At 43.6% G+C, this 144,179-nt stretch overlaps 1 protein-coding gene across 3 annotated transcripts; it reads left to right on the forward strand.

Moving 5' to 3' along the window:
- The first annotated feature begins 223 nt into the window (after positions 1 to 223).
- INSIG2 (insulin induced gene 2) lies at positions 224 to 57,101 on the forward strand. Of its 3 annotated transcripts, none has more exons than XM_058715487.1 (6): positions 224 to 366; positions 6,428 to 6,816; positions 13,877 to 14,001; positions 17,434 to 17,600; positions 17,766 to 17,865; positions 54,557 to 57,101. In XM_058715487.1, the coding sequence occupies exons 2-6, from the start codon at positions 6,573 to 6,575 to the stop codon at positions 54,581 to 54,583; spliced, it is 663 nt and encodes a 220-aa protein (XP_058571470.1). In that variant the 5' UTR covers positions 224 to 366; positions 6,428 to 6,572; the 3' UTR covers positions 54,584 to 57,101. The 3 variants fall into 3 exon arrangements, with proteins under 3 accessions (XP_058571470.1, XP_058571469.1, XP_058571468.1); XM_058715486.1 differs by lacking the exon at positions 54,557 to 57,101 and adding an exon at positions 21,269 to 23,468; XM_058715485.1 differs by lacking the exon at positions 54,557 to 57,101 and adding an exon at positions 18,841 to 20,752 and having other exon boundaries at positions 225 to 366.
- Positions 57,102 to 144,179: the final 87,078 nt, after the last annotated feature.

Genomic DNA, 144,179 nt, shown 5'->3' on the forward strand with positions numbered 1-144,179 from the left:
ACGCCTCCCAGAGAGTGTGCGTGTGTCAGCGCGCGATTCTCTCACACCGCCCCCAGGGTCTGGAGACTCGTCACAACTCACGGTGGCCTGAGCAGCAAACAACAGCTGACCCAGCCACCTCCCACCGTCTAAACAGTCCACGCCTACCAGCGGCCTCGGATTGCGCGAAGACCGGAAGCCGTTTTGCCCCGTCTCGCGGGCCCACCGACTGGTGCCGGTAGGAACCGGAAGTTCTTCTGCCCCGATCGTCGGAGCACCTCCTCGTCGACGGCACAGGCGCAGTGGAGGTCGGGCGGAGTTGTGGGAGGGGAGGAGGAAGAGCCGGAGGGGGGCGGGAGCCGGTCCCAGAAGATGGCGGAGGCGGGGGTGAGTTGGGGTACCCTTGCGAAGCGCGGGGGACTTGGTGCTGAGGGAAGAGGCCTGGGGAGGAGGATGGCCTTCGGGGAGAGGAACTGCTTGTGATTTTGCATCCTGGGAACCTTGCTGGCAGATGCGGGTAGCCAGGACCACAGATGGGGCCTGAAGGGCAAGGGGCTCCGCTTACCTGGAGAAGGGTCGGGGAGGTGCGGAAGGGGACAAGCTGGGTCGGGCGGAGGTCATAGGAGAGGCCCAAGCTCCCCGGACAGTGGAAGAGTGTCCGAGAGGAAAGAAGGCTGGAGGACGCCGCGAAGGGCGACCCTGGAGATCTGATGAGGGTGGAGGTCGGCGAGCTGTCAAGCACAGAGCTGTCAGGACTTGGGAAGCTTGTAGCCAGAGAGACTCAGGTTTGGGAAGGGGATGGATCCAAAAGGTAGGTTTTGTAGTAAGTTTAGAATCCGCAGAAAGATGTGTTGATATTGGGTTGAGGAGTGGGACTTTGGCATTTTGGATTGGAATTGGACACCTTTGGAGTAGGTGTGTGGGTAAATGCAGAGAGAACTCTTGTCAGGACGTAGAAGTCGGTTGGTGATAGTTACTGGGATTTTAGGGTTGCTCAGTGGGGATTGGCAATCTGGAAAAGGAAAGCGGTGTGGATGATAGGAGAGGAGGAGGGGGGTGGGGAGAAGTGTGCTAATAAAACAAGTGATCGTGACCCCATGCCCTGTTAGTGTTGGGAAAAAGTTATGAAAGTATGGTGTAGCTCCCTAGACCAGGAAAATATACCATGAAGAGCTTACTATTTTGTAGGATTGGTGAGGAGATGCTTTAAGAAGGAATGGGTAGACTGGACAGCTGCGCCACGGAAACTGGCCCAGATCAGTATTGCGATGGAGCTGAAGACTGCAGGGGAAGGCGTGCTCCAGTCCTAAGTACAGGAAAAATGAAGGCAGCCAAGCAGGCAGTGGCTAGATTGTTTTCCAACGTTGGCGCTTGGCTCTGATTGCCATCCAGTGAGTGAAAATGAGTGAAGGGATTATAGGCTCCCTGAATTATAGGATCTCCACAGAAAAATATTAGTCACGTACTCTTCCTGTTTTCCCCCTTTGATTCTTTCTCTGGACATTACGTTGACGAGTGTGATTTGTTGTACTTCTCAGTACACATCTGACATAAAGTGACCAAACAGTGAATCGTGTACATTTGGGAAAGGGGTTGATTCTTTTTAAACTGACAACTGTTGCTTTTATATAAGTGTGGATCGGGCAGTAAAGGAGAGGATAAAATGTAGTTCAGAAATTTGGAGACCAGTTGTTTTCATCGTTATCAGAAAATTATTCCCAAATGATAGTGTAACCTTTTTAATGACTGAGATTTGACATTTAAAAGTAGTAATGAGATGTGAGTGCTGCCTGATTAATGGTTTCTGTGTTTGGATGTTGACGTAGAAAGGAAAGATGAATCGCAGTGTCTTCAAGGCACACATGTCTGTCTTTCCCAAGTTTTAGTGTCCCTGGACTATGATTCACATCCGTGTGCTTTTATTTAAGGAGAGTTAAACTTTTGCATTGATGTAAGTGTGTTTTTCTTGATGTTTATGCTTATTCTATGTTGAGAATGCCATTATAATTAAGAGAGCACATGATGCAAAAGATGTGCAGTAGTGATTTAATTTTATTATATGACAGGCAGTCATATACCTGAACTAATGTTTTTCCAGTTTTGATGATTTGTTATTGATGTATCTAAACTATTTTTCTTTTTGTTCGGTAGTGTACTTTATAGAAACTGTAGGTCAGGACTCAAGGAAGATTAAAAGCTTTTTATGTACCGTGGGAGATTTTTCTTTGTTAATTTTTGGGAAAAAACCCACGCATTGTTTTGGTATTAACAGTATTTATCAGTATGACTTTAAAAGCTGCCACTAGTGTGGCACACGGATTGTTTTTGTATGATGTTCGTAGATGGGGCAGTGTGGTGAAATGAGAAAGAACTGTACATGAAGCCAGAGTGTTGGGGAGGTGGGGGAGAGCGCTAGTCCTGATACTACCTAGGATACAGTGTTATCATCTCAGAAAGTTACTTAACATTTTTTGTTTTGTAAAATGGGGATTAAATACGCTTGCCTACTTACCAGGATTATTGTTGAGGATCTGTTGAGGGACTGTTCTTTAAATCTTTATACCAAAGACTTCTTCCCTGATCAGCAAATTACTTGTTGAGTAATCTAAAGTTTTCAAATCTAGACTTAAAAAAAAAAAAATGGTGAAGAATCAAATTTATCGTTGATGTAACAGTAATATTTAAAGTTATAGGTACATTTTGTTTTGAAAAAAAATTCCAATATGTAATCAGAAAACTGAACTTTACGTAAAAGTAAACAAATTGGGGGATACTTAATTCCAAGAGCTTTAATTTAAATAACTCACTTCCCTGTTGTGTGACTGATACTATAAACAACATTTTTTTTTTTTTTTTTTTTTTAGGAACTTAGCCGTTGGATAGTAGGGAGTGAGTGAGCTTGTGGAATTTCTTATCCCTTTGATGAGTCTGGTCATTTCCAGGAGTACGCTTTACACATCCGTGATAGCAAGATCCAGTAGTACAGTCTTGATCTTGCCCCCTCATTTGACCACTTTGGGTCTCATTTGCTATGCTGGTAAAATGAGAAAACTGTTAGATCACTGGTTCTTAACTTTTCTTTTGGATCATCGACTTTTTGAGTACTTGGTATAAATTGTGGAACTCTGCAGAAAAACGCACACACACACACACACACACACACAACTCTTTTGTTTTGTTTTGCATCAGGCTGACATACCCCCTAGAATAGAGATGGTCTCTCAGTTCCCTTCTGTTTCTTAAATTTTAGGATACTGTGATTCTAAAGCACTCTTTTATTTTTGTCTCCAGTAATTATATACTATTATATTATTATATAGTCATCAAAGTCAGCTTCTTGGATTTTTAAAATATTAGCTTTTAATTAATTAATTTATTTTTTTTAACGTTTATTTATTTTTGAGACAGAGAGAGACAGAGCATGAACGGGGGAGGGTGAGAGAAAGGGAGACACAGAATCTGAACCAGGCTCCAGGCTCTGAGCTGTCAGCACAGAGCCCGACGCGGGGCTTGAACTCATGAACTGCGAGATCATGACCTGAGTCGAAGTTGGACACTTAACCGACTGAGCCACCCAGGCACCCCAAAATATTAGCTTTTAAAAAACACTCAAACACCAAACAAATACTGTGTTACTTTTAAAGAATGAATGCTTTTGGGGTGAAGTAGGAGACTACAAACAGGCATTGCCAGGGAAGGTTGAATAAACGTCTATGGTAGAATCACGTAAATAGTTTAGAAAGTCTCTAGCTTGAGGAAATAGTCTGTAGCAATGGTGGCTCTTAGTGGGAGGGCACTGCACTCTGGGGGCATTTGGAAATCTACGTAGGGGCATTTTTGGTTGTCTCAAGTGGGGGAGGGGGCATGCGCTGGCAGTTAGTGGGGACGAGCCAGGGACATTAAGTGTTTTGCAATGCTTAGGGCAGTTCCACACAACAAGGAATTGTCCTGCCCAAAATGCCAGTGCCCTCTGACAAACACTGGTGATTGTGAGCTGAGCCTGGCACAATTGAACAACGCTTTTTAAAGCTGAAGTTATTTTGCTCTTTTGGAAACATAATTCAATGCCACATATGCTTTGCCATTAACTCACTTTTGGAAAAAGCACAGACATAAACAAATGATTTGCTAGAGGAATTGGGGCCACTTAAAATGTATATACACTCTTTGTGCTCGAGTGGCTGTTTTAACAGCAGGAGCTGGGGCGGGTTACTGTGTCTGCTGGAAGTCTGGGAAGTGAAGGAACTTACACAGTAAACGTTGGTGTTAAACAGTATGCAAACTGGCCATAGGATTTTTTCTTCTTGGAAACATCTTTTCACACCTTGATGTAAAGGACATTTCAAGACATTGGTACACTTACGATCTTTGTGCTGTTATACAGTTGCCCACTTATGTTGACAATCTCTTACACTTGAGTTAGTTTTTCCATGTCTATCATCTTTTAACTGACCAAATACCCTTACATGTATCCATGTGCTGAAAAACAAGTCTGAGCAGTTGGGCTGGAATGGGACTCAGGGTTTAGAGGGAAGAGGATGATGGGCTTTGGAGTCCGACCTAAGGTAAAATTCCAGTTCTGATACTGCATGTCATGTGACGATAAGCAAGTTTTGCTAAATCTCTTTGACTTTGTATTTCATTTGTGAAATGAGGATGGTAATACTTAACCTTTGGATGATTTTGAAGATTCGAGCTAACTATGTCTGACATGGAGTAGGCCCTCCATCAGTGGGTGCTATGTCAGTAGTCATGACCATGATGATGATGAAGAATTCTGTGGCTACTGAACACCTTGGCAAAAGTAAAGAGAACATACGGCATGCTAATATGCAGGATACGACAGCAAGGAAGAGTCTGCAAAAGCGGATCAGGAGGTGTTTTCTAGACTTTTGAGTTGGTATTGGAGTATATTTTCCCATGAATCAGCCATAATACATACTGCTTTCTGTAGTCCTCTAAGCTGTAGAGCTCAGTTATGCTGTAGACCAAGTTAGGTTTGTGAGGACTAGTTTGAGGACAGAACTCCCTCTGTGAGTGTTGGGCACAGAGCTTTGGATGTGGCAGAGGTTCAGGGAAAAAAAAAAAAACGTCTTTTGTCTGTGTTAATCACATGGAACTGATAGGCTGTGAAAGTTACTAGGACTCACAGATATTCTCATTTTCATACTGAATTTTTTTTTTCTTTTAAGAGAAAGAGGGGGAGAGCGTGCGTGCCCATGCGTGTGAGCGGGAGAGGGGCAGAAGGAGAGGGAGGGGGTCCCAGGCAGGCTCCACGCTCAGCACCGTGCCTGATGTGGAGCTCAATCCCACAACCCAGGGATCCCAACCTGAGATGAAATCAAGAGTCAGACACTTGACCAACTGAGCTGCCCAGGTGCCCCTACACTGATTATTTCTAAAGTCAGCACCCCCTCCCCAGTACCCAGTTTACACATGGGTTTTGTTTGCTCATAGAATGCATCAAATGTTATTTGCCACGCACAAAGGAAAGATCACTTTGCATCAGATGTTATTTGCCACACACAAAGGAAAGATCGCTTTGGTTAGACGAACAGATACCTAGACTGATGGTGCTGGCACAGTTCTAAGCTTTGGGAGTCAAGAGCCGTGTGGCTCAGACTCCTTGGAGTCCAGCCATGGATTACCCTTCATTTTCTTCGTGTCCTTTCTTCTGCTTCCTATTAAAGATTTATCACAAAAGCTCCTGGGGTTGCAATCAGGGCTGACTGGGTCCAGGCAGGGGTGGGACACAGCTGTGGCCTGCCGAGGGCAGGCCAGGTCTGGTTTCTGTGCTTGATGTGTATGTAGGTGAGTGGGTGGTGGTCTGTGTTTTGTAAGATGCTCCTGCACGAAAATTCAAATACATAAGCATTAAACAGTAAAACAGGTCATGTTGTTCCCCTCGGGAGGTCATCCTCATGAGCAAGTCACATGTTATTGTGGGCATTACACAATTTTCAGTCAGAATATGTTGATGTTATATGTTAATTCTTTTATCGTTTGTAAAGTTATACAGATCTTTACCTAAATCTCCAGGCCCATCTGTTGTAACTGATAGGGTTGGAGATTTAGGTAGAAGAAACAGAAACCTGGATTTTAATCTTCCAGACTCTGGTGGTACTGTCTCAGGTACCCTGCTCTGCTCTTCTCCGAGGTGGGGCAAGTTGTTTTTATTATTCATCTAACCTGTGAGCCTCACAGGTCACTTGTTCTGTCCTGGTAAATATATAAATACAGGTAAATTAAAAAAAAACACTTTTTCATTACATCATGCCTAAAAAATCCTTTTTAAGTCACTTCTTATTCAGTAAGTAACTAATTTACATAAATATATAAGCTTGTCATTTCATTATTAGTACTTTGAAATTAATTAGTATTGAAATCAGAAAAATTGCAGGATCACTTATTAGACAAACATTGATTTCTTGTTTCTTATCTCTTGCAGGATTTCTGGTAGGTCCTCTTTTAGGACAAGATGCTGTAACTGTAGGATCACCGGCCTGCTTCGATTCACAGACATTTGGTTTTTCCACTGGGAAGGCTTTTTTTTTTTTTTTTTTGTCTTGCCGGTTTACTGAACTTATGAAACCATGGCAGAAGGAAAGACAGAGTCGCCTGGGCCCAAAAAACGCGGCCCCTATATTTCATCTATCACTAGCAGGAGCGTGAACTTGATGATTCGTGGAGTGGTGCTGTTTTTTATTGGAGTGTTTCTTGCATTAGTGTTAAATTTACTTCAGATTCAGAGAAATGTGACACTCTTTCCGCCCGACGTGATCGCGAGCATCTTTTCTTCAGCGTGGTGGGTGCCGCCCTGCTGTGGCACAGCCTCAGGTATGTGTAGGCTGCTTCTGTGATGCTTAGAAAGGAAGCAAGCAGGGCACATGAGTTCTGATGTCTGAGCAGGACTTATTTTTCCTGGCTTTAATTTAAATGCAGTACGGCAGACCCGTTTTAAATGAGTGGTTTGATGAGTTTAGGCAAATGCGTGCAGTTGTGTGACCCACCACCACAGCCCGTCTGTGGCACATTTCCGTCACCCACGGACTCTCTTGTGCCCCCTTGCAGTCCATTCCCCACCCCCAGCCTCAGGCTTCCACTGATCTTTCTGTCCTTAGATTAGTAGGGACAATGTAATGTAATGTAAATGGAATCACTGGGTAGGTACCAGCGTGTCTGATTTCTGTCTGACCTGTGAACATTAAAAACTTAATCCTAAGAGGTACCTGGGTGGCTCAGTCGGTTAAGCGTCCGACTTCGGCTCAGGTCATGATCTTGTGGTCCGTTGGTTCAAGCCCCACATCGGGCTCTGTGCTGACAGCTCGCAGCCTGGAACCTGCTTTGGATTCTGAGTCTCCCTCTCTCTCTGCCCCCCCACCCCCACTCGCATTCTGTCTCTCTCTTTCTCTCAAAAATAAATTAACATTAAAAAAAAAAATTTAATCCTAAAACAAATCTTGCTTGCCTTCAGGTTGAGGCTTTTAACTTCTTAATTTTATCCTTTCTTCAACCCACCTCATATTAAGTCTTACTCTGAGTTATTTTGATGATCATTGTCACTGTTTGGTTTGAAGGGTTGGATCTGTGTATGTTATGGCCTTGTTTTTGAAGTAGATGAAAACTTTAAAGATGGAGTAGTTGTATTCAAGTTTAAAGCTTCATGTGGGCAATAATTTACTTTCAAAATCACCCAAATTCGGAGCGCTAGGTTGGTCAGTCAGTTAAGCGTCTGACTCTTGGTTTTAGCTCAGGTCATGATCTCATGGTTTGTCGGTTTGAGCCCTGCATCCTGACAGTGTGGAGCTTGCTCAGAATTCTTTCTCTCTGCTCCTCTCTCTCTGCCCCTCCCCTGCTTGAGTGTGTGTGTGCACAGCTCTCAAAGTAAATAAATCAACTGAAAAAAAAATTAAAGCTCATGTTATTATTTTTTAGATTTTTGGACATGCTTTCTTCTTGGTATCTTGGTTTCAGATGTATCTTAAGAATAGAGAATACTTAAAGAGATATGTAAGGTAGATTCTCTTTGCTTAAAAATTGTTATCCTATTTCAGGAGTTATTGTAGATCTTTTTTGGTGGACAATGTGTAATGAATAAGGTGGAGCATTTCAGAAAGCCTTTGTAATACCGAGCTTCCATAATGGATACTCTTTAGCTTTTTCCAATGACGGAGACCAACAGATTAATAATATAAAAGAAAGTGATAGAAGGGAGCCATCATTGTGTGGTAGAAGAAAATTCTGATCGAGAGAGAAATTGCTTTTTGGAATGTCCACTTGGTGTCTCATATTTAATATCAGCAACACTACAGTTAATGTAGATCCTTCTTGACTTCCATCCCAGAGCTGGAGGTTGAAGAGTGAGGAGTTAGGTGTGAGATGTTTTAGAATGACCTCGTGGAATCTAGTGGACAATTGCATGGGTTGAAGGGCATTTTTGTCGTAAGGTTCCAGTGTGGTTTATGAATCAATGTCGCTATCACAATATTCACATTAAGGTTTGTAAAGGCAGAGATTCTTAGTGGCCCCAAGATCATTACATTTTCTGAGAGAATAGGCAAACTAGTCCAAATACAGGAGAAAGCAAAATTATATTTTATCATTCTCTGTCATATCTACTAGCCCTCATATATTTTCTTTTCTTTCATCTAAACTCAAAAGACAAAAATTAAGTTTTCCCACCATTTTTCTAGTTTTTTTTAAAGTTTATTTATTTATTTTGAGAGAGAGAAAAAGAGGGAGGGAGGGACAGAGAGAAGGAGGGAAAGAATCCCAAGCAGGCCCTACATTGTCAGCACCCAGCCCGACGCGCTGTGTTCATGTCCTGAACTGTGAGATGACCTGAGCCAAAACCAGGAGTCAGACGCTTAACTGACCAAGCCACCCAGGCACCCTTGGTTTGCTTATTTTCTCCTATGGTATAGCTGCTGTCTGGCTACTAATTGAAGCTCTTTGGGACTTGGAAGAACACATCTTTTCAGGATAGACAAAAGGAAGGTCAGGGGAGAGAAATTCTTATTGAATGCCTCCTCACACGCTAGGCACATCCCTTAACCCCAGGGATGTGTAGGGCAACTCTGGGAGTGATATTTTGGATTGTGCCTCCTTTGGGGGAATGAGGAACCTGAGATAAAGAGAGGGTATCCGTGAGCTCAGGGTCTGAGGGCCAGTGAGTGGTGCAGCTAGGTCAGATGTCACATGCTGGAGAAGGGGAAGAGAAAGCTACTCACACTTCCCTCTCCTCAGGGTGTCTCTTTTGAAGCTTGCAGATGAAGCGCCAGGCTTGGATGGAACATAGTGTTGTGTGATGTATGTTCGTGGATGGGGGGGTGTGCGGGGGCGGGGGGGCAAGTAAACTTGACTGAGGTTTCATTGTACCTCCATTAAGGAGAGGACCAGGGGCTGTGTCCCCCCCTGTGGTGTGGGCACTTTTGCCACAAACTCGTATTTAGGAAAGAAGATTCCAAATGTTAATGCTGCATTTCAGTCACTTTGTCCCTACTTTCCTTCCTTTCCCCAGCCACTAGGTTTGTCACACGTGCAAACTTCACAGCTCTCCGTTTGGGGTATTTACACTTAACATTTCTTGCTTAAGTGTTTCTTCTGAAAGCAGTGCATTCCACGAGGTAACTGGGCAAGTGAAGGTAGAGAGGCATTTGGAAATCTAGATTCCAGTTAACCTTGCTGCTGATTTTGTTGGGTAGGTCATGGTATTTAGTAAATGAGAGCAAAGTACCAGGTTTGTGAAAGTTGGCAAAGGTAGAAAATGGATTTCTGCCCCTCCTGCCCCCAATTTTAGGGAAAGTATCAAGGAAATAAAAAGTCAGTGGTATAAGAAACATAGCGCGTGCAAGTTGACGTGCGTTCAAAGTATGTATATGTTTTTCTGTACGTGTGCTGGAATGCATTTTCAAAACTCTCTAGGTTCTTAACCATCTTAAGTCAGAAAAACTGAAAATTGTACTTTCATTTTCCTGTCCAACAATATTCATAGATTGAGCTCCCTTCTGGAGGTTCTCCAGAATCACCACTTTGTACATGCAAACCAAAGGGCCCCTGGTTATTTGCTACCTTTCCCTATAACACAGTGCCGGAAAATTGGCTAGCCATGCTTCTAGAGGGACACCCAGTAGAGAAGTCTCGTAAATTGCCTTTGCTCTCATTTTCCTTTTTATGGTTCTCTATTTTTTAATTTAATAATGGCTGGTGTTTCAAGCTGATTAACTTCTCTGTGTGTGCAGTGTGTTAAAATCAGTTAGAAACCTCTTGAATGTTACCGAGGGCTGCAAAGGAATCTTTCTGAAGAATGAATAGACGAAAAAGATAACCATCATTGTGTGAGTAACATTAACTAGAGAAACTGACTCGAAAAATCCTAAGTAACCAAATTATGTTCAAACCTATGAAGCTAATGTCTAATGTAAAAAGAAAAAAACAAATCTTTCCAGGTTGGCCAGGCAGTCATTTACCCAGTTCCTGGGGAGCTCCGCAAGACTTCTCCCGCTCTTACCTCCAAGTGTCCAACTTCTGTGTTTCCTCTGTCTCTTTCTTGGTCCAGGCAGGCCCTCTACCAGTCTGATGGGAATTTTCAATTTTTTCCTTTTTGGCTTCTGATTTTGAACTCTGCCTGCTACCCCGTCCTGTGTGGTGCACTTGGTGCTACTGTAGGAGCGTGTTCCTGGTTTGAACCATCTGGTTCAAACTCGATGGCATTATTTCCTGATTCCCAGTGTCTGCAGGGTGAAGTCTCTGATATGGCCCTTGCCGACTTTTATCTTCCTCTGAGGCTTTCTGAAGCTCCCTTTTTGCATGAAGCTTACAACTTGCAGGTGATAGTGGGTATTTGGCAATTTCCGTGCTTTTCCTCAAATGCTTCCCTTGGATTAGAAAGCCCTTTCCACACGCTGACCTGCTGAGTGCTGCTGCCTCAGGGCCACCTCTTCTGTGAAGCTTTCCTGAAACCTCAGCACCCCACTTTCCCTCAGCACATGCCAAGAGAGGACTGGGCCCCCACCAGGCGCCGTCAGTGCTACCCCTAACGTATTACTGTATTGAATTGTTGCTGTGATCACTTTGGGGCTGGGATCGTGTTTTGCTCTTTTTTCTTTTCAAATCCCCAGCAAACGTCAAGAACGAGACACATTATGGGAGCTTAAGTATTTATTGAATGGAACGTTGCTTATCCTGTAGCTGTTTTCCATGAAAGTCTATCTCGTTCAGTGGCTTTGTTTTTTCAGCCCCCTTTCCTTGCAAAACATTTGATTTCACTGTCCCTTGTAGTGTATCACTGAATTAAACACACTTCCATCCAGAAAACATGATGACTTAATATTGATGTCTTACAAACTTATTCTGGTTTTGGCTTGGTAGGCTGTAACTGGTCCCTGGGAAATAACTTAAATCTATCCCAAGCAGTGTTAGTTTGCATCAGAGAACCCTGCGATTAAGCAGGACGATGTTTGCATGTAATGTTACCCTGGCACGATTTTAACGGTCTCTCTTGTTAGGATAAGAAAGTGGAGAAAGAGGAAAAGAGGCCCAGACATACTTCTGCTGAGCTCTCAAACAGTGGAGCCTCACTGAGCTGTAGATATTGTGATCAGACTCTGCCATGCCTTTATTTAAAGGGAAGGAAGAAGACATTTAATGGGAAGTGACAGGCTTCCTCGAATTCTCCTTCTCAGGGAGCATCCGAGAACCATGCATACTCAATGGATTTGATTTTTATTGGCAAATCCCAAGGTTCTCAGCGTGGCAGTTTAAATTCCTTTTTGTGTTTTTGCTTTCTCTCCTCAGTTGTCTCTCCCTTGTGAGTCTGACATCACATGCATACAAATCTAGTCAATTTTACTTACTTATTTCTTTGCACACACGTCAGTATTCTCTATGTGATAATTCTTTACCTATGGCATCAGCTGCTGAGGCAAATTGACTTGGAATGCCTGATCTTAGTTGATTTCACTCAGCAACAGGCAGAGGGAGGAGAGGGAGAGTGAGAGTGAGGAATGATATGAGCTGTTAGTTTCATGACCCCTTGAGAAAAAAAAAAAAAGAGGTAACATTCATTTAGATATATTTCAACGGTTAGGCATGCTTGGTGCCATTTTAATTTTGTAGAAATTTGGAAGTGCTGTCAGTTAACCTCACAGGATTTTAGAGCCGAGCCTTTTAAATAGGAATAGGATATGAAAGTTTTAAATTTACTAACAGATTTTGGAGGTCTGCATGGCTGAAATTTGTTGTTAATCTCTTGATGGTCTGCGAACCCGCTATGCTCAGCAAAAGCCTAACTCAGGAGAGCGCTTTCAGATTTGTAGATTAGGACACAGATATATCATTGTAGCAGCTCACCTCCAGATGGTAGACTGCTCCACTGGTCTGCTAGCCTGCGATTTGTGATATTAATTGATTTCCATTTTTCCTTAATGATTGGATGCATCATTTGTTAAGGTACAGCTAGCCACTGCCGGGCCAGGCAGGGGTTCCTGGTCCTCAGGCACTCAGATCTTGGTACAGTAATTTCAAGATACATCATAGGTAGCATTGGACCTTCTAAACATGCTTTCAACTATTGTAACAGTTGTGTCTTTAACTTAATGGCAACATACCCATTCTATTTTTAGGAAGTTTAGCAAATCAAAGCTGCCTAGCTATTTCCTGTTTAATTTAATCTGTAAAAGTACATTTTCCTTATAACTTGCTGAAGACTGTTTTGATTCATTAAGGTCTTTTTTTAATGACCAACTTAGCTTTTAAAATCCTCTCCCATTAAATGAATAAAATGTTGAAGTTTGACAAGTATTTTAATTAAAAATCGGTGCAAGTTGGGGCGCCTGGGTGGCGCAGTCGGTTGAGCGTCCGACTTCAGCCAGGTCACGATCTCGCGGTCCGTGAGTTCGAGCCCCGCGTCAGGCTCTGGGCTGATGGCTCGGAGCCTGGAGCCTGTTTCCGATTCTGTGTCTCCCTCTCTCTCTGCCCCTCCCCCGTTCATGCTCTGTCTCTCTCTGTCCCAAAAACAAATTAAAAAAAAAAAAAAAAAAAAAAAAAGTTGTAAAAATCGGTGCAAGTATTCTGAGTCTCAATCATAGACATTTTGCATAGTTATTCATAACTACACAGTTAACATTAAAGATGTTTTTTCCAAAACTAAGAAATGTACTAAAATCATTCCTCCTTATCTTTTTAAGAGTAAATTTAAATTTTAACTGAAATTTATCGTTCTTATAGATTATATTTCCTAAGTTTTTTCTATGTGCAGAAGGAGGCTCAAATGTAGATTTCTGTTGTAAGTTTCCCCGTTTTGACAATATGACCTAGAGTCTCATTAGAGGGTCAGGGTGCAGGGGAACGTTGGGACCCAGCACTGGGTGCAGGAGACAAGCTGGAGGAACTAAGATAATCTGTGTAGCAGGACAGCCATCGCCATCCGAACGAGCACGGTGTGTGTGATGAGCTTATTATATGCGTTTACGCGTCTAGCTTGCTTTAGATAGTTTGTGGCATTATATAGCATGTTTCATGGTTATGTAGTTTAGAGAGAACATTGCTTAACTGCCAACTGGTTTGATGCTTTTCAAATCTCAGGGATAGTAGTAGTAGAAAAGTAGCATGAATCATCTAGTGCAAAGTGCTAAATTGTGAATCATGCACTGAAATGGTGCTCTGCCAGTTACAGTTGAGGATACTGTGGTAAGCATTTACAGCGCTTTCTTCAGCGGTGGTATCTTTTTTCTTTTGGGACGTAAGTTTAAAAATATCCGTGATTGATGTTAAGTAACTTGAAGAGCTTTTTAAACAGTCTTTCAAATGGTTATGGGGGTTGTAGCTCTTTTAGCTTAAGTTTTGCCGGTATAGCATTGGAGATGACTTAATTTTTTTTTTCTCCTTTTTTCCACAGCTGTGATTGGGTTATTATACCCCTGCATTGACAGGCATCTAGGAGAACCACATAAATTTAAAAGAGAGTGGTCCAGTGTGATGCGGTGCGTAGCCGTCTTTGTTGGTATAAATCATGCCAGCGCTGTATCCTTTCCGCTGTAACAATATGCATAATCACAAAGCAGCTCCAACAAACCAAAGGTTAAACAGTCCCTTGCAACTTCACTGTTGTCAAACTGTGCTGTGTCTCCTTAGCCAGAAAAAGAATGTGTGCCGTGTTGTTGAAACATCACAGGAACAGCTGTGGGCTTACAGGGAGGGGTAGAGCCTTTCATTTACATCTTCAGTATCATTTAGAAACTTCTCATGTTTAAAAACTGTGCATGTTTTTCTTAAATTAGCTTACTTCATTACTTCCGTATAGTTTCGGTAACTCTGAGATTGAAACAGGTACATTTTCAAAGGATTTCTTTCCTCTTTTTTCATTTAAGACTTGCCAAGAAGGACATGTGGTGGCTTCATGCTGGCTTTTTTTTTTTTTTTAGTTTGTTTCTAACTTAAGGAACCTGTAATTTTTTCAGAAAAAGTCAGACTCATCTATTGGTTCTAATCAATGCCAGCAAACCACATAAATGTCCTTAAAGGTGGCATAATGAAAATATTCAGCTTGGACATTGACCAAAAAGAACTTTTTTGCCTAAGGTACATATTTTTAAAATTTGATCATTTAAGGATTCTGACAATTTATTTTGTGATGAATGAGTATTTTTATTTTTTTGGGTTTTTTTATTTAAAAATCTGTTTAATGTTTATTTTTGAGAGAGAGAGAGAGACAGAGCTCGAGTGAGAGACGGGCAAAGAGAGAGAGACAGACAGACACAGAATCCGAAGCAGTGTCCAGGCTCTGAGCTGTCAGCACAGAGCCTGACACAGGGCTTGAACTCACGAACCATGAGATCATGACCTGAGCCGAAGTTGGATGCTTAGCCAACTGAGCCACCCAGGCGCCCCTGAATGAGTATTTTTATAGTGTCCTTGCTAGAAGGGTGTAGTGGCCTCTGTTTCCCTTCTCCCCACTGTCTTCTCCCCCACAGCACAGAGAAAAATGTCAACCCCAGAACAAACGTTTTTGGCCTCATAAGGTTTTTATCCTGTCATCCTCCCTGCTTCTCTTCTCCCCCACCCCTGACTTTCCTTTGTAAAAGAGAGTCTGGGACATGCTAGTTCAGTCATCCCTTTTCTAGAAGATGTGGCTTAGAGAGTGGAGGGGCAGGAGCTCTGGTGCGGGGATGAGCATGGAATGCGGGCCAGGCTGCCCAGGGTTCCCTCCTGTGGCTCTGTACCAGGCTCAGGGCTGGCAGTTAGCTGGAGAGAGGCGAGGTCACGTGGCAGGTAGATTCCTTGTCTTTTACAGAAAATACTGAGGTATTCTGGAAAGGCTTGGGAGGAGGAATGGAGGCAAGTGATAGGGTCCTTGATTCCACAAACACATCGCCTTTCTCTTCCCAATTGTGTTAGCCCTTAGGGCTCTGTGAATTTGGAAGGCCCTCAGTGGCGGTTATTATTTTGGTTTCCCATTTCCTTTTACATGAAAGAATTTCCTAACATGTTTAGCTTGGTGACATCTTTGAGATTTAGGATTTTATAACAAACAAATCTAGTGATTAGAAGGGTTTAAAAAGATAGACTCCTGGAATATTCTATCTAGAGGACAACTAGAAATCACCCAGTTCTACATTTTCTTTATAAAGATAGACAAATGAAAGCTGGAGGGGTTGGGTACTTTGCAAAGCGTTCATACCGCAAGGCTAGGACAGAGCTGAGACCCGATCCCGGAGATCCTGACTCGAGTCTACGAAGGGCTGCTTCTTCTATTCCAGAGCCCTATAAGCGTGTAAATTCCTCTCCAACTGGTAGATTAGATGGCTCTACTGTAGATGTTTCAGGTGTTTTTGAATAGAGACATTTAAATAGCCTTTTCTGGGATTTAAAAACCTTTATATGTCTAATTTAAATTTTTTGCTTTGGTCATCTTCTTTCTCTGTCAATGAAACACTTGAATATAGCAATTTTTAACTGTTCTGCCTGCCCTTTAAGTAAAATCCAAAATGTTTGCAAAATTTTAGCATAAATTTATAACGTAGACTTGATATTAGGTCCCTTAGATTTGAGAAATGACATGGTACTATTTTTCAGATTAATGTGTTTTACCTGTTTACCTTATTTTGCTTTGCCCCTTAATGAAGTTAATTTAGTTATCATAGGTAGCACTCAGTTAATATCAAATTCTGCTCTTTAAAAGCATGTTTATTGCATAGAAAAATCAGAGCATATAACCTTTTCTTTGGAGTTTTAGGTATAATGCCTGCTAAAGAATAAGGAAGCTTTTCCAGAAAGCATACAATAAACTATAGGTTTTTTGTTAAGTCAAGCCTAATCAAGAAATGACCTTGAGGGAGTGGCCAACAATAGCCCTCGGATACTGAGGAGTTAAGCAAACCTGAATTCCAGGTTTTGGAGATACCAGATGGTGTGGTGGGGGAAGGGGGATGGTGGTAAACAACAGGATGTCAAAAGGAAGTAAGAAATAGTTTTGTATGCATTTTTTGAACTTCTTCTCTCTTCTCTAGTTGCAGCATGGCCAGTTAGCTTGGCGAAATATCTAGTCTCCCTTGGGGAGCTGGATATAGTGCCAAGATGTGGCCTTTGGGACATAGATAATGCCCTTTTAATGATACTTGAAATTAATTCCTTTAGTGTAATCCTCTAGCAAAGAAATGAGAAAATTGAATTTGTAAAGCTTCGTTTTGCCCAGAGATTTTGGAGTAGAAAAGGGCCGTACATTTGTGAATAGATGCTTAAGTAGGTGACGGAAATAAAATATCATTTGAGCAAACTGTCCTATACCAGAAAGTCTCAGGCACCAAAATAGCTTGGCAGGTTGCAAGATAATGTTCACTTCAAGGCTTTATCCTCAACAAATTAAAACTAGAACAGTTGACATAATAGAAAGGGATACTGTGTCCTTGGTACTCTTGTTTCTGAACTGCATTATTATAAAATGTGTCTGTCAGTAAATCATACAGAGAATGTGGTACCCTGTTAAATAGCTGTCAACTCTTCTATTTTCAAGTTCTTGTATGATTCTCAAGTAATTCTGAACCTGTTTGAGAAGTGATATTGGTTTCTTTTTTAGCAAAAGTATGTTCCTTTAGCAATACCTGTGTTCTGAGGCTTCTGGTTACATTTTTAGCCAAGAAAGCATTTCTCAAATAATGGGTCTGATCTTATAAATTGTGACTGTTAGAGTGCTATTTTTTTTCTTTCTTTTTTTTTTTTTTTTAGGAATTACAGGTAGGTGGGATCTATTAATGAAATTATCATGTGCTCTGTGTATCTTTAGTAAATGTCAGAGAGAGTTTGTATCACCCAGTGTCAATATGTTGTATGAAAAGACTGACCACGCTCTGGAATAAGCAATCAATTCCCGTCCCAACAGTAACATCTTTTAGAAAAACGAACAGGTGGTGTTATGTGGCTACAAGTTTTAAGATGATTCTTTAACACAGATCTCAGAAAGTGGATTTTGATAACAACATACAGTTGTCTCTCACACTGGCTGCACTCTCCATTGGACTGTGGTGGACATTTGATAGATCTAGAAGTGGTTTTGGCCTTGGAGTAGGAATCGCTTTCTTGGCAACCTTGGTCACTCAACTGCTAGTCTATAATGGTGTTTATCAGTAAGTATTCTTTTTGGTGCTTGTTTCCTAAAATAAATGACAAATGATTTCAGAATTGAGCTTTTAAAATTGGGTTAGCCACTTTACAGAGTAACAGCTTATTTCCATTAATAAGTGTCATTGTACTTCCTCGGTGGGTTGTTAAAAACATTTCTATTATTCTAGATATACATCTCCAGATTTTCTCTATGTTCGCTCTTGGTTACCGTGTATATTTTTTGCTGGAGGCATAACAATGGGAAACATTGGTCGACAACTGGCAATGGTAAGCTGATGCTTATTTCATCTGTTACTGAGATGGGAGACAGGTCTTCTCCAAACCAAGCATACTAGAAGTCAGAGGAACCACTGGACAGAAAAACTAAAATGTGTTACGGATAAGGTGCTATGACTTATCCTCTAATTTTAAAAAACTAATCTATAGGTTTCTACTCCATCAAAGAGACAATTTTAAAGGTGAAAAACATGACTGGTGACTGTGTTGCTTCAGTAGTTATCAATTAGGACCATCTCTGGCAAATCAAGGTGTTTGATCATTTTAGTTAAAAAGAAAAAGGACACTGTCGATAACCCCAGTCATAGATGGCAAGGGTCAGACAGAAGCATTCAAGGGCCACGGCAGTTTCATGAATAAGTGCTGTCACTTTTATTGTTGTAGCCAGCTAGGCGAATTGAGTGGCTTATGTTACTGTCATTTTAATAATCTAGCCACCCAGTTATCTTAAGCCTCCTAGTTTCCTTTATTTTGAATTGTGGGTGTACATCTATAGCTGTACTTTTAAAATAACGGTTTTGACCAGAAGATTTTGCTAATGTAACAGATTTTTTCCTCGAAATTGTAAAGCTATTTGAGAAAATATTATCTGAATTCACTGTATCAGTCCTGTCATTAAGTTCATGACCTTTCCTTTGCTGATTCACCTTACTGAGCACTCAAAGAAACCCATTCTGCTTCCTTTCATGTTGTAAGATTGATCTGAATCATACTGTTGTTATTTGCTTGAAATGCAGTAACCTTGTCTTTTGCCTGCATTTTCTATGTCTCCTTTCACTTCTAGACTGTGAACTTTCTTTTTCCCTATCACATTTGTCATTTAATTCAAATCATCGCATAACTCTCAGATTCTTTGACAAATAAAGTGGGCATGTGTTAATAAAGTATTAATTTTTAGTTTATATGGAAATTGGTATCCCAAATAAACCTTAATCTGTTAACCTTTTAACCTTTTAATTTTTACAGTATGAATGTAAAGTTATCGCAGAAAAATCTCATCAGGAATGAAGAAGGCAAAAATATATCTTTTGTACAGAAAAACAAGCTGAAAAGGGCATGATAGCTATACCAACAAAACGTCAGACTGTAAAATTGCTAGGATGCAGTTTTCCCCTTGATTGGTGTATAGGTGTGTGTGTGTGTGTGTGTGTGTGTGTGTGTGTGTGAGTGTGTATGTGTGTGTGTGTATATATATGCATATGTATATACACATATATATGTATATATACACAAGTATATACGTGTATATATACATATATATGTATATATTTACACACACATACATACACACATATGCACATATGCATATACATGCACATACGCATATATTACTGCAATCTGTGATTGCTTCATCTGTAAATCAGTTACAAACCTTTATGTATTTGACTTAAATAACTATAAAATATATATGCACTACATTAAAAACATGTTCATTAATAGATGAAATTTTTAAATTAATTTTTTAAACATACCATATATTGTATCACAATGTTGATGTGCCAAAATATTCTGTTATTGTCATGCAGAGTATAAGAATGCTTGAACTGTTAATAAACTTAGTGAAATAAAATAGGAGGAAAGCCAAAAAAAAAAGAAAAACAAAAATGGAAAGCTGGCATATTCTCTTTTGCTTACTGTTGTGCCTTTTTATTTTTCTAATCACAGCAGTATGAGCTATGGGTGCCCTAATGTGTGGTTAGTTTCTATTTTAATGTTGTCTCAGAGAGCTTTGGGTGTTTTAATTTATAATGAAAATGAACGTCTAGAACATTTTCAAACCTGCATTACTGGAGAGAGTCCAAAAAAGGAATTACACTGGAGGTAAAAGTGTTGAGCAGGAGAGGTTATCAGCATTAAATTGTTTTAAGTCTAATCTGCGAGACTATATATAATTAAAAGAAGGTACCGTTGGGAAATTTAGCTGGAATGAATGTGTTTCAGAAATACAAAAATGACCTTTTACAGTGCCACAAAGTGTTAAATGATATTGTCATTTGTGATACAGAATCCCATTCCTTTTGCACATGGAACACACAAAAAACCCCAAACCGATCAAAATGAAGTTTCTAATTCTCCTGGGTTCTGTAATCTGTTGGACTCTGTAAAGCAAACCACATTAGCCAGGCTGGGTCATGTGACTGATTATCATTGGAATGCCATCTGGGGAATGGATGAGCACATCACTTTTTAGGTATTCATATGCCCATTAGTGAGTTGTTTAAGCCCATTTAAGAATGTACTGAGATGGCATATTGTGCATGTTAAAGATCTTGATAACAGTTTTGTGCATATCCTTCTAACACCTGGAACCATGTAAGTGTGGTTTAAACATATTTTTAGTTAAATTTTTCCCAGTTTTTATTGATGGCAGTTGTCTGATACAAAAGGGTGGAGCTTTCTGCTTACTGTGTGTGTGTGTGTGTGTGTGTGTGTGTGTGTGTGTGTGCGCGCGCGCGCGTGCACTGCGTTGAGTGAGAGAGAGGATGTACATGTAAAACTGTATGTGCATGTGCCCATGCTCTCATAATACGTCAACTAGATATCTTGTAATTTTTGGTTTTAAAACCATTGCTATCAGTCTGAGATCTTGTATGCCAAACTTTAATCTGCTTTTACGTTTTAAGGCTGAAAGTGAGAAAATCCTAAAAGGATTTCATATTGAATATATGTACACAATCTTAACTATAGTGGTGGTAAACATACTACTATAATTTATTATTCTATCTTCCAGATAATGTTATTCATTTAGAACAAATAAGGTATATTTTTAGAATCAACTTTGTAAGCACTATAAATCTTTAATAAGTTATAAGGTCTATGATGTGTTTACTTTGAAAATTGCTGTTAAAAGCAAGATGTATTAAATATATAATTATCATCTTGGTTAAGAGTCTTTTTTTCTTCCCTGTGGTAAATCTTAGAATCTAATATGGATGATTAATTTAATAAAATTAACATGTATGGTTGAATTTGCTAAGAAATAATGAAAGGAAACCAAGTTGAGTGTTATAGGAACTGAATGATTATCATTTTGGAATTCTTAAATTATTTTTAGATCATCTAGAAAACAAGATATTGATGGCAAAAATAAAATTGTTTTGATATTTTGATAAGTATGTGAATATATTACATCTTTTTTTTGCAATGAAAGAAAGTGGTAAACATCTTTTAGCATTGCTACATTGTCATTGCTTCCTTTTATTAAAGTTCTGGAAATTGAATGCTTGAAAACTGAGACTAAATTCTGCAAAAGCACAAGAAAACAGTTAACTAGCCAGAATCCTGCTAATACTTTTGTTATAAATGTATTTCTTTGCATGGAGCGATTTTACCTTTATTAAGGTCACTGGAACCTCTCAGTGGTGCATACATTCACACATCTTGTATTTTCTAGGTGGAATCCAGACTTGGTCAGTATTAAATACCTCTCTGATCTTGGCTCACAGTGGAGTACAGCTGACCCTTGAAACAATGTGGGGGGTAGGGGTGCTACCCGCACCCAGTCGAAAATCCGTGTATAATTTTTGACTCCCCAAAACTTAACTACTCATAGCCTTACCAATAACATAAATAGTTGGTATCATATACTGTATTCTTGTAATAAAGATAGAGAAAATAAAATGTTCTTAAGAAAATCATAAGGAAGAAGAAATGCATTTGCAGTACTGTACTCTGTTTATCAAAAAACAATGCATGTGTAGGTGGACCCGTGCAGCTCACACCCACGTTGTTGAAGAATCAAACTGTGTATTCTTCAGAAGGTAGTTCTTCCAGTGATGGTCTGTGTGTAGCAGAGTCCTAGCTTTGTGCATCTGGAAGAGTCTGCTCTTTTCTCCCAGAACATCTTATCAGGCCTTAGAATTCTAGGTTCCTGGTTTCCCGCTGCTCCCATCATGCTGAAGACTTTTAACTCATTGTTTATGCACTTTGAATCTGTGCGCTCAACATCTTCAGTTCTGGAAACATTTTAAATCTGGCTGCCTATTGGAATTATATGGAAATAGGTAAAGAATGCTAATGCCTGGCTTCCACCTTTGGAGACTCTAAAATCATTGGCCTGTGGTATGCCCCGCACTTTAGGATCTTCATAAATTCTGCAGGCGGTTTTAATGTGCAGCCCAGATTGCCACTCATTGGTGTGGATTCGTGTGAGATGAAGAGCATGTTTGAGGTCAGAGAGGTATTGTAACTTGGGGAACAAAGAGCAAGGGAAACATGGGCATACATTTTGGACTAGGTCATCTGAACTTGATGATGTGAGCGTGGAGGTGAAGGAAGAGGAAGTGTGATTTAATGTTTATTCTTTGGAAATCTAGGTGGATGGCATTTCTGTAAACCAAAGAGGAATATAGGGAAGCAGATGAGTGAGTAAAGTTAGTGAGTCTAGTTTGATAAGTTGAGGTCCAGGTGTGTCAGGGACGTCTGATAAAGATGTGTCATAAGCAGTCAGATAGTTGAGTCTGGGTTATCGGATGTAAATGGGGGAGGTCATTGTTGGCATATGTCCATGGTCCTTGAAGCTGTGGGCATGGGTGTGATCCCCTAGGGAGCATGTTACCGTGAAGGGAGACAGATCCGAGGCATGCTGGCATGTTAGCAGAGGGGTTGGAGGAGGTGGGGAGGGTGTTGTCACAAGTGGGAGGAGAAAGAGAAGAGTGATGTGGTTCAAGCCAGAGCAGAAGGAAGTTCCAGACAGGAGAGCTGGTAGTGTGAAGTGCAGTTGGAAGGAATAACCAACCTTAGAGATAAAGGAGATGTATGGTTTATGTTGAAAAGTGCTTTTCTTTTTTTGTTTTTTAATGTTTATTTATTTCTGAGACACAGAGAGACAGAGCATGAGTCGGGGAGGAGCAGAGAGACAGGGGGGACACAGAATCCGAAGAGGCTCCAGGCTCTAAGCTGTCAGCACAGAGCCTGACACAGGGCTCGAACTCACAAACTGACTGAGCCACCCTGGCGCCCCGAAAAATGCTTTTCTTAACCTGTTGTATCTTCACATTTAAAATATTTCATTGTATACTAATAGCTCTCAAAAGATATTTGGGAAACGCCTGATCATATACTAAGCCATTTATTATGAGCGAGGGGAGCTGAGGTGAGCTAGAGGACTTTGAAAGATGGTGGAGGTTTGGACAGCCTCTATGAAGAATGGACACAGGGACTGACAGGAGATGAAGAAAGAATTTCTAGACGGTTTTGAGTCCATCAAGGACTCAAGTGAGGCCCCAGATGAGACACTTGACATGGAGCCAACAGTCAACTTGGTTATGCCGTGTCTGGGGGCTCAGTAGCCCGGCAGTTAGGGCAGTTGTGATGGCAGAGATTGATTCTAGTTAGGAATTTGTTGGAAGACGTGGCATAACGGCCATGTGAGAAATTAATGGAGGCTCCTGACAAAAGATCAGGAGTCTTGCTTGGGATCCAGGCAAATTGGAGAAGGAAGTTGAACCAGCAGTGCTGACCTGACAGTGTGAAAGAATCAGGTAAGCTACAAGGACTGCACATCTTGAGGTAAAAAACATTTTTTCTAAGAAGGGTCATAGGCTTAGAGTTTGTAGTCAGCAGTTTAGCGGAACGTTTCCAACTCTTGAGGTCCAAGGTGCGATGTAAACAACTTTGTTTACATAGTTCCCTGAAGTGGGTGGAGAAGCACAGCAGCGGAGTGGAGACCCAAGGCCTGGGTGACCAGCTGTTAACAGTGGTGTTGGTGTTACCTGGAAAAATCTCAGAGGTGAGGTGGAAAGAAAGATCTGATTTGTAGTCCTCCTGACCATTTGAATGAAATACTTATCCAGCTGCCTTGATTGTATTGGGATTTTAATTAGAGTCCTTTCTCCCTTGTTTTATTGATTTATTTTTATTTTTTTTTTCATCATCCTACATATTCTGATGTAGAGGAGTAGGTCTTTTTCTATTAATCCTGTTCAATCAGAGACATCTCCTCTTTAATTCTGGGCTATTTTTTTTTTTTTTGTCTTTGCTCTTATTATTCTTTTGTTCTCTATTCTTCTCAAATTCCTCCATTTAAGAGATCTTTGACCTTTTGTTTCTGTTTTCTGTGTACCCTTTAGCTTTTCTCTGCTGTGCTACACTCTAGAAGAATTAACTGGATCTTCTAGCTCAGTGAGTTGCTCTTCAGCTGTATCATTCAGCGTTCAGCCATCACTAGGCTTTTACTTTCAGTGGCCACAGTTTTAATTTCAAAGCTATTTATGTGTGTATGTATGTATGTATTTATGTGGAAATGCGTTGCCATTCTTATATTTTTCTTGTATTTTTTGAGGCTAGTAATTATTCTTGTTTAAAAGTTCTAAACTCAGGGCACCTGGGTGATGCAGTTGGTTAAGCATCCGACTTCGGCTCTGGTCATGATCTCACAGTTCGTGCGTTTGTGCCCCACGTCAGACTCAGTGCTGACAGCTCAGAGCCTGGAGCCTGCTTCAGATTCTGTACCTGCCTCTCTCGCTGCCCTTCCCCCACTCACGTGCTGTCTCTGTCTCTCAGAAATAAATAAGCATTAAAAAAAAATTTTTTTTTTTAAAGTTCTAAACTCTTCTACAGAGCCATTGCAGGGGAAGGCAGGATGAGCCTGTATCACCAGCCTGTCTCTGGATGTGGGTGCTCCCTTGTTTGGCTTGGGTGGACTGCCATGCCTCTCCACTCCTACCACTTTCACCTGGGGGCAGATACTGTGTTGTCTCTGCCCCGTCCAAGGTGGGTGAGTAGACATGTAGTTGGCCAGGTGGCTGCTTCCACAATAGCCTGCTTGAATGCATCAGGTCAGTTACTCTTGGTGTTTCCGTCTCAGAGCATCAGCCGCCTCTGAGCTTAGAATCTCTGATTTCGTGTTTATAGCAAGTCCCCTCCTTTCGTATTCGGAACTGTGGTTTCTCTCCAACTCTCTGCTCTGGATTGTTTTCTCACTTCGAGGAGTTCCTTGTAGTGTTTGGTCCACAAAGTATACGGTCTTACTTGACAATACAGTTATGGATTCCTTTTCTTTTTAATTTTTGTTGTTATTTCTATGGATTGGGGGTAGGAGGGAGAAGCTATGGCTTCAGGGGTCTGCTGCCCTGATTCAGCTTTCTCCACTTCCTTTTTATACCGTGAGATCATGCCATCTGCCTGTTCATTTGTCTTTACAGGCCGAAAACTCAATTTAGTTAGGAGCTGAGATAAATAGGTTAAGTCGGTGGTTTCTTGTTTGGCCTCAATAAAAATTGAGGTACGGAGAGTATTTTCCCTTTCGAAATACATTCAGTTCATAGGGTTCATTGTGCCAGAGAGTATGAGTATCCTAGTGTCTGTTCCTTTATGCCTCCCTTCTCTTTACCACTGATGAAATCTGTGAAACCTGTCATCTTTCTTTGTGATTTACAAGACAGACTTTTCCAGGGTATGTCAACTGTTCCGAAGACAATGTTGTTAAGTATCAGATTTGGCAGATCAGATAGATAATGATGTGCCTGGGAAAGAATGGGCTATTGATGAGTCTCGTGTCAAAACTGATTGCCATATATGGGCAATTTTTCCCTTTCACCGTTTCCCCGGCTGTGGTCTGTGTGAGGATTTCATGAACAAGGGGCAGTTTTGATTCCACATCAGAACTGTGCTCTAGTGTGACTACACCCTTGTCTTCTGCTTTTTTATGGCAGGATTTGCAACTGCTAATCTTCCTGTAGCTTCCCCAAAGGTGGGCGTTAGTAGGAATGAGCACGTAGGAAATATACTGCCATTGAAAAAGAACCCTTTTTTATTACCGTTCAGAAAACAAATTCACTCAGCACTACTGTTTCCGTAAGATTGTTGCGTTTGCAAGATCTGTCTCTTTTTTAGAAACACTTTTTGAGGAAACTTGTACAGAATGATCACGGACCAATTCATTGTGATGAGCAATTGAGTAGACAAAGGAAAGAAAGAACCCAAGTGCTGAATCTGTTTGCTTTAGAAGAAAAGTTTCTAAAATGCATTCCCTGGGAATTTCTGCCACTGAATGAAACTCATTTCTATTCCCTTTATAGTCATCACATGTCACTCCTAGACCTTCTGGGAATGTCTACCCAACCAAAGTATGACAGTGGCAGTTCTGTTTTGAAACAGTCCTTTCTGCGTTTACAAAAGCCTGAGATTTTCCAGCAGGACGTTACAGAAAGACAAAGTGCTACCCCATCATTTTAGGATCAGCTGGATACGGCTGCTGTGCGTAGTCTGCGCATTGGCCCAGGGAGCCCGTGGCCTGACAATTTGAAGATGAAGCTTAAAGATGTTTGTAAAGACAAATCTTTGTGGAATTTCCTGTGCCTCAGACCTAGTGTGTGTCAGTGTCATGCCTGTCTAAGAGAAAGCGGGTCAGTATACATCAAAGCAGATCTTTCCAGAATGTATGTAAAATTCATAATAAGGTTGAGTCAGGTTCAGCTTTTCTTCCAGAAAGAATAAATCAGCGACCCTTAAATGTTCGATAGTATTAGTTCTGGTTCTGGCTCCAACTAACTGTAAAGGGGCTGGGATGTGTAATCCCTCTCCCTGGGGGACAGGACAACGAGATACCGGTGATCAGTGGTAGTGTCAGCCACGGTTGGCGTAAGACCTTCTGTAGCACTTTCTGCCCGCTAGCATATTTTCCCTCCTAAGTGATTCATAGTGAACACGACTATGAGAAAATAAAATACTTTTTGGTGGTCAAATTAAAATTATAGTCTTTAAGACACGTAGCATAAAAACTTAGTATCCAAGTTCTAGAATGGTGGGAAAGAAGGAAGGGGCTCACTTTTGCCTTTTTCTACCATCTAAGAGAAGAAGTGAGGGGGAGGAAATGAATCAGGCTTTTGCTTTGTGCCTCCTATGAACATCCCCACCACACCCCTCCAGATATGGACTGTTTCATAGCTTCCAATGTCCAGGTTTTTCTTTCCTTTTTTTTTTTTTTTTTTTTTTTTGATTTATTTTTGAGACCAGGCAGAGAGAGAGAGAGACAGAGAATCCCAAGCAGGCTCTGTGCTGACAGCACAGAGACCAATGCGGGCCTCGAACTCACAAACCTGTGAGAGAGACCATGACCTGAGCCAAAATCAGGAGTTGGGACACTTAACCGACTGAGCCACCCAGGCACCTCATTGTCCATGTCTTTCTGAAAGGCAGAACAGGGTTTCAAACTCTGGTCTGACTTGGCTCTAGCGACCAAGGGTTCCTCTCATCACCACGCTGTGCTGTCCCTGCCGGTCCCTGCAGGTGGTTTCCATGTGTATTTCCAACAGATTTCTAAGGCCATCCCTTAGAGGGAGTGGCTTGGCACGGTGGGCGCTGCTAACTCAGATGCACCCTCCACTTCACGGACATACCTTATGTTTAATATGCCACTCCACCCTGGAACCTGGGTTATTTTAGAAAGCCAGTGTAAGCATTCTTAGAGAGCCTCATGGCTTCTGCCCTCCATGAATGCTTTAGACATGGGCCTTGAGCCTCTCTTGATAATAGATGTTCTACCGCGGCCTCCACAGGCACCATCCCATGTGGTAATCTGACAGAATGGAAAGGAGATAAATTTTTTTAAACGGGTTTTGACTTCTGACCTTTTAAAAAGTTCAGGCTGGGAGAAGTCTGTGTGAATTATTATGCTTGGTGGTATCGTTTTTGATGCGCCCCATAATACCGGAGAACTGGTGTTGGGGGATCTGTGCAGATGGGTTGTATAGATGATACCTTCTGTGAGAATAAGGACGTGATATTAACCCACTGGTCAGGAAAGGACATGATATTAACCCCACTGGTCTGAAGGGTGGGGACACGTGTAGGGGTGAGGTGTGAAGGAAGGGTCAAACTCAGCTCAAGGAGGGGAGGGCATTTCTCCTTGGCATGGGATGGACAAGAAAACAACATGGACAGACAGGTGACTCTACTCTGAAGAATCCAAAGTCCAGTCTGGAAGTAGTGAGGATGACAGAGGAAATGATGGCAGGTGGGACATGAAACATGGGGACACACTTCTCTTTTGGGGTTTAAATGACCCCTGTAAAGCCTGCAAGCAGGGCATAGCTTCTTGGGAAGGGTCCACAGCTGCCTTTGGGAATCATTTCCTGAGGCTTACACATCGAGACTATACTGTCTCCCACTGTTCACGGCATCCCCTTTATTTATAAAGCACCATAACTGTCAGACTTTTTTGAAAAAGGATGTTCTGAGGCTGATCAAGGTGTGATCCTGAGGTTTGGCAGGGTGAATCAGGGAAAGAGCCAGTCTTGGGAATCCGGCAAACCCAGGCTTGAACGCTGCATGAGTTCCTTATTGACCGGGACCCTGGGCGAGTCCCCCAAGCTTTCTAAACTTCCATCTTCTCATCTCTGAAATGGAGGTACACTACCATTTTCCTTTGGGGCCTGGTAACATCAAATGCAATAATATGTAAACAGGCATTCGGTTACATAAATGTTCCTTTTTCCTCGGTTCCCACTTCAAAGTACAGGTACTGAGCCAACACATTAGCACTTCCTTTGCATTTAGATACTCTCCTAATGTTTCTGTCAAAATGAAAGGATATGTAATGCCCAAATCCACTATGCCCACCCACCATCCACTGCCCAGAGCTTCACTCAGCAGGTTGCTTACAGGCCCCAGGCAGGAAAGTGGGGCAGAAGAGTGGCTAGTTGTTACTGTACTGAGTAATTGATTGTTGGGTTGGAGGTTTGGCCAGGTTAGGCCGGGAATGTCTTCCAGGGATGGAAGCTCAGACGAGGTGCCACAGGATGGCGTGAGGACACCAGAGGGAAGGAAGGATGTGGGAAGTAAGAGATAGGTTTTGTCAGCATCTTATTTTTGCCTAGGGATGATGGCTCTGTCCTCATACTTTACAGTGTCACCGCTGTGAGACTGCAGTTTCCCGAAGAAGGAGTTACATTTTAATTAGCCATACAGGTACCTGATTTCTTGATGTATCAGTCCTTTCCTCCAGGCCTCATCGTTTTGGATTCTTTTTGCCCCTGTCCGCCACTTGCTACTCCTCTTATGTGTATCAGAAGGAAAGCACCAAGCAGCCTGGAAATCCTATTACCAGACCTCAGGATATTAATTGTCGCGTTCTCCCCCACGGTTACACAAGTGCTGAAAAAGTGGTTCTCTTTCAGTAGTGTCTTGTCAAAACGCCAGGCACAGTTTGTTTTTGACATTTGCTGCTACTGTTAAATAATAGTCTTGCTTCTGTCATAGCTAATGTTGACTTGAAGGCATTTGGAGGGCATTTCTCAACTCCAGCCTTAACAGTAAGACCTGGGTCTTGACAGATTTTTTTTTTTTTTTTTTTTTTTTTTTGCTTGCCCAAGGCAACCGAATGTAAGGGTTGCAACCTTTGCTTTTCTAACCTCAAGAAAATTTCATACGGCCACGCGCCACTTTAAAACTTCCAATGATTTGTGCGCACACCCTTGCACTCAGACGTACGTGCAGACGCACACGCGTACAAGCTGGAGTTCTTGGAGTGTTGCCATCCTAGGAACGACATTTGAATCAATTAAATAGTCTTCCATTTTAAGACCCCTTAAATCCTGGCTGTTCTGCCTTGGTAAACCTTTATCTTTGAAAATGTCGTACTTAATTATGGATCTCTTCAAAATCAATAAACAGTTTTATTGTTTCTGTATTTGCAACGGAGCAAGCCCTTGAGCACTGCCCAGCTAACAGCATGCACTCGCTGCATGCCATCTGTCAGGGAGAGTCTGGGCTCTTCACACACAGCACTTTCTTCTGTTGCTGTGTCCATTAGAAATTTAATTTAGGCCCTTCTCCCCACTTCTGTGCGAAGGCATTTTTTTGCATCTTTCCCTGAATGTCTTTTAGACGAGTGTGTAGAGACCTTCTGATGGTATCGTAATTTCTGGAACGTGCACCATTTGTCAGGTAGTAGAGGGGAGGCTAAGCAAAAAAGATGGGGCAGAGCAAGTGAGAACTGTACAAGAATTCTGTGGAATTGCGTGGGAGCTGGCATCAATTGTATGTGAAGAGGCCAAGAAATGCACAGTTGGCTTCAAAGTAAATACCAAAGGAATGGTTAATTAGGCAGTTCTGTTTTGCAGTTGCAGAAAAATAGAAGTATACCAATCATTAGCATTTCCAATAACTAAGGCAACTTGTGTTTGGAGCTTTGTGGAACAGTAGACTGTAAGCCCAGGGGATAAGCATCCATCATGCCCCGTGGCACACTTTTCTCTCACTACCCCTGCATCACAAAATTCGTCCTCAAATTTTGAGAAATAAGTTTTAGAGATTTCCAAAATGGAAACTCTGAGCCTGTGAATTGCCATACTCTTACATCCTCTTATGCTCTCTTTCCTTTTATCCTGAGGCTGATGTTCGTTGGGGAGACTAGATGGCAGCGGTTTGTCTCCTGAGCAGACTATGGGCTCATTTGAAATCAGGATGTAATTGTCCCATGATGATTCACATGCATCACGTGGCCACAGAACTGAATTCTGAGATGCACAGAGAAGAATGGTAGAGCTAGGGGGGACCCTAACATTCATCCACGACAGCCCAATCTGGGCATTTTGCAAATACAGAAGCAAAACTCACGTTGCTTACCTGCTTGTCCCAGGTCATATAGCCTGTTAGTAGCAGAACGAGATGTTTCAGTAGTGTTAAGAGGGCTGTAACATTTCAAATTATGGGAAAAGGTAGATTCTATTTCATAACTATGGAAGATTTACGGCAGTGTTGACAACTGGTAGGAAATGGACATTCGTGAGTTGTAATTGTTTTGATTGTGAAGGGCATTATTATTTGTTACCTTAAGTGATAGGTGGTAAATAACACTGAGCATTAATTATAAGCTTACATATACTACCTTATTTAGTTACCCCATTAAAGCTATGAGGTCAGTATTATTACGTATAAAGATATAAGATCAGTCCTTTATATGTGAAGAAACAGAGGCTTACAGAGGTCATAATCTGCCAACGTCACACATAGGTAGACTCCACGGCTCAGGATGGAGCCCAAGCTCTCATTCTTCTCAGGCTGCACCTGTGCTCTGCTTGTGATGTCAACACAGGTGTAAAATGGAAGTGAAATGTTGGATGTGTCACATGTATGTGACAGTCATGTCCTTGCCCTTCCTAAACAAATGTAAATTTTAATTGGAACAATGAACCACTTCACTGGTACAATTCTTGGCAAAGAAATGGCTTCCGAGCCTGAGATTTATTATTTTCTGATGAAGTAAGTTAGATGTCTTGAAGGAAGAGGTGTGGGAAAAGACTATCTGCGTCATGATGTAGTATAGTGGAGATATTTTTGTAATATTTTTAGTTTATTTATTTTCACAGAGAGAGTGCATGCAAGCACAAGCGGGAGAGGGGCAGACAGAGGGAGGGAGAGGATCCCAGGCAGGTCCCGTGCTGTCAGCACACAGCCCGATTCGGGGCTCTTATCTCATGAACCATGAGATCATGACCTGAGCCGAAATCAAGAGTCGGACGCCTAACCGACTGAGCCATCCAGGCGCCCCTAAGTCAGAACTGGGTTAAATATTCTCATAATAAAGAAATAGAATGTAATGCACTTCTTACCAGATACAGTTTCGTTTATGACTTAAACCTGAGCTTCCAAGCTACTGTTGTTTCCAGTTATAAAATTAAAGTTGGCATACTGAAAAACTTTTCAAAGCTGTTGGCATACCCACAAGAGAATAATGACAAAGCAGACCCGTTCATTTTCTAAATTTCCATTAGATTTGTGTACGAAAACGCATCGCAAGCATTATTGATGAAGTTGGAACTGATTTTTGCATCTTATTCCCTAAATTTTGACGTTCATGACCCTAATGAAGACAGGAAAAAAATATGATTAGGCTAATTGCCAGATCAAGGACTCTAATGACTCTAAATGTAAGAAGTTAATTGTTTCCTCTCCCTCTGCCCTCCCTTTGGCTCTGAGAAGAATAGCCCTACATACCACATTAAACCAGTCCTTCCTGAGCACACCCTTCCTAACCAGGCCAATCAGGAAACCAGAACGGCAAGGTCATGGCGAGCAGTGGAGTTGGCTGGGTGGAAATCCAGGGCTGATGGCTATATCAGTTGGGACTTGGGGGTTATGCTTGACAGAGTGCTTGATCCAAAATGACTTAAGCAAGCAAGAAAGAAAGTTACTGGCCCATGAAACTGGCTTCACATATAGCTGGGGTTCAAGTTTCCAAAATTGCCATCAGGATGTAGCTTCTGTCCCTGTGCTCTACTGCTGTGTTGCCATTGGGCTTGGGCTTCACAGAGGCAACGCCAACCTCGTGTCCTCCTCCATTCACACGCCATCTCCCAGAAACCTTGGCCAGGATCTCACCATACCTTGTTGGCTGGAGTCGAGTCAGGTGTCCATTGCCAAACCAATTCCCATGGCTGATTCTCTGAAGAAAAAATTGGGACATGATGATAAGAAAAACAAGGTAAATGTAAAAAGAAACAAAAACAGGTGTCCTATATCAGAGCCAAAAAGTCATAATAAAGCAGAAGCTGGAAATGCAAGAGAAAGCTAGTTGCTGAGACAAACAGACAATAGGAAATGAGAAAAGAGAAGAGAGAGAGGAAAACCATCTGATATCTTTCTCCTCCTCAGGAAACATACACATTCCTTCCAATAAACTCTTTACAAAGGAGTAAAACAATTTTTAATGTTTATTTTTGAAGGAGAGATAGTGTGAATGGGGGGCGGGGGGACAGAGAGAGAGGGAGACACAGCATCCCAAGTAGGCTCCAGGCCCTGAACTGTCAGCCCAGAGCCCAATACAGGGCTCGAGCTCTGGAACCATGAGATCATGACCTGAGCCAAAGTCAGATGCTTAACCAACTGAGCCACCCAGGTGCCCCAGAAAGGATTTAAATTGAGTGGTTTTCTGTTCTTTGTAACTAAGTGACCATTAGTAAACTAAGATAGTTTACTAATGTTCCCTTCACTGATTAAGGCTGGATTCCAGGTAATATGAAAGCTACAGATGCCTTACAGATAACTCGTGTCTTTCCTGGGAAGAGAACACTGCCCACCAAATAGATCATCCAGATCACTGGAAGCAATCAGATGTAGGGCTTGAACTAACTGAACTTGGAGACCCCCATAAAACCTGAAGTTCTGAGGTTAGAAAATACTTGCACCCAATTTCATACAAAACTCACCTTTTTTCAACCCTTTCCCCATTTTTGCCAGATACATTTTAATTTATGACTTAAATTTGAGGCAAGTGAGAAAGTTCCCAGCTCAACTTTCTCATGTGGTGCAACAGAGAAGGTTCCTGATAACCTACGTGGTAAAGCATGAATTGGTCACATTTCCTTTGAAATAGGATCTTCTTTTGCAAACAAGAATGTTTAGGTCAGCAAGGCTGGAGACCCTACTGAAGAGATTGCCTAGAATCTGAGCTAGGCCACCCACAACTGAACCATTTCAGTCTTTTCTTTAAAAAACAAAAACAAAAACAAAACTAAGCAAACTGAGAAAGGAAGGTCTAGAACCTCTCTGAGGAATCCATCCTACATTTTTAGCTCGTCATTTGGCATCTACCAAATGCTAGGTTAGAAGGCTGAGGAGATCAGTTTGCTCTTTAGGATGATAAGAATGCATTTTATTCAGTTTCTGCTGCAAGCCCCAAAGCTGGCAGGTTGTAAGACTACCTTTGGACAAATCTTTTCATGATGTCATGATTCAAGACAAGGAGCAGTTTCCCAGAGATTCTGTGCCATTAGAGGACAGGTTTCCAGGGCTTGTTGTGGATCCCATCCCAAATGAGTCCAAGTGGAACACCACCAGTTCCAGCATCAGAATCAGGTTCCCTAACCAGTTCTGGAAGCCTCTGTGCAGTTGTACAGGGTGCCACCTCTAGTCATTTGGCTTAGGTCCCTGCCATATTCAGCTAAATGCCTTTGGTTTTTGGCAAGCCAAATAATTCCACTAGTATAGGATGTGCTTACACTTTCAAGATGAAATGGTCTTATTTTGCCAAACCATTATGTCCTTTCTTAGTCAAGTTGATACACTGAGTCAGTCTCCCCTCCCCATATGTCCTAAACCCCTTCCTCTTTTCATAATTACTGGAATAAGTATGGAATGGAGCAAAACAAAACAAATCTTGCCCTCCAAAGCCAAGCTAGAGACATGTAGAGAAATGTTAGGTCACTCTTGGCAACAGAAAGGCTCTGAGAGCTGGACTTGGAGATAACACAAGAAACTCACCCTTAGTGTGTGTGTGTGTGTGTGTGTGTGTGTGCGCGTGTGTGTCTCCCCTGACGATTGATTAGTGTTCTCTTCCATCGGCTATCTTCGGTTCTTTCTTGTTCTGGGAAAGTGCCTGTTTCGGAGCCTGATGCCTACAACCCATAAACAAAGAATGAAGGTCATGTGCAAGGGAATTGGAGAGTGCAGGAGATGCCTATTAAAAACACAAGCCCTGGGGCGCCTGGGGGTTTCAGTCGGTAAAGCGACTCTTGATTTCGGCTTAGGTCATGATCTCATGGTTTGTGAGACCGAGCCCTAAGTGGGGCTCTGTGTTGACAGTGCAGAGCCTGCTTGGGATTCTCTCCCCTCTCACCCCCTCTCTCAAAAATAAATAAATTTAAAAGAACCAAAACCACATAAGTCGTCCCACCTAGAGCATTTATCCCTTGTAGAACCTTAGTTTTTTGTTATTTCATATATCCTGGTCCTATTAAAAGTGAGTTTATTTTACACTGAGTTATTCAGAAATCAAAAGTATATGTCATTTAAGTAGCCTTCGATGGAAACATCTTTGCATCTGCTATGGTATTACTTCTGCAGCCCTGTGAGGTGAGGCAGGCAGGCAGGAATTGCTATCAAATGATTAGCCCATATCATCCAGCAACTACAACCTCTTTCTATTGCAGAATATTGCTTCTGTACACATGAAAGGCAGTGCTGTATGGTGGGAAGGTTCTGCATGAAGGTCTAAACCTCAAGGATTTAGTGTTAGCCCAGCCAGTCATTTGCTGCCTGATTCAGCAACATTGAGACTCTGTTTCCTCACCTGTAAAATGAAGCCACTGGATGAGCTGGTCTCTGAAAGAGGCAACAGAGGAGAGTGACTAAGGTCAGGGTCCTGGCTGTGCATTCACTAACAGTTTGGACTTGAAGTTTTTTGTTTTTTGTTTTTTTAGCCCCACTTGCCTTATGGTTGTGAATCTGTAAAATGGGGACGCTACGAGTTTATTAAATGGTGTGCATTTAATACTGTCTGAGATACAGAGTGCCTAAAGGAGGGCTTGGCTCATAGCAAGTGCTCAAATGTCATTATCAGCAACATTACCATCTAAAATCCCTCCAAGTCATGAATAGGACCTTGTCCTATCCTCCACAGAAATGAAAAAGAGGACTCAACTTTTAAACTTGATTTTGGGGGGAAAATTCCATGTATGAAAAAATTAGAGAACAATACAAAATTATCTGATTAAATGAAAGATTGACTCTTTCTTCTGTCGAGTAGTACCATTAAAAGTTGGAAGATAACAGACCTTGGTCACTTTGGGGAGACCTTTTTCTTTATGGCAAGAGTGACTTTTTTTCCTGTCCCTCTGGCAACCGTCAGCTTCTCTGTCCTTGTGGGTCTGTTTCTGCTTTTGTTTGCTGGTTCATTTGTTTTGTTGTTAAGATTCCACCTATAAGTGAAATCATATGGTATTTGTCTTCCTCTGTCTGACTTATTTCACTTAGCATGATACCCTCTAGGTCCATCCATGTTGTTGCAAATGGCAAGACCTCATCCTTTTTTATGGCTGAGTAATATACCATTATATATGTGTATATGTTATGTATATTTATGATATATATACACACATATATACACATACATACATATCTCAACTCTTCTTTATTCATTCATCTGTCAGTGGACGTTTGGCTTGCTTCCATATCTTGGCTTTTGTAAATAACACTGCAGGAAACATAGGGGTACATACATCTTTGCAAATTAGTGTTTGGCAAGAATGATTTTTGGTTGGAGATGATCCAATGGACTTTATGATCTTTCCATACCCACTCTTCCCTCTGGAACTGGCTCCTCCCCAGACATTCCACATTTCAGGAATAGCAACACATTCTCTCAGATCAATTAGACCAAAAATGAATAAGGATACAAAAGACCTAAGTAACAGAATCATAAAGGTAGATGGGATGAATATATATCAAACTCTGTGCCCTGAAGATAGAGAACGTATTTTTGCTTTGCGTGTCCATGGAACAGCCACAATTATTGGCCATTCCATTGGTCACCCCAGATGAAATCACAGTAAGTTTCAAAAACTCAGGTAGAGTGGACATTTTCTATTCACAATGCAGTAAAAATTTAAATTAATGAAAGATCAGAGAATTTTAAGAAAGTTGTCCTTTAAACAACTTTTGGGTTAAAAGAAAAGTACAAATTCAAATTGCAGAATTTCTAAAAACCAATGATAACGAAAAATTACTACATGTTAGATTCCGTATCTAAAGAATTGAACTCAAGCGGCACTTATGGGAAATATCATAACCTATAAAAGGAATATTTATTTAAATATAAAAGGAATGGAATAGAAAGAATTAACAATTCATTGAAAAAGTTAGGAAAAAGGACAAAAAAATAAACCAGAGGAAAACAGAAGAAAGAAAATACAAAGGATGTTAACATAGCAAAACAAAGTGGGAAAACAAAGTGAATAAGTGAATACCCACATCACTGGGGCAAAATCGGTAGAACAGAGAAGACTTCTCCAAAATCAAGGAGGAAAAAAACAAAGGCAACAAATAAAAAATGGCAAGAAAGAAAAATGCAGAAAGCAAGGACATTTTAAAAACAATTTTACCCAACTTTATCTAAATTTGCAAACTTGAAAGAAATGGATACTTTTCTAGGAGAATATAATTTACTGAAACCAACTGCAGAATATCTAAATAAGCCAATTTTCATATAAATAAGCTAGATAATATTGTAAAGGAGTTAATATTTAAAAAGCACCAGGGCTGAAAGTTTCCAGGCAAATTTAACCAAACCTTTAAAGGGTGGATGTTTCCAATGCCATTTAAACTGTTCCAGAGCATAGATAAGGAAGAATGATTTTTGTTTTTGACCCCGATATGTTAACATTGATAACAAAGGCTGTAGAAAAAGGAAACAATAAATGAATCTCCTACATGAATACTAACGCATAAATCCTAAATAAAATATTAGCAATCAGAATGCAGCAGCATAGGAAAAGAATAAGTCTTCATGACCAAGTGCAGCTTATTCTAAATATGCAAAGACAGTGTTTCAAAATAGATCTAAGGAGAAAAGTCAAATGATCATTTCCCTAGATGCTGAAGATGTGTTTTTGAAAATATAAACTTGAATAAAAAAAACTTAGGAAGGACGGATCAGCAATTATTGAAACTGGTGACTCATGGGGCAGAGACCAGGGGTATAAAATGGGGCAGGTACAAACATGGGTTGGGACAAGGTGCTCCATGTACCTCTTTTTATATCATTTTCATTTTTGGACATGTGATCCTTTTACTTGCTCAAAAAGTAAAGTTCTCCATGAATGTTACCTATTATTATTTAGCTACCATTGCATTCTATGCCAGGAACTTCGTGTTCTTGTTGAAAGATTAAGCTTCAAGTGAATTACAGACAAAAGCAACACTATGTCACAGAATTGTGGGTCAGAGTAAACGAAATCAAAGACCAAATGTGCTGGTTACCTCCCTTCCGGAAGAGCTCTCTTTGCTCATCTTGACTATAGGGTGTAGGCTAACCATGGACTTCCTTCAGCACAAACAGCCCTTCTTACGGACTTTGGTAGGTTGTATATTGTCCGAAGCCCACAATGCTGATCTAACTTTGTCATTTGGTAAGGGAGGAAAACCAGATCTTAAGTGATATGCCCCAGTCATCATGGCAGAGCTCAGGCCTCCAATCTGTCTTCCTCAAAAACAAACAGTTAAGTGGTTAAAGGGGCAGTGTTGGCCAGGACCACCTAAAGGGTTCTCAGACACCTCCTCCAGCATGCTACTGTCATTCCACTGCATGTATCAAGGACCTGCTCTGTGCCAGCTCTGGGAACATGGAACTAAATGTCTCACCACCTGTCTCCAGAGGGCTCAGACTGGAGACAGACACCCAGGCTGGGCTCCCTGCAAATACCTGCTTCTATAGACGTATGCGACAGGTATGGAGGAAACCCACAGGAGAGCTCCCCGACCCAGCCAGGGAGTTTAGGCCAAGCAAGCCTGCCCAAGGTTTAAGGGGCGAGTTAGAGTTTGCAAGACACAATAGGTGGCAAGAGGTGGCAAAAACAGTGTGAGGGCAAGCGGCCTTTGCTCAAGCCACACCTCTGCCCAAAAGGACCTCCTCCGTCTCTTCTGGGGACTACTCTCAGCCTTCCAGTCACCCCCGCAGAGACAGTTCAGGGATGGGCACCCTGTGTTCAGTCTCACATACTGGTGTGGTTGATTACATTTGCCACTGTACCCCTGGTGTCTAACCCAATGCTTGCCATTCTGTAGGTGCTGCATACATACTTGTTAAGTGAACGGATGATTTGTAATTTATGTTCTTGAAAGAAGGCTGGCCAGGAAGGCACCTGGGTGGCTCAGTTGGTTAAGTGTCCAACTTCGGTTCAGGGTCATGATCTCACGGTTCAGGGGTTTGAGCCCCGTGTTGGGCTCTCTGCTGTCAGCACAGAACCCGCTTTAGATTCCCTGTCCCTTCTCTCTCTCTCTGGCCTTTCCCTGCTCATACTCTCTCTCTCTCTCTCTCTCTCAAAAATAAGGAAACACTAAAATACATACATACATACATACATACATACATACGTACATAAGAAAAAGAAGCTGGCCAGGAATTTTTGCATCACGTGTTCCATTTCTTTAGATAAACATCTGTGGCAAACACGAAAACCCATTCAGATGCTTGTTCTTTTCTGAAGGAGCCCATCGGGCATGACTGTTTGAAGGCATAGTAACACCTTGTAAATACTGAGCTTGGGGACAGTAATCCCCTGACTTAAGTTCACATAACTCTATTCCCTTTCCTCTGCCCCCTCTTCTTCTACTTCGCACACACAACTCTTCTCTCCCCAAGGATCATAGGAAGGATATCAAGTCATTTAGATGCAAACACGTTTTGAAGGGCTGCCTAAAGGCTGTGCCCTTGGCAGTGGCACACATACATCCCACTGCTACTTACCCTGTACTTTGTCATCCCCAGCTGCTTACATAACCTCAAGCCTTAGTTTCTCCCCCTGTAAGAGAGAAATGTCATTTCTACTCTGAATAGTGGCCAGGTTTGTAAAACTCCCAACAGAACACCTGGTGCATAATAGATGCTCAATAAATAGGAGCTGAGAACGGTAGCTATTATTACTGGCAACGGCAATGGCGTGTTTATCATTTTATTTATCAGTCTCGGCACATTACAAATACCCACCGGCAGAACCTGCTCCTTTTCCTATTATGCATATGTGTGCAGGGAACAGTGACGAGCAGACAAAGATATTGAGAAGTTAATTCAACAGTTCTACGTCAGTGGGGGCAGTGAAACATGAAGTCTTGGTAAGTGAAGACTGGGGAAAAATAGGACTGAAAACAAGGTCTTTTCAAATGACAAGGACAAGCACAGTCTTTAGATATACCTTAGCCGAGGTTTGAGTACCCAGAACTCCATCGAAGTAGATTCTTGATGTCTGACCCAACCCCCTTGCCCTTCAACTTGCTGGGATTCTTGGGCAGATACTTGCTTCTTTTCCTCACTCCCCTCTGCTCACTCGCTGTCTGTCACCTTCTGGCCCTGCTTCCTGTGCCCTACTCTACAAGCGAGGTCCCCGGTCTTCCTCCTTAGGTCCTGGTGCTTGGCACCCTGCCCCACCTTGTCATGCAAGCCAGGACCCTGTGGTCTCTCTCAATTTCTCTCCCGCTTTCTCTCTCGTCATTCTCTGTGTGTTAAAGGTCCTCATACTTCCGTCTCTGCTGGCGCATTTCTATTTGCAGTCACCGGGAATGGCAGCTGGACCTCTGTGGTAGCCCCCACACTGTCTCTCCACTTCACCTGTCATCATCCCCGCCTCTCCCAGTCAGAGCGAGCCTTCCAGCACAGTCTCTGCTGCCCTCAGAGGACCGTCCATCTCCTTAGCGTGGCGCTCAAGGCCTTCAGGACCTGCTCTTGTCCACCTCTCCAAACCTGTACTCTTCCACCCTGAAGGGCAGGAGCTCGGCTGTCACCCACCCCGCGAGGGCTTCATTCTGATGCTTCTCTTTCCCAGCACACTTTTCCTCACCTCACCAGAACGCAGCTCAGGGACCGTCTCTTCCAAGGAGCGTTTGCTGAAAATCCCCTGCCCTCCACGCAACTTATGCTCACAGTACTGATGTCATAGTATCGTTGCCTCTCAACTGTCCATCTCCCTGTTAGGGACGGCGGTGTAAAGAAGCGTCTGGAGCCAACTTACTTGGGTTCACATCTGGGCACTCCCACCCGTCAGCTGTGAGGCCTTGCACAAGTTTTTACACACACACACACCCCCATCGTGTTTCAGTTTCCGTGCCCGCAAAATGAGAGTAGTCATAGCACCTGTTTCTCAGGTTGTCATGAGGGTAAAACAATGACTACACACAGAGCTGGAGCGCTGGGGACAGAGGCGGCACATAAAAAGCCCCACGCGTGAATTCTTGTTATTAGACTGTGGTCACTTGGAGGGCAGGGCTTTGTTTTATTCACCTCTGAATCCTCAGTCTCCAGCAGAGCTGCTGGCACTGAATTAATGAATAATAACAGCACTCACGTTGATGATGAGAGCAACGGGCTTTTGTAGAGAGAGCACTGCATACAGTGCCGTAAAATGTTTGCACAGACCGCATCTCATTTAGTCTCCAGCCCCCTGCCGTCACATACCTATGACTCTCGCCATTTCACAGGTGGAGATGCTGAGGCTCAGAGAGCACTGGATCCCTCCAGTTTGCTCTAGAAGCAGACAGTACAGAGAGTAATTAAACTAGTCATCCTGACGTCAGCATGCATGCTTTGGGAATTTGGGGACTTCAATCGCTGAGATTCGTACGGCATCTTCTCCTGGTCTGAAGTCTCTTTTCCAGATTTCGCCTGGCAAAGTCCTGCTTGTACTTCACCTCCCAGCTTCCAAGTCACTGCCCTCGGGAAGCCTCACTGGCTCCTACAGGCCACCTAGACTCCGTGGTCGGTGCCACCCAGTGGCATTGCTCTCTCTCATTCTCCCTTTTTCTGACATCTTCACTCCTCTGTGAGATTTTAAAGGTAAGGACACCTTGTGACTCACCTTCATCTCCTAGGCCTAGCACGGCGCTGGCAGGTGAAGGTGCGGGCCCAAACTGCCCAAAACGTGGTTCCTTCGGCAAGTGACATGCTCACAAGTGGCGGGCCATGTGGACCATAGACAGAGGAGCAGTGGCCTGGTGGGCGATGGCCAGGGCTCCCGTCTCCCGCCTGGTCCCACAGCTGAAGTTGCTGGGCATTGTTCTCTACCTCTTCCCCCGGATTCTCAACCCTCTGCTGGAGAGCACCTCTGCTGGAAAGCTAGGCACAGCTCCTACCTCCCACCTTCCAGCACCCACCCTGGCTCCCATCTCCAAACAAGCATCCTCAGGGTCTGAGGTAGTTTCACTGTAGGAAGCCAGGGGTGGCTGCCAGGGCACGCACTTCACCACCAGCTTTCCAAAAAGGGAGAAAAAGAAGAAAAGAAAAAGAAAACTTGTTTTTCCCTTTCTTTTTCTTTTCTTCTTCTTTTTTTTAATGTTTATTTTTGAGAGAGAGAGACAGACAGACAGAGCACAGGCAAGGGAAGGGCAGAGAGAGAGAGGGAGACACAGAACCCGAAACAGGCTCCATGCCCTGCGATGTCAGCGCAGAGCCCGATGCAGGGCTTGAACTGCAAGATCATGACCTGAGCCGAAGTCAGACACTCAACAGACTGAGCCACCCACGTGCCCCTGTTTTGCCCTTTCTAAAGGCTACCAACCATCTTTTTGAGCCTTGATGGTAAGCGTACACCCCCAAACCCTATGTTATGTATTGATACAAGGCAAGAACAGTGTCTTTTATTCAAAATACCCATTTCTTCTCCTCAAAGTCTGGTCTTCCACAGAATACAAGTCTCAGTGGCGACGGCCAGGAGCTGCTCACCCCAGACAATCAGGAGGATAACGTGTGGCAAGGCTTTGGACCACCGACAAGGCAGTGGCTCTTTCCTGACATGGTCAGAGCACGTTAGCAATTGATGCCGGTGTGAAGAGTTCAGTTTTCACGGCTAACCAATGTGAAAATCAGGCGATTTTAAACAGGTTGGGAAGTTTACTGAGTAACGGTTTTGAGCCTGGCCAGCAAAACGTGTCCAAGGATTGTCCGTGACGCTGAGCTCCGCCTTGAATTATTTCTGTGTGTTCCCACCTCTTTAAGACACTACTCAAGGGGCGCCTGGGTGGCGCAGTCGGTTAAGTGTCCGACTTCAGCCAGGTCACGATCTCGCGGTCCGTGAGTTCGAGCCCCGCGTCAGGCTCTGGGCTGATGGCTTGGAGCCTGGAGCCTGTTTCCGATTCTGTGTCTCCCTCTCTCTCTGCCCCTCCCCCGTTCATGCTCTGTCTCTCTCTGTCCCCAAAATAAATAAAAAACGTTGAAAAAAAAATTAAAAAAAAAAAAAAACAAGACACTACTCAAGATTCGGATCTTAAATTATGTTGGTTCAGATCCTCTAAGAAGCAGACACCAATATGGTATTACACATGCCTGAAAGATTTATTGGGGGAAATTCCTGTGAAGGAAAAAAAGCAGGAAGCCAGAGTCTTCGGTCAGAGATACAGGTCTGATAGTTTTGAAATGAGGTAGGAGAAAAGGAGAGCAGAAAGGAGTGTCGGGCTGCAGGGCAGCCCTCAGAAAGTCCCAACCAGACCAATGAGGAATCCTCAAGCCAAAGGTGATTTTAGACTCCCGTGTCTGTGTGGGATACCCCCATGATTGCCCCCGCTATGTTTAGTCTTTGACTGGGAGCAGCCCAGGGGAAGCATGGCATGAACAAAGGGTAGATCAGAGGGGCAGCATCTGGGAATGTCCATCAATCATGCTTCCCTGAGCTGGAGATCTGAGTAGGGCTTCTTTGCAACTGCCGCTTGGGTGGGGGCATCTGATGGTCTCCCCTGGGTCTCTTGGTAGAAGGCCTCTCAGCCACTGGTCAGCTTCCTGTGTTGGGCAGATGGATCCAACCTTCTTATCTCTTTTGGGATCCTCCACCCCAAACAAGGAGGGTCGACAGGATCTTGGAAGCCCCGAAATGATAAATATCCAGTACAAAAAAGAACTTTGTGAAAGGTGTAATTCATTCCATTAAAAAAAAAAAAAAAAAAGATTTTGTAGCCAAAAGAGTTCAGAAAACACCTGCTTTTAAACAGTGTTAAACACATTTCCAGGATTTCTCACAGCTGTTACTAGGCTGATATATATCTTGAGTCTTCAAGGGAACAAAACAGTGTATAGAGTTTGTCAAATTTATACGACCATCAACTGCCCCTCCCCCCCAATTTTATTATAGTTTTCAGAGTATCTTATGAGACATGCTTTTGTAAATGTTGAACATGCTCCATATCCCCTGTGTCTCCCTCCAGATCCAGTCCGCAGCCTTCCTTACCTGCTCTGTGCCCAAGAGGCTGACCGTCATGCACAGTGGCTCTCCCTTGCCCTTTATCAAGCTTGTCCAAGTAGAACTTTGGGATGATGGAAATACTCTGTATCTGAGCTGTCTAGTATGAGAGCCACTAGCCATATGTGGCTATTGAGCACCTGAAGTGTGACTAATATGGCTAAGGACCTCGATTTTAAATTTTAATTAGTTTAAATAGTTACATATGCCTATTGGCTCCTGTCCTGGACAGTACAGTTCGGGATTTTGGCTGGGTTTGGCCAATAAGAAGCACCCACGGGAGACGAGGGGGGTAAAAGGTGAATAAGAGAGTTATTGATTTCCTTGGCCCCCTCTTATGTGGTCATCACGGGGTGGCTGTGTCTTCTGTCAAAGACCTCAGCTCTTGCCACCTAGTCCTAGATTATGACACCAATGCCAACGTGCATTTCCCGCCACCCCCCAACACCAAGCAATTATCCAGCAATTCACCTGAATTCTGACTATTTCCTGAGATAGCATCGGATCCCACAGGATAAGGGCTCAGTCCTATAAGGCCACCTGTCCCCTCCTGCTACGTCAGTCGCTAACAGGAAGTCCAGGCCATTGTCTGTGCTGCTTACCCATCCGCTATAGGCCAGAGGTTCCAACAACCTTCTTATTGGGTTTGATTAATTTGCTAGGGCGACTCACTCAGAGAAACTCAGAGAAACATTTTACTTACTAGATTGCAGTTTATTATAAATTATATAATTCAGGAACAGCCAGATTGAAGAGATGAGTAGAGTGAGGTGCAGGGACAGGGGTGTGGAGCTTCCATGATCCACAAGTTCACCCACCTGGAAGCTCTCCAAACCTGACCTTTTGGGGTTGTATGGAGGTTTCCTTATGTGATCGGTTCAATCATTGGCCATTGGCAATTGACCTCCGGGTGCCCCTCTCCCCACACAGGTCAGTGGGGTAGAACTGAAAGTTCCAACCTTCTAATCAAACAGCTGGCTCTCCTGGCAACTGGCCCGTCATCCTCAAGGGCTGTCCACAAGTCACCTCATTAGCATAACTCAGGTGTGGTTGAAAGGGTTGAGAGGGGCTTGTTGTGACAATCAGGACACCTGCCCTGCTCTTACCACTTAAATTCCCAACGTTTTAAGAGTTTTGTGCCAGAAGTGGGGACAAAGTCCAAATATATATTTCTTGTTATAAATCGCGATTTCACAGCCCTCTCCATACTATCTACCAGGTTCGGCAGGCGCCCCCAACCCTTTGGGGTTGTGGGCTGGTAAAGACAGCCCACGGCTGGCAGGCCACAGGTCTCTGTGTGTTCCCTGCCCACATAATTACAAATAGTCCTGGGAAGCTCTGCTCAATGGCTCAGGGTGAGTGTGCCACCTGTTTCCTGCCAGGCCCCTGCCTGAAGCCCTGATGTGAAGCTTGTGGTTTTTAATTCTGAAAAATATTTATCATGTAGTACTAATGAACAAGTCAGAAAACAGTTATGATGAGAATGAAAATCCTTTCCCCAAACGCTCCTTGCCCCCCACCCAATACATAGAGGCAAGAGCTTCGAAACCCTTTCTGGTTTTACCTTAAATAAGTTGTTCCAATACCTCAAAATAATATGCCAGGGCCACTTTTCGGGCTCTATGGACTCGAGACACTATCTATGCCTCCTGCTGGGCTGGATGAGAATTTCTCTCACATCGCCCCTTCGTCTCCTCCCTCGATCATTCCAATTTTTGATAGTTATAGTAAGATTTTTAGCTTCCTCTACTGGTTGCCATATAGGTTTAAATTATATGTCCATTTTTATTTTAAAGGGAACATCACTTTTGAAGTGTTTTGTGCTTTTAAAGTTTATATATTTATTTTGGGAGAAAGGGAGAGAGGGAGAGAGAGAATCCCAAGCAGGCTCTGTGTTCAGCACAGAGCCACGACCATGAGAGCATTGACCTGAGCCAAAATCAAGAGTCCGGCACTTAACCGACTGAGCCGTCCAGGAGCCCCTAAATAACATATACTTAGGCTTCTGTTTCTTGTTCCATTACTTTCAATTTTGTCTTTTAACCTTTCATTTTTGCAAAATGAAGACCTTTCCTTCTCAAGCCTTCCCTCTTTTCCCCTCCCTGCTTCTGTACAGCTGTATCTTTATTTTTTACATTACCACTCTAGATAATGATTACATTCTGTTTTGTAACTACTCAGTTTTCTATGCTTTGTCTACCAATGTTTCTAAAAATTGAAAGCCAGTAATCAGCATTTACGTTATGTCAATTTTGTTTAGTGCAGAACTAAGCAGCATGCATTTTCTCTCTTTTTTTTTAAGTTTTTTTCCTTTTAATTCCAGTATAGTTAACATATAGAGCTATATTACTTTTAGATGTACAGTATAATGATTCAACACTTCCATACGACACCCCGTGCTCATCACAACGAGTGCTCTCCTTAATCTCCATCACCTATTTCACCCATCCCCCATCCACCTCCCCTCTGGGAACCATCAGTTTGTCCTCTAGAGTTAAGACTCTGAACCTTGGTTCTTCTCTCCCTAGCACTCCCCCACCTTTTTCCTTTGCTTACTTGTTTTGTTTCCTAAGTTACAGATACAAGTGAAATATGATATTTGTCTTTCTCTGTTTGACTCATTTCAGTTAGCATCATACTCTCTAGCTTAAACCATGTTGTTGCAACTGGCAAGATTTCATTCTTTTTTATGCCTGAATAATATTCCATTATATAGAGATATCTATCTATCTATCTATCTATCTATCTCTATATATAGATATATCCTTTATTCATTCATCTATCCATGGATACATGGGCTGCTTCCATAATTTGGCCATTACAAATAGTGCTGCAATAAACATAGGGGTACATGTATCCCTTTGAGTTAGTGTTTTTGTATTTTGCGGGTCAATACCCAGTAGTGCGATTGCTGGATCATTGGGTAGTTATGTTTCTAACTTTTTGAGACTCTCCATGCCATTTTCACAGTGGCTGTACCAGTTCTGCATTCCCACCAACAGTGTAAGAGGGTTCCTTTTTCTCCACATCCCAACCTGTCCTTGTTATTTCTTATGTTTTTATTTTAACCATCCTGACTGGTGTGAGGTGATATCTCACTGGAGTTTTGGTTTGTATTACTCTGATGATCAGTGATGTTGAGCACCTTTTCATGTGTCTGTTGGCCATCTGTATGTTTTCTTTGGAGAAATGTCTGTTCGTGTCTTCTGCCCATTTTTAATTGGACTATTTGTTTTTTGGGTGTTGAGTCATATCCTTTATAAATTTTGGATACTAGCCCTTTATCAGATATATCATTTGCAAATATCTTCTCCCATTCAGTAGGCTGCCTTTTAGTTTTGTTATTGTTTCCTTTGCTGTGCAGAAGCTTTTTATCTTGATGTAGTCCCAATGGTTTATTTTTGCTTTTATTTCCCTTGCCTCAGGAGACAAATCTAGAAAGATGTTGCTATGGCAGATGTCAGAGAAATTTCTGCCTATGCTGTCTTCTAGGATTTTTATGGTTTTAGGTCTCACGTTTAGATCTTTAATCCATTTTAAGTTTATTTCTGTGTCTGGTGTAAGAAAGTAGTCCAGTTTATTCTTTAACATGTAGCTGTTCAGTTTTCCCGACACCACATGTTGAAAAAACAGTCTTTTTCCCATTAGCATGTATTTTGTCTTTTCTAGGTCCAATGTCATGGTGCCTTGCTAGTCAAAGGGAAGCACCCTAGCATCAGGTCAAATGTACTTTCCCCGCCTCTTAAACTTACTTTAATTTGGGTGGTTTTCCATTTAGACCATAACTATTTTGTACAATATTTTTAAATGTTCATTTATTTTGTGAGAGAGAGAGAGAGAGAGAGAGAGAGAGAGAGAGAGAGGAGGGACAGAGATAGAGGAAGAGAGAATCCCAAGCAGGTTCCGCGCTATCAGCCCAGAGCCTGACATAAGGTTCCATACCACAAGCTCTGAGATCATGACCTGAGCCGAAACTGAGAGTCGGACGCTTCACAGACCGAGCCACCCAGGCACCCCTATTATGTACAAATTTTACTTCTTCAAGTTTTGATTTTTTTTCTTATAAAGAGGAAGACACATATTCTTACTATATTCCAAATATCATCCAGCTCTTCATTATTTCTTAGAATTTGTCTAGGGGCGCCTGGGTGGCGTAGTCGGTTAAGCGTCCGACTTCAGCCAGGTCACGATCTCGCGGTCCGTGAGTTCGAGCCCCATGTCAGGCTCTGGGCCGACGGCTCGGAGCCTGGAGCCTGTTTCCGATTCTGCGTCTCCCTCTCTCTCTGCCCCTCCCCCGTTCATGCTCTGTCTCTCTCTGTCCCAAAAAAAAAAAAAAAAAAAAAAAAAAAATTTGAAAAAGAATTTGTCTAATTACACTCTTAGAATCCTTTTCAGTTTTCCTCTTTAAGACAATATTCTTGAAATTTGGTGACTTTTTCCAGTTGCTTTCAAGACCTGTGGTTGACTTTGTAACAGGGGCTTCTTTTCACTGGAATCCTGGTTAGCTCTATAATTTCCCATATTCCACAGTTCTCCCTTTCTTGGTTTTGCCCACTCGCCCCTCACTGCTCTCTTTTTTGGGAGCACATCCATAGGTAAAATTCTTTAGAAAATGGAGACATGAGGCAAAATCTTCCAAACATGTGAAGATCTGAAAACAATGTTCTTTCTCTCATTTTTAAGCTGGACATGGAAGTCTAGGTCCAACATAATTTTACCTTCATATTCTGAAGCCTTTATTTCAATTTTTAAAAATGTTTTATTTATTTTTGATAGAGAGAGAGCACAAGTGGGGGAGGAGCAGAGAGAGAGGGGGTACAGAGGATCCAAAGCCGACTCTGTGCTGACAGCTGTGAGCCTGACGTGGGGCTCTAACTCATGAATCATGAGATCATGACCTGAGCCAAAGTTGGACACTCAACCGACTGAGCCAGTCAGGTGCCCCATGAAGCCTTTATGTGAGTGTCTTGCAGCATCTTCAATGTTAATGAGAAGTCTGATCCGTTGTGATTCAAATTCCCTTATGGTTCTTGGTTTACACTGCCCTCCACCCCTGCCATAATCTCAGGAACACTATCCTCGGTGATTTGGTATTTCACCATGGTGTGCCAAGGGCTTGGTCTTCTAATTAATTCTGATCAATATTTGTGTTTCCCTTTAGCTCTCGGAATTATTTTATTGTCTCTGAATTTCTCTTAATGGGCTATTGAACCTCCTGGATTTAGCTTCCATGCCTCTTATTCTCTTATCAGTTCCTTCCCTTGTCATTTCGCTCAGTGTTATGGGAAATTTCCTCAATTACATCATCTAATACTTTCTATTAAAGTATTTTAGTTTTTATTTTGGCAATTTAATTTCCCAGAAATAGTTACTGTTTTCTCATTTTTATTAAAAGAAAAAAAAATCCTTGTTTCCTGGTTTTCCCTTCTGGATATAATGTCTGTTCAAGTCTTTGTTTTCTTGAATTCTATCTCTTACGGTGTGCCTTTCTATTCTCGCCCCCCCCCCACACACACACAAGTATCTGTTCTTCCTTAGTTGTCCATTAATTTTTAAGAATGAATAAATAGGAATGCCATTTTATGATGTGTTTGTTTATCTTTTTCCTTTAAATTTTTGTTCATATTTAGGTGTCAGCTCATTTTTAAGAATGAAGAAAGAAATGCTGTCAGTTTCTGCGTAGGGGGGCTTGTCATATCAACTGGCAAGCTTCTCTCCAGGGTATTCCTGAACAAGAAAACCTTACTTTAGGATGTCAATACTCACACTAAACAAAATAATGAATTTCTTCAGAGGGAAAACTTGATTTTTGGGGGCTTGGGTTAAGCCTGGAGTCCTGCCTATAAGATGTAGTCCTTTCTCCACTGTCCCCCCCATTGTCACTCACCTCATGTACTCTGGGCTGAAGACACCTCCACTTGGTTTATCTGTTGACGTACTGACCTTCTGCCAAATACGTTCTGTCTTCCTGAGATCTGTCGAAATTTCTTCAAAGATGGCACCCCTCCTATTCTCTTCACTATTATTGATTTTATCATTAAAAAATTCCTTTCTATCATTTCGAAAGGATCTCAGGAAGGAGGGAAGGCAATTCTTGGCCTCAGTTCACCATCTTGAAGTAGAAGCCTCTGAAATATCAATTAGGCAGTCCATGGCATGCCCTCACAGAGTGTCTGTCACCTAAAGGCTTTGACTGTGATGCCTTTAAAACTTCAAAGTCATTTTATGGAAAAAATAATAGGAGATTTTTTTGATGAAGAAATCTTCCCAGCTGGAAGTTATTTATCTGAACTTTTACTTTGCAGTGTTGCATTGTGGGTGACATAGTAGGTCTTCAATAAATATCTGTTGAACCAATAAACGAATGAATGAACAAACAAATGAATGACTTAACCGTTAATTAAAAGTCAGTAAAAGGAAGTGGATAATATGTATGTTCAGTAAAAAAATAAATGGAATGATTTATACATTTGTACATCCTATGTTTTGATACATTCTTTTAGAGGTGTAGATATTAATGCAAACAGACTGACTTTTTAAATGAATGTAAATAAATGTATTGACGTTTAAAACAGTTGTCCTGAAAATTATACACTTATTCTGAGGATACTCACTGATGAAAATTTGGGGGGTTCTGGTTTGAACTTCCCTTTGGTCCTATTCCCCTCCCTCCCTCCCTCCCTTCCTCCCTTCCTTCCTTCCTTCCTTCCTTCCTTCCTTCCTTCCTTCCAGTCTTATTTGGTTTCCTCAGTGGGGGAAATCTTTGGCCTTTGAAGGTGTATTTTATTTTTTCAAAAAAGCCCAATACAACTTTGTATGTATTTCTTAGATCAGAATGAACAATATATTATTTTTGTAGTCAAAACCATATGATAAGGCAGATCTCAAATGGGGTAATAAATGGATTATGAATAAAAGCTCCCAAAGAGGAGGTTCTTTGTGTTTATTTGCTTTTTTTTTAAGTTGTACTTATTTAAGTAATCTCTACACCAAAGTGGGGCTCGAACTCACAACGATCATGAGTCACAAGCTCTTCCCACTGAGCCAGCCAGGCGCCCCTGTTTATTTTACTTTATTTTATTTTATTTTATTTTATTTTATTTTATTTTATTTTACTTTACTTTTCTTTTCTTTATTTTATTGTAAACAATTGCAGAAGCTTTCGAACAAGCGTACACTTTTCCAAGGCGCCCAATATAAAGAGGATGACGCTCATGCCAGCGTATGAAATGAAGCTCACTGCTTTATAACCTCCCACTATGCATTGTGTTCTCTGCTGTTTAGGATAATGATTACTGTGAGGTGCATAATAATGACAGATGTCAGTAATAAGTGCCTACTATGAAAACCAGAAACTTCGCACGCATGGGTCATTCTGTTGGGTTATGACCCCCGTTTTTACAGATGAGGAAACTATAACTCAGAAATTTTGTTTTTTCCAAGTCACTCAGCTAGGAGATGACAGAGCTGAAGTGCATTATTGGGTCTGTCAAGAACCCGTGCTGAGTTCCTCCACCTCACAATTTTACTTGCACAACTTCTCTTTCATATATGAGGAAGCCAAGCCTGTTGACCAAGATGATAGACAAGCTGATTTGGTGCCGGCATCCCAGCCCAGCAGTGTGGCCATAGCCTTCTCCCCTTCACCTGTGTTTGACAAAATTCTGCTAGACCAATGGTGGGCTCCCCAGCCAATCTCTGTGTGGCAGGGCACAACCGTCATGCATGCTTCTGAATGGGGATGCAGAGTGAGTCTTCTGCGTGCCTGTGTCCTACTCACACGCCAGCTTCTTGCAGGGAGGTGAAAGGTAGGAAGCACCCTGGTTGTATTTGTTCAGGAGGTCACCGGTCACCTAGTGTTCTGGCCTTTTCAGTGTGGTTATGATCCTTGGTCCTGTTCTAACCTGAACTATTTGTTAAGCCTCTGGATCTAGCTTTTATTTGCCTGCTGAATCAGACCTTCTCTCTTCCTGCTAAAACTCAACTGGGACAGAGTTTCTTGGGCTGTTCCTCTGGAGATCTGGGCACCCCTTTAGGGTTGCCAAAAGTTTAGGCAAGTGGGATGTGGAGGCAGAGTCTTCTCACACCAGCTACCTCTTGACAATCAAAGGCTATGGTTAGAGTAGTCTAGGCCCTGAAATGTGGGCCACAGGACGATATGCAAAGGCAAATCTGATCACTAGGGGGGCAAAGGGGCCAGCAAAATGATTCCAGGCATTTCTAAACATAGTGTGTATGGGTGGGTGGGTGAGGGAAGTGTGTGTGCTGATGGTTGTCACGGTTCAAGAACCTGAGGGCTGAGAGTGGCAAATGAATGCTAACCAAAGTTGTGTTAAAATGTGTCCTATATCCACAGGGATTACCTGTGCCCTGAATAACAGGTCTGTGGGACCCAAAAAGTTGGATGCTGGAAGACCTGGTATCACCTGGTATCAGCCCTTGGGCATTGGGCAACCAAAATATATTTCAAAATTCTTCTGGTTTGTGAACTCAAGGCTCTTCATACACTGACTCATTTGCTTCCTGTTGGTTCTAGGAAAGAGTTGAGGCAAGCTGATAGCTGGCGCACTGAGCATAGTTCTAGTCCAGAAAGGGATTGATGACAATGAACACTGTCAGATTTCTGAGGAAATCCAAGTGCCCTAGTCAGTGCCCAGCTGAGTAAAAGCGTGTTATGCATACGTCTTTTTGAGGTGGGAGAACATAAGTCCACGTAATATCGAAATATATCTATGATTTTCTGGGTGATCAGTCAGTGTATAAAGGGACTATGGATCACTTGAAGATTTGTGGATTTTCCTGATGAACTATGGATCCGTTCTCTCTTCCAGGGGATCACATTTCTACTCCCCAACTCAGCAAGAGGTCTTATTTTGGCTGAGTTCTTCTATAAAAGTTCTCCTTACCTGAGCTGTTGGGTGTCTTGACTGTGGTTATCATTAAGACTGTGGGCCAGGTGGTTTTCTTCCACTACATCCAAAAGGCTTCTTTTCTAGGACTTCGTAAAGTCAGGGGAAATATGGGGTTGAGAGGAACCAAACTCGTGTGGTGGAGGAGCCCTGGACAGTTTACTAACAAAGACCCTGAGACAAGCACTCGTGTGCCGTAACTAGATGCAGATATAACTAGAGCAGGATCCTGAAGTGAACGGACCACTGTGTAGCTCCTAGTGTGCCTGTCCTGAATTTTCCTTCTTATTCAACATGGATGCAGGCAGTTCACGAGGGGCTGGTTACATCCTTCTGTAAAGGTTGATATGCTGCCGTACAGGCTTCTCACCTGGCTGCAATTGCTTGAGTCCTGGGTCAAGAGTGCATTAGTCAGCCGTGATCCAGAATTCTCGCTGTGATTGCTCTGATCAGTCATGCGCAGTGCTGAGTGGATTCTGTAACTGCCGTTGCCTGCTGCAACTGTCCAGAGCCGTCTTCCGGTGCCTGGGGGTGCTGCAGCAAGATTTTATAGACTCCCCCAACTTTGGGCAGGGACAACTCCCGCGTTGAGCGCCACCTTGAAAATCTCCCTCCATTACTCAAAAAAGGAAAAAAGAGGAAAAAGTGTTTTTTTCTGGTTACTCTGGGCATTTCATTGCTAAATATCACCTATGACTATAACCATTCTGTGATGCCAAATCCTGTATGACTTAGACTATTTGGTCATATTGCGACCAATTATAAGTGAACTCCTTGGAGGAAAGTACTCCCACATTATCATTCAAATGGCATTATTGTGTTCTGGAATGCATTCTTCACCTCTTCCTACTCTCTAGTGGCTGCTGGAAATCCTTGGAACGTCTTGGCTTACAGCTGAATCACTGTAATTGCTGCCTCCGTCTTCACACGTCTGTTTTTCCTTTGGGTGTCTACGTGTTCGTCTTTACCTGGCCTTCTTCAAGGACACCAGCCATTGGATGTAGAGCCCACCTTAATCCAGTCTGACCTCGTCATAGCTAATTCCATCTGCAAAGACCCTATTTCCAAATAAGGTCACACACATGCTGAGGTTCTGGGTAGACAGGAATTTTTGGGAGGACGCTAGTCAACTGAGTACCCTTACAGGTCTCTGGACTCTGGGCCCATTCCCCTTTCCAGGTACTCAGTGTCTGCTCCCTAACTGGGGCTTTTGGAAGAATAAAGTGCTGCAGAGGTACATGCAATTCCCCCGTTGAAATTTGGAGTTCAGAATTTGAGTATAGGAATTGGGCTCTGTCTCTGGTACTGCCATAATTAGGTTACCTTTATTCCTCTATGAATCATTAACCTCGCAAACTGCTGGTTCAATCTATGACAACCAGTGATACATCATCTTTAACCAGTCCGCACCACCATAAAAAAAAAAATGCTGTTCAAGTACTAATTTATTGCTCCACGACACAAATGGCGCATCTCAAACAAACTCAGCCAATTTTAAGGATGATTTCTGGGCTGTTTAAAAAGAATTCTTCCGCCAGCTTCTTGAAGATGTTGCTTTAGAGATTGTTATTTTCTGTTTCAGGACAAATCCATGAATCTGGCCCATTCATGTTAGCTATAGTGAGACAATGCATCTCTTGTCCATGAAACTTGAATGTGCGGGTGTCAGAAGTGATTTTTCTGGAGCTAACTTTTCCCGTACTTTGAGTTATCAGTTTCTGTCGTGCTGGTGTGCATTTCAGCTGAGGTTTTATTACATTGTGTTGGCAGCACATTATGTTTTTTACACATGGATTTGATTGAGAAATGAAACTGGAGTAAGAATGAGGTAGCAGCAGCGTCTGCTGTACGGCTCAACTGTTGCCGGTGTCAATCAGCCTGATTGATTAAATATGGTGGTACACATTTTTATTAAAACGAAATACTTCTCTTGAAAAGGGACCATTACGCCCACAGATGATAGGACTCTCCTGAAGAGTGGCCCGAGGAAGAGGCCTCTTGGCGGAGTCCGATAATTGCAGGTGGGGGGAACAAATAGGAGAGTTCAGATTAGCTCTGGGTAATTTTATGAATTTAAATTCTTTTTTTTTTTTTTTTTTTTTTGCCGTATGGAAGAAATCAACTGACATTTGGGGGCACTAACCCCCGCGGAAGCATTTGAGTTTGATTGAGTCCCCAGACACTGTCCCTTCCTTCGTTGATGCCCCGTGGTCCCTTGGTTTTAAGGCATCCAGGATGAGCTAGAATTTCTCGGAAGAGCGAACATCCTGGTCCACTGAAGTGCCACTTCTGTCATTTTCCATTCAAGCCCATTTTAGCTTGCCACCAGGTTGTAAATTTGAAAAACAGACATGCACATAGGGGAGAACGGAGATGCTTGAGAATGAGAATGGGTGGATTATTCCATTGGCTTGGATGAGGACCCAGCAAACATCATCTCTGCCTGTAAAACCCTGAAATTTGGAGTGACTTCAAAGAGAAAGTGGTGGGGGATTTGGTATTAGAGCATTAAAGGCCCAAAGAGGTGAAATGATTTGATTGGGCCTGTTTAGTTTGTGTGTGTGTGTGTGTGTGTGTGTGTGTGCTTGCTCACACAGAAGTCCTGGGCTGGGGCTGGCTATTCCTGGAGTGTTGAGGCTTCCCCCTGGTTTGAGCCAGCCTAAATTCCAGGGGGCCTGTTTGATTGTGGTCCCCAGCAAAATGTCTCTTGTTGGAATCCATTTAGGACAATAACCCCAAAGGCTTTGCATTAGTGTAAAACACAGGGCTTCAGAAGAGGGCTTTTCAGAAAAACAAGTGGGCAATAAGAGAGGAAAAACCTTTGGAGTAATTCCTTTAACACACAGACTGCTTCTGCTGCAGGGCTGGTGTCAAGACTAATCTTGCAGGATTGAGATATTTTCAGCTGTATCCAATTTACGTTTCGGCTTTTCCTCACAGAGGGATTGCTTCTGAAACAATCTTTCTCACTACTCTCCCTACCCTTGTCTTCTAAAGCCTGTTTGTAGATTTGGGGATTGCTAACAGATTTTAAGAACAAGAAATCCCTGAAATACCACGCAGCTAAAAGCCAAAAACAGGAACACTTAAGGAACTTGACTTTTTTTTCTTTTTTTAAAAAAAATTTTTTTTAACGTTTATTCATTTTTGGGATAGACAGAGACAGAGTGCAAGCTGGGGAGGGGCAGAGAGAGAGGGAGACACAGAATTCGAGGCAGGCTCCAGGCTCCAAGCTGTCAGCACAGAGCCCACTGCGGGACTCGAACTCATGAGCCATGAGATCATGACTTGAGCTGAAGTCGGCCGCTTAACCGACTGAGCCACCCAGGCACCCCTTGACTTTTTTCTTTCTTTCCTTCTTCCCTCCTTTCCTTTCCTTTCTTGCTTTCTTTCTTTCCTTCTTTCCTTCCCCCTTCCTTATTTCCTTTCTTTTTAAAAATATTTTGTCAAGGGGTGTCCTTCAGCTCTCAGTCAACTTTCTCTCTGGACTCAGCCATAAAGGATGAAAACCCCACAGAGACTTGTAGTTTTAAACTTGGAGCTTCCTGTAAGGTCATAGACTGTTAAGGGTATGACCTCTGTTTATCTGGTTCTTTCTTGGCATCTTGGACCTTATCTATGCCAAATCCACAAAGGCCACCAGATGAATGTCTGGATCAGAGTGTCCAATAAGTTGTCTGGGAGCACACAGGGATCCTGCTTGTCCAGCCAGCAGTCTGGAGTTTTGCTGTTGTTGGAGGTCAGGAACAGGTAGGATATCAGTAACCAGACAGGCAGCACACATGTTGAGGGTCAGGCATATACATGGACCAAAGCGAGCCGAAGCTCAGAAGTCCACGAAGCCACCTAAGTGAGATTGACATGATATCAATCCAAACATTGTGTTGTAACCTGATTTAGATACAGAAAGCCTGCTGATTACGAGCATGGCTGTCAGTCCTCCTATACCTTTTGGCAAATGGATTAATCTTTCTATGTATCACTTTCTTAATCTGTAAGGCAGAAATTAATCACCTTTCTTACAGGGTTATTGGAGAGAGACAATAAAATGACATTAACTAAATCTCTTGTCTGGCACACAGTAAATACTTAACATGTCGTAGTGATTCCTGTCTCCCATTTCTAATGTGCCACTCTCAAAGGCAGAGCAGCCATGAGTTTGAGATGTCCTGAACCCACAGAGCAGGTGCAAAAGTGGCCAGACCAGCAGTGGAACATGGTAATAAAGAGATGGTTCGTTTGGACCCAGCGCTGAGTGGGCTGATGCTCGCATAGTAAAAAATCAAGTGGACTTGTACTAGCTGTTCTTTTTTTCACCTCCTCAACTGATGACGATCTTGAAGAAGGTTTAGCTGCCCTAGTTTTGTTGCTATTGTTGTTATTATGGTGTATTTTATTTAATTTTCATGAAGTATCACATACTTCTAGAAATGTGCATAATCATAAGTAGACAACTCAATTTTAACAACTTAATTAAGCACACTCACATAACCAGTAGGCAGATTAAGAGCAGAACAGTTTCAGTACCCTGAAAGTCCCCTTCCTGCACCCTTCTAGCCACTGTTCCTACCCTAGAAAGAGCCACTATTCTGATTTCTAATACCAGAGATCAGTTTTATCTGTTTTTGACTGTATACAAATAAAATCACATACTACATGCTCTTTCGTGTCTGATTTCTTTTGCCCAACATCTGTTTGTGAGATCTGTTCATACCCTGGCTTGCATTTCCAGTTCACTCATTCCAAATATATGTCTATAGTATTCCATAGTGTGCATATATCACTGTATTCATCCTATTGTTAGCGGGCATTTGGGATGTTTCCAATTTAGGGATAATATGAATAGCGTTTCTCTGAATATTCTTGAACATGTCTTTTGGTGGACCTGTGCATTCATTTCTTTTGAGTATGTCCCTAAGAATGGAGTTACTGGGTCGGCTGCAGTTGATGCTATCAGTTTTCCAAAGTGGTTGTACCAATTATGCTTCCCAGTAATATATGCAAATTATGGCTTCTCCACGTGTTCCCCATTATCTGGTGTAGTCTCTGTCATTTTAACCTTTCTGGTGGGGCTAGTGTATTGCACAGCGGATATGAATTTTCATTTTCCAGTGGACGAATGAAGTTGGGCACCTTTTCTGATTGGACGTCTGTGGGCTTGAAGAAGCTAGAAGTTCTCTTCGAAGACATACAGCTAACAGGTGACTACAAAGGACAGTTGTCAATGGTGTGTCTCCAGACTGAGGAGCGGATGGAGGCCATAGTGATCAGATGTATGGCCTCTTTGTATCTTAAGTGGCATATTCCATTCAGAGCCCTACACTTTGAGAAGGCTGAGGATCAACAAGAGTATGCTTAGAAGGGAGTGACCAGGTCCGCAGTCAGACCAGCAAGGGGAACAATCAGAAGAACTGGGATCGTTCAGCCCATACAGAGAGGACAAAGGGGGAACAAAAAACTGCCACTTAATTGATGGGGGCTATCTTCTGAAAGAGGGGGCAGGCTTGCTCTGTGGGACCCATGAGGCAAAGTTAAAAACTATAGGACTCCCTCTCTCTCTGGCCCTCCCCTGCTCATGCTCTGTCTCTCTCTGTCTCAAAAATAAATAAAACATTAAAAAAATTAAAAAAAAAAAGGGGGCGCCTGGGTAGCTTAATCGGTTAAGCGTCCGACTTTGGTTCAGGTCATGATCTTACAGTCCGTGAGCTCAAGCCCCACATCGGGCTCTGTGCTGACAGCTCAGAGCCTGGAGCCTGCTTCCGATTCTGTGTCTCCTTCTCTCTCTGCCCCTGCCCTGCTCATGCTCTGTCTCTCTCTGTCTCAAAAATAAATAAAACATTAAAAAAAACTATAGGAATGAAGATTTCAGGATGGCAAATTTAGCCCGTCATCACTGTCTTGTTCTTTCTTCTGGCTTAGCCTGGTAATGACCTAGAGAGTGAGGCCAGGGCAGCCCCCTCACAGGTCATGAAATGTTCTCATCTAATTTGCATAAATTAACTAGAATCTGTAAATAGGAGACACCTGTGAATACAAGGGGCACCTACTTCATAACGTCATTCTTCCTAACAAATATTTATGGACTCCTCCAAGCTGTAAGTCCCAGACCTGACTTCTTCACAAAGGACAGATATGGTTTCAACTAGAGGTCTCACCTATTCCCTGATGAATTCTTGAAAAATTGGTACTTGTAAAACAAATCCAATTGAAGCCAGAACGGGTAAACAGTCAAACAAACTTTTATGCTTAGTTGGCTCAGGATGAGTGAGGGATGTGATGGCCAGGAGTGGGGCAAGTTTGCAGGAGGTCAATGGAGTGTGAGAGGCCTCCAAGGGTATAGGAAATAAGTTGATCCAAAGGAAAGGATGGCTAAACAAGGGCTACTGGAAAGAAGCAGGCCAGGCAGGCCAGGCAAAGGAAGGTAAAAGAGTCAAGTGCAAAAGCAAGAGAGATGAGATCCTTAAAGAAGCATAAGTAGAAGGGTTGGAGGGAGAGAGTCAGGGAGCAAAGAGTGGGAATTATTTCAGACTGTCTGCAAATTCATATACATATCAAATATTAACTGTAGTTAATGTATAATGTCACACACACAAATGTTTATGCTGAGTCTGAAATGTGCACAGATGTTATACTAATTTAAGTATCTTTTAAAAAGGTACTGAATTCATAGTTGATTTTATTACACACTTTTTCCATCAGCACATTTTAAAAGTTACATTTTTTTTTACATGTTTGAGTAAGGGGAATTTTTTTTCATTAAACAGGTGTCTTATACTTGCAGTCGTTGACAGCTATTGGTCTTGAATATGAATGTTGATGTTAACTTACAAAAAGTCCTTGGGAATACAGAGAATTAAGTAGGAGAAAGATAGGTGAAGTTTGAAAGAGAGTTTGGGTTGCTCACTTATCACTCTCAGGCCTAAAGGAATGCAGACAGCTCATACTATATATTTCCCTATTTCTGGCCAGGGCTCAGACCTCCTCCACCTTAGACAGATGACAGTCGATCTGGTTCTCTATCATTATCTGGATTGTTTCCCCCATTTTTTTTTTTTTGAGTGGAAACCACTGCAGTTGGTACCATAGGAAATACAAAGGAAAATAAAATATGCTCTTTGCTTTCTGGAAAGAGAAATGTAACTATTTGCTTGGATCTTTCATTTTGAAATCATGGAGCTCTCTCTGCCAGGATTTCTTTACTGAATCCAAGTTTGACCTTTGAAGATCTGTCGTAGACTGATCTCAGAATGCACATTTTCTTGCCTAGGGCATCACAAAAAGATGCTTGATGCTTAAAAGATAGGAAGAGCAAGAAGCTAGATGTTCTCTACAACCCATTCTAATACTGTCCGCAGCACTATTCCAACAGCATTAGAGAAAATGTAGTAAGGGCACCGATGGAGCCTAGCTGGAGTCACAAGTATGAGAAAGACATTGTCTCTCTCGTTCCCCCTGCACCCATAGGTGTGTGCGCGCACACACACACACACACACACACACACACCTTGCAAACTATGCACTTGTAAAAAAGCTAATCAGTGCTGGAACAGGCATGCAACACATAAACAAAAGACATTTTAAAGAAGGCTCTTATTTTCTCACTGACAGGACACACATTAACTTAGCAACAGCTGCTCTAGTGGGAAGACATTTTTCTCTGGGTTGTCAACAAGTGGGATCCCTCCCCCGCCACCATTATCCTAGTATATATCTAGAAAAATTCCAATGAGATACCACTATTTTATCAGTTAGCTAAATAGCTGGTGTAATGCAGGAAACATTCTCTATCCCTTTCCCAGGGGAAGGATGGGGTCATTTCACTTTTCCAAAAAGACCATGAACTCTGCACAGAGAAGCACCACCATCCCACAAAATAACATACCTAGAAAGAAGTTTCCCAAACGTAATAACTTTTGCACGGAGCTTTAAATAATGAAATCTGCCATACCTTCCACCCCAGCCAGTGTGTATATTAGTAGCTCGATACATAGTCATTGACTGATTGAACTAATAAATCCCCCAAAAGTTTGCACTTATATATTTAGCAGAAAGATAAGGCCAGGCATATGTGAAAATGAAAGGGGAAACATGGAGATTCTTCAATGTTGTAGCAGGATTAGAAATGCTTCATACTGATTAGCCAAGGAAAGTGAGGAGTTAAAGTAGCCTCAGAGGATCAAAAGGCCAGATGTACTGGGATGACTCCAAAAGCTATTCCATGGGATTGGAGAGGGAGAGAGAAGAGTCTTGTTTGGGAACAATGAGGACTAAAGACCACTATGATATTCAAAATCATTTATTCAAATACTTACAAAAAAAATAAGATGAACCCTATCTACAAGGAACTCACAGTCTGCTGGAGAAGATAAGTGCAAAAGCACACAGACTGGAATATAGTGGGGTAAGTGATAAAATATAGTAGACATAGTGTTTTATAGGCTCATATAGAATGGCCACTAACCCCATCTGTCCTTAGGTAAGGAAGGGCTTCTGCTAGAGGATAGCCAGGAAGAGAATGTGAAATGATGTTCCTGGTAAAGGAAATTACATGTGCAGGAGAGTATAATAAGTTAAGGCACTGGTTCCTAAGTATGACCACATATTAGAGCCACCTAGAAGACTTAAAAACAACAACAAATCAACGTCCACTTCAGACTATGATTGAATAGCTTGCACGAGAATATATTTCTCAAAAAAGATCACTGTAACAACTCTATAAAATAAAAAAAAAACTGCTAACTCCTTGAAGGCACTGGAGAATAATCAAAGCCACCAGGCTTTGTGAGGCCAGGATGCTAGAAAAAAGTCAGGCTAAATATTTTCTGGTGCTTTTATTCTTAACGTGTTTGTTGGTTTATAAGCAGAGAGGGGCTGAGAGACTGAGCAGAAAGGAGGGAATCAGAGCTTTTGGTAGTCTTACGGGGCCAGCAAGACAAAAATTGGAGTTCAGGACCAGTAAGGCAGCTGGGACTTGGAAGACCAAGATCCTGGAAAAAAGAGAATCTCAGGGAGTTGAGTCCAGTATTCTGTCTTGCTTTCATCTTAAGGCATTTGCCAATATTTCTAAATTGTGTGGGGCAGCATAGAGAGATTATAAAGCAACACAGAACTTTCTGTAGTCTCACAATGTTGGCTGGACAATTGTTGGAGTTCAGGACACAACAAAGAAAAGCACCTAATAAATGTTGAGGCTTTCAATTAAGACCTATAAAGGCTATATGCTGACATTAAAGGTGCACCTAAAATAAATGAGCCCTTATGAAAACCAAAAATCAAGTCCTGAATTATCTCAGTTATTACTCAGACAAGGTGATCTTTTCTACTTTAACTGCCACCCAGAAGAAAATTAAACCCCTACACAGGAAGAGAATGTAATGTAAATCCTCTATAATTTATTATGCATACTCTCTAGCTTTCAATTAAAAATCACTTGGCATTCCAGGAAGAAAAACTAAAGAAAGAAACAGGTAATAGAAACAGACCCATAGGAATCACACATATTAAAATTATTTGGCACAGTTTAATTGTGATTAATATGTGCCAAAAGTAGATGAAAAGATAGAAAATTTCACTAAATAGATGGAATCTGTCAATAAGAATGAAAAGTAATTTCTTGAACTGAAAACTGTAATAACCAAAATAAATAACTCAATAGATAGACCTAACAGAATAATAGACATTATCAAGAGAAATTATTAGGAAACTTAAGTGTAGGTTAAAAAATATCAGAAGGAATCACAAAGAGGAAAAAGGTTGAAAAACGCCCCCAAAAAAGCATAAGAGAGATCTGGGATATGGTGAAAAGATCTAATCATCTGTAAGTATAAATTCAGAAAGAGAAGAGAGAGAATTGGGGTAGAAGCAATCTCAGATGAGACAGTCTGAGAATTTTCCAGAACTAACGAAAATCATCCAATTACAAATTCAATAAGCAGAATGTCGAAAGAGTAAATACAAATAAATCCATACCCAGGAACATCATAGTCAAACTGCTTAAAATCAAAGACAAAGAGAAAATCTTGAAAGATGCCATTTAAAAAAGACATCTTAACCTCAAGGGAATAGCAATATGACTTAGAGTTGACCTTTCAACAGAAATGCTGAAAGCAAACAAAACAAAACAAAACAAACAAAATAACAACAACAGCAACAATGGAATGACATATTTTCTTGCTGAAAGAAAACATTCCCCATTCTGAAATTCTATACCCAGCAAAAATATCCTTTAAAAAAATAAAAATAAGACAAAGACTTTTTTTTTTAAACATTATCTTTTTTTTTTTTAACGTTTATTTATTTTTGAGACAGAGAGAGAAAGAGCATGAACGGGGGAGGGTCAGAGAGAGGGAGACACAGAATCTGAAACAGGCTCCAGGCTCTGAGCTGTCAGCACAGAGCCCGACGTGGGGCTCGAACTCACGGACCGTGAGATCACGACCTGAGCCAAAGTTGGCTGCTTAACCAACTGAGCCACCCAGGCACCCCAAGATGAAGACTTTTTATACAACCCAAATTGAGAGAATTTGCAACCAATTGACACACTAAACCAATTTAGTAATAGAATACTAAAAGGAGTTCTTTAGACAAATGATAAATGATCTCAGATGGAGAGTGCAGAAATGCAAGAGCAAATGAAGAGCAGTACAAAGGTAAATGTATAAGTTAGATGAATATTTATTGTGGATAACAATAACTACAAAATCATGTCTTTGGGTTTTGAAAATACATAGAGTTAAAATGCATGAAAATTATAGCATAAAAGTAGAAATTAAAGTAAGTGGAGTGAAAGAATTCTAAGGTTGTTGCATTTTCTGGGAAACAGTAAAAATATCAGTCCATAGCAGACTATAATAAATCAAGTATATACATTTCTCAAAGTGTGAATCCTGGACTGGTCACATCAGTATCACCTGCAAACTTATTAGAAATGTAATTTTTTGGCTCCTCCCAGGCCTGCTGAAGCAGAAAATATGAAGTGAAGCCCAGAAACCTACACTTTTGAAAGCCTTCCAGATGTTTCTGATGCATGTGAAGGTTTGAGAACCACGGCCTTAGAATAACCACTGAAAGAAACAGAGAAGAATTTATCATTAATAAGCTAATACTAGTACAAGGAGAGAATGGAATAATAGATATACCTTGGTTAGTCCAAAAGGAGACAATAAAGGAAAAAACAAAGGATGAGTGAAGAAAAGGGACAACTAGAAAAGAAATAATAAGGTGGAAGATTTTAAAACAAAATATACCAGCAATTATTTTAAATTTAAGTACACTAAATACTCAAGTTGAAAGATGAAGTTTGTCAAATAAATGGAAAATTCAACTAAATGTTACTTATAAAAGACACATTTTAAATACACAGAAACATTGAAAGTAAAATGAAGGAAAAAATATACAAGGAAACATTAACCAAAATAATTGTTGTAACTATATTCATATCAAACAAAGCAGACTTTTAGAGAAGCAGCAATTCTAGATATTAATAAGGACATTTCAAAATGTTAAAAGGGTCAACCTATGAGGATGATATAGAATTATAAATTTTAAATAGCCTCAAAATAAAGCAAAAAAAGAGAGACAGAATTAAAAAAAAATAGAAATTCTGCTAACAAAATAAGAGACTTTAACAGAGTGCTCTTAATAATGGATAAATAGGTAACATATTAGTAGAATTACAGAAAACTTGAAAAACACAACTACCAAACCTCCTACTTGACATCTATAGAGCACTGAACCCTATAACTGCAGCATACATTTTCTTTTCATGTTTTTATAAAATAATTACTAGAATATACTATCAACTGAGCCATGAAGCAAGTTTCAGCACATTTCAAAGGATTGATACTACATACAGAATGGATTCCCTGACCATAGTGAAGTTTAACTATATGTAAATTAAATCCACCACCCAAAGAAGAAATAAAAAGTTAGCAAGTATTTTGAAATGAATGATAATAAAGATAAATTCTATCAAAGCTTGTGGGAGAAAGCTAATGCTATGCTTCAAGAGAAATGTCTATCCTTAAAACGTATGTATTAAAGAATAAGACAGAATTAAAATTCGTTATTTCAACATTCATTTTAAGAAGTTAGAAAAGGAATGGCAAATTATAGCCAAAAAAGTAGAGATAAGACAATATTAAAAATAAGATAAGAGGGGTGCCTGGGTGGCTCAGTCGGTTGAGCGTCCGACTTCAGCTCAGGTCATGATCTCACACTCTGTGAGTTCGAAACCCACATCGGGCTCTGTGCTGACAGCTCAGAGCCTGGAGCCCGCTTCGGATTCTGTGTCTCCCCCTCTCTCTGCCCCTCCCCTGTTCATGCTCTGTCTCTCTCTATCTCAAAAATAAATAAAAACATTGGGGTGCTTGGGTGGCTCAGTCGGTTAAGCGGCCGACTTCGGCTCAGGTCACGATCTCGCGGTCCGTGAGTTCGAGCCCCGCGTCAGGCTCTGTGCTGACAGTTCGGAGCCTGGAGCCTGTTTCAGATTCTGTGTCTCCCTCTCTCTGACCCTCCCCTGTTCATGCACTGTCTCTCCCTGTCTCAAAAATAAATAAAATGTAAAAAAAAAAAAATAAATAAATAAATAAAATAAAAAAATAAATAAAAACATTAAAAAATAATAAGATAAGAAATTAATGAAACAAAACGAGCATGTTATAGGAAAAAAATCAATAATGTTAGAAGTTGTTTTTTTGAAATGGACTGAAAGAACTGATAAAGTACCACTATGAAAATGGTATCAATATGAAGAAATGAAGAAGATATCTCAACACATCCTAGAGACATTAGAAAGTAATATAGAACCATGAAGATATTATGCTAGTAAATTTGAAAATTTAAATGAATAAGGTCCTTGAAAAACACAACTTGCAAATACTGAGCAAAAAACAAACAAAGGGTACCTATTTAATGCTGAAATTTTGAAAACTTTCTTCTTGATACTAGAAATGAGACAAGTATGCTCACTGTTACAATTTAGACACATCATGATTATGTTTTTAAAATATCCAAATGAATATATACACAGTTAGAATTCAGAATTCAATTCAGCAAAGACATTGTATAAAAGGTCAATATAAAAATTGTGTTTCTGCATACTATTCACAAATGATACAAAAAATAAAGTTTTAAAAATGGTACACTTTATGTAGATGAAAATCACCCAATATTCAAGACTATGTCTACAGAAACAGCAAGACTTCCCTACTTTAAATTACAAAACATTTTTTAAGAGAAATTAAAGAAGACCTAATAAATAGAAGGGTCCACAATGTTTGTGGATCAGAAGACTTAATTTTGTAGAAATGGCCACTTCCCCAAAACTGATCTATAGAGTAAATGAGATTCCATTCAAAAATCCCAAGTCTTTCTAAAAAAATTGATACGCTGATTCTAAAATGTATAACATGTTATGGGAGCAAGATTAGCTAGACAGTCTGGAAGAAGAACAAAGCTAAAGAAATTACTATGTAAAGACTTATTACAAAGCGATGGTAGGTAAGTTAGGTGGAATAGCTACATAGACAAACAGACCAGTGGAACAGAATAAAGAATTCAAAAACAGACCTACACTTACATGGTTGCTTGACTTTCATGAGAAGAGAACCACTTCAATGCAGTAAGAGGAGAGTCTTGTCAATAATTGGTTCTAGGTTAACTGGATATCCATCTGGAGAAAAAAAAATTTAACTCCTACCTTACATCGTACACAAAAATTTTTTCATGTGTACTGCAAACCCAAATATAGAAAGAAAACAATAAATATTCTATAAAATAGCATAGGAGAATATCTTTATTCACTTACATGGCAAATATATACTTTTTTTAATTTTTAAGACTTATTTGTCTTTATTACTCAAAAGAAGAACATTAAGAATGCTGGGAATCACTGACTCATTAGTTGCATTTCTTGTAGTTTATTCTATAGAAATAATCTAAATGGATATATCTTTATGTTCCAAGATGTTCACCACAGCACAGAAAAAAATAGTGGTTTTTGAAATTAGAAGCTATCTGGTTGGTTATCCTGAATGTCCATCATGGAGGTGGCAAATACTTTTTAAATGAGATACAACATCACAACAAAAAGATTGTTAAATTGGACTTCATTAAAATCATTAAACTTAAGAACTAAGAGACACCAAAGAGATTGAACAGAGAAGCCACAGGATGAGACAAGATATTTGCAATACCTATATCTGGCAAAGAACTTTTGTACAGAGAATAAAGATCTCCGGCAAATCAACATATAAAAACAGAATGCCACTTCATAAAAGAATGAATGGTCCAAATGGCCAATAAATGTATGGAAAAGCCCTCAAGTTCACTGATTACCAGTGGAATTATAATCACAATGTGATACAACTATATACAGCCATCAGAATGGTTAAAATTTAAAAGAAACTTAAAATACCAGTTTTGGAGAATGTGGAGCAGAGAGAACCTTCACATATTGTTGGCGGGAGTGTCAATTATTATAACACTTTGGAAAACAACTTGGCATCATCTACTCAAAGTGAACAAATTTATATTCTTTGATTCAGTAATTTTATTCCCAGGTATATGTGTGTAAACATGTGCGCACCAAAAGAGACGTCAAGAAAGTTTGTAGCAACTATTATACATATTATTATATATTATATCCATAATATCCCTAAGTGGAACAACCAAAATGCCAATGAACAGTAAAATGGGTAAATAAATAATAATATACCCACACAGTAGAGTCTCATACAGCAACGGGGAGGAATGAGCTACTGTTGTCACAAAAACATGGATGAATCTCACAAACTATTGGGCAAAAGAAGATATCAAAGAATACATACTACATGATTCCATTGATATGTAGTTCGAAACCAGGCAAAATGTAATCGATGTAACAGAAGGAAGAAGCACTGTTACCTGGAGAAGGGGGTGGGTCATGACTTGGAAGAGGCACAAAAGATCTCTGGGGTGTTAGCGATATTCTAAGTCCTGATACGATGGTAGCCCAGATGCATTCATTTCAGGGTTGGCGGACCTGAGCTCGGATCTGCCTTGTTGGGGGCAGAACCCCAACACACTGCTTAAAGTTTCTTCATTGGTGAAGTTCAGGGAAATACGGCCTAGGAAGGGTGAATGAGATGGCTTCGGAAAAGCCCTGCCTTGAGCTAGGTGCTCCCCAGATATTAGTTCCTTTCACCTCACTTGGTGTACGTTACCTGACCTAGTTAGACAAGAGGCCGTCCCCAACCCCTGTGCTCCCCTACCACCAACATACATCAGTGAGGGATTCTTGATGAAAGGATTTATCCTGTAATGGGCTAACAGCCATCTCTACAACAGGGGTAGAGCCAATGGCTATTCAACAGAATTAAGGTATTTAACTGGACTGGGGACCAAACCCATGACCTTGACCTCACTGGGCTGGGCTGTAGGCTGTCCGTGCAGCACGTACGCCCCAAGTGTTAGGAATCTTTTCTAGTTCCAGCTGTCTTCACGGGAACAGCATGGCCTCTCCGGTGCAGAGAGATGCCCGTCATTTTTCTTCATTCGGTCTCCTGGAGTCAGGGATGAGGCAATGATGTGGAGGGTACCCCATGTATTTGGCTGCGTCCCAATGTGCAGGATTGGATTTTACCTCCCTGGACTCTCCCTGCAATTCTCCTTGGATCGAGTGTCCTCGTCTTCCTGTCCTAAAGTGCTAGAGGGTGAGTGCCAGGCAGCTGGGAAACTTCTGCCACTGCATTCCACCTTTGGACAGAGTGATACATGTGTGAATTTTTCCAACAGCGTGTGTGTTTGTATGCGGTTGTATAAAATTTCATTTTTAAGGCCCTTTCTGGAGTCTTAGGGGTGAAAAGCAGCATGGAGTTGACGCTATCATTATTACAGCGAGACCCTCCTATTACTTTGGCGGATATAATGTTTCCCAGGCATATAACGTTTTTCATTTAAAGAGGCAGCCTCCAGCACATTCCAACTCGAAAGATTTTCCTTTCTGGATGGTGGTTTCCTCCTCCAAGTCCTTGGGAAAATGTTGCCACGTTTTTCACCCGGGTGACTGACTTCCTGGAAAAGAACATACAGAGAGCTCTTGTAAAGATTTAATTTTTATGAGTTCTTTCTAAGTCTTTCCAGAAAACAGATCACTGCCCAAGGCAACTCTATGGGATGTAGAAACCTAGTGCGAAGGTCCTGAGGCCGGGGCCAAAGGCACTCAGTTCCTGCTAGGTGTTGGTGCTGGTGGGGCACTGTGGGCTTTGGAGCTCAGGGCCAGAGGGAAGAACGTGTCTCCAGCAGACTTGGTTTGAATTTGGGCTCCATCTGGTCTTTGTCGTGTGTCCTCGGGTATTTAATCTCATCCCTGAGAGCAGGACCATAATCCTTGCTCTATAGGATCAAATAAAATAGCATACACCAGTGGTCTTCAACGGGACCATGCTGGCCCCTCAGGGGATACTTGGCAGTGTTCGGAGACGTTCTTGGTTGTCACAGTTGGTGTGCGTGTGTGTTTGTGCGTGCGCCTGCCTGGCCTCTGGTGGATAGAGTCCAAGAGGTGCTGCGTCCTGTAGTGCACGAGGTAACCCCCCAACAACAAAGAATCCATGGTCCCAGAATGCCAATAGTGCCAAGGGTGGGAAATCCTGGTGCGATGAGCAAAAGGGTAGCATAGGTGTGTCACTTAGCAGATCTTCTCTCCCTCCTCTCTTTACTTTGATCTGTAATTTCTTCCTCAAGTCTCCCCCTTGCTGAGGGCTCCTTGGAATTTTAGACGTTTCCCTGGTTTGTTCACTCTCTCTTCTTCATAGTGCTGATATTAGATCTCTTCGCTACCATCGGACCTCACATCTCACCAGCTCTTTCCTCTCACTCTAGCAGACAACAGACCTTCAAAGAAAACACATTTAATGAGAATTCATTCAACTCTCAGCTCCCAAACCTACAGAGCTACTTTACCTGTACCTCTCTCTGATGCAGACACCCTATTTCCAAACTAAAGCCACCCCTTTCTTCTTTGCCATTGGAGTCTTAATTTTGCCTGGGTGCAGATGCCTTCATCTCAGGGAAGTGGGTCCAGCCCTGGTCTGGGGATGACTCTTAACTCCTAATTTTAGGTAATATGATGTATTAAGGAGTCTTTGGAGGGATTCTAGAGTATATTTTCCTTTTTTTTAGGGGAGAGTTTGTGAGGAGAAACTCTGCCCCTCACCCACCTGTGCCTCCTGACTATGAATCAGTCATGTGAGGGATATGATGCTCAGGGTTGCTGCAGCCATCTTGCAACCATGAGGCAAAGGTGAAGCGAATCACGGGGTTGTTAGTTCTGAGCCCCAGCACTGTTGAGCTGCTTCACTGATGATAGTGAAAAGCTCCCTCCTGACTTGTAAAATTTGAGTTCAAGTCACAGCCCTAGAGGATTTACCTTTACTTGAGCCTGAAAGATATTTCTAACTGATATAGCATCTTCTCCCATTTTTGTTCCAGTGAAATACCTCCTGGATCCTATCTCCATCCATTTACTTAAGACTCTCCTCCATCATCATTTCCTTCTTCTCTTCTATATGTTTTTTAACCTTTTCTTCCCATTGGCTTTTTCTCGTGAGTATTAAGACATGCTGGAGCTTCTCCCACCTTAAAAAAAAAAAAATCATTTCCAACACCCTCCTTATATTCATCCCTGTCCAAGTACTTCCCTGTCTTTCATGTTAACTGTCATAGTTAGTTCCTGGTAAGTTTTGCCTGCACTTCTTGTCTCCTCCCCTCCCACCTCCCACCTGCCTCTCAACACTGGCTATCTGGATTCCTCTGGAACTTGCCCAGTCACTAAGACTTCCACTTGCCCTCTCCAATAAATACTTCTAAAGTCTTATCTCATCATGACAACACCCTCTCTTTTCCTGGCTTCTGTCACACTGTGCTCTCTGTGGGGCTGCCTCCCGCCTCTTCAGCTGACCGTCAGTCTCCTGCATTGAGTCCTTTCTCCTGCCCACTTCCTAGGGAGCTCTCTGCCAGCTCTCCTCCCCTCTCATTGTTCCTACTCTCTGGGAAGTCTTGTCAACAGCCCAGAAGCCACTTATCATCCAGATACTCGCAAATTTATGTCTCCAATCTAGATCTTCCTTATTTGGGATCCAAGTATTCATCTGCTCTTGGACAACTGCACTTGGATATGTCCCAAGAACTTCAATCTTAACATACCCCAAATTACTTTCGGGATCTCCCCTCAAAACCTCCTCTCAGGGGCGCCTGGGTGGCGCAGTCGGTTGGGCGTCCGACTTCAGCCGGGTCACAATCTCGCGGTCCGTGGGTTCGAGCCCCGCGTCAGGCTCTGGGCTTCTGGCTCAGAGCCTGGAGCCTGTTTCCGATTCTGTGTCTCCCTCTCTCTCTCTCTGCCCCTCCCCTGTTCATGCTCTGTCTCTCTCTGTCCCAAAAATAAATAAATGTTGAAAAAAAAATTAAAAAAAAAAAACAAAAAACAAAAAAAACCTCCTCTCAGTCACTGGCACCACCTTTTTCCGAACTGCCTAAGGCAGACACCTGGGGACCACTGCTGTTATCTTTCTTTTGTCACCTGTTCTCCGGTCTTTCATGAATGCTGTGAGTCATATGCTCTAAACCTCTCTCTGCTTCCCCTGGTCTCTTAGAATGTCTCCCTTAGTTAATTTCCTGCAACTCTTTCCTGGACTGTTTCCCCATCTCTGTCTTGCCCTGCTCCAACCCATGCTGCTTTCTGAAGTGCAAATCTGATCACGTGTGTCACTTTCCCGCTTAAAATTCTATGTTGGTTCGTATGCTATGGTCCAAATTCATTACCGTGATTTATGAGGCTCTGTCTTCTAGTCACTTCTTCCCGTATAATCTCTGAGAAAGTATAGGCTTCAGCCTACAGGAAGTTTCTAGACACTTCCACCCTCACCTCCTCTTTCCCACCCCACCCCAACATGGATGACTCTACTTGTCTCTGAAAGCTGCCACTTGATTCTAACACACTTGCTTGGATTAGGAGCCATTCCCATGCCTCCCCCCACCCACTGCCATCTTGGAGCCCTGAGCCTACTGGATTCAAGCTGATTCTTTATGTGTCCATATCCCTGTTAAACTGTAAGCTCCTTGAGTGCAGGCCTTATGGCTGACTTGTTCCCCATTTGTAGGTGTTTGGTGAATGTGTGTGGAGTGACAACAATGATAAGGCGAGCAAGCAATCATGGACATGTCAAGGGTCCCCCTCTGCACCATGAGGGTGACCTCTCCCTCTGCCAGTAGCAGATGCTTTCCCTCCTTTTCTGCATCTCTCTTCTGGCCCCTCTTCCAGCCCATCACCTTCTAAAGTCCACGTACAGTTTCTGCCCACCTTCAGGTTTATAATCTTATCAGGTTTCCCTGAATCCTCGGGACAACTGTAGAACAGACAGCATTATTATTTCCGTTGTAGAGATAAGGTTGAGAGAGGTGAAGTAGACTTCCAAAGGTCACACAGTTGAGAGTGGCAAAGCCAGGGTTCACATGCTTTGTCCTTCAAGCCCCATGCCCCTCCCACTACAGTAATCTTGCATGACTGTCTTACAGGGGTGTTTCGTTCACAGTCCTGTTTAGCTGTTCCTGGGAATTCATTGTACGTTGCTACCCTGAGTGTTGAGAGAGGGGAGCTGGTATTTTTGTAACTAGTATGTTCTCAGGAAATGCTTGTTTGGTTAGCGGACAATTCCAACTTAGAACTGCATGCACGTTCCAGGCAGAGGGGCGGGCAAGAAAGGAGTGTTCTTTCAGGCTGGTGCCAGGGCTCCATCCTTCATCCTTGCAGGCCAGAAAGCTTGTCTGTCACTTCAAACTCCATTGCCAGCACAGAATGGGAGCACGATAAAAGTTAGTTCCCTCTGGCTCTAAAGAACTTTGATGAAAGCCCTTGGAGAACCCTCCAAGGGACCTGGTTTCCTGAAATTTGTATGGCCTAGAAAGTTAGCTTCCAACTTTGTGTTTCTGAGGCTTTGGTCATGATTAGGGGCTCTGTGAACGGAGCCCTAGGGCTCTTAAACATGGCAAGTGGTGACTCTGTCAGTGTCCCAGGGGTCCCAAAGGAGAACATCTCCAACATTTGGATTCTGCAAGATCCCCTTGAGAAATGTAATACCACCCTATCTGTCATCACTGTCTTTCAAGGAAAAGCTACAGTTGACTTTCTTCTCATATTTGTTTGTCCATTTATTTATTCACTCAGTATATATATTTGAAAACCAAAGGCAGGCTTTGCATAATCCACTGGGAATACAGATCACAAACAAGTACAATGGCTGGAAGAATTCTGGGGGCGGAGTGTTAGGAAAGCCACAGTGTGGGAAGCACTCTGGCAGGCACTGGAAGGGGACGCAAGAGAAACCTAAGCCTCAGTCTCTACCTTTCAGAAACTTAAAATTAAGTTAAAAGGGCAAGGCAGCTTCCTGTGATAAGGTTAAGAAACACTGCTGAGTAGTTGCTATTAAGCGTCCAAATGAATGAAATAGATTTTAAATGCTGATGAATTCCTGTAAGGCGAGATCATTGGATTTAAGAGACCTGGGAAATGGGAAAGATTTCAGTTTGAAGAGAAGGCTCAGGATGAGAGCCTCACAACCTCAGGTTACCTCCTGAGGAAGTGAGTTCCCCATCAGTAGAGGTATTCAAGCAGGTCCACTTAATGGGTAAGGTTAGATGGTCAGGGGAGGTGACAGAAATTATACACAGGGGAGACCAGTGCATTCTGAACTTCAACTGGTCAAAGACCTCTCATGATTTTTGCTGTATCTCAACTCCAACTGTGTTATTTAGTAACTTTTAATTAAAGAGATATATTTAAAAGGAAGCTAGTGCAGATCTACATTTATATTATAAATTACCTCCCACATTTATTAAGCAAAAGTGGCAAGATGTAAAAGAGCGTGATGGATCCCATCACTTGTCTAAAAGATGTAAATATAAATGTGTGTGTATATTATACATAACATATATAAAGTATACATATAAACCATATAACATGTACATATTTTATACTATATACATATATACACTATATACATTATATATAAATTATTTTATATATATTTTATATATATTTTAAATTATATATATTTATAATATATACAAATTATATATTTTAAAAATTATTATATATATTATGTATTATGTATATAATATATAATATTATAATATTATAATATATAATACATAATACATATAATATATATGTATTATATATATAATAATTTTAAAATATATATATATTTATATATATATATATAAAATACACACACACACACACACACACACACACCACCCATAAACTAGAAAACATAAAATAAACTGGTAATGCTGATTGCTTCTGGAGAAGGACACTGACAGACCAGAGCACATATTACACATTCAAAGAAAAGAAATGAATGGGAATCATTTAAAAAAGCAATGTCCGTTATGTTGCCTTTTTGTACTTTAGAATGTGGCTCTATATCACAGAAAGAAGACTTGAGTAGTAAACACCAAGAGGCTGCCTTTCTTTCTTTATATTTTCTTAAATTTGTCCAGGAGACATGCACCTGACTTTTGACTCAAAAACTGTGGTAAATGGCACTGTTGCATAAGGAAGGATAGAGCAGAAAGGTAGAAGAGGTGGCAGGAAAAAGCAGCAAAAACGACTCACACACTTGGAGACTAGAGGTGGGGGGACCATGGCTATGAGGATGTTTGTGATCCAACAGAGAGCTTCAACCTGATTGGAAAGGTTGCACCGGGCGCCGGGTGAGAAGTGTTCAAGCACGCCATCAGAGAGTGACTTCGATGTCCTACAGTGAAAGGTTGTGGGGTAGGAAGTGGCTTTGGCTGGAGAAGAAGTGTGGGGGCTGAGAGCAGAGTAGTGGGAAGGGAATGGGAGGCTGGAGGAGACACAAGGCAAAGAGTCCAGATTGAGGCATGATGGTGGTCACAGGGTGCCAAGAAGTTGTGAGAGCCACCGAGTACCACAGTTCTAGGGGTTACCTTTCAGTTTGCTATTCTTTGCACAACCTCAGTAGCTGGGGACGGCACTCAGGAGAGGTGCTGGGTGGGGCGAGAGAAGGCTTAAGGGTGACCCAGAAATGAAGGTGAGAATGGGCAGGGAGAAAGAAGGGACTTAAGAAGGGTCTCGCATTGGGATGAGCTGGGGCTTAGATAATGAGGGGGCCGGTGGCCAGCCTGGGAGCATCTGGCTTGAGCGAGCTTGTGTCCCAATTGCAGAGGTCGTGTGGGCTGTCTTCCATTTATTTATTTATTTATCTATATTTTAGAGAGACCGTGCAAGTAGGGGAGAGGGGCAGAGGGAGAGAGAGAGAGAGAGAGAGAGAGAGAGAGAGAGAAAATCTTAAGCAGGTTCCATGCTCAGTGCAGAGCCTGACACTGGGCTCAGACCTACGTACCTGGGATCATGAACCCGGGCTAAGCTCAAGAGTCTGTCAACTCAACTGACTGCGCCACCCTGGCGCCCCTGTGGCCTGTCTTCCTGATGAACACAGGAAGATGTGGAAAGCAACTATGGGGTGCCTGCTGGTCAGCACCTGGCGAATGAGGTCACTGTTATCTGCATGTCACTTAATCCTTCCTGTTCCAGTGGTAGTGGGCGTGCCACAGTTTAGGAAACCCTGGCTGGGGTGGAGGTTGGACAAGACGGTCTCGGAGGCCACAGAGCACCAGTAGGTGCATGATTCCAGACAACTAGGACAAACCCTCATGAACTGGAGTAGTCCAGGGGGAGGGAGGGCCTGTGGTTTCTGGAGATAGAGACAACAAGAGTGAACAAGGTCTAGGAAAGGTAGGGCAACTGCTATAGTGTGATTTGCTGAAAAAAAATGCATGATGCCCATGTGTGAAGGGTGTGGGCAGTAGAGAGGAAGAGAACATGGTCATCCTTCCCCTTTTTCTCATGCTGAACAGAAGGGAGTCCTGCCTAAGTGGAGTCTAATAAAATGAACCTGGACTTTACCCTGCCCCAGACTATTGAAAATTCAAGTTAATATAAGGCATTGCTCTCAGATAGTCCTATCAGTCTCCTCGGAAATGAAGGTAAGGCCTCTTAGAAACCTTAAACTTTGAAGTTCTGGAAACATTCTTTTCCATAGTTCTGGAAACGTAACCCTGTATTTATCCCTCTGTTTGGGAATCCATCAGGCATGGGTGTTTTCATCTTCCTTTCAGACGAGACAACAGGAAGACGCGTTTTCCTTAGAAGAAAATGACATTTGCCTATACAGTTCTATTTTTTTCCTTTTGGTTTTTAATTATAAAAAGCTTCTAGCAGCTGATTTATTATATAGGGAACAAATTGTGTCTTTGAGACCCACTGCACTGTAATTACTTGAGTTAGCACTGCAGGTATCTATGCAGGGGCCAGCAGTCAATTTTGACTCAGAATAGATAATACACGGACTGCTATTAAGTTTAATGTAGATTAATGTGAGTTGCTTCCCTTTTCACGTATGTATGCAGGTACCAATAATTAAGATTAATTTCCACTAGACAGAATGGCCCTCATTGTGCACAGTGCCAGAAAATGCTCCTTTAATAGCTGTTAATTGGATATATTTGCTTTGATGGTGAAATCCTGATTAGTCTTGTTACCCTGAAAACTCCCCTCCTTGCTCCCCCCACCCCCGCCCACTCTTGAGGAGAAAAAGAGATTGACGATAGCAGAGTCAGAGCTTTGGAGGTGGTGAACTCCTTTGTGCCACCTATCCAGAACCACTCCGTGTGCTTCTTTTTCAAGAGAATCGATCCTAGCTGCTTCCACTTACTGAGTGCCTACTAAGCGCCAAGTGCCCTATTTCCATGTATATCCTTAAGGATAACACCAGGAGGTGGAAATGACTACCTTCTTAATACAATTGAAGAACCTGAGTTTCTGCCATGTTAAGGCAATTGCATTGCTTTCACATGCCCCGGAAGTGATAGAATGGGGATTCCGGTGTAGCTACTTTCTGACTAAACGCACCAGGGTTTCAAAAATTGTCAGGGTGGGCCATTATCTTGTCAGTGCCATTTCTTTTCCATTTTCCTGTTGCTGTGATGGCCTTAGAGCCCGCACGCAAGCACCATCTCCCCTCCCTTCTCTGTGTTTCTCTTCACTGTTCTTTTCCCTTCTTGTATTGCAGTGGTGCAAGGCCAAATGGAAAGAAAACAGAAACCCTCAGAGATGGTCGGAAGCACCAGGCCAAAGCCCTTTTATTTCTTCAACAGTTTTCAAAGGCTGGTTTATGGAAGGCAAAGTTGCGGAACAGTAATAGCTCTAGAAAGATGTCTTACTTCTCCTTAGCAATAACCCCCTCTCCACTTCCCTTGTACAATGGGAGCTTGCTTCCTTATATTTGCATGTGTTTCACGTGGCACAGGTACTCTTACAAAAAGCAAAAATTCCTGGCTAGCAGTTACCCATAACCAGCTGCTTCTGGCTAACTCTAGTGGTGTTTGGTGGGGGGAGCCCCTGGAGGGGAAGAGAAGGCTCCTAGATGAACTTGGTCTCTCTCAATTTTGCTCAGGTTTGGTAGAGTCTCTAGAAGACCTGAGATGTGATTTGAGGTGCCTGGAGAGAGAGGCACCCCTGCTTGGGGGTGCCCCATTCGTTGTTCTTGTGTGTCTCTGCCGAAGATACTTTGCTGGCTAGGAGAACAGCATTGAACTCTTGCCTCTATCATGGATGAGCTATGTGACTTTGGCCAACTTACTTAGCTGCTCTGAGCCTTTCCTATCCTCCTTAGATCACCTGATTCCCAGGGTTTGTTGTTTCGTTTTTTGTTTTGTTTTGTTTTGTTTTCAGAAAAAAATTGAGGTAATGTGTGTTAAGCATTGCACTTAATGCAGGATTTGGCACGTTCAATGAATCTCATTCTCCTTTTCATTTCTGGGGACTGTGGCCCTACTGATGTGTTTAAGGAGAAGCAACAAGTCTTATGACATTGTTCCTGGGAGAGCTGAACATACAATGCCATCAATGGGCAGCAAAATATCCCCCCGAGGTCCCTTTGGGGGAAATCATTCAAATCCTTTCTGTCTGTAAAATGAGAACGTTGGGTTCAGTCAGTGGAGTGCCACTGGCATTTGGAATGGGCAATTTGTCACTGCATGGGACTGTCTCATACATTAGAGCACATTTAGCATAACCCGCCCTATCCGCTAATTGTCTACAGTACCCTCAGCATTGCTACAGCTCACTGTCACATTTGTGAGTGCCCCCGGGGAGATACTATGCTCCCCACATCTGCTGAGACCCCCCAGGTTCTAAAATTCCTCCGTGGCTCCCTGCGGCCCTTTCCCCAGAGTGTGGGGGCCCCAGAGTCAGGCTAGCCTTCCTGGAAACAGCCTCTGATGGTGTGAGATCAGCTATGATCAAGGCCCTGTGGTGAGCTAGAAGTCGCTTGCCCAGCTGCAGGCTTCCAGGACTGGTCTAGCCATCCACCTTCCCTCCCACTGCTGGTGACAGATACCAACCTGACTCCCAGATCGTCACCTGGCACGTGCTGGCCAAACAGCCTTATGGTTGGGAAGGGGTGGAATGCACTGACCTCCGGGTTTTTCTCTCCCCTTGTGGCTGAGAGTTGAAAGGGGCAATTGAAGTCTTGTGTCCCTTCTGCACCGGGTCTTAGAGGCTGGCTGGCGCCTTTGATGAAGAGTTGAAAGCGAAGTTCGAAAAAAATATAACTGACGTGTCCATAACAGGACGCGATTCTGGGAGTGAGTTAAGCAGATTCTTTAACAGCTATAAAAGTTTGTAATTGGGCCTAGCTTTTGCTTTCAGAAGTCTCTGTAAATCCCGTTAGAGCCATAAGGTGAATATTCTAAACAGAAGTATGGCCCGGTGTTTGATGGCCCTGGCTAGGGAGTCCAGCGTGAGTTTGAATCACAGTCTGTCATTTATTAGCAGCCTGATATCATGTGAATTACTAAATCCCTTACAGCCTCAGCTTCTTCCTAAAATGGGGGAAAAAGAAATCTGTCTTGCAGAAAGTTGCTGTGATAACTAATGAAACCACGTCCCAAAGCAACCAATACAATGCCTGGCACAGTGCTATGATTGCTCATGAAAATGCAAAAACCTGAAGCCCAAAGAATGGGCTTCAGTTAGAGCAAGATGGGGTGAAGCTAGCCCTGGAAAAAATTTCTGACTGTATATATTGTTTCATTTCAGCACAGAGAGTAGGAGAATGGAATTTCTGGAAATCCTTAGGAACAGGTGACCTTTTCCATCAGAAGCTGTTCGGCAATGGCTTCACCCAACAGAGGGAGAGTTAGTGGTTTTCAGACCTCAGACTGTGCGGATGTGTGTCCTCACCTGCCACTGCACGTCTGATGGGCGCAGGTGTGTGCCAGGCAGGTGTGTGTGGGTCTTGCCTCTGTGAGTATGGCTCCCCCAGCCCCTGGTCAAGGATGCATTTGTGCAATTTTCCCCACAGACCTGACTTTTAATAGGAACCAGTGCAGAGGTCCGGCTTCCTAAGAAGGCCACGCTAAAGAAGGAATTAGAAATACTATGCTCAAGTTCGGCTAGAGATAGATGCTGGATTCAGAGATCTGCACACACGGAGAGAACCTAGCAGCAAAGGTGGGCCTCCAAGATAGGGCCATTTGGTACCTGAAACACTGGCAAGGAGTGGGAACTGAGTGGGGTCCCCCAGATTAACCTCAGTATGACGTGAGGAATCATACGGCCGAGTCACAGGGCAGAGCAAAGCTGGTGGCCTATGTGATGGTTACTCTGGTTTGAGTGACCTGGACAGACCATGAGAGCTCAGTGTGGCTTTCTCATGAATGTTCAGTATAGAGGGGTTGAATTTAATTCTGTGATTCTGGAGTTGAGAGACAGCGACGCGCCCTGAGGAACAGTTGAGAGACAATGGCACGGATGTCAGCCTGCCCCCCTGGGGCCTAGGCTGATGCCTGGGATGGGGTGGTAGGAAGGAAACATGTGCTTCCACGAAGTCTGAGGCTGGCATTGCTGTCAGGGCTCAGGTTATTGCATTACCTTATTAAGGGCCGTTGTTCCTGGTTTGGCTGGGATATTTGTGATGGAAGGATGGATGGATGGAAAGACAGGTAGACAGGAGCAACGAAGAAGAAAGGAAGAAATGGATGGAAAAACCTGAAGTATAGCATTGAATCGGAAGTGTTCTGTGCAGTTCTGGGCTTCATGCTCAAGAATGGAACTTCAGAGACCGAGAAAACCCAGTGAGAGACAAGGACCAAAGAGGATTCATAAAAGAACATGAAAAAAAATAAAGAATTCTTCATTTCACTCAGTATGAGCTGGGGTGTACGCACAGCTAGCAGCAAAAGACATGAATAAAGCCAGTTTGGCAGTCACAAAGCTCTTGGATTTTAGTCCAGTAATCAAAATGCTTCAAGAAGGTAGTTTTAACCCAAATTAAAAGGAACATTTCTTTTCATTCTACTAAATTATTATACGGAACGTGAGGTGGTTACGGGTTGGAATTATTACTGGCACTAATGGATGGGATTTACACTGAAGCAGGTTTAGCAGGAAATTTATTGTTAAAAAAGACTGTGCACGGGCACCTGGGTGGCTCAGTCGATTGAGGGTCCAACTCTCGATTCGGCTCAGGTCGTGATCCCAGAGTCGTGGGATCAAGCCCCACGTCGGGCTCTGCGCTGAGCGTGGAGCCTGCTTAAGATTCTCTCTCTCTGCCCCTTCCCTTCCTCATGCACACGCTCTCTCTAACTCTAAAATAAATAAAAATGAAAAAAAAATATTAAAAAAAAAAAAGACCGTCCAGCAATAAGGCGGACTTCCTTGCAACATCTTGAGCTGCTGGTCCTTGAAAATGAACTGTCAGACAGGTGGTGAAAGTGGTTCCAGCACTGGGTATCAAAGACCTCTTAATTCTTGTTTTAATTCCTAGGTTTTGTGTTTCTAGAATTGAGAAGGACTGGATAAACTCTTATGTGGTGGATGCCGTTCTAAGTTTTCCTGCAGGAGAAAGTGCAATGGAATATGTGTGGTGTAGTGTCAGGAAGCAAGGAAGGGAAGAAAGGGTTAGGGATTGCCAACTAACAAGGGCTAAGCCTTGTGCTAAAGTTTACATTGTGTCATTGAGTCCTGGCAGTCGCCCTGTGAGGTACGTGCGATTAGCCTCTCTTAGATGAGGAAACTGATGCTCAGAGAGGCTAAGTACTTTACTGAGGTGACGTAGTTAATTAGCAGCACAGATGGGTTCTTTCCTAGTCTTTCTGAAGCCTGCATCCAGGCTCTCTCCGCCGTGCCCTATGCCTCTTAAAAGTGCCTTTCCTGGAATTTCCCCAGATGCTGTGGTCCAACGTGGCTCTGGCCAGATGGCCTTGGGTCTGATAGGGAACGCTTACCTTGCAGCAGGGTGTACGGGGTTAGTGAATTGGTGTGGAAGTGAGAATGCCTTGGAGGCTCTCCCCTTCACTCAGCTGCGACAGAAGTACTCTCCCAACTGTCCCCTCAACAAACAGCTCGCCAAAAAAAATTGTAACTGAATATCACTCTATCGCTTATAATTTTTCAGTACAGGGTTTTAATTTGGAAATCACGAAGTAAGTTTTTCATCCCAGGCCCGGTTTTTATTCTTTCTGAGGCTTAGTTACTTTATTTTAAAAGGAAAGGAAAGAAGGAAAAACTAAATTATCTCTAGAGTCTTCCAAATTATATATATTTATGATGATATAATTTATAATAGTTATATATAACATATATGTGCAGATATGTGTATATAGCTGTATATATACATACATATATAGGTTTATGTGAATATTTAAATCAACTTCTGCTTATCTGTACTTACATCAGCCACAGGGATATAGTTATCCAATCATCTAAAACAGGAAGATGGTTTAAAATTAATCGTTTGGCTTTGGAGTGCTTTACTTAGTGACCCTGCTGCAGATTTACTTAAAGTAATAATGGAAAAGCTTTATTTCCTAACAGCACCCTGATTGGTTGGAGCAAGTATGTAGTCCAGAAGGACTGAAGGAAATTCACTTGGGTTGAAACAAAATCATCCACAAAGTGATGGCCGACAGCCAAGAGCTGGCCACAGCCATGTGGGCTCTTTGGTGTCAGACAGGTCCGGGTCTGGGTCCTGACCCTCCCATCCCCTGGGTAGGGTGATCTTAGGCACGTCATTTAACTTCTCTGAGCCTCAGTTTTCCCACTAGAAAGTGGGGAGAATAGTACCTATCTTGTAAAACTGTTCAGGGGGAGACTTGGGCATATTTTGTGCCTGGGACAGGTTGATACTCCACAAATGGCAGCCGTTACTGTCACGCAGGTCCTTATGTTCACCCACACCCTGCCCCCAAGGGCACAGTCATTGTTTCTTCTCTCGGGTTGGTGTGCTGGGCCACAGTACAGGGAGGCATTTGTCAATCATTTGGGTGAGAGGCGAGATCATCTCGACTGTAGAAACGAAAGCCTGAAATGCAACCTCTGGAAAAGTCATTCCCATTTTCTTTTAGCCGTGCCACTGAGGGTTCACGGGGTTTCCCCCTGCCTCTATGAGTTGGTCCCCAGTCACCAGCCTCACCCTCCTCCTTCTGTTCCCCGAGCGCCCTGCAGGCCACCGCTCCAGCCAGGAGGGGGTTAAAACCAACATTTGCAGATAAAGAGGTAAACATATTTACATTCCTCTCTTCACACTTTATGCATATGTCATGCAGTGAATAGTTTTAGAGGTCTGTTTGTACTATCTCTCCAGAATTTTTACAGTCTGGAGGACACAAAATCTCTATAAAGTGACTTATTGAAATAGAAGCAGATTGGTAAAACCGTTTCCCTCTTATGAACTGTGAAGAATGATCCTCTAAATGAAATCAGGAAGGAACTGGACAGAATCTTGTTTAATGGTCTGACAAAATGAATCACAACGATTCCAGACATCCATCACTGCTAAAAGGGAACCACAAATGATCTGTGAACCACTATATATTGATTACCCATGTAGTACAAGTGTCGGATTTAATGTTCACACACCATAGAGAGGCGGCAGGGACAGATGGTGCCTTAACTCTTCTTTGATAGATTTTAATGGTGAAATATTGATTTCTATCTGGCCAAGGCCTGCTGTTAGGGGCCAAAGTCATTTGTTCGGTATTGCCGGACACCCAGTCGGCCCGGCGTAATCAATCATTTTTGGCAAGGCAGGTGAAAAGCCAGAGAGAAGCACCTTGGAACCCAAACTGGAGCGTGATGTGTCTGAGTCCAGCCACCTAGAGAGAGAGAGAGAGAGAGAGAGAGAGAGAGAGAGAGAGAGAGGAGAGGACTCTTGGAGATTGTGCCTGTAAAGAATTATTAATGATAAGACATGTTTACTGAGGAGAGTCGCAGCGAATCAGAGCTGACATGAAATAGTCTGGGAGCCTCGTGGAGAAAATGAGCCTCTTGCTAAGAGGGACTATATTTTATTTAAACATCCTTCTAAGGCTGAGAACTCAGGTAATCTGTTGTGTTACAAGCCACTGGCTGTTCTTGCCATCCAGAGAGATAACACTGAGGCGCTAATAGGAACACATCAATCACAATCAGGCTGCAATTCCAGTGGTGTCTCATCCTCCCTGCTCCTCTTTAAGCTCCTTTAATAACGGTGATAACATAGTTCGGGGGCTGCTGAGAGGGGCTCTCCCCTCTGAGGGTCATATTCATAAAGCGAAGAGCTTGCCAAGTCAGCACCCAGGGAAACGGATCTATGCCGGACTTCCGTGCAGGGAGAGAGGGAGGAGCATGGGCGAATGGGGCGGGTTGGAATCCAACAGGAGAATTTTCTGTCATCTGTTGGCCCTCCAAGTTCTGTGATGTCACTCCTTCCTTCTAAGAAAGAGGTGTGTGCGTGTTATGTGTAATTATCAAGTAACAAGACTGATTTTCTTGGGCAACTTACAAAATGGTCTTGAAGGCGATTCCCATTTGGAGCTGTCCACGTGTTTTGAGTATAACAGCCTCATGGGAATAGGTATATGGCTTCTCAAGAAGATTCTGGGAGGGGGACGTGTGAGGCAGGTGGGGGCGTTGAGGGGTCCTCTCCACCTCTGCCTCTCTGTGTCAGTCTCTATCCTATTACCCCCAAGGTCAACATCTGTTTGCTGACTTGACTTCTCCATAGGCTATGAGCTACTGGAGGGAGACATTTGTGTCGAATTAATTATTATATCCTCAGTACTAATACATGATCTCGGGACTCACAAGATATTCAACTCGTGAATATGGCTGAACGCACAAATGCAGGTGCTTGTGCTGAAAAGAAGTCACACTGCTTTGCACCTTTTGAGTATCCACATAAATATGTGTTGTGTGTGTGTGTGTGTGTAAATATACACATTCATGAAGGAATGCACTGACCTTATAAAGACATGTGATATTATTTGTGTGACTTCTTTTTACGAGACAGCATGGCTCAGTGGGTGACAGCCTGGATAGAAGAGCCACACTGCCTGCATTCAAATCCTGGCTCCACCACTTACAGGAGGATTACTTTGGACAAGTTAGTTCAGCTCTTTGTGTCTCAGTTACCTCATCTGTAAAGTGGGGACAATAATGTACTTAGGTTTTGAGAATTAAAGGAGTTAGTAGACATGAAGCATTTATAGTAGTACCTGGCATACAGTCAGCATAAATGTTTTACATTGTACATTTATGTTTGTTACATTTTTAGCCATGTCATTGTATTTAAAATTATATAAATGAATACATATATTCATGGAAATACATAAGCCTTTATATGGTTGGTGTTAGGGATCCCAACCAATATTCAAGCCTGAACTGAGAGCAGAAAGTTTGATTTTGGTAGTAGGTAGGTGGGGTGGGAGGTATTTTGATTCACTATAAATCTGTATACTCTCAGGTTATTTCATATTGGGGGTTCAACGAGCCTGTACTTGCCTCAGTGTGTTTATCTCCCCAAAGCTGTCGCAAGGGTGTGTGTCTCTAACTGAACAAGTGTATATGTATCGGTGCACACATACAAAGACGCTGCAAGGCAGGATGGCCCCAGCTTTGTGGACCGCCCCAGCTGTGCAACCTGCCCCCAGATGTGAGAGTGCAGGCAGCAGATTCCGCTTAGATTATCTTGCTTACCTAATGATTTTTGCTTCACTGCCTTGCTCGATTGTATTCACCAGGACGGCAGGCTATTAAAATGTCAAGGCACATTGAATTGTTGTTATCCAGGAGAGAGACCTTTCCAATCAACCTGTGTTCTGGGGGTTGCATAAACTCCGAGAAGGCGATTGGAGAAAGGCTTTATGGCTTTTTTACATAGATGGGGGGTGAGCAGGGAGGTTGGGAGAGGGCACGGGGAGGGGGAGGAGAGGTGGGGCTGGATCCGGGGTTTATGGCAGCTGGAGTGTGCTAATTAAAATGCCATCTCCTCAAACAGGTATTGGTGGCTCCTCGCCTTTGCATTTATGGGTAACTGCAATAGGGCCTTGCTGTGTGATGCTGTGGTTTAAAGGAAGGAGGGGGAGGTGACTCACGGTGGGCGGTGGGGGTGGGGCCGAGAGGCTGCACTGCTGAGAATCAGGGGTGGGGTACCTGGAACAATATTGTAAGGCAGAAATTGCAAGGAGTTATATCCCTGGTTGGCAGGAGGGACCAGAGACCAAAACAAAGGCTTCTTTGGCGCTGCACCGGTCCCAGCTCTGCGGAGGGCGACGCCGTCTGCACCCCCGCCGGCGGCGGCCGTGCCGGGGGTGACAGTGCCGAGCTGCCGGCGGGCCGCAGCATTACCCACGCGGCACCTCTGGCCCGGCCCCGCCTGCGCCAGCTGGGACGGTCTGGAGACGTTCTTCCGTTCACGGCGTCAAGTCTCATCTGGCCGAGGATTTATTTTCCTTTGGGGACGGAGGGGAGCAGGGGCAAAGGACGTTCCCATAAAGTATCCAGAGATCGGGGCCGCTGGGGGCTCCGAGCAGAAACACCAATTTCCCTGGCATGACTTTTCCCCTTTGTTCACATCAGCTCGCAAATGTCTAGCTTTTCCCGGCCGCGTCTGTTTCACTTTTGTTTCAAAGAGATGGCTTTGTTTTCGCGGTGTGCGGCTCCGCGAGGCGCTCCATGCGTCCCTCCCCCTTGCCGGGGGCGTCACCGTCTCGCGCACCAACTCGGTGGACGCTGGGCCCCTAGGCGTCCCCGCCTTTGTCAGGCCGGTCGGCCGCTGCGTGACTTCCGCGTGCGCGCGCACACCCGCACGCACGCACGCGCATGCGCGTACCCGCCGCTCCTCCGGGTGCCCCGCCTCCATCCTAGTCTGTCGCGCCCGCCCTGCGGTCAGTTTCAAGTTGGCGCCCTTCCTCGCGGCGGGGCCGAGCCCTCCCGAGCTCTCCGCCTGAGTCTCTGGTCTTACACCCAAAGTCGCGTTTCCCGCTACCTTTCCTTCCGGCCTCTCTGCGCTGGCGGGCCACCTGCGGTGTCTTTGTAAGGCTTCGTCTAACTTCCCTCGCCGTGCGTCCGCCTTCCTCCTGGAGGGTGGCGGGACTCCCGGAGGGGACGTGGCCCACCAGACCGGCTTTGGACCTTTTATCCAGAGGCAGCTTCTCCCTCACAGCACACACACTTCCACGAGTCTTTCCTCCTGTTCCCTCCTTCTCTCTCCCCAGTGGGGCGAGTGCACCCCCCCTCATTCCAGTTCCCTGGACTCCTTTAGCTCTCATAGCTTCATCAAGCTTTACTGAAAACGCCTTTGTACTTGTCTTGAGTCCTCCCCCCCCCGCCCCGGATGCTTTCTAGACACTCTGCTAATGGCGGCTTTGGCTCTATCTCACTGACCTTAACCTCACCCGTTTGTGGCAATTGAGACACTGACAGTGTTGTTGAAGGCAGCACTTGTGGTCCCCAGGCTGCTGCTTTGAGCCAATAGCCTGCCACAGGGTGAAGACATTGGGCATTGGAGGGGCTGAGTCGCCAGCAGTAAAGGACAGCTCTGTCCCTTCTATGGAACAGTGCAGATAGCGTGGGCTCCATGATACATCAGCTGGAGCTTCTTGGATTTCATTCTCCCTGAGTTCCCAGTTCCCGATCTGTAAAATGCAACAGTAAGGATCACCTCACAACATCGGCCAGAGGATTTAGTGAGATAGTGTCTGTAAAGTGACCTCTCAATGTCTTGCACAGAGTGCAACCCATCTGGTATACACACAGACACATTCACACACAGCCTCGCCACGGTCACCAGCTTCATCCCAGACGGGCTGCTCTTCATTCTTTCATTTCCATCTCACCCTTTTCTGCTATTCCTTTAGGCTCTTCCCTCCCTCCTGTATTTCCATCCCCCCCCCCCCTTCCTCCCCCTGTCTCACGTCCTCCCTTCATTTGGCTGCTTGGCCTTATCCTTTTCACGGAGTTTTCTCCTTTGGGCCCTGCCCGGTGACAATGAGTCGTGGGGTCTGGGGCCAGTTCCTTACCTCTTTGGGCAAATGCTCCTCTGCCTCCAGGAGCACCTTCCCCAGCAGTGTTCTCTTGTTCTGTAGTCATTCACCTCCATGCCTGTGCCCCCATCTGACTCCCCAGCCCCTTGAGGCAGGGACTGTGGCTTCGTGAACTGGCACAGAGAGGAGACTTGAAAAGGGTTGGTGAAGGAAAGGAAGGGAGGGAGGGAGGGAGGAAGGAAGAAATGACTCCTTTTATGATCCAAGGTAGGAACTCCAGAGGGTACACATGGCTACCACTAGCCCCTACCTACCTTTGTGCAAATTCAAAAGAAGTGCTTCCTGGGGCGCCTGGGTGGCTCAGTCCGTTAAGCGGCTGACTTCAGCTCAGGTCATGATCTCACGGTCCGTGAGTTCGAGCCCCCTGTCGGGCTCTGTGCTGACAGCTCAGAGCCTGGAGCCTGCTTCGGATTCTGTGTCTCCCTCTCTCTCTGCCCCTCCCCTGCTCATGCTCTGTCTCTCTCTGTCTCAAAAATACATTAAAAAAATTTAAAAAAAAAAATTGAAAAAAAAAAAAAAGAAGTGTTTCCTTCTTCTAGCCAGGGGAGTGGCCTGCTGAATGGACTGTGGGTTAGATTTCAGACCTTCTTTGTGTCCTTGGCTGTGTACAGTTCACACTGCACAGCATGTGAGCTATGCTGCAAAAGAAGCCAAGGAGGTATCGTAGGCTGCTTGGGCACTTGGTCTGGCTCACCTTGCCAGGTGAAGTGGCCCAGGTGCTTCTCCTGTTAAAGAAGTCCCTGCCATTAGCCAGCCCCAATGTTATATATTCCCTTTCCCACAGAGCTGCAGTGAGGCATGGGTAGCCCCTCCCCAGTGTGACAGAGCTGTCTCAGCCTACGTAGACACGCGGTCATTTGCCAATGGCTGCCACGTTCATGGCAGCAGAAGGAAGGAGTGCCTCCTACCCTCAAGGACCCTGAAGTTGGCCCTCATTGAACGACCTCTCTGCTTTAATATGACTGTAGAGCATGGCACTCATACATATAGCTTCTTCTATCAAGAGCCTAGTTACTGCTAGTTATTGCTAGTTACAACTAGTGCAATGTTTTTTTGCTCCCCACCAAGCTCCGTGGAGCGGGCAGAAATCTCCCCATTGCACAGACCTGGAAATGAAGGCTCGGAGAAGTTAGAGTTGGTAGAAGACACTTTCCAGTACTCTGCACTCTCTTCTCCCTAGGGATGGGACCCGAGCTCTGGGGTCTCTGATCTGAGGGTTCTCTTTAGTGTCTGCCAGGTGTCTTGGAAGGATCTAGAAGTAAGGTGGGAAAGAGTATGTCTGAGTTGGAGGGCGGATATGGTTCAAGGAACTAACTGGCGAGGTTACAGCTTTGTTTGGCCAGAGCCTGACCCATATCAAAACCACATGGCCATTCCTCTACTGGAAAATCATCTCTTTTCTTCTTGCCAAAGAACAAAAAAAGAGATGAAAACTTTGAGCTCCCAGGAGGCAACACACATTTGGAGGCACTTCTGCTAATACAGCTTGCAGGAATATGAAACACTTTTGTCACTTTTTTGAAGCAGAGGAGGCAGAAAAAGGTCACCTTTTCATCTCTTCACGTTTCAATAATAAAGTGAAATTTTTTTTATCTTAATCTCCTCTCTTTCAATAAGTCCCAATGCTCTCAAAGTTACTAATTTTCCCATGACTTCCAGAAATTTTAAGTCTCTCTTGTGCTGAGAGTTGGTGTTTGCCCCAATCTCGGGCTGAGTCTACTGGCAAGTGAGTTTTTAGATAACTTTAAAAAAAAATTCGTTAGGAATGACAGCACTGTAGGGACTGGGGGTGGGGGGGAGGTGAGCATCTTCCACAAATCTACATGGAAAACACTAGAGTGACCTGAGTTCAAAAGGCTGTCCTGCCCCTTAGGCAGCAACTCCTCAATCTCTCTGAGCCTTAGTTTTTGCGTCTATAAAATGACAGCAACTGTAGGGGCATCACAGGGATGCCTTGAAGAATGACTGAAATGACGCATGAAGGCATGGGACACGAGCTGGCCCATATTGGTCTCTCCCTGGATGCTTACCACATTTCCTGCCAGTGATTCTAGCCACCTTGTTCACCACTGTAGCCTGCTTCCATGCAAACTTGTGTGACTTAGCTCCAGGCAGCTGTTGTGGGTTCTATGCCGAATCATTCAGTTTTCATTTTGGTTGGTTTTCCTCCTCCCTCCAAATGGGATTCTGTCCGGGATGAATCTGCTTTGCATCTCTGCCACCAGCGTGGGTGTCTTGGGTGTTGCGTCGGGCTTTAAACTAGCAGCTCACCGAGAATAAAGACTCTGTCCCACTTTCTCTATACCCCAAGCCATATGACCATTCGACACACTTGTCTTTCAGCCACGTAAGGCCAACGCAAACATTTGGCAGAGGCAGTTTTCCCGAGAGGTTATGAGCAGTGAAGGAAGATTCTGACACTAAGTACATACCTGTTGATGAATCACTCAGTCCCTCTGAGCTTCAGGTTCCTATTGGTACAATAGGGACAATGGAGAGTATCTCTCAGGGTTAGTGTGGGGGTTACATGAAATCATAGATGTAAAGAGTGAGCCCTATGCCTATATAGAGTGTCTAATAAACTACAGCTATTATTATTTGCGGTCGGTATTTTTATTCTTTATGTGTGAAAGCTATCTATCTATCTATCTACGTATCATCTACCTGTCTACCTATCTCCTTATCTACGTATCTATCATCTATCTATCATCTCAAACATTCCTAGCGATTTTCATTATAATCTTTCATTCTTCACCAAATAAGGGCTCCAAGACTGAATAACAATTGTGCTGCAGTCACTTCAAGGAGCATTATCGCCTGTCCAGGTTATGGACTAAACGCATTAAATTCGCTGTCTCCACCCTTAAGAGAAATTGCTTTATGCCACTCAAATGTAGGATTTTTACCTGCACTTTGGAAAGCAAACAACATCGTCAAATATATTAATATAAGTGCACACGTAACTAGCCTTAAAAGAGTTACTTTATATATGTAGCGATGATTTCTGTTTTCAAAAACAAAGTAGCTATTGTTCCTTCTAGAAATTCTATTAACCGTCTCAGTTCATTGGGTCAAAGAATACTTCCAAGAGTTCATTGGGTCAAAGAATACTTCCAAGAGGTCCTCGTCTGTTTATTCCATAAATATTTGCTGAGTCACAGGATATGGAGAGGAGCAAGATAGGGCTGGTTCCTGCCCTCAGAGAAGTCTCTGCCTGGTGGGGAGATCAACCTGGATCAATACCCCTGTGCTCTGGTAGAAGTAGACAGAGGGTGTTCTGGAGGCAGAGGGAAGGGCTTTTCATCAGGCCTCAAGCCTGAGTGGTAGGGGAAGAAAAGAGGTATCAGGGGAAGCTTCATGGAGAGCAACCTAAGTAACCAACTAAGGAATTTTACCAAAGAGGGGGAGAGGCCCCACAAACTGGGGCAGAGTAAGCAGGATGATGGGGCTACTGAAGGGAGGGGAGGCAGAGAGACAGGCTGAGCTCCAAGAACGTCACCATGACCAGAGAGTCAAGCCAAGAAGTGTGGAGAGGCTCCCAAGAGCTGCAGGGTGAGGAACGATGTGACCAGTTTTGTGTGTTAGAGTACTGGGAATACGGAGGGCGCACTTGGAGAGGAGGAGCGTTGTGTCAAAGCAGGGAGAAGGTTAGAGGATTGTGTCCCCAGTATCTGCGCTACCTGGGAGCTTGTCAGAAACCGATTCTTTATCTCTAGACTAACTGAGTCAGGATCAGCATTTTAACAGAGTTGCCCCGGGGTGATTGGTATTCACACTGCATTGGAAGACTCTTGAAGAATTCAGGACTGAACCAGTGTGACCCAGTGGCATTGGCGATAGAAGGGGAAGAATTTGCATCCTGTCTGAGTCTCTGGCTCCACTGAAAAGTGGAATGACTTAGCAGGGAGTAACTGAAGAATTTTTTGGCAAGTTCTCTCTAGAAGCTGCTGTGCAAATGTGCATTTTGTGCCATCAGATATGTAAATTAGTTAGCTGCCCAGAGTTTATTAAGAAGTCATGAAACGTACTAAAAGAGAATGTGAACGATGAATTACTTACACAGGGCTGTGTTCAGAGAGGGTGCTAGGTAAATATCATTTGAGTAGATAATTTAAAACGAGGGGTCTTGCGTAGCTTGTTCTAATAGCCTTATGGGTGTGTAACGTGCTTGGGGTGGGCTGCAGCAGCCATGGGTGGGTGAACGAAGCTGGACCGGTGCATGGCTGGCAAGACCTGGGTGGGGGTGGGGTGGGGTGAACTCTCTTTCAGAAAACCGCCATTCATTCAGACATTCATATGCTGAATATTATGGCAGGCACCGGGAATATAGGGGCGAACCAGACCGAAGTGTAAACATGTGTCACAAACTGAAGGCGTTTGAACGGCCATATGCATGGATGTGATATGTTCAGCAAGGACAGAATGCTCAGCGTCTGGCCAAGCTTTGGCATATAATAGCAGTTCGTCCTTAAGCACCTGGGTTCTGAGCCAGAGACGCCCTGATTGATGCCTAAATATGGCTCAGACCTATCCGTGGGGTGGGGCCATCAATGTTGAGGGGTTCTGCAGAAGGTGCCCTCCGTGGGCTAGGACACTGAGGAAAGACTTCTCAAGTGAGATGCTGTTGAGACAGGAACATGAGTGAGGGGGGAGAAGGGCCTTACAGTCCCAACGGAAGGAGGCAAGAGCAGTGGAACCCTATGGATTTGGAGAGAGAAGGATCAGTAGCCCTCTGACCCAAGGCTCTCACGCTGCACAAAGGAAGCAGGCCAGAGGGTGGAGGCTGCTAGTCCTTGCTCATGACCTCTCAGCAGGGGAGCAGTTGTCCTGGGACAGGAACCCAGTCTTCTGGCTCCTGAGCTCACAGGGCGTCGGCATAAAACACCACAGCACACAAGGAACTCACCACTGCCTGGAGTTGGCTATGTTATGAGGCCAAGTGCAGCAGGGTGAATACAAGGCTTGGGCTCTGAGTCTGGTCAAGGATGACATCCAACCTGTCACAATCGGCTGAATCCCCTCTCCTCTGGCTCTTACAATGGCTCTTCCTGTCCCCTCCCTCTCTTCCTTGCCTCCTCAGCTGTGTCCCCAGGTCCTACTACATGCAAGATCTTGTGTTAAGTGTTGGAAGCAGGACCAATCTCTGTCCTCAAAGAGCAGGGGTGGAGAAGGTATTTCGCCGAGAATGGGACTCCACTTGATTGGCAGTGGCAGCCAGTACTGCTCTGAGAGATCTGAGACTCCACTGGGAGCCTGTGGGAAAGCATGCGATGATTGATTAGCAATGCCTGTCAAGGGTGCAAGAAGAGAAGAGTGGTTGCTCCAGAGTCCGTGCCTATTTCCCCAGAAACAAGGTCTGGACCTTGAGAATGTTTACATTCGTGACTCACAACCCTAAAATGTCATGATCACTAGTCAATGCAGTGACTAGATTTGGTACTAGAGCTAAGAAAAAAGATCTGCAAACTAATCAGCCCCAAACACAAAAGGCATCCACTCCAACAAGCAAATAAGCAAACAACCTTTCTTCGCCCTTAAGAATCCCTGGGGTCTTAAGAGGCCTGGACCCTCCAAAGGGTTAGCTATGTTTAAGATACCCTTTATGCAAGACTTCAGAGAGTTTTCTTCCCTGGAACCCACCAGGTTTGACCACTGCGTTGCATATGTTATTTAAAAAAAAATTTTTTTTAATGTTTATTTATTCTGAGAGAGAGAGAGAGAGACAGAATGTGAGTGGGGGAGGAACAGAGAGGGAGGGAGACACAGAATCTGAAGCAGGCTCCAGGCTCTGAGCTATCAGCACAGAGCCCAACATGGGGCTCGAACCCACGAACCATGAGATGATGACCTGAGCCGAAGTTGGGCGCTTAACCAACTGAGCCGCCCAGGTGCCCCTTGCATATGTTCTTTTTAAAGAGTCCCTAGTTTCATAGGATTTGTATATAGAAACCCCCTGCATTGTTCTCACTATGGCCCCATCTCCATTCCAGCCATGCCCTCTGGCCAGGGCCTCTGCTCCTCTCCATCCCTCCTGCAGGAGACTGCTGAGTCAGCGTGCCCCTTGGGAAGAGAATACCCTGAGTAATGCAACATTTACAAAGTAGGGTGGTTACCATGCCTGGCTGTTCCTGGTCAGTGCGCATTCAGGCCCAGGAGCAGTACTCTTTCTAAGCTGTCAGGAGGAAGGGGGAAGGCCTGGCTCTACTTCACTGGTGGTGAAATGGCTTTTACAGATCTGCCCATGCTCTCTGAGCCTGGTTTCCCTTTGTGACCACAAGCATACATCTGTGAGGCTCCTGGCTTCTGGTAGCCGTCCAGCCTTGACCCTGGATTAAAGCAAAGGCACCTGACCTTTGTAGGGAACCAACCTGAGGCCTTATTGACCTGGAGTGTAAACCATACTGGGAAATTGCCCAAAGCGACACAACTGTAGACATTTGCAATGCTCACACTGTCCTAGGGATTCCCAAGCGTGGAGGCAGCATTAATATAGGAGACAAGACAAAGACTTTGGACCCAGACAGACTTGAGTTCATATGTTATGAGCAGCATGGCATTGGGTGAGTTACTCTCGTACTCTCGTAGCCTTGGTTACCTCATTCATAAACTGTGTTATAAGTCATTTCTTTGTTGGAAAAAATAAGTAAGCCAATGTATATGTGATAATATTAGGTTTGCTATGAGTAACAAATAGCAGTGCTTAAACAGACAGCTGTAGTTCCCTCTCACCAAAGCCTATAGACACGCAGCCTGACCTGGCCTGGAGCTCCTCTCTGTAAAATTCTCCGGGATCTCCTTTCTCTGGTCATTCCTCCACTGTTCCCAAAGTTTGTCCTTATCCTCATGGTCCAGTGTGATTGCACCCATATCCACGTTCCAGCAGAAGACGGAGAAAGGTCTGAAAACGAATGGACAAAGGACCCGAACTGGCCATCACTGTCACACACTCCCACTCATATCCCATTGGCTGGAACTGAGTCACATGGCCACGTCCAGCTGCAAGGGAGCTGGGAAATGTAGTCTTTATCCAGGTGGCCCTGTGATCTACCAAACATTTATTACTATTTTTTAATGTTTACTTTTGAGAGAGAGAGAGAGAGAGAGCAAGTCAGGGAGGAGCAGAAAGAGGGAGAGAGAGAATCCCAAGCAGGCTCCACGCTGTCAGCACAGAGCCAGATGCAGGGCTTGAACTCATGAACCCTGAGACCATGACCTGAGCCGAAATCAAGAGTCTGGCGCTTAACTGACTGAGCCACCCAGGCGCCCCTGAACACTTATTATTTATGGAAGGAGGGGAAGAACAAATGTTGGGGGCCAACTAAACCCTGCCCCAATTTATGAACCATTTAGCTCTATGCTTGGCTCAATGACAAGTCCTTCCCTCTTCTGGCTCATTGCATGCATGTGCGGAGGACGGCATGAGTGTGGTTTTTCACTTCAGCCTGGTTGTCACCAGCACATGCCATCCCCGTACCATTTTCTAAATTTGCCACCTGAAGAGTTTGTGGCAGGAGAAATTCCTGTGTTACACTCATATGAGGACCTGAAGACACAGAACAGATGCACATAAGGGGAAGGAAAACAAAAATAATATAAAAAGAGGGAGGGGGCCACAACAGAAGAGACTCACAAATCGGGAGAACAAACTGAGGGTTACAGGAGGGGTTGTGGGCTAAATGGGGAAGGGGCGTAAGGAATCTACTCCTGAGATCATTGCTGCACTAGATGCTGACTCATTTGGATGGAAATTAAAAAAAGAAAAGAAAAGAAATTCCTGTGCTATATATGTAAAGCACTCAGAAGTGCTAGCACAAAGACGGCCTCAGGATTCGGAACCAGTAGTTTTAATTGTGATGTCTCCCTAACTGGCCCTCCAGCTCCAATCCCTACCCTTCCATGTAGCTGAAATGGTAGATCAATCAATGCAGATTGATCTCATCCTGTCCCTGCTCAGACCCCAGTCCTTACCGTGCCATTCAAGCTTCTGTATGATCTGGCACAAATTAATCCAACTGTTCTCCGCCTTCCTACGTTACATTATGTATCGCTTTCATCGTATCATTTGTAATCTGCTTTGCACTGTGATTGGCCGTGAATGCTAGCAACCTCCCAGATGAGCTCTTTAGGGCCAGAACCAGGATTACTTACTCTGCTCTCAACTGTGGATGTGTTCACGTTTTTGTAGCTCCTGTGTCCACAACAGTGCCAGGATTCCCCCAGATTTTGTGTGGTGCTGACCACCAGTGGTCCGTGTTGGTGTGTGTGTGTGTGTGTGTGTGTGTGTGTGTGTGTATGTGTGAATGAGAGGGAGAGAGAGAGACAGAGAGACACAAAGCATGAGCAGGGGAGGGGCAGAGAGAGAGGGAGACACAGAATCGGAAGCAGGCTCCAGGCTCCGGGCTGTCGGCACAGAGCCCCATGCGGGGCTCGAACTCACGAACCGCGAGATCGTGACCTGAGCCAAAGCTGGACGCTTAACCGACTGAGCCACTCAGGTGCCCCATTCCAGCTCTTTCTACTGTCTTAGTCAGCTTGGGTTGCTATAATAGATCACCACAGAATGACAGTTTCAACAACAGATGTTCATTTCTCACAGTTCTGGAGGCTGGAAAGTCCAAGATCCAGGTGCTGGTTGATTGGGTCCCTGGCGAGACCGCCCTTGCAGATGGCTGCCTTCTTGCCATGTCCTCACATGATGGAGAGAGAGCATGTCTTTTGTGTCCCTTCTTATAACGGCACTAATCCCATTCATGAGGACTCCACTCTTATCACTTAATTATCTCCTAAAGTCCTCACCTCCAAACAGCATCACCCTGGGGACTAGGGTTTTAACATATAAATTGTGGGCCCACACAAACAGGCAAGTACCACCTCTGCTCCTTGTCTGGCAAAATGACCTTTGTCACACTGGGCTTAGCTCCTGGGCTCATTCCTTAACCCTGGACCAAGCTGGTCCCCATCCTGTCTTCTCCCGGAACCTCCTTCTCCAGCCAAAGTCTGAGGTTGTTTGTGGATAGTGAGGAAGTTAACTGGCAGGGGTGGCTGATGTCTGGAAGAAGACGAGCACGAAACTCCACACAGGAGGGGTGGTGGCTGTAAATTGATGATAAAGCTGCCTGCATTCGCTTTGTTGCCCAAGTGAGTATCTTTTGCCTTCCAGACCTCATCTGCCTTCCCCATGGGCCCTGCCTATGGAAGCCATCTCTAGCCCATACAGAACCCCGGTGCAAGTTAGAAAAGTAGGTTCCATCTGGGCTGACCCAGCCCTGCAGGCACACAGTTTGGCCAGCAGATGGCACCTCTGTGTGAATTGGGAAAGCCATGGCCCGTGGCTTGGTCAGCCTAGAGCTGACTGAATTTTAGATTCCCTCATTGCTTTCAGCAGGGCATCTTTGTACAGGACAACCCGGTCTACACCCTCTGAGCCTCATGGAACCTTTGGACACATCAGACCCTTTCTGTAACCCTGACAGGTGCCATTCCTTCCATCTGGGGTTCCTTTCTCCCTCTTTGTAAATCCCAACCCATCCCCTCAAACTCAGCCCTACCTTGTGACACTTTCTGACTTTCTGAGGCAGAGCGGGTGATCTGTTCTTTGGGTTCCTGCATGCACTACAGGGCTGGGCACTGCTGACCCACCAGCATATCCCAGACCGGTCCTGGCCACCCAGCAGGGTTTCCGGAATGTCTATTGAGTGAGTGGATGAATTGGGCCAAACTCTTCAGTGCATCTTCCCATGTCTTCTCTTTATATTCTCTGCCACCAGAGAGGTGAGTAGGTTAAGTATCATTAACTTCATTGGGTACAGAAGAGACTGCTGGTCAAAGAGGGTCAGTGGCCTGCTGGAGGTTCCAATCTATCTCTGAGTGTTATCTCCTGAAGGAACCCTACCTAAGTTTACTCACAATGTACTCCATCATTTCTGATTACTTCCTGCCTCTTGGAGCAACTCTGTACTGTCTTGCCTTTTTGCCTTTACCTATGCTGTATCCTCTTCCTGAATACTCTTCCAGTGGCTCACTAAGTTCAAAACCAGCCCAAGTGTAAGGGCCAGCTCAAATACCATCTGCTCTATGGGGATATCTACAATTTCTGGACCCAGAAGTTTTCGAGGCACCTGCTCAGTATTTGTACTGTATTTTGCCCAGTAGGCTCACATCTCACCTTTTCTGAAAGCTGGAAATGCTCAGTTCTGGGCCTCGTTTGTTATTGTGTCTTTTGGGGCTGCCGGGGTAGTGCCACCCGCATGACAGAATGCAGAAAGGGCTAAGGTAGCTTACCTCATTTTGAAGCAGTTAAATCAGTGGCTCTCGACTTTTCCTCTAAGACCCGTCGTAACAAATGCGTTTTGCATCGTGATCCTGTAGGGGTGTGTGTGTGTGTGTGTGTGTGTGTATGTGTGTACGTGTAGATGTGTGTGGGCAGAATATATGTACGTGTATTCTTAAACTAAACTTTTCTAAAACAGCATCTCCACTGGTAAAGTACAACACACTCCCATATTTTCTGTTCAATTCCATTGTGCTTTTATAACCTCTGATTGTGATCGATTAAATTGATTTCACAACCCACCAATGGGTCCTGGCCCTCAGTTTGAAAAGCACTAACTGCGACCACCAAAAGGCAGGATTCTGAGAAAACACCAGCGAGCGGGCTAACCTGAGTCGTGTCCTTGGATAGGCATGGGAGGTAATGGTAGAGGAAGGGTCTGGACCTGAAGTCGGATTTGTTGCCCTTCCATGGCCTTGACCAAATGCCCTGGCCTCTCATTCTGTTCCCTGTCTGGCCCTCAGGGCCCTCCTGCCTCCTGGAAGCCCCCTTTGATGACCAGCAATGACAAGGCACTTCCTCTCTACCCCTCCACGTCCATGTCACTCTTCCCACTATCCCAGCGCTGTTGTCCCTGTTTGTCACCCCACTGAGGAAGAGAGGGATGCGTTTTTTCCATTCTTACATCCTCCGTGCTTGCAGAGACCCTGGCCTACAGGTACTTAATGAATGTCGGCTGAATAAATGAGTAAGTGGATAAATACACGGGTAATTATAGCACCAGGGTCCTGCTGAGGGGGCGAGTTCCAGAGGATGCCGGCCCAAATGCCCTCAGGGGTCAGGCAGGTAACAGTAGTGCAGAAAGCAGGCCAGGTGGGAGGAGTTTCTCATCTTTGAAACCCCTCCAAGGCTTTCCTGTTGTTGCTGTAACGAATCACCACAAATTTAATGGCTTGGAACAACAGAAATGTATTCTTTCACAGTTCTGGAGGCAGATGTCTGCACTGAGTCTTCAGGGGCTAAAATCAAGATGTTGGCAGGGCTGGTTTCCTCTGGAGACTCCAGGGTAGCGTTGTTCTTTCCCTCTTCCACCCTCTGGTGGCTGCTGGTGTTCCTTGGCTTGTGACCGCTCCCCTCCGATCTCCGGCTCTGTGGTCATATGGCCTTCTCTTCTTCTGTGTCTAATTACCCTTAGTTTCCTCCTTATGAGGACCCTTGTGATTACAGCTAGGGACCAGTCAGATTTTCCAGAATAATCTCCCCGTCTCCACATCCTTAATCATATCTTCAGTCTTTTTGCCACATAAGGTCACATTCCCAGGTTCTGGAATTAGAACCAGGATATCTCTGAGGATCATTCTTCAGTCTGGGATGATTGGGCAGAGTGGGAGGGAGGTTGGAGCTAAGAGGAACCCCATTTTCTTCTGGCCCAATCTTGTTCTTGTAGACACAGGAAAGTGAAGACGGTCGAGAGGAAGCCACTCGCCCATGGTCATCTGCTGGTTAGGAGCAAGGCCAGGGTAGCATTTTGGGTTTTTTGTCACTTTCACAACAGCTGCTGCTCTGAAGTAGCCTGTGGTTCTGATATATTTTTTTCCAGTGTATCCTCTGCAGTGGAATCTAAAATGCCAGACTGAGATCCAGCACTCGTATTTTCCACCATAAAAGTCAGACACGTGGTCGGTTATTTAGGGACTTTTGGAGTTGAACTAATACATGAAAAGCTGGTGTTACTTTCCACAGAAGTGGTGCATCCTTGAAGTCTTGAGGATTTTTAAAGCCCCCATGAGCTGCCAGGGACACCTTAAAATAAATGTAGGCACTACTCTCTCTTAATCCCATTAATTATTCATGTCTTACTTTCCATTCAAATTACTCATATCCCAAGTACTCCATACATTTTTTTTTTCTCCTGGTGGTAATCATGCAGTTCAATAATTCCAAAGAAGGTTACAGCCCTTCTGTTCAGAGGGTACAATCCCTTCAGTTCTGCATGGGGAGAGATTAGGAGATTCAACCTTTTCCTTCTAAACTGAACTCATGTCCAAAAGGAAATATAAGAGCTAACTCAGGAAAAAGCATCAGGAAAGATGTGACGGATTGGTCAGTCCCATGGGACACCCAGGCCACTGTGTCCCCGGATATCTGTGAGGGGTCAGGTGTCTGTGAACATACTAAAATATTCCGATCTACCTTTAAGAACGAACATGGCTTTAAGAAACAAACATGGTTTAGCCAATCTCTTTACACAGGGAGCAAGAGAGAGAAAGAAAGGCAGAGAGAGAGAGAGAGAGAGAGAGAGAGAGAGGACTCTATGCATACACACACAAACATACATAATCTACATGAATGCACACACGTGTATATAGACGTGCATATGTGTGTATGTGTGTGTATTTTCCGTATGACCCTTTTAGGATAATGCATTCCACAATTTCACCCTAACGACCTCTGTGTAGAGTAGAACTTAATGATTGGGTTTTCTATCACTTTCCAAGGAGAGTGATGTAAGAGGGAAGTCCATTACAACGTTCTGATGTGGGGAACTGTATTTGTTTGCCTTTGTGATTCTTATTCCTGACCCATCAGTTGACAAGACAGATGAACAGGTGTCTGGGCATCCCACGGATGAGGAGGACTGAAAACGTTTGAACTACCTCCCCGCATGCAGCAAGACGAATCACCCGTGCCCTCGTGCCCTCGAGGGTGTGATGACTTCTCTGCGCATCTCAAGCGGCCCTGCTCCCTTTGAACATTTCTGGTGACGGTGCACTTACCTGTTCTTTCCTGCTAATTTGGAAGCTCCACATCTGGGTTACATCTGTTTCTCCAATCGGAGGACCTGTTATCAAGCCCTCAACAAATATTTGTTGAGTGCATGCTTTGGTTGCAAAGTTTCTGTTCTGAGGTTTTTGTGTTGTGTCTTTTATGGTAGCCAAACTTGGGGGCGTTTCTGTAGCAGAGAATGCGAGATAGATATCCACAAGGGCAGGAGCACGGCAAATGAACCTCAGGGAGGAGGCAGTGAAGGGCAGCAGAAAAGTGCTGTGTCGTGGGGCACAGCGCGTGCTGAGAGGCAGCGCTACCCAGCCTCAGCCAATGTGGACATTTGTGACTATGGGTTCAGTATTTCTAGATCATTCCAGTTTTCAAAATAACCTGGAAAATACCGATTTTAATGTGAGGCTGTCTGGCTGGCGGTAGGTCTGCAGGCCACCCGCTTGAGAACTTTCCTGACGAGAGTTACTCTCTAACAAAACAATCGATTCTGTGCCTGGAATAGTCTAGTGAAACTGGACTCTTTCTCTCTCTCTCAGTCTCCCTCCCTCCCTCCCTCCCTTCCTCCTTCTCCCCTTCAAAAATACTTCATTTTCTTCCAGGAATGTTAATTACCAAATCATTTCCTTCTGTTGTGCTACATTCATAAGTAGTTCTGGAATGACTTTGTTTCTTGTGAAATGATCATTTGGGAGACTAAATTGAAATAAATAAAATTAGAAATAACTTGTATTGCTTTGCCGTTACCTCAGTCAAATTGAGCAAATATTAATCTCTTGCTAACTGGATGGTGGATTCTACACAGGACCCAAAGACAAGTTAAAACATCATTCTCATCCTCCAGGACTAATACTGCCTCAGACTTAGAGGAAAAGGCTCTACTCTGGTCCTGGGCCTAGACCAGTGCGGGCTTAGACATCAGGTGCACACAAAAGTCTCAGGGAATCTTGTTAAAGTGCTGATTCTGATTCAGAAGGTCTTGGGTGAGGACTGAGATTCTGCATTTCTAGTAAGTTCCAGAACGATGCTGAGGTTACTGGGTCAGGCTACATTTTCAGTGGCAAAGTTTAAAGACCTTGCTCTGACCTTCTGGCTGTGTTGCTCCCCATGAGGTAAAGAATCCTGGAGTCAAAGGGTAGTGCCCACGTGGAGACCATGCCCTCCACCTTCTCGGACGTACTGTGGATGCTGGAACCCTGAGATTCCCTCTTGACTGGCCCCAAGACTTCACTCATGACCTGCATGATTTTCTTTTCTAGATCATCCTCCCAAAGGTAGACTGTGCCACTCAGATACACACCGTTAGGCCTGAGCGTTAGCTGAGGTGTTTATGGGAGGTGCAGAAGGAACTTGACGTGAGGCCTGAGGTGTCCACGTCACGCACGTAAGGTCTGGCAATCCGTTTACCAAGCCCTGCAGGTGATTCTTCCACACATTCAGATTGAGAACTACTGCTCTAGACGCAGCAGGACCAGAAGTAAAACCAGAAGTTGCTTGGAAGTCCTACAAAATAATAAGACCTCAGTAATCCTAAGACTACGACATTCCTTTTCTTCTGGCAGCATTGCGAGAAGCTTCCTCTCTCTTTTCCTCTTAGCTCTTCCACTGGCTTTTGATTGATTGTGGACAAGATAGTTCCTTTCTCTGAGCTTCCAAGTTTTTGCCTACAAAATAAGGCTGGACTAGAAATTATTCAAGGGTTTCCAGGTCTAATTTCAGGATTTAGGATCTCCCAGAGGTAAGAGGTGATGTATCTGAAAATATTTTCTTTGACACCCGTGAAATATCTTCAGTTTGTATTCACATTAAAAATGTTATTAATTACTTTTGTAAACCTTTCTCTTTTAACATGCATATGTGCCCGAGAGAGTTGGAAGAGAAAGAACTTCATGGGACAATTATCCTATAGCGGCACATCTTAAACTTTAATGTGCATACCAATGATCCAGGGATCTTGTTAAAAATGCAGATTCGAATTCAGTAAGTCTGGGATAGAGCCTGAGATCGTGCATTTACAGCAACCCCCAGGTGATGCCCAAGAGGCCGTTCTATGATGCAGACTTCAGTAGCAAGTTTCTGCAGTGTCAATGAATTTAATCAGATTGCTTCCCTCTGAAGACCTGGGATCAATCTGAAAAAGAAATGGTGGAATATGGAGGCAGGGAAAGAGGAAGAATAATTTACAGCAGTACACAAAAGCATGCCATTTGGTAAGTAATGTGGTCGGTGAACTGTAACTAGTCATAAACTAGTTATAAACTCGAGAGAATGTGCCCGTTGGTACTATTTTCCAACTTCTTAAAAGGGTCAAAAAAAACTGGGTTCTGTGCAATTGTTTTATTTTCAAATGTGGTCAATTAATTTACATTAAATTAGCTGACCAACTAAAATCCAACTATTTAACTACACCATGTAAGCCAAACGCAACAAGTATGAAGACCCAATGGCTTATGAGAAGACAAATTCAAAAAAGGAAAGAAGTCTTTCTTGAGCTCTGGGATGGGGAGGAGAGTAGGGGGAGGACACTAGACAGTCAAAAGCCTGTCTGGGTCCAAACAGTACAGAGGAAAGGGACATGAAGGTTAATGGGTAAAAACAAAAAATGAAGTAGGAGAACTCAGAACAACTTGACTACTTTCAAAGATGTGCCTACGTATTTCATCTTTTCCTTTTAGAGCTGCTGCGGAATTATTCCCCCTGAAAATTGGGGTAGGGAAAAATTAAGAGGCAAGGGGCTCATGGCTAAATCTGAATCTCGAGTGATGTGTTTTAAGTCTAAGGTAGGGAGGGGTCCCAAACCCCTCCGTTGCCCCAGAAGCAATGCTGCCCAGTGGCCCTTGGAGGATGTTTACAGCATCCAACTGTCGAGCTCACTGTTTCACTGGAGTAAACTCCATGGCCACAGGTTATCTAAGTCCCTGTGGGTAGACTTTTGGATGGGAAGATTCCAGAGGACATCCCCAAAGGAGGCTTGGACAAAATAAGTTGGAGAGACATCATCTGTTTCAAATTCTCATTTTGTCACATCTCACATCTTGTTGAAGGCACAGACTAAAACCAAATCTTTCAAAGTAAAGTTTCAATGCCCTTTTCAACTTTGCCTCTGGGTTATTGAGAAGACTAAATGTGGACACATGGGAAAAGTGCTTTGTAAACCGTAAAGCATCACAAATATGTCAGTGATTGTTGGGAGGGAGCAGAAAGCCAGGTAAGCCTGAGTTAGCATCCTAGCTCTTACTGGCTTTGTGAATAGTCAAGTGACTTCTCTGAACTTGTCTTACCACCTGTTAAGTGGGAGCAGGTAATGCCTACCTCATGGAAGTCAGATTGGTACCTGTAAAGCACCCAGTGTTTCGTCTGACACATAATAGCTCTTGCACAATTAATAGTAGCTAATATAATTATTATTTCTAATATAGTCAAATCTTTTAAAGTTCTTATTTGTACTCTGAGATACTTAAAATTTTATTTAAGTATTTTTACATTAAAAATCAGAAAATACTGATAAATAAAAAGAAAAAATTGGTGATGATTCCTATGTGTGGAGGTTAATCATTGATACCCACTCTAGAAACTCTTATAGACTTTTATACAAATATTCTACTTGTAAAAATATAATTATAGTGTTTTGCAACTTTTAAATTGACTCAAAAACATATTATGAGGAAATTGCCACCAGTAATTACATTTTTACATCATTTAAAAGGACTGCAGAGTGCTTCTACTTCTGGGAAGGTGGAGTAGATTAACTCTTCCTTGTTCCATCCTTAAGTACAATTAAAAACACTACACATTATATATAAAACATATATAAGAAGATTCTGAGAGATGGAGAGAAAAAGAAATCAATTCAAGACCATCAGGACCCAAAGAAGAATTCAGTGATGAACTTCCTGGGTTTTTGTTCTGCTTCATATATCGGAAAATTGAAGCTGGAGAAGCTAGTAACCTGAAAACACCAATGGGGACAGACAACAACAACAACAACAACAACCAAAGACTACTCTCTAGCCAAAAGACCAGGAAGCAGTTTAGGAAGATAGAAAACTTTCAGACAGTAACCATTCTATTCCAGTTAAACACTACAGAAAAAAAAAAATTGTGGTTGCACCTGCACTCATTCCTGGAAAGACCAAGTGGGGAGCCTAGATTCACACCTTCACAAGGCTGTAATGATGCACCACAACACACAAAAACTCCAAACAGGTCTACGGAGTGGTGTCAGGGAAGGCTAAGCAGGAAGCCACGACTTTCATGTCTACCAGCTGGTAACAAGTTCTTCCCAAACCCAACACCGTAGTGTTGGTGGAGACCTCATGGGAAGCCTGGACTTCCGCTCCCACTTGCCAGTAATCAGGCACTTTTCCCTCTCCCCACTAGTATGATATCAGAGGAGGCTTAGCCGGTCAGAACCTAGCCCATCACCCAACGGTAATGAGGCTTCCCCGACCACAATGTTAGTGGAGACTATGTGGGGAGCCAGAACTCTCACCCTGACTAGGAGTAAGGAAGAGTCCTCTCTCCCTATTGGTATCAAACAGAGACCTGGTGGGGAACCTGAACTTTTACCATCACTGGGAATAATGAGACAGTGCCCCTCCTCTTCTTCCTGGAGTGATGTCAGAGAAAGCTAAATAAAATAGAAGATCTAAATAAGATCTAGAGGTTTATGAAATAATACAAAAATGTCCAATTTTCAACAGAAAGTCACTTGCCACACCAAGAGCAAGGAAGATTTCAAAAGGAATGAAAATAACATCAATAGACATAAGCACAAAAATGGCAGAGATATTAGAACTATCTGACAAATATTTCAAAGCCATCATGACATAAATGCCTCAATGAGCAATTATGAACATGTTGGATACCAAAGAAAAAAAAATAGAAAACCTCAGAAAGGAGATGGAACGTGTCAGGAAAGAAATAGAAGATATGAATAAGAACCAAAAGAACATTTTGGAGATAAAAAGTATAGTAGCCAAAATAGAAAGCTCAGTGAATGAGTTCGAAAGCAGAATGGAGCAGACAGAGGAAAGAATCAGTAACCTTAAAGAAAGAATAGAGATTACCAAGTCTGGAGAGCAGAAAGAAAATAAACTTAAAAAAAGAGACTCAGAGACCCCAAGACTGTAACAAAAGACCTAACATTTATGTCACTGAAGTCTTGGAAGGAGAGGAGGAAAAGGATGCAGCTGAAAAGTACTTGAAGAAACAACGGCTCAAACTCTCCAAATTTGGCAAGAAATCCAAACCAACAGATTCAAGAATCTTAGCAAATCCCAAACAGAATAAATGCAAAAAAAATCTATGGCAAGACAAATTATAATCAACTGTTAAAAACTAAAAACAAAGACAAAGTATGGAAAGCACCCAGGAAAAAAAATGACACCTTGCCTCTAAGGGGAAAATAATTACCGTGGCAGCTGATTTCTTATCAGAAACCATACAGGTCAGGAGGAAGTGGCACAACATTTTTCAGGTGTGAAGGAAAAGAACTGTGAACCCAGTGAAAATACCTCTCGGGAATGAAGGAAAGGTTGAGACATTGTGAGATGAAGAAAGGCTAAGTTAACTTGTTGCCAGCTGACTTACCCTAAAAGAATGGCTAAAGGAAGTGTTTCCACACAGAAAGGGAAAGATAAAAGAAGGAACACTGGAGTGTCAGTAAGGAAGAAAGAATACAGTAAACAAAAATATTCCTTAATATTCCTAATTCCTAAGTAAATTCCTTAGACTTTCGTCTCTTGAGTTTTCTATATTATGTTTGATGGTTGAAACAAAACTTATAACATGACTGATGTGGTTCTAAGCATATGTAGAAGAAATATTTAAGACAATTATATTATAAATGGGAGAGGGTGGAGAGATTAAATGGAAATGAGATTTCTATACATCAATTAAGTTGGTAAAATGTCATCACTAGTAGACTGTGATATATTACATATATAACATAATACTTAGAGAAACCAGTCAAAACCTGTACAAAGAATACGTTTAAAAACCTACATGCAAGTCAAAATGGGATTCTACCAAATGTTTCCGTAATCCACAAAAAAGGCAGAAAAAAGAAAACAGACAAATGAAAAATAGTACAAGCAGAAAACAAACAAAAAAGATAAAACGGTAGATGTAAGCACTAACATATCAATATATAAACTTAACGTAAATAGTCTGAAGACACCAATTAAAAGGCAGCAATTGACAAAGTGGATTGGAAAGTATGGCCCACTATCTTCTGTCTAGAAACAAACAAATCCCCCTTCATATATACTGATGTAAGCAGGTTGAAAGTAAAAAGATTGAAGAAGATATATAATGCAAACATTAATCAAAGGAAAGCAGAAATGGTTATATAAATATTAGACAAAGTAGATAAAATGGACTTCAGAATGAAAAAAAATTGCTAGGTGATGATGAAAGGGTGAATTTAACACGAAGATATAACCTTTCTAAATAAATATACAACAAACAACAGAGCTGAAAAATATGTGAAGCCAAAGCTGGTGGAAATGAAAGGAGAAATAGACAAATCCACACTTATAGGTGGAGACTTCAACAACCTTATCTCCAGAACGGACAGAACAACTAGACACAGAATTACAAGGATATACAAGACTCAACAACGCCATTAACCAACAGGACCAAATCAGCATTTTTTATAAAGCACTCCATTCAACAATAGCAGAGTATACATTCTTTTCAACTGTCCATGGAACACGTGTCAAAATCAATCATACTTTGGGCCATAAAACAAGCCTCCACAAACTTAAAACAGTTGAAATCTTAGAAAGTGTGTTCTTTGATCACAATGGAATTAAAGTAGATATCAATAACATAAAAATAGCAGAAAAATATCCAGGCACTTGGAAACTAAACAACATGATTCCAAATCATCCGAAAATCAAGGAAAAAGTCTCAAAAGAGATGAAAATTACAAATAATAGAATTAAAATGAAAGTCTATCAAAATTTGTAGTATGCAGGTAAATCAGTGTTGAGAGGTATACTACTCAATGCATTCATTAGAAAAGAGGAAAAACCTCAAATCAATATATGAGCTCTTACCTCAAGAACCTAAAGAAGAGCACAACTAAAAAGCAAAACAAAACCAAAAAGTCCCAGCAAAATGAAATCTAAAACAAACAGAAGGAAGGCAATAAAAATGATAATAACAGAAATCGAGGAAATAGTAAACACAAAATTAGAGAAAATGAAACAAAACATTGGTTCTCTGAAAACATCAATAAAATTGACAAACATGCAGCAAGAAAAAAAATAGAGAGGGCACAAATTATCAATATCAAGAATGAAGCAGGAGATATCACTGCAGACCCTGCAGACATCTAAAGGAAAATAGAAGAATACTATGAACAACTCTAAAAGCATAATTTGACAACTTAGGTTAAACAGATGACTTTCTCAAAAAATACAAACTATCACAATGTATCCAATATGAAATAGGTAATTTAAATAGCCCTGTAACTATTTATGGAAATTGAATTCATAATTTAAAGACTTTATAAAAGAAATCTCCAGGTCCATAGTGTTTCACTAGAGAGTTTACAAAATGTTTAAGGACTAATTCCTACCAATTTTTACATATTCTCTTCCAGAAAACAGAAGAAGACATACTTCCAATTTATTTTATGGGGTTAGTATTATCTTAACACCAAAACCAGTAATATACATTACAAAATAAGAAAACTACTGATCAATATCCCTTATGAATATAGGTGCAAAATCCTTGACAAAATATTGGCAAATAGAATTCAGCAATACATTAAAAAATTATACACCATGGTCAAGTTGTCTTTGAGTGATGCAAGACTGATTCAACTTTCAAAATTCAATCAATGTAATCCACCATGTTAATAGGCTAAAGGAGAAAATCATGTGATTATATTGATTAGAGCAGCAAAACAGACAAAATTCAACCAGTTTATTACAAAACTCTTATAAAAATAAAAATAGAAGAAAGCTCCTCAACTTGATAAGGAGCATTTATTAAAGCAAAACAAAACAAAACTAAACAAAACTAAACCAAAACCAAAACCTATAGCTAACATCATGGTTAGTTGTGAACGACCTACTACTTGCCCTCTAAGATCATGAGTAAGATCAAGACATCAACTCTTGCCACTCTTATTCAAGATAATGTTGGAAGTTCTAGCCAGGGCGATGAGGCAAGAAAAGGAAATAAAGGCACATAGATTAGAAAGGAAGAAATAAAACTGTCCTTGTTTGCAGATGACATAATTGTCTATATGGACAATCTCAAGGAATATAAAATAAAAGCCCCAAAACTCCTAGAACTAATAAGTCAGTTCATCAAGGCCACAGGACACAAGATCAACAACCAAAAATCAATTACACTTCTATATATTAACAATAAACTTGTGGAAACTGAAACTGAGAATATAATACCACTTACAATCACACAAAAAATAGTTAGGTGTGAATCTAACAAAACATGACTTGTATGCTGCGAAACTACACAATCATAATGAAATAAATTAAAGACATTCTAAATCAATGGAGAGACATACTATGTTCAGGGCTTGGAAGAGCCAACATAGTCAAAATGCCAATTCTCCCCAGATTGATATATACAGGTTTGATGTAATTTCTATAAAATCTTAGCAAATATTTTTTGTAGATACAGTCAAGATTATTCTAAAATTTAGGTGGAAAGGCATAGGAACTAGAATAGCTAAGAATTTTAAAAAGGAAGACCAAGTTGGGAGAAATGAGTCTACCTAATTTCAAGACTTATTATAGAGCTATAGAAATCAAGACTGCAGTATTGGCAGAGGCATTGGCACAGATCAATGGAACAGAATAAAGAACTCAGAAATAGACCCAGACAAATGTGCTGAATTGATACTTGAGAAAGGTGCAAAGGCAATTAAATGAAGCAAGAGTAGGTAACCATTTCAACAAATTGTGCCGGGACAGTGGACACAAAATGATCTTTGACTTAAGTCTCATACCTCATACAAAAAATAAACTGAAAATTGATTATGGATTTAAATGTAAAACATACAAATGTAATACTTTTATTTTAAAAAGCACGATAGAATCTCTGGATCTAGGACTAGGTAAAGGTTTTCTAAAACTTGACTCCAAAGCATGATACATAAGAGAAGAAAATAGGTAAATTGTACTTCATCAAAATTAAAAACCTCTGTGAAATATCCAGTTAGGAGGATGAAAAGACATCCTAGAGAGTGAGAGAAAATATTTGCAAACCACATATCTAAGAAAGAGTATGTAGGATATAAAGGACTCTTAAAACTCAACATTAAAAAAAAAAAAAAAAAAAAACAACCTAAGCAATCCAATTAGAAACAGGACAAAAGGACCTGAATAGGTATCTCATCAAAGAAAATATCAAATGTCAAATAAGCATTAAAAAAAGATCCTCAACATCCTATGTCATCTGGGAAATGCAAATTAAAACACCAATGAGATACCTCTACACACTTACTGGAAGGACCAAAATCCAGAACAGTAACAACATCAATTGTTAGTGAAGACGGAGAAGTCTCATTCACTGTTGGTAGGAACGCCAAATAGTACGGCCACTTTGTAAGACAGTTTCTTACAAGACGAAATAGAACTCTTACCATATGACCCAGAAATCAAGCTCATTGGTATTTACCCAAAAGAGTTGAAAACTTATTACACACACACACACACACACACACACACACACACACACACACACAAAACCCTGCCCACATGTGTATAGCAGATTTATTTATAATTGCCCAAATTTGGAAGCAAACAAGATATCTCTCTGTAGGTGAATGAATAAATAAACTGCATGTATCCAGACAATAAAATATTATTCAGCACTTAAGAAAAAGAGCTAGTAAAGGGGTGCCTGGGTGGCTCAGTCGGTTAAGCATCCGTCGGCTTGGGCTCAGGTCATGATCTCGCAGTTCATGAGTTTGAGCCCCCCACTGGGCTTTGTGCTGACAGCGCAGAGCCTGGAGCCTGCTTTGGAATCTGTGACTTCCTCTCTCTCTGCCCCTTCCCCGCTCATGCTCTGTCTCTCTCTGTCTCTCAAAAAATAAATACATGTTAAAAAAAAAAAAAAGAGCAAGTAAAGTCACGAAAAGACATGAAGGAAACTTAAGTACATGTTGCTGGGTGAACAAAGCCAATCTGAAAAGACTATATACTTTATGATTCCAACTATCTGACTTTCTGGAAAAGGCAAAATTCTGGAGACAGTAAAAAAGATTAGGGCTTAGTGGGGAGAGGCAGAGATATAGCAGAGCACTATTTAGGGCACTAAAACTATTCTGTATGATAATACAATGGTGGATACATGTCAATATATATTTTTCAAAACCCATAGAATGTGAAATACTAAGAGGAAACTGGATTTTGGGTGTAAGCTATGTAATTTAAACTATGGGCTTTGGGCGATGATGTGACAATGTAGGTTCACAGATTGTGACAAATGTAACACTCTGGTGTGGGACGTGGATAGCCAGGGAGGCTGTGCATGTATGGGGGTAGGGGATATATGGGAACTCTAATTTCTTCTCAGTTTCTCTCTCATATACATGTATAAATTAGCCATTAAGGAATATAAATTAAAACTACAATGGCATATCACTACACTTTTATCAGAATGGCTAAAATAAAAATTAATGACAACATCAAGTTCTGGCAATGATGCAGAGAAAAATGAATCTTTCATGTATTGTTGATGAGAATGTAAAATGGTACAGCCACTCTGGAAAACAGTTTGGCAGTTCTTGAAAAGCTAAACACAAAACTACCATACAACCCAATAATTCACTCCTGGGCATTTATCCAGAGAAACGAAGGCCTATAATAGTCACACAAAATCCTGTAGAGGGATGATTAGAGCAGCTTTTTTTTTTAGTAGCCCCAAACTGGTTATAAGCCACCTGTTCTTTAGGGGTGAATGATTAAACAAACTCTGATACATCTGTACCATGGAATACTAGTCAGCAATCAAAAGGAATAAACTAGTGATTCATGCAACAATCTAGATGCATCTCCAGAGAATTAAGCTGAGTGAAAGAGGCCAATCCCCAACGATTGTCTGCTGTATAATCACATTCACATAACATTCTTGAAGTGACATAATTAAAGAAATGTAGAAAGAGATCAGTGGCTGCCAAAGATTAAGGAGGGGAAGGCAGTGGGAGGGTGGTAGGTGTGGCCATAAAAGGCAACATGGAACGTTTTTGTGGAAATGTTGGACACGTTCTGTATCTTGCCATGTTGTTCTATAGTTTTGCAAGATGTTACCATGGAGGGAAACTGGGTAAAGGGTATATGAGCTGTCTCTGCATTATTTCTTACAACTGCTTGTGAATCTACAATGCTCTCAAAATAAAAAGTTTAATTAAAAACACAATTTGATATGTTAAAAAAAAACACTGCAGACTATGGCATCCTATGAATGTACTGCAATGTATTCAGCCAATTTCTTCATGTCTTACAGGGAGGTTATTATAATTTTCTTATTTCAGAAAGCACTGGTATAAATGCCCTTGCAGCTAAAATTTGGCACATATCCTTACTCATTTCTTACAATATATCCCTGCAAATGAAATTGCCGGTCAAGGGCTATGTATTCTTTCACACTTTCTGGACCTCTTTGCATCCCAAGTACAGAAAGATTCAATATTTGGAGGCATTGGAGTTCTATGTGCATTCAAGATGGGAACGGAACAGAAAGAAAAATTTTAAATGATGCCAATCACCTTCTGAGCAATTTGGGTGTAGGAAGTTGCTAATGTGGTATAATACACACGCGTTGATACACATTTCAAAAGTTTTTCATTTGAGAAATGTGGATAATGTGGATAGTCTCTACCTTCTGGGGCTATTGTGAGGATTAAATACACGGAAAGTCCTTGGAAGAGTGCTTAGCACAATACTAAAGGCTCAGTATTTTGGGTCGCTGCCATTATGATCACGCTATGATTAGAATTCAGAAACGATGCAGTGATTTATACGCGCCGGGAGGAGGAATGTGGTTGCTTCCCATCCTTCGGCTCTCTCTCTGTTGCTTTGAAGGGATTTTTATATAGTAAGGTCATTAACTTATTTGTGGTGAAAATGTTTTTATTAACTTGTTTGGCTTTTAATTCTTTAAAGCATGTTCTCGATACAAAAAGTTTGAAAAGCTTGAGATAGTCATATTTACCAATAACATCCTTAGGGTCTTGGCTATCGATGATACGTCCATAAGAATATTTGTCATAAGAAAATTGCACAAAAGCCTTAATTTTTTTTTTACACGCTATTTATTTTTTTGTCGAATCTCAGGTCATGACACAGTGTCATCATTGCTGCGTGCACAATCCTCTTGCATGCATTTATTGCTTTGACTTTAGAATAGAATAAGCACCCATGAACCCACTACCCAATAACTAGGATCTCGAAGTAATTTACATTTATCTATGTGTTCTTCCTCCACCCTCTCCTCCTTCTGTTCTCTACTTGAGAAACCATTCGGAAATGTTTATCCTTTTTTTTTTTTTTTAATGCTCAGATTAAGCAACATACCCGTGTCTCGTTTTACTTTGATGCATATATTCATTTGTGTCCATATACCACTGGGTTTTACACACACACTCTGCCATTTGTGAACATTGAGGTCACTAGTATGCCTACAACTGTTCTGAGCACACTTACACATTTTTTCCTGGCGTACCGGCGAAAAGGTTTCTGTCGGGTATACACCTGGAGGTAGAATTGCTGAGTTATATCATATGTGCCAAGTTGTTTTCTATCTTTTCCTTCCAGATGCACAGTTTAAGAGATCTCGTGGGACACATCCTCTCCAACACTTGGTATTGCTAGACTTTCCCCCCCAATTGAATAATGTTCTGGTATCCGTAAAATATATCAGTATGGGCATTAGAGATAAAATGGTGTCTTATTATGTCTTTGCTTTTGCGCATCCCTGGTTTGTTCTTTTATTTATTAACTTACGTGTTTCCTCTGTTAAGATGCCTATTTGTCTTTTGCTCATTTTCTTTTCCCAGTTTGATCCTTGCATGTAAATTTTTAGCAACATGAAATTCATTTGTGGTCAAGGTGATTTATTTTTTGCTGGTATGTTTTCCCCACAGCGATCTTATTTTGGAATACTCCTCGAGAAAGTTGATAGCTTTCTCCATATACTCTCTTCACAATCTTAAGTTTGTAATAAAGAGCTTAGATTCTGCTGATGAGAATATAATTTTTATTGGTCTTCCTTGATGGAGTTGTCTTAACATTATAAAACTGCCCAACAGCCTTGTCTGGGTAGACGCCCTGAACACAGTTCTCCTGGAGAGGCCCTCCTAACCCAGGTGAAGACATTCTTACCTTCTGCCCAAATAGCCCATGCCAGCCAGCCTATCAGTTTCAGCTTCACAGACCTGGCACATATCAGGGGCTCGGTAAATGCTTGTTGGTTAACATAAGATGAATAACTCAGCAAATGATGCCAATAATTTCACCCAATTGCACATCTTTCTCTCTATGAGCTGGGGTATGCAGGCAAAATGTTTGGCCCCTTCTTTACCGGAACATGGTCTTAATTTTGCACATACTCTTGAAAGCACATCATCAAGTTAATTTTCTCCTTTGAGTAAGAGACCTTCACATAAGAAGATAGATATAACCCACACATTTACACATATGCCTGGTATTGGATATTCTATTTGTAAAACTCTAGCTTGGCTTTGAGGAAAAAGATCAACCTTTGGACCCTGTGGTCTTTATCACCAGGCAGGAAGGCCATGAAAAATGCTCTGTATCTGAAGGCCACGAAAACCCTCGGCACCCTAGTGCTGACCAGCACTTTTGAGAGAAACAGCAGACCCAGGGAACTGGTAATGTGTACTAATGAGCTCTGTATCCTGAAATCCATATTGCAGAAGGGAGTGAAATCTACAGAAAGCCACATCTGTGTGCTCCTCGCCAGACCCCAGCAAGAAGCCTGAATACAGCATGTCATTATGATTAATTGTGGGTAATGAGGGTCTTATGAACCCAAGAAAGAGAAGCGTTTGTTTCTCTGCTGCTACAGTTAGAGCCTCTGATTTGTTTTCAAGCACTCTACAGAGGAAAGCCAAAATAGAACAGGACTAGTCTAGAGCCATTTCTTACTTTCCTGCCAGGCATTTCAGTAAATTAACACACAAGAACCAGTTGGGGACTTTCTAAGCTCTTTCAGCGATGTGATTTTAAAAAAGGGGGAGATTCCTGGTTCGAAGGATTTTCATCAAATCAGGCTGGAGGAAATCTTCTGTGAGTTCTCAGAGAAGCTCACTGGTGCTCTGGGTTTAGATACAAATAAGACAATGTTCATAGAAGCAGAGTGAAAAAAAGAATTCTTTTATGGAAGCATCGGTATTTTCGTCATTCTCGAACCTACCAGAAGGTGGTGCAAATTCACTGCCGATACAGTAAAAGAGGACGTGGCTTTCTTTTCTTGAGTCCTGTTTTGCTCAAGTACAGTAAAACAGAAAAAAACCAAAAACCAAAAACCAAAAAGGCAAACAAACAAAAACCTTTCCATTAAAAAAAATAAATTAACAGACTGAAGATTTCATCTTAAAAAAAAAAAACAACAACACAACTCTCCTCATGTCATATAACATCTGTCAACTTATTTCCTGCCGGAGTTAGTTGATGTAGTAGGTCAAACTAACGAACAAAACAAAACAAGGATGGGATGAAGATTTGAGGAAGAAAATTTTTAAAATCTCAATGTAAGAAAATTAACAAGGTGGGGTTTGTAATGGCTTCAGACAAACACCACGCTAAGGAAATGGCCTTGTTGGGGATACTAAGGAACAGCAAAGAAGCAGTTAATCACACATACACTGCATTCCATTGAAAAATATTTATTATTGTATTTGAATGTTTGGACATTTAAAAACTATCTTTAGGATGAAGCATTGTGATTTTCCTTTTGTGTGGCAGCGTGTGCATTTTTGAAATGGGAAACCTTCCTTAGGAAGATAATACAGGATGCAGAAGACCCAACAAGAGTGTTTGTAGAACAGACAAACAAAAAAAGGAAACAAACGCCACCATTAACAGCGAAAATAACAAAACCCTCTTTATTTGGTGTGAGGGAAGCGAGAGACAAGCCCTAGCTTGGAGCAACTTCTCAGAGGTATGCCTTCCTGCCCACTTTTCCAATAGTTGAGAGCTTTTTTAGAATGTGACATCCACCTGAAAGGGAGAAAGTTTTTTTTTTTTTTTTAATATTTATTATCGCAATAAAATATCAATTGAGGCACTTTCAAAAAATCCTTTTCTGAATCCTCCCAGTTTCCACCACCACTCAGTCTAAACAGAGAGGTAGTATTTTTGAATAAAAACAAAACAAAACAAACAAAACAAAACCCCCAAACCTTTCTATTTAGAAATCAAAACAAAGACCCAAAAGAAGGCTTGAACATTTTCAAATTAGAATTTCTAAAGACAACGCACCGGGAGAGTGACCTCCGAGTTCTGGGTTAGTACTGATTTTTCAGCCCGAATGGAGCACAGTTTTAACAAATGTTACCAGAGAGAACAATGTATTTTTTTTTCCTAACTAAAATCTATCTTTTAAAAAATTAATTTGCTCTCCGCGTTGCCGGATTACGTTTTCATTTAACTTCGGTGCCGTGCCTTGTAATTAGTTTTTCTTGATCTGTTTCTTGGAAGAAGAAGAAGAAGAAAAAAAAAAAAAAGTAGAAAGAAAAAAAAAGGAATAAGAAAACAAGCTTGTAGGTTGCAGTTAAAATATTTTCCTTTATCACGGGCTAAGGACCAACAACACTGAACCCTGGGCGACTGGCGAGTCACACGTCCCCAGATCTCAACATCTTAAAATCTTTGGGACTTAATGTGAAGCCAAGGGCTCTTGGCGTAGGAAGAGTCGCTTGTGATTTATTTGGGAGAGGGACAGGGTCTTGGAAGGGAAAGCGGGGGTTTTCGAGGAGGACGGGTGGGTTTTCCAGAACAACTTACTCTCGGGCGGGCGGGCGTTTGCAGGGACAGGAGGGGAGTTGCTGTCCCTTCCCGGGCTCACCTGGAAAGTCCCCCTCCTGGCACCCGCTTTGTTTGGCGTTCCCTGAAAAGCCTCGTGTTGGCAGAGAGACCCACAATGAAACAAATTCTCATTTTATGACGTCTTTCCCCCTCTAGGAGTCCGAACAGTGTTTGGGGGGCTCGGCACGCATGGAGATAAAAGAGTTTTATTTTAAATGCGATACATGTCAGGATTAGACAGCGTTTCCTTTCAGCCAAACTACAGAGCGGATCTTCATTTCCTATTTCACTGCTTCCTCCGAAAGAAACTTTTCTTTCCTTTCTTTTCCTTTTTTTTTTTTTTTTTTTTTGTCTTTTTCTCTCCTTTCCCCCACCCCCCTCCAGCCCCCAGGCACAAAGAGTCAGGGAAAAAAAGTCCCCGGCACCGAGCTGGTCCCTCTGACCCCGGAAACCACGGCGAACTCCTGATCGTGTAAATATCAGGGCAACGTGTACATATCTGGGCAATGGGGCCTCGGCGGCCGCGCCGGCTTTCGCTTTCTTCGAGAGGCTGCGGCCCGGCTGGGAACGGCCTGAGCGTCCCCGCCGCCCCGGGCCGAGCTGCAGACCCTCGGGCGGCCCTCGGCGGGGCGCCAGCTCGCCCCAGAAGCCGCGCTCGTGGCCGCGTCGGGCCGCCGGGTCACGGCCTCGACTCGGGGGCAGGGCACAGCCTGGCCGCCTCCGCTTCTGGGATCCCTTGCTTTTCCTTCTGCGGCCCCGGGGCCCGCGTGAGCGCGGCCTTTGTCGGCGCGGGTCTCAGGGCCACCGGGCCCGGCGTCCGTCCCCCCTCCCCCCCACCCCCCTCGCGGCCGCGGCTCCCGGTTCCCGCGCAGACGGCCCGAGAAAATGCGCGCAAACTGCAGTTTGCACTTTTGCGCCACTTGAGCGGGAGTCGGAGGAGCCCGGCAGAGACAACCCGAAAGGAGAGGCCGTTATTTATGGCCGGCGAGTTGAAGTCTGGCACCATATGGTGGGATTTATCAGTCCCTGGCCGCCCCCAGCTCCCCGGCCCCCCCAACGTCGGGCAAACAGTGCCGGCCTGACAATGTCGCCGGCCCAGCCCGCGGGCTGGGAACGCCTCATGGGCTCCTTTCCTTGCCTTCAGCTCCCCGCAAATTTCTTTCTCCAGAAGCTGATATTACACATGCTCTTAGGGTTGTTGTTGTTGTTTAAATGGCATTAATCACAGTTAAAAATGTAATAGCGATCTTTGGGCATCAGTACTTAACAACCGCTAGTGGTACTCTCCTTCCCTTTGGAGGAGGCCGCGGTGGGGGCGACCAGGGCCAGGTGGAAGGTGGTGTAGGGTTAAGAAGCGTCAGACCTCGGAGAAGGGCCTCACTTCCTCTTCGTTTTGTAGCCCTTTGTGTTACATACGGGGGCAAGCAAGGTCTGCCAATCACTACCATTTCTCTTTCTTGTTCTATAAAGACAGGGTCGTCACAGCAACAGGGACATGACAGGCTGGTATCTCTCTCGAGCTCCAGGGGGCCCCTAATAGGATTGAAGCAAAAGATCAAGCGAATGGTTTCCTATTTTAGGCCCGTAATAACTCCCAACTGCTTGCATATACATGGGCCTTACAGTATTATGAGGCAATTTTTAATCCCAGCAAAGAGTAGCCTGTTTTCTAGCAGAGTCTATTTTAGAAAACCCTATGGGATCCACCCTCCCTCCCCACCCTCCCTCCTTATCTGCCCATCTTCTCTTTATTTGAGGGGAGGGAGGGAAATCTCCCCTCCCTCCTGATTTCACTTACTACCCCTCCCCCAGAAGCTGAAGGTGTCATTTCCTTTCATTAATTCATTTTACCAGCTCAAAGTAAATACTCCGTTTAGAGGGAACAAAGACACCCCTTTTTGGTATTCAGTTGAAGTCCCTGGTGGGATCAGAAGTTTGCACATCTTTTGGAGAAATTGGCCTTGGATGTGGCTTAGCCAGACATCGCCTCCCCTTCCCCCCACCCCGTAATTCTCTGACGCCCATACCTACAGAAAAATGAAACAAAACAAAACAAAACCCGCAAAGCAACCCAAGGAAGAATGAAAAGGTTTCGCCACCCCCCCCCCACCCCTGCCAGTTATGTTCAAAATGCGAAGTGAAGTCCTGAAGTCACGTGGACGTGGGGAGTGTGTGTGTGTGTGTGTGTGTGTGTGTGTGTGTGTGATGAGTGGATGTCCTGTGTGTGCTTGTGCAGTAGAGACAGGAAACAAATGAAATTCACGGGCTAAGGGGGCGGTTTGCTTTCACCCCCAAGACCTGGGGAAACCCATCAAATGAGACTGACTTCAAAAAACCAAGACTGCCTGGGAAATCTGAATGCAAACAGCCCTAGAATAATCAGCACCACCAACATCTGTCACCACAGCTGTTTCCTTTCTGGTTGGCGAGAGAACCTGTCTCTCTCTCCTGGGTTGGCAGTGAGCTCCAAGCGCCGGGCCCAGGGTCTTTTTCTTCCAAACAGAATCTTCCAGGTGTCTGTGTACTTAGTCTGCTTGGAAATAAAACACAACACAACACAACACAACACAACACAACACAAGCATGCCGTTGCCACCTTTTAGGTGAAAATAAGTAACTTGGTGACGTAAGTTAGGGAGCATTTTGGTGTTGTGGTCATAGGTGGGGAAACTGAGGCACAGAGGCAGCCAGTGAACTTTCAAATTAATATCCAGAGAGTAATCAGAATTGTTGAATTCAGTCCTCAGCCTCCTGGATTCTGCTGGGTGTCTTGGAAGGCACTGTTAAAACGAGAGAGGGAAAGAGAGAAAGAGAGACAGAAAGAGAGAGAGAGAGAGGTGAGCATTTATATTGCTTGTCCCCCCTTGCGTTTGATCAGAAGATAATTAGTGAGCATCTAGAACGTGGAAGACAAAATGCTTTATGTGATGGAGGGGTGGAGAATGAAAGCTGGTCCCTGTCCTAAGAGAACATGTTTTCCGGGAGGGGCTCTGTGACAAGCAAGGGCATACAGCAATGTGGTGGCTTGGTCTGAGGTTACAGGAGGGAGGTCTGACAAGAGAACCCGGAAGGTCTGGCTGGGGTGACCAGCAGAGACTTCACGGGAGAGGTGGCATTGGAGTCTCCAGGATATGGCAGCTGTCTGAGCTTCTGATAGGGAGAGGTAGGAGGGGACATTGAAAATGCAAGGAAATGCATTCACAGTCACAAGGGAACAAGCAAATTAGTTTTTCAGGGGATGGGGGCGATAAGGCAGGAAAGAGAGAAGACAGAGTACTGCCGGGCTAAGACTTTTGAACTTTAGCCTATGGACAAGGGGAGCCCCCAAGTGATGGAGCAAGAGGGCGTTTGTGGAGGGTGAATCCAGGGCAGATGCCCAGGCAGGATTTGGGGTTCGGAAGAAGGCATGGATTCTGAGATCCCAGTGGGGAGGCTGCGGGAGGGCCGCTGCAAGACAGTGACGTAGGGATGGAAAGAAAAAATGATCACGCAAGAACTGGAATGGACGTAGGGCTCAGAGCAGAGAGGCAGGTCAGAGGTGACTGAGTCTTCAAGCCTGGGTGACCAGGGAAAAAAGGCAGCCTCGTTATGTGCAAGGAATTAAAATAACATTTAAATCCAGCATTACATGCAGAGTGTTGAGAACATCGAGAGCTCCGTGAAGACAGAGAACTTCAGATACTGACACTGATAAGCTTTTACCAGCGTTGAAGAGCTTTCTTTGTCAAAGCCAGACACTTGGCCTCATGGCTGAGCCTCAGCCAGACTTAAAGCCAGCATCTCAGAGCTCAGCGCCTTTGTGGGGTGGACTGAGAAGCAGCCTGTAAAAAGCATATTTTCTCTAAGGCACATTATTCTTCCTTAGCACTCATTTCAATTTTTATGCCACTATTGAGAAAGGAAGTTAGGGACAGATATCCCAGAGGCATTTTCTTCTCCAAGTCCCATGCATGAGGAAATGTTCAGGTGTTAAAATTGGTCTGGCATTTATTTACTTATTTTTCAGTTACATCCAATGTTTGCTTGAGAATGTTCCAGGGGGCAGATTCCTGAATCATCAGACAGCCAATGCAGGCCAGAAGGATGGAAAATAGTGAAAAGGCACTGGATGGGGCCTCCGGGTCCAGACTTCCCTTCCTGCTTACGCCAGCAATGCTGTGTGATCTCATCCGCACAGCGATACTCTCTGGGCCTGATTGCCCCGCCAGAAAAACGAGGTGAGTCAAATGATCTGAGAGGTCCTTTCCAGCTCCACGCCAGTGGGTCATTGAGGCTACTCTTTCTCTGAATTTTCCCAGCCGTTTCTTCCTTATGGATGTATTCTGGGTAGATGGTTTAGACTTTGTTCTGGATTTGAATAACTTCATTTGCACGGAACTTTATAAATATTTTGAAAGCGGCATACCATCCATTCTCCCTCGGTCCACAAAACTGCCACGGGAAATGAGCAAGCCAGGGATTTTATCCCCGAATGTACAGCTAACGGTGATCATTTCCTGTCAAGGAGTGCCTACGTGGGCCAACCTGTGCCTTACGTTTAATGTCTCATTTACTCACCACAATACCTCGGAGGTATTGTTAGCCCCACTTTACAGATGAGAAAGCCAAGGCTAACAGGAGTTGGGATCTCACTGAAAGCCTCCTGCTTATGGATGGCTGAGTTAGGATTTGAATCCGGGCCCGTCAGCTCCAGCTTTGAGCTTTCTAAGGCTTGGGCAAGTTATGCAATGGTCGCCGACTCTCTCCTTCTCCTACACAATATTCCTCGTATGCTTTTATCATCCACATCATCAAAGGACACTGTTGGCTGGTGTGGTCTCGCGTGGCCTTGCTGTGCAAAATAGAAGGGCCAAGATCTAAACCCAGGCAAGCTGTTGACAAATGTTTATCAAGCACCCGATACATGTCTAATCCTCTACCACGGCCATGGGGACCCTGAAGAAATATTAGAAATGTCTCATTCCGTAAGGATTTTACAATCTGAAATGATAAAACCAACAGAGCCAGTAAAATGTCGGTACATGGGCGGTGTTCTGTATCATAATGGAAATGACCAAAATTTGTAGAACTCTCACTCGGCTCCCAGTGTCGCCTGGGTAATTAGGTGTGATTCTCATGGCAAGCCTGTGCAGTGACACTCTTTACGTCTCTTTTAGGGATGGGGATGTTGATCGAGAGAGAGACAGAGAGAGACAGAGAGAGAGTGTTTCAGTCACTGCGTGGGGGTCCCACAGCTAGCAAGCGGCAGAACCGGAATTTTAAGCGGGGCCCCTCACCACAAAGTTCTCCCCTTCCTCTCTGTGCCCCACGACTTCTCGTTCTTGACACCTTGTGCATGGGTCAGGGTGGGGGACACAGACCTCTGAAAATTGGAAAGTTCAGCGTCTGGAGATGTGATGAGACCACCTGTGATATGCTGAACAGAAAAGCGGTCTCATGGCTTTATAGTCTCGCCTCACAGTGGAGAACAATTTCTATAGGGAGTTTTTAAAGTACTACAGGAGAGAGAAGTCAGTGGGCACTGAGATTTGGGGAATATGGGCTTGGGATGTGAAGCCTGGGTTCAGGTCTCGGCTCCATCCTTTCTAGGCTGGGTTTAATGTCTCTACACCTCAGTGTTCTTGTCTGTAAATAGGGTAACGGTATGTCTCTGTTTAGACTCAGATGTGGCATTTGAAATGGCTGACAGGGTGACTGGCCCCATGGCAGATACTCAGGAAAATGACAGTTACCTGAGGCGGCTGTACAGTGAGAGCCTGTTGACAAAACCCGCAAATAACATGTTGATTCAAAGTGAAGACAGTTGGAGAATTTGTTATTTCACCAACGGCTTCCTCGTCCTGGGTTTTGATTCATTTCCTGGTGTCTTTAGTGCTGGAATTAATTGGTAAGCCAAGAAAACCCAGTTCTGGCTATCTATCGCTGCATAATAAACCACCCAAATCAGTGGCTTAAGGCAACACTCATTTATTCTGTTTATGAATATGAGGGTTGACTGGGCTTAGCCAGGCAGTTTCTGCTTGGAGTTCCTTAGACAATTGTAGTCAGGTGGTTTCGGGGGCTGGGGTCATCTAGGAGACTTCTTCACTGGTGTGTCTGAAGCCTGGGCATGGGCAGACTCAAGGAGTTGGGGCTCCTTGGGGATCTCTGTCTAGGTGGTATCCCCACCTCACGTCTCTGTAAAACTAGCAGAACACCAGGGGGAGTCCTCACTGGCCTGCCTGGGTCCCGTGCCTGCTCTTGAACCGATCGAGGAGGCGAGAGGGAGGCTGTGCTTTGATCGGCCAGACCAGGATCTTGTGCTCCTCTTGGGTCAGCCCCATCTAAACTACTTAGAGCGAGAGTGCGAAAATGATGGTTCTCAAGGGAACATTCAATTGGGGGCGATGATGGAAAAACAACACTGGCAACTTCTACTGGTGTTCTTTGTCTTTCCCTGGTGCTCCATAGATACTTGTTATGACGCTGATGGATGGGGATACGTCTAACACCCCTCGCACTGAGCTCTCAACACCAGTGGCTTCTTTGCCCGACCCAGAGGCGGCACACCATGCTGTAACCTTGGGGTTGGCGTGGCGGGCAGACTGAGGGTTTTATGGACTCTTCGCTTTGGCCAGACTTGCATTTCCCTGTATCTATATCTTGGTTTCTGTCATCGCTTCCACTTAGAATGGTCTTCCTGCCCATTTCCACCATTTGGAATTATATTGCCCCGTTTCCAAGACCCCATTTATGGTCATTTTAGTCAGAGGGAACTTTTCTTCCTCTGATTTTTATGGCCTTGCTCCTCAGATTGGGGTCCAAGTGCCAGCCACATCAGCGTCACCTGGGGACTTGGCAGAATCTTGGTCCCCACCTCAGATTTTGTGATCAGAACCTGCATTTTAACATGACTCCTGGGTGGTTTGTAGGCACATTGAAGTTTGAGCCACACCACTGCAGAGCAGTGGTCCTTACAGAGTGGTCCAGGCGACCAGGAGATCCCCCAAATTCTTTTGAGTATCTGGGAAGTCAAAACTCTTCCACACGAAGACTTCCTGGCTCACTTTTGGCACTGAGTTAGTGAGTATCCGGTGAGGCCTGCCTGTACTTCCTGATCCTTGAGGGCAAGGAGGGGTCCTAGGGTTTCTCCCCGGGCACCTGACTCCCTGGATTTCCTTTGTCTGGCTCAGGCCTAGACACAGAGCCTCAGAATACCAATGTTTGCGAAACACGTTGAAAATTAGGAAGACCTAATTTCTTAGATCAGCCCCCTTGCATCATCCTTTCATTTATGGTACTTTGCACTCTGCAACTCACACTGTCCGCCTCCCCATGGGCAGAGGAGGAATTCTTGTTCTCGTTTAAAGAGCAGCAGCACAGATTAAGAGAAGACGTATAACTTGCCAACGTCACAGAACGAGCCAGTGTCGTCTGGGACTTGGCTCTCAAAATGCCCCAACCAGACTTCTTGTCACTAGACTGTGGGTCTAGGAGAGTCCACAAATGAGCCCAGTGGTGTCCTGGATGCCTTACCACCACGAACAGCCGAAACACCAAGGGGTGGCAGGGCCAGCCAGACACTCAGGTGCGAGGAACAGAATGTGGGTGATGTGGATGTGGGCATCTCTGCAGGGGCTGACGCTCATCCACCCCTTCTGGAACTCTGTTCATCTTTCCAGGGCTTTCTGTGCGCCCCCTACCTGTACTTAGGGGGTCTCTGCTCTTTCTCTCAGTGGCGTGAGGAAATCTGTACTCTTATCACCCAGGCCGTTCCCATGAGGAAATAAAGGTTTCAAGGGTACCTGACCCTGAGACGTGGCCGGTAAGTGGCAGATCGGCCACTTTTGGAGACCTGCCTCTGCGTCTGCCAAATCCCTCTGGCCCTCTTTCCTGATGGCCTGACTTTGCTGAGGGGCTAGATTTACGATCCCCATAGTGCTTGTTCATCAGTCTGATCCGGTCATTGAGAAGCCCTATTCGAGGACTGTCTTTTGGAACCAACACCCTTTCAGGCTGGACTGCGGTTTCCTTCCTCCTTCCCTCCTTCCCTTCCTCCCTCCTTCCCTCTTTCCTTCTTCCTCCTCCTCCTTTTCTCCCTTCCTCCTTCTCCTTCTCTCTCTCACACTCTTTCTTCTCCTTAGAAGCTTTTGGAATCTTAGAAAGTGCTCTGTAAGAGGATGGAATCTTCCTTCTCTAGGGTTAAAAACATTGCCGGTCCTGGGGTAGAGATATTCTGGATAAAAGACTCCCCCCTCCCACCCACCCCCATGCCTTTCATGACACCCTCACCCCAGAAATGGTGAGGAGCCTGATGCTCTGAGGATCTCCCACCTCGTAAAGGGAAGCTTCATACTCCAGCCCCTGGGCACTTGAAATATCACATTCAGAATCCACAGTGCTCTGTTTCTATGCCCCACTCCATCCAAGGCAAACTGGCCATTACCCAGTGTTAGGGACCCAGGTGGGGGGCCAGGGAGCTATGGAGAAACCAGCTCATTGAAATCCGGATAATCCCTAAACCTCATTTTCCCGATTGCATATGACTGCCTTTCTGCCCTGCCCCCTTTTACAGGATCGCCAAGAAGCCACCAGACCGCTTTGCCTGGCACTCCTTTTATCTTCCTGGCCTGAGGGGGCCATGGGCTAATGATCAGTGAAATCAGAAAAGGCCAAGAGGCCCAGCTAATCCACAAATTGGATCATCCACCCCTGAATAATCAAGAGTTGCTGGCACAAAAGTTGGTTTCCTCTTTGATCATCAGCACACGGAGACAAAACACACCTACAGTCACTTCTGGTGGGAGTCCTCCGGTGAATTAAAGGCTGGTTGTGTTTGGCCAAATACAATTCGGATGGAAGGCCGAAAGAATCCAGTGTCCCGGTGTCCCTGGGGGACTGTTTCAATGTGATATGGAGAAGACGATTCAGATTAAGAGAGATTGTTGTCAATTCACTGGATTTGATGGGTCGGTTCCACTTTGGTGTGGATGCTTCTCCGGCAGGAGGAGAGGGAGTTTAATCATATGTAAACCTTATGCTGTAGCTAATGTTACGTATTTTAATAATGGTGGCATGGTACCGTGATGTTGACACTCATAATTCAGGCATCCACCGCTTTAAGAAAACTCCACGGACAGAAATTTTAAATCTGGGGGAAGAAAGACATTAGGAAGTCATAATTTGTATTACAAGATGACTCTCTCTCTCTCTTTTTTAACTAAGGCATTCTTGCAGATTCTTTTAAATAGCAAGCATATCAGTGATTTTCAAGTGATCTGATTGACAAAAATTGCATTTACCCACAATTTGTCATAAGTGGGCTCCTGGGTTACTAATTTTTAATAATGAAGAAATAACCACCTACACTTGATCTTGGCCAAAAAGCTGAATGTAATAGATGTCCCTTTCTCAGCCTGGGAAGTTCCCAGGTACGATGGTATTATGAGTGTGGGTCCCAGAGCAAAGGGAAACCAAGAGTTTTGTTGAATTTTTAGGTCTCAGAGAACTTTCTGAGAAAGAAACCTTTCCATGTTAGGCCCTTGCAATGGTGTGAGCTCTGGACTCTATTTGGAGTCAGATAGATGTGAGATTTAATTCCAACTCTGCTACTTTCCAGCAACATTATTTACTGTCCTTGACCCTCAGTTTCCACCTATGTTCACATCCTGGTCAAAACACTGATATTTTCCTATCTCACTCCAAATAATATCCAGAAGCTTCATTATGGACTACAGGGCTCTCATAATCTGGCTTTTGCCAACCCCTTTGATCTCTTGCTCACCCAGCTGTAACAGCTCAGACAAGCCACTCACTTCTGCCTCAGGACCTTTGCACATGCTCTTTCCAATCCTGCCTTTGCAAGCCTCCCTCTCTTATTTCATTCAGGTCTTTGCTCAGATGTTATGTCATCAGAGAGTTCCTTCCTGGCCATTTGTTCTCAAGTCCATTTCCCTTTTGCCCTTCCACTGGCTTAATCTTACTTCACCGTACTTATTATTGCCTGACACATAAAATATTTATTAATTTGTTGATTAATTTGTCTGTCTTTGTTGATAAAAATGTAAGTCCATGGAAGCAGGCTTTATCTTATTCACCCTTGCTGTAACTGTTGCCTAGGACTTTGCCTGCACGTGGTATAGACACTCAATGGTCACAGAACAAATGACCGTAAAAGTGGCAATGTTGGGGCACCTGGGTGGCTCAGTTGGTTAAGGATCTGAATCTTGATTTCAGCTCAGGTCATAATCTTGGGGTTTGTGAGTTCAAGCCCCGTGTCAGGCATCACGCTGACAGTGTAGAGCCTGCTTGGGATTCTCTCTCTCTCCCTCTCTCTGCCCCTCCCCACTTGTACTCTCTGCCTCTCTCTCTCTCTCTCTCAAAATAAATAAATAAACTTAAAAACAAAAGAAATGGCAATCTTAAGATCTACCTCGCAGGTGTCGTCACCAGTAAGAATGATGTAGGTAAAGCCTGGAACAGAGCAAGTAAATGGTAACTATTATTATGGTTAATATTATTGGCACAAGCCTAGTGAACTCTGAAGTCTTTCTTTGTAAATGTTTGCTGAATCTGTTAGACCTGAAGGGCCCCGAAGGACCTGTGCTGGACAATGAGTCAATTCCTCCTAATGAATACTCGGGAACTCGCGTTTCTGAGGCACCTGTCAACCCCCCTCCCCTTGCTCAAGAGTATAAAACTCAAAAGCTTGCAGAGGCCACACAGAACATAGAAACAACTGAAGCATTCTGGGTGCATCTGCTGAACTGGAGGGGCCTTGCTCAACTCCAGGGAAAGATCTAGGGTTGTCAGATTTTGTATTTTTTAAGAGAGATTGAGAATCTAGATTTTTATGTAAAGTCTCCTTATTTTCGAAGTGATAGTCACTGTGCTGGCGGTCCCCACATCCACCCCCACTTTTGGAGATCCGTTAGAAGGACTCACAGGGGATATAGATGCATCATGAAAGGAAGGGCATAGCCCAAGGGAATCCAGGCCCCGGCTCCTTCTGCTTTGTCCCCACCCCCACAAGGGGCCACCTGGAGCCCAGTCTTCCCCCAGCAACAAAGGGCAGTGACGCAAATGTGATTCTTCTTTGGGGGGAGGCCGATTAGAGACTCAGTACCCCTGCTTTTTATCGGGTGCGGGTCAATCTGCCGAACACATACTAAAATTGCAGGTTCCCAAGGGGGAAAGCACGTGTCCAACCTACATGATCTTGCTTCACAGGCTAGGCACGGTGAGCTGCTCTGAGGGAATGACTGCTCTCCATGGAAGGAACTACTCACCAGCCAAGTTCCCAGCTGCCAGCCCAGGGCTGACCTTGCAAGCGGACCTTTATAAGGATAGCAGTTTTGGCCCCGTTGTGTTAACTCTTGTACAATTATTAAGTGAAAAAATGTTCAGCCTTTTATTCTGGAACATTCCAAACACATACACACAAAAAGAAAATTGTATGATGAACCTGCATGTGCCCATCACCTGGCGGCTGCAGTTCACACATGCCTATGTTGAGTCATGTGTGTCCCCACCCACTTCCCATCCCGCCTTGAATTATTTGGAAGCGAATCCCAGACATCATATTCCATCTGCAAGACGTCAGTAGGTATCTCTAAGTGATAAAGACTCTTCGAAAATGTTCTGGCGTGCAAGCTTCCAGTTTCCAACCTCCGCCCCAAGCCAGGCATCCTTTCCGGGTGATGATTCTCGGTCGACCGGCCGCCTTGCCAGAACGGCTTCCCCACCTACCGCCAACATCACTAGCACAGGGATTTGGGCACATTTATGGAGGACCTTTGTGCTTTGGTCAGGGCCATGCCGCCTGGCACTGAATTTTAACAGGATATTTGCTTTGCAGAATGATTCCAGTGGCTGATCCTGTGTGTGATATGGGCTTCTTCGTCTTGATTGTATGCGTTAGAAGGCTGTAATGGGACCTGCTCCTAGGGGACCTGTCTTCAGCGAGGCCCACAAGAGGCCCTGGGTTTATAGAACCTGGAGAAGGGGTTCTAGGCCTAAATGGAGCAAGGGAGAACAAGAGAAAGCAGCCACTTCCTGTGAACCAAAAGAGTAGATTTCTGCACAGTCCTGCTCTTGGTGCTGAGAGATAGAGCAAAGAGAGAGGAGAGCACTGGACAAGGAGTCTAGATTCCTGGGATGCTCTCCCTTGGCTGCTCCACGACTAGCTGAGTGTCCTTGGCCGAGTCACTTCACTTCTTCAGCCTTAGCTTTCTTGATGGTAAAGTATCTGGGTCTTCATTCATTCATTCACTCATTCATTCATTCGTTCATTCTCTAAGCATTCATTATATAGTATATACTGAGCTTGGCATTGTGGATAGGAAAATCAAAAACGTTGCGGTGCCTGGGTGGCTCAGTCAGTTAAGCATCCGACTTCGGCTCAGGTCATGATCTCACGGTTTGTAGTTCCAGCCCCACATCGGGCTCTGTGTTGACAGCTCAGAGCCTGGAGCCTGCTTGGGATTCTGCGTCTCCCTCTCTCTCTGCCCCTCCCCTGCTTGCACTCTGTCTCTCTCCTTCTCAAAAATAAATAAACATTTTTAAAATTTTTAAAAAAGTAAATAAAAACAAAAATCAAAAAAGTCTTTAAAAGATAATCCCTGCCCTCAAGGGGCTTACTCCAGTACAGAGCGCACATGTGCACACACACGTACAGGCTATGTTACAAGAGTCATATGTGACGAGTCCTGATTGGAGGAGTGGGGAGGGGGCCTACCAATTATGGAGCTCCTACTACATACCAGCCCTGACTTTCTCAGACACCCTTAAACACATTGCTCTTCTCGAGCTTCACCTCGAGCCTGTCACAATGAACTATTCCCAGCTGTGTTTGTTACGAGGGCCGCCATAACAAATAGCACAGACCGAGTGGCTTAAGCAACAGAAATTTATTTCTCCACCGTTCTGGAGCCCAAGACTGACGTGTGGGCTGGGCTGTTTTTTCTCAAGTCCTCTCTCCTTGGCTCGGAGATGGCCACCTTCTCCTTGTGTCTGCTCATGGCTTTCTGTCTGTGTGTGTCTGCGTCCTCTTCTCCTAAAAGGACATCGGTCATGTTGGCTTAGGGCCCAGCCGTATGACCTCATTTTACCTTAATCACCTCTTTAAAGGTCCTCATCTCCGAATGCAGCCACATTCTGAGGCACTGGGCATTAGGGCTTCAACATATGAATTTAAGGGCACAATTCAGCCCATAATACAACCCTCCCACCACAAATTGGAGAATGGACACTTGAATTTTATTGATGGCCTCCTAGGAGCCTGGGACAAAGCCAAACCTAACTTTTGGCAAGGCCAAATTCTTCCCTACACGCCTCTCTTCCTTCCGTCCAATCAGCTTTCCAGACACAGCTCTGGGCCTTCTTTCCTATACCTTCTGAGCTCCCTGTAACCTCTCCATCCTCTTGTCTCCTCTGGCCCTTATTAACACATAGCTTCCCACACAGGGGTGGTGGCTAAGAGCTTGAATAGCTTTGGGACAGATACTTGGTTTCAAGTTCAGACTCTATTACCTACCAGCTGTGTGACTTTGGGAAAATGACTTAACCTTTGTACACTTTAATAAATGTTAGCTATTACTTTTGTTATTTGGGGGAGTAATTTAACTCCACATTATTTACAAGTTACATGGTGTTTTTATGAAGGGCTGATCTTTGGTTTTGTGCTGTTATTATACACCTCTTTACATCTTCAATTTTATGTTGAAAACTCTTTGAGGGGCAGGGCTTTAGCACTTTGAAGACAGATACTAAGGCATTGAGGATACAGAGATGAATGGCATGTTTTTAGTCTATAGAATCTTCTGACTTTCCAGCGAGGAGAAGGGAGATAAGTAGACTAGCAATTATAGCCCAGTGCAGTTTGTCTTGAGATAGAAGTAAACTAAGTATGTTCTGGGGACCATAGAAAAGGACGAGAATCCAGTTTGGGGCTTAGGAAGAGGAATTGGAGGAAGTCAGAAAGACTCCTTAAAGGAGGTGACACTTCAGCTGGACTCTTGTTAAACTTTTGTGACCCTCAGATCATTGGTGCACATTAGAATCACCTGGGGAACTTATTAAAAATATAGATATCAGGGCCCACCCCAACCTACTGACTGAGTGTACAGGGTTGGGGCCTAATCATCTGTTTTTGCTTTTTGTTCTTTTGGTTTTCTGAACCTGCCTGACTTTTATAGGTATTTGTGTTTTTGAGGTCAGCAGAGAATACCAAATTTGTTTTGATACTTGTCTTAGTCAGCTGAGGCTGCTATAACAAACAAGTACCATTAACTGGATGCCTTATAAACAACAGATGTTTATGTCTCACCAGTTGGAAGTTAGAAGTCCAAGATCATGGTGCCAGCATGGTTGAGTTCTGGTGAGAGGCCTTTTCTGGGTTTGTGGATGGCCAACTTCTAACGGTATCAACATGGCAGAGAGCAGAGGAAGGAAGTAAACTTTCTCCTGATTCTTATAAGGGCTCCCTGCTCATGGTTTCTTTTAGCCCTAATTATTCCCCAGAGGCCTCACCTCCTAATACCATCTCTTTGCAGGTGGAGTTTCAGCATATGAATTTGGGGTTGGGGGGACACATTCAGTCTATCACATTGCCTGTTAGAGAACAAAATACTGGTTTTAGCAAGCTCATCTCATTATTTGTGTAGACAGTAGTCGATAAATTTAAACAAAGAACTCAACCTCTGGAAGAGTTTTTGATAAGTGGTAAAGGAGATTAGTGACCACAGACTTAGATGCAGAGAATGTGACCTGGAACATATAGAAACCAAGTATGGAAGCTACAGGACCGCTTCCAGAGAAGGATGCCCAACATCACCAGGCACCGAGACAGTGCGGGAGACTCATGTTCAAGGCTAATGTGCAGGGAACCCAACCGATACCTGTAATAGGTTAACCGGGGTGTTCAGCTGTATGAAGGCATGCTTGGGGAAGAAAGTGATGTGCCCAGAGCTGGATATAGCTGTGCACCATAGCGAGGTATGTTATAACTGGGGACACTAAGTATCTCTGGATTCAAACCCTACAGGGAGGAAATGAATGCCCCCTTCTGAACAAGGGGGCCTTCAATTCTGTCACTGGGACTAAGAAGGTGGGTAACAAGTTAGCAAACACCAAGCGAGAATCAAAACTGAATAATAGATTGGTATTGTTTTCTTTTGAAGAAAGTGTTCTGAGGTTAAGAGAGCAGTTTGTTAGCCGCTGATCTTGCCAACCCCCTTCATGTTGTAAATGGGCCCAGGGAGACGCAGGGGAAGTATCTCGCCCAAGTCATTCTGCTTCTGCAGCCTGCGCCTGCACCAGAACCCTTGTGTGGAGCTCTTGCTGTGGTTCTTTGGGCTTCCGTTCCATCCGAGAATGAGCCATAGTGGGCTCACTTCTGCAGACGTGATGTGAAGGAGCGAGGGACACCCGGTCTACATATGCCTGTGAGTCACCACTGTATCCCCAACCTGTAGGCCAAAATGTAAAACTCCTACGCTTTTGTCTCCTGGAGAAATATTCATGAGATCGCTTGACAGTGGGAACAAGGCATTGCACAGAGCTTCCCGGAGCATCACTGGAACCCATGCTAACCCAGGAAGGAATTTTCTTCAGTATCACAGTCCATCTTCCAAGAATGCTGAGTTGACAGCTAAAATGGACACCGAAGGGTCTGGGATAATGGCGGAACTGACAAGTTTTGGTGTTTAAACAAAGAAGGCATGAGCCTGCTCAGGTGATATGGGCCCTGGGGCCATGGAGAGGCGATGGTGATTGGTTAGGTTTTGAATCATGTTCTGCAGTGGTTGTTGAAACTGCCCTGAAAAGAAACAGGGCTGGCATGACTCATGCTAACCTCATAATCTGGAACAAATGTCTGACCTCTATGAATCAAGACAACAAACACCACAGGGCAAAGACTGAATTTTATTTGCAGCATGGAGCATCGTGCCCAGCTTGCTGAATATTCAGAGTCCCAAGAGAGCTGGGTTTCAGGGTGCTCTTGAGCTACTGTTTACAGTCACTTTTCCCCTTCAAGAATTGTCTCTCCAAGTCACTTTCCCCTTTCCTCACTATCTACTCTGTCTTCTTACCCCATCATTCAGGACACCTTCTCTCTCATCCATTCAGCTCTGTTCTTCCCTCCACTGAGGGGGTGATGGCTCTTTGATTGAGAGAAGCATGAGGTATGGGAGAGGAGAGAAGGGCGGTGTGGATTTTGTCCAAGTATGTGGGTTGCTGGCAGAACGTGGCAGGGTGGTCGCTGAGGCTGAGTGTGTCCTATATGCTCACCAGTGGGTTGTGGCTGGATGAAGCTGTGTATGCATACTCTAGCCAGAGGGCTGCAGAATCGCTCCACAAACATATCCTCTGCTGTACTTAGGCACCTTGGGGCAAGGAACAGAACAGTATTCGATACCTTCCCCTCCAAGGGAGTTCAGGCACAAACAGAAACACCAGAAGATCTCTCTATCGTAGAAAGCAATGGTACAAGAAGGGCCGTGCAAATGGAGAGGCTTCACATAGATCTAGAACCATGTTATCTGGGTAGCTTTACGGGTGGTCACGTGTGGTTGGGGACATAATGATGAGGAACATACAGGCATGGTATTGTCAGTGCTTGAATGGGCGTGCTTGTTATTAAAAGTAAATACATGAAAACAGAAAAAGGTCACGCATAGACCAATGCTGAGATTGTGACGTGAACCAAGGATCGTGATTAATATAAATCTGCGCATCGAGGCTGGACAAGGGGCAGGGTCTAGGTCACGGTCATGTTTTTGTGTTTTTTTTGTGTGTGTTTTGTTTGTTTGTTGTTTGCTTTGTTTTTTAGATATATCACTGTGATTGAATGTAGGGGAATAGGACCGATTTAGAAGATTGTGTTCCAGGCTCCTAACTAGTGTGGTGGCAGTTGGGGTGGAAGGAGGGAGCTGGCTTGAGACCCAAGCAGGAGGACGTAGGCAGGGCCTTGCAACTAACTGGGTGTAAGAGGTGGGGAGGTTAGTGTTCAAAGCTGATGCCCAGCTTCTCTTTGGTTTGGTTTTAGGCTTGGTTGTTCCTTGAATTTTTCCTAGCAGGAATTTTTAACGAAGACTCTAGGTTCATATAAGCAGGGTCAACAAACAGATCTTGTTTCTCTAGAGGGTGGGGAAAATATAAAATTCTAAATTTTCACTTGGAAGATGGCCTGCATTAGAGGAACTCAGCCACGTACAAGCCTGGGCCTCCCTGTCCCGGAAAGAGCTCAGGACTTCTCGGGTAACTGGAGCCCTAGAGAGAGACCAGAGCTTCCATATCTTACACAGGCTCGGGGTTTCATGGTAATTGGGGCTTCTTGTTCTGCCCTGTTGGGAAGAGAATGCCTCAGGTCGCAGGGCTCTAGGCCAAGGACCCAGATGCAGGTTGTTTGCTCCCAGGGGAGGCCTCCTGGGCTGCCTGCCCCAGCCAGAACCAGCACTGTGTGCCCTGGAAATAAGAAGCCCTGTCCCCACTGGAACCCATGGAGGCCCCTACCTAAATCCGTGGTCTGGGGAGCTAGGGAGAAGGTAGAGATACTGGTGTCAGGCTGAGGACAGGTGGGTATGTGGTGCTGGCCGTGGATGGAAAGGCAGGTAAATGTGCACCTTTCAAGACCCTAGCACACCAAGGACCACTCAGGCCCCTTGGAAATAGTCCTGCCTCCCCAGAAGCCACATAGCAAGGGCAGAATCTCTTCATGACATCTCAGCCAACTTGTCCACCACTGTGAGTCAAGCCTAGCTTGGGTGAAAGGGTAGATTCTAAAACCACCGACTGAGCTAGAAAAATAGGCAAAGAGGCCAGATTAATGATAACAGGTAACATCCATCGAGCTAGTACTCTGTTCCAGGTACTGTGCTAAGAATTCAGTAGGTGGAATTATACTTAATTCTCATGAGACTCCTTTGCTATATAATTGCCATGTTACAGATGGGAAACCTGAGGTTCTGGAAGTTAAGTCACTTTGTTCAAGACCACAAAGATGGTTGCAGTGGCTTCCAAATGTGCCAACTTGGCTGGGCTTGGGGAATGTCTCAAAGTTCTCATTCTTGTTTATGAGTTAAGGTGGACAGCAAGACAGACTCTTGTGGGAGATTTAGGGGGTGGGAAGGAGGCAGCAGCCATTCTGCAGCTCACACACATTGTCACTGACCCGTTGTCCCCTCATTGGTGTGAGGCTTGCAACCACTTCGTCATCGCCTGAATCGTTCTTCAGCTTTCCAGACGCCTGGGCCAGATACATGTTTAGGTTGTCCTAAAGGACTCTGCGCACTGTAAGACACTTACCACCACTAGGGTCAGGGGAGAAGTAGAGCTGGTGTGGGTCTGAGTCCATCCTGTAGGCTCTGGCTTGTAATTATGGGTTCCTTGATCTTATCCTTGACCTTATCCTTGATCTCCATCTTCCCTTCCCAACTGCCTGCCTTGCAGATGTCAAGCTCCGGCACCAGATGCAAAGACATACCTCAGCGAGAAAGCTCCCACAGTTGTGTAAGGGCAATTCCCTGTAAAAAATTCCTTTACGTAAGTATCGAGGGGGCGCATAAACACCTACGATATGTGTATATATGTGTGCAGATGCATACATGCATATCCTATAGGCACATATAGGTTGTGTTTATAGAAAGATCTTCTGCTTCTCTGGTTGAGTCTTGACACGCTGATGCAACTGGGATCTGATCTCAGGTAGTTTTACTGCAGGACATGCATGCATGTTCAATAAGTCCGATTAGGTGGCAGTTGGTGAGAGGGGGTTTCTGCTTTGCACAGGCTGAGATTGAGGTGCCTGTGAGATGTTTGGGTGGGCGAGTCGTGGGCCATTGGAGGTACCTGAGAAGCTACATGTGCAGTGGATGATCAGGGAAGGGGGAATCATCGTGGGCTGGCTGGAACTGGAAACAAGTTTTATGATGGTAAGACCTGATTTAAGTCTCAGCGGTAGGCAAGAGCTGGTTAAATGGATGGGAGGGGGTGGGCATTGTGGATGGGCATGAGAATGGCCTGTAGCAGGAATGCGTGGGGTCTGATGTGATCAACCTGGATGGTCTAGGAGGGGTGTTATCGATTATATGGCCATTGCAATCTAGACAGGTTTGTGAATTTATCTCCCCGAGGATGCGGTGGGCTCTGGGCATTGTGTATTGCACCTGGTACAGTAAGTTTCCGGTTTAATTAAATTCAACTTGCCTCAAACATTTTGTGAGCACCTACTATATTGATATAAATATGAATAAAACATGAACTGCATCCTGGAGAAATCTGTGTTCAGTTGTAGATAGTGAATGTATTTTTGTTAGTTTGGATTGAATGGACATCTCGGGCTAATAGTGGGGTTGGCTGTGGACCCCTGCTTCCCTTTCTGGCTAATTGTGTGGATGAAATGATGAAACTCAGGTCTGTGTCTCCACCCACTCTTCCGTCCCTCCATTCATCGGAAGCTACCTTGCTCTACTTACCTACCTACCTCTCTTTCATCGCTCTCTGTCTCTCAATCACCTGTTATTTTCTCCTCTTGTTAAACGCGGGCAGGATCTGAGAAGCCCGCAAAAGTAGCCATCCACAAAATGACAATTAAAAGAAGCAGAGAAAAAGAAAGTAGGGAGAAACGGATGTTGGAACGACAGGGACTGACTGAATCAGTATTGTAGCTGAGCATCGGGCCAGGTTTACTAGGAACTAAGGCAAAAAGAAGAAAGACAAGGATGCACACTTGATTATCCAGTCGGTGATATTTGAAGAGAGAAGGAAGGCAGGCAGGGAGCTGGACAGTCCCCGGCATTGGGTAGAAGGAGAATTTATTGTGTCCGGGCTGCATAGGACGTTGGGGAGCATAATGGCCACCGTCTTGCCCTGCAGTTCTATAACAGCAGAGAAATGTTCCTCAAATGTTTCTCCTATCGACCCTCTAGAAAGGCTAAGGGCATAACATTAAATCTTACTTCAGCACAAGCTTTCCTGTGGTAAGCTAAGCTAATAATGTCCACCACATTACGTTCTGACTACTGGACTCAGAACAGGGACTGAGCCTGGGGTACTGAGAAGGGCTGCTTAGCTGGCTTTAGCTCTGTCTGTCACATTGTATTTGTTTCCAGAGAGCCTTTGGCTCACGGTCTTTGGTCTCCCTACCGGAAAAATCTCTTCATCTCTTCAATACCTTGTCATCAACTCAGAACTTGCTTAATTCCAGGGCTAAGAGAGCCAGCCTGCCATCCTCCCTTTCCCAAAGCCAGCAGCTGAAACACTGTGCCAAGAAGGTCTCTCAGCTTACAAAGAATTACGGCAACCACACCTTTCCCCAAGCAGTGGAATAACTTGGGAGCCCCTTGGGGAGCAGTGCCTGGAGTTATGGGGTCCAGGGCTGGCACATTTCTCCACCAGCTTGTTTGCAGTGGGGTTGGTCCTGGTCAGTTACCAGGTAACTATCAGCCTGCAGCTCCTCTGCCTCCGGTGCTTGAGAGTATTATCTGTGCTAGTCCCCAGAATCCATCCCATGCTCAGGGCCAACTTTTGGGGAGGCAAGGTCAGACTGGAGGGCTTCCTGGAATTGTGAATGGAGAAGCAAGTGCTCCCAGCACAAAAGCCATCGGGCCGTTGTTCCATGAGGAGCCACTGAGCACCTGCTAGGTAGAGCATCTGAGTTGCTATAGTGTGTCTCAAGGCGGGGGGGGGGGGGGGGGGGCTGGCAGGAGAGGGAACAAAGAAAAGGCAAGAGACATGAAAGGGCCGGGCCTGGGTCTTCAGGACTACTCAGAGGGGTCTGGGGAAGACTGGAGACCACCTAAAATGACACGACACAACAAGAAGACTTCCTAATTACAAGTGCATGGCTGTGTGTCTCAGAATGCCTGTGTGACTTTGAGCAAATCGTGGGACCCCTTTGCTCCCAGGTTTCTCATCTTTATGAAACAAGAAAAGCAGTAAATGTGCAGCTTTCCTGGCTGGAGGTGAGGGAAAGAGGAAGGCTATAGTGTGGAAGTGCATGGACAAATAAAAATGGGCCACATGGAAACTCAGGTGGATGTTGTCGTCAGCGCAGTAACTATTGATCTTAAAACAGTACTGGTGAAATAACGGGCTGTGGCTTCCAGAGTTAGAACTGGCCGGTAACGCCAGGCTGACCAGGGAGGCCACTCCGATGAGGCGGCATTCACCTGCCCCTCCTCCCCAGCCGGCTCTATCAGACAATAGCCATCTTCCACCGGCCTTCACTCGCGCCTGTCTTGACATTCACACTGTCATCCCACCCTCATATTTAGGCAGGCGGCACCCAACTTATCCTGCCTTCTTGCCAGGTGGTTGGCTACTGCTCCTGCTTATAGTAGAGGTCACAGACCCGGGGACGCTGCCCAGCTCCTCGCTGGTCAGAGAAACCCCTCTTGTCCCAGCTCTCCTTTACACTTGAATGTACAAGTTACTCCCTTTTACGGCCAATGCTAAAATTAATATATTATGGCCATGTATTAATAACATAGTAATACCTAATAATATACAGTGCACCATATACTATATGCTATATATATATATGAATATATATATCATATGTTCTATTTATACTACATAGTATACTATAAATCCATATTATGTATATGATATACATACTAATATATATTATATATTATGATACTATGCAATACATTACCATATAATTTCTTATTCAATATTCAGAAAACCCCACTGTGCTGTGCAGTGTTGGTGGAATAGTGGTGAGCATAGCTGCCTTCCAGAAAGCCCCACTGAGATAGGTATTTTTATTACCGCCATTTTGCAGATGAGGAAACTGAGGGTTAGAATAGTTTAAGTCATTTGCCCAAAGCTATTCACGTCGGAAACTGTGATGCCATGATCCTGACTTGGAGACTTCTCTTTTAGCCACTGCTGATTTCTGATTTCCCACTGGTTCTCCCGATTCGGTAATAGTAGATGATGTACTTAACAAATATCTTGGGGGACCTAGCGTATGTCAGGCATTGTGTAGGGGTCACATACAACAGGTAATATGTTTGCCTTGGTCTTTGCTGCTGTTTGGTGGTAAGATAGTTGGGGCAAGCTGTGTGTGTGTGTGTGTGTGTGTGTGTGTGTGTGTGTACGCGTAGACTTCTCAGCCTGATTATCTGTCACTTTCTTGAAGGCAGGAACTGTCTCAAGGCATTAGACTGGGGACTCCCTAAAGGCTACGTGTGCACCGGAAGACTCGACTCTGCATAGGCAATATGTAATAAATGTAAAAGAACCTGCAGAAGCAGTCGTGGAAATAGTCATTGACCATCCTGAGCCGTCAGCTCTGTTCTTCTCCCCACTCATCCTCAGAGCCTTCCTGCAGCTTTTTAAAAGTTTGGCAGTTCGCTCTGTTGGAGGAAAAGGTGAAATATGCAGCATTTAAAAAAGATGGTGAAAGATACATTATTAGCATCTCATTGGAAATGTTGTGACAAGGGTAAGTGACTAGGGTAAGTGAATGTTAGTGGAAGAAAAGGAGAGCTGGGGTGTGTATGAGTGTGAGTATGGACAACATCTAGAACACAGATTTTGCACTGACAGCAATTTTCCACTGTTGTAGTTGTGAGTTTGATGTCTGGGCCAGTCCGTGTATCTTCCCAGCAAAGATGCAGAAATAACACATCTTTCCCCTTCATGTGGTTACTACATCTGAAAGATTAGAAGCACTTTACAAGCAGTAGGTATTTTATAAACCATCCTTCCAAGAACTACATGTTGGAAAGCTCTGTCTCCCCATCCTAGCCGACCAAGGAACAGTGAGGTAAGGGAGGAAACGTGACCCTCTCTTTGCCTTACAACTTCTGTGCTCATCTCCCCAACCCCCGCCTTGACCTCAAGGCCTTGCCTGGGTCCTGGCCCCTTTGCCCTGGCAACGCTTGCCTGATGGCTCCCATTCTGGTTCTCACTGCTCAAACCCATCCGACATTCCTGAGTCAAAGTAGTCTGTTCAAGCACTGCCTGAGTGAGGCACGAGCTCCTACCACAGACACTAAGGCTCTCCTCAGAGAGGCCTCCATGATTTCTCTTCAGTGGTCCAAAGTGAGCCCCTGACACATTTAACAAATATCTTGGGGGACCTAGCGTATGTCAGGCATTGTGTAGCGGTCACATACAACACAGGTTTAAAAGTGACCTGAGTTGGCTTCAAGTTGCTTAGTCTCTAGTGGGGCAGACACCTTACACAATGTTCCGGCTGCTGCTACAGTGGGAGTATGGTTAGGATGTTGGAGGAACGCTGAGGATGAGGTTAGGATGCTGGAGGAACGCTGAGGATGCTCTCAGTTAGCCTGGAGCAATCACAGAGGGCTTCCTGGAGGGGAAGACATATCAGTTAGTCTTTTACAAAGTCATCATTTACTGTATCCCAAGCAGAGCCCTATGCCACCTCTTCCTGAAAGTCCTTGCCTTCCCTACACCTCCTGAAATGTATCGTTCCTTCCAGACTCACTCAGAGGCCACTTCCTCACCCGTGAATCATTTCTAGATTCCCTGATTTAAATTTTTTTTTTCAACATTTTTAATTCATTTTTGGGACAGAGAGAGACAGAGCATGAACGGGGGAGGGGCAGAGAGAGAGGGAGACACAGAATCGGAAACAGGCTCCAGGCTCCGAGCCATCAGCCCAGAGCCTGACGCGGGGCTCGAACTCACGGACCGCGAGATCGTGACCTGGCTGAAATCGGACGCTTAACCGACTGCGCCACCCAGGCGCCCCTTTTTCTTTTTTTTTTTTTTTTAAATTTTTTTTTTTTTCAACATTTTTAATTCATTTTTGGGACAGAGAGAGACAGAGCATGAACGGGGGAGGGGCAGAGAGAGAGGGGATTCCCTGATTTAAAGAGACTTCCTTCTTTGACCCTGGTGCTACTTTGTACATTACCTCTCGGCTCTTTAATTTGTCTCTGGTTTTATTATAGTTACTTATCATCTCAACACACCCTACTCTATGTTTAACTCATTATCTGTCCCTAGCATAGAGCTTTACAGGGCTGTTCTGATAATGTCTGAATCAATTGCTTTGTTTTTAATGTTCCCCAAGAGAGGACCAAGAGCCTCCCGGGATGGATTTGAATGAAAGGCAAAGCCAGGCTTGCTGAACCTGTAGAATAGTGTGTCCATTTCGCTCAGGACCTGGGCCTCATCGGGCTGAGGTCATGGATGGTCCCTGTGCGGTCTAGTGACCTTGGATATGTGCTCTGGCCTCAGTCTGAGTCCCAACTTCCATCACCAAGTGACCCATCTGCAGGGGAAGGCGACGCTGGGTAAGTACTGAATTGGGGGTGGGGGAGAAGCTTCGGGGACAGAAAATCGGGGTTCCAGTGCCCCCTTGCCACTCACAGTTGAGCGGCCAAGAACAAGTCACATCAGAGATCTATGCCTCAGTCTCCCCAGGTACAGAAGGTGGCATTGGATTTAGGGAGTTTTCCAACTCACAACTGTACAAAGGATGAGGGAAACAGCTGAACACATGCATTTCTCTATGGGGTAGAGAGCCTATGTAAATGCTAGTTTGCCCTTGTGATGAGTTGGCATAACCCGGCTCTCTCCATTCTCTGACCCAAGCTGGAAATACCTTCTCAGTTGTTGACGGGAAATTGCGCCCTTTTGGTCAGAAGCTGAGAGAACATCAATATGAAATGCCACATTTTATAGCTTCAATGACTTTGCTAAAAGCTCATCCCAGCCCGCTGGTCATTTGGCTCTGAGAGTAGGCCGTAAAAGGCTTCCATTCGCTATATTTCAGGCTATTTTACCCGGAGAGAGTTTGTAAGCAGGGAAGACATGCATTTTGAAGTGCATTAAGAGCTTCTGAAATTGTCATTAACAGTTCTCCTTGATGCTCCACAGTAATGAAATGAGTGACAGTGACATAAGAAAAAAATAACAGCCCAATCTTTGTGTTTTGTAATGAATAATAAAGTATTTTAGCCTCTTTAGGGACTTAACACCACAGTAATCCTTTAATCCCTGGAAAAACCAATTTTGTTGACATGAAAAGGGGGATATTTAACTTCATCCAATTAATTTTCTACCTTCGAGATGCCACGATTATGAGGACCAGATTGAATAGATTCATTAGAGCCACCATATTGTGTATCAAGTTGTGGCTTTGACACCGGAAAGTGGCACCAGCAAGGGAACTCGCGGTCACAGTTGTGTTGAAATGTGCCCACTTTGAAGCACCAGGGCTCTGAGGCCTTCACATCTCGGCCCCGTTGCTTGCCCCCAAGTGCTCACATCTGCAAACACTCAGCCACCACGCAGCCATTAAACCGAGAACTTGGCTGACATTCCCCCAGTACCAGCTCGCTCTCTCTGTTTGAGCTCCAAATTAGGACTGTCCCTGCGAGAAGGCTGCAATGCTTGCCGCAGAAACATTCCCAACAGCAAAGAGTTAGCTAAGTGTGAACTCAATTTTAAATTACACAGCGGGGGGGCGGGGGGGGGACGCCATTCAAATCCTTCTCAGAACAATGGATTGGAATGGGAGATAGATTGGAGGTTTCATTGTTTTTGCATTGGACTTCAACATGCAGACACGGGGAGATTTTAATTCCACCTTCCACGCAACCCCAGGCAGAATTGGATTTGCAGGGATGAAAGAAAAGAGATGATGAAAACCGAGGGCTATGGCAGAGCCACAAGTATCCTAATGGTATCCTGTCTGAAGACGGTCCCTTTGAGAATGAAAAATGGGACATGGGAAATGTCAGAGTGACCCTTATTCTTACCCCAGCAGCCACTTTCAGTACATGTCATTTACCACCAGCCTGTCACCAAGGAGCATGATTATACATGTTGGCGTCTGCTGTGTCGTGCTCAGTGCTAGGTACACAGGCATGTGTCCAGCACGGTGCTTTCTAAGGAGGAAGGACATGGCGTGATGATGAAGAAATGACACTGGCATTTTTGTGTGGCCTGTGAGGGAGCCAGTTCCGTGGAGAAATGGGGGATTTTGGAAACAGAGTCTGAATCTTTGTCCCACCACCCTCGATGTCACAGGCTTGGACTCATTTGAGACTTGGCTCTCTCATCTGTAGAATGGGGAGAATGGGCTCAACCTCTTAAGAGTTTTTATGGAGTTATAGAAGGCAACGTCATGAAAACCCCAGCCCAGTGCTTAGCGAACTGTAAGTGTCAAGGAGACACCAGTTTCCTTCCCTCCCACCATGTGACGTTAGTCTCATTATTTGATTGACTTTGGCATAAATAAGAGAAGTTTAAGGGACTATTGCATCACTTAGTTTCCCCCTTAGTTTTGCACATGGGAAGTGAAGTGACTTGCTCAAGGTCAGGTGGCTAACTGATTATAGGATGGACCAGAGCATGAATCCTAACTCCTGCATCGGATCTCTTTCCATGACCTCACGCAGTTTGGATTGACTGGCTGGCTCTTGCTTGAGGGGAAGCATTCCTCATCCAGGTCATCTTATCCCAGGTGATTGAGTTCAGCTCTTCCCCCTTGATCCTCTATTTCCCAGCCCCCCTTCTAATCACAAATATTCCTGGTTCCTTAAACTTTCTTTGGGTCCCCTGGTGAGTATGCCTCCATCCTGAAACTTCCGTTTACTTTTCCCTTTAGTTCCAGGGGAGATAGCTCTTAGAAGCTGTTCTTTGTGGAACTTTTGCCTGTAGGTGCCATAGCCTGTCCTCCTTAGAAAGCACCGTGCTGGACACATACTTGTGTGCCAAGCACCGAGCGAGACACAGCGGATGCCAACTTTTGAGAGTTTCTCAGTCTTGAATAAGGCATGCCTTTCTTTCAGCTCCTGGGCTTCTTAAGCAGCCAGACAAGAACCAAAGACCAGGCATCCCCAAGTTTGCTAGGAATGAATTGAGGAGGTGGGGCTCCAGTGGTCAGGTGCAGCTCTGAGCTGAGAGCGGCAGGAACCAGGTCCCCCTGCACGTGGCAGTGGCCGTGCTGGTAACTCTTGCTTTTATGCTTGCTCTGACCAATTCTAGGATCTGAGTGGTGAGACTGAAATGGGGTCCCCTTGGAGGTGAGACAACAGAGAGGGAGGGCGGCCAAAGCAGGGGCTTGGTGAACACATGGTTCAGGCAAAGGGACTAGTCATTAAGCCTACTACATTTTCTGGAAGAGTATCGTATTCGCTCCTGCCAAAGTCCAACCTTCTGGGCTTGTCTACTGTCAGCCTGGGTCCGCAATCTTCAAACAAACAAACAAACAAACAAACAAAATAGTGGCATTTAAGGAAACCATTTGTTTAAATGGAAGTGTGCAGAAAGATCTTGGCAGGAGGCGAATCTGTAGGGACTGGATGTGGCCTGAACGGCTCACAGAAAGGAAAAGAGAAACATTTGTCAGCAAAGGCAGCACATGGGAAGGTGGTCCACACACCGCGGGCCAGCTGCTGCCTCTGCTGAATTTCTTCATTCATTCAGCGAATATTTTCTTGCAAACCTTCTCAGTACCAGACACTAAGGATACCCCAGGGAGCAAATTAGAAAGTGTACTTTTCTTCAGGGAGCCTCTATTCTCCTTCCCTTTTCCCAAATGCATTTCTTAGACTCCCAAGGTTGCGCAGCAAGAAATTTACTTACTCTTTGTAAAACACTCTACGACTTATTAACCACTGATAAACTGGCTTCCTGACAACTTCGTGAATGTATTCTAATTCTCATTTTATCGTAGAGGGAGCTGGAGACTAGTGACATCCAATGTCTTGCCCTAAATTATGTAATGGTTGGTTCTTAGTCCCCATCTCTTAAGAGTGAATTTGCCCTAAACTAGAAAGTGGGTGCAGGTGTACCTAGCTTATCATAAGAATAAGGGTCAGAACTGTAATCTCGGGAGCTCCCCAGCTCGGCAAAGACCTCCTTGCAAGCCAGCATGGGTTCATTTGTGTGTAGCTGGGCAGTCCCTGTTCTTGCTTACTTTCCAAGTGAGCATCACTTTCTTTTTTTTTTTTTTTAATTTTTAAATATTTACTTATTTTTGACAGAGAGAGAGAGAGAGAGAGCAAGTGGGGCAGGGGCGCAGAAAGAGGGAGACACAGAATCTGAAGCAGTCCCCAGCTCTGAGCTGTCAGCACAGAGCCCGACCCGGCGCTTGGACTCACAAATGGTGCAATCATGACCCGAACCGAAGTCGGATGCTCAACCAACTGAGCCACCCAGGCGCCCCAGTGAGCATCACTTTCTAACAAGACTCTCTCTGGCCACCACACTATCTTCTCAGAGTAATCAAAGCATGCAGCCTCTCGCTATGAAA

This window comes from Neofelis nebulosa, chromosome 2, assembly GCF_028018385.1.
Source record: "Neofelis nebulosa isolate mNeoNeb1 chromosome 2, mNeoNeb1.pri, whole genome shotgun sequence".
NCBI classification, from domain to species: Eukaryota; Metazoa; Chordata; class Mammalia; order Carnivora; family Felidae; genus Neofelis; species Neofelis nebulosa.

Bases quoted from the DNA above. Each gene is read 5' to 3' on its own strand.
- INSIG2 (XM_058715485.1), top strand. From the start codon at position 6,573: ATGGCAGAAGGAAAGACAGAGTCGCCTGGGCCCAAAAAACGCGGCCCC. The intron at 6,817-13,876 runs GTATGTGTAGGC...TTTTTTCCACAG, and splicing joins CTGCTGTGGCACAGCCTCAG to CTGTGATTGGGTTATTATAC. The intron at 17,866-18,840 runs GTAAGCTGATGC...TAATTTTTACAG, and splicing joins TTGGTCGACAACTGGCAATG to TATGAATGTAAAGTTATCGC.